At 45.4% G+C, this 144,179-nt stretch overlaps 1 protein-coding gene across 1 annotated transcript; it reads right to left on the bottom strand.

The window, feature by feature from the left end:
* Nucleotides 1-96,059: 96,059 nt before the first annotated feature.
* GPR50 (G protein-coupled receptor 50) lies at nt 96,060-136,770 on the bottom strand. The gene is made up of 2 exons (XM_054839870.1): nt 136,481-136,770; nt 96,060-100,638 (listed from the first exon to the last, which is right to left on the bottom strand). The coding sequence occupies exons 1-2, from the start codon at nt 136,653-136,655 to the stop codon at nt 99,767-99,769; spliced, it is 1,047 nt and encodes a 348-aa protein (XP_054695845.1). The 5' UTR covers nt 136,656-136,770; the 3' UTR covers nt 96,060-99,766.
* Between the last annotated feature and the right edge of the window lie 7,409 nt (nt 136,771-144,179).

The following is a 144,179-nucleotide window of genomic DNA, read 5'->3' as shown; positions in this document are numbered from 1 at the left end:
GTCATCCATATTCCTGGCACAAACTGCTGCTAGCTCTTGGAGGCTAAGGGGTGGGCAGGCTATACTGGGCAACAGCCTGACTGTACATGAATTGAGAGCTGGATTTGATCACACCGATTACTTTCAGAGATTAGCCTTTGCAAACACACTTTCTACAACCAAATCAATCTCTGGCCCTGTTCAGGCCCCCTGTTCAGTCACCTCCTCTGTCACCTCCCATCCCACAGCAAAGTGACCAGCTTCTTCACACGCTGAGCTAGCTCAGCTATTCTCACACCTGGATTTTGGGTTCCATCCATATCTCTTTGCATGGTTGGGGCACACCTAGCACAGAGCTCCTATTTGCTTTTCATTCTGCCTGCTGTATTTTAACAAACTGAATCCAGAGCACCCAAGGGTGAAGTCTGAATTCCAGGCAGGACAGAGACATGACACATTTCTGTGCTTACTGACAACCCTGACATACTGCTGCTGTAATAATTCATATTTTGTCATTCTAGGACAAGAATAAAGCAAGGCAATGACCCCTGTTTGACACTGTTTTCTACATTGTCAAAACACACAGATTTAGAAAGATAATTGCCCCATTACTTCTAGATGACAATCTCAAATTAAACTACAAGATCTCCATGGCCTGTCTATCTCTTTGCAGCTGAACTCCCTCCAGATGCACAGAAACCAGAAAGAAAGATAACCAGGAAGGCTTCACAAGGCTTGTGCCTCTGCCTCTCACTAGAGGGAGAAAAGGCTAAGTAGTGTCCCCTCCTCAGCAGGCAGGGTGGGTACAAAAGCCCATGCAGCCTGGATGGGCACTGGGACAGGTATCACCTCCTCAGAGCTGCAGCAGCCCATCCACAGTAATGAGCCCAGCTGTCCTGGGAAGGAACACAAAGAGCAAAGCTGAAGAGCAACCACCTGCTGAGGCCATCTCCCCTGAAAAACTGCTGGATAGACACAAGCTTGTACACCCCAGGAACAGCAATGGGGCACTGGGCTTTCCATGTCACCCCCCACCTTCAGCTACCTGAATTTGTGGGGGCAAATCTTGCCCTGTCTCCATCTCCCTTGACTCCAGGTGCTGGATGCTGCTGGCTGAGCTGGTCTGGAAGAGCCATGCTGCCATGCAAGTGTGAGAGCTTGCAGGGTCAAAGGCACTCCAGGGAGCCAGGAGTCCCTAAAGTACCACAATGAGAAGACAGAGCAACCCAAACAAGCCACGTACCCTGGAAAGAGCAACTACAGCCCAGCAAACAGAACTCAACAGCCACAGAGCCACAAACCTCCAGCTACCCCTGCTTGAGTGGAGCTAATTTAACAATGAGCAACTGGGGAATTGGCTGAGTCCCAGTCAGGCTAAATTGGGTAACAATGTGAGTCATTGACAGTTGGACTCGATGATCTTAGAGGTCTTTTTCAGCTTTAAAGATTCTATGATTCTTTGCAGCTAGCAATGAAGAGGGAGAGGCTGGCAACTTGGGTTCGCTTGGGGACCTGACAGCGGTTAACACCAATGTTGTACTTGAGTGTCTGCTTGAAATTCTGTGTCTCACAGGTTCTCTGTCTTTCCTACAGGGATTTGGGCTGCTCAGTAAACCCAGCCTTTCCTCTGTGGATACAGCATAACACCTCTTACCATGCCTCTAGTGATACTTGCCTATCTGATCTTGCAGTTGCTTTCTGTCAAGTAATCCCTCTTCCTTGTGGTTTCCGCAGTGGGTCATCACCAAGGACTGTTTGTTCAATCATTCTTTATCAGTGAGAAAACATCACATGCTCTTGCATACGATTGTTAAGTGTGCAACCCAACTTGCACATGCTCTTCCACAGTAAGAGAGCAGCCGGGAGCCTCTGCACAGGTCACTGCAAGCCCCGGATCCTGCTCAATGCGCACGTGTCACATACAAAACCATGCCCAGGCTCCCGCCTCCCTGCTTCATACATGGCCATGCATCTCACCCGCTGTCAAAGCCTCCATCTGACATGATCTCTACCAAAAAGTGCTGAAATAGGAGATGATAACCCACTCATGAAATAACTATCAGCCCCAAAATCTGCATTCTTAGCCTCAAAACATGGTCAATCACCAGCTACAACCTTGCCTGACTCAGAGTTCACAGATGTTCAGTGTGATGGTTTTAGTATAAATACAAATTTCTCTTCATTTTTTCCGTCATAATTATAGAGTAATTAGAAAATAATCCAGGCATGTTTTATTCTAGGTAAAAGCCATCAGTTCCTACTAATATAAGCAGGTATGATATGTCTTTCAAGACAAAGCTGGTCTCAGTTCAGGCTTTTTCCCAATCATAAAATGTATTATTTCACTTCTGGATCCACGTGGAAGCCGTCGTGAGGTAGTCCTCTATATTTATGTTCCTTGATTTAACTTATACTATTATATATTAATGTAGGCTGCCACTTAGCCAAGGCCAAGATTTAAGGTGTTATTGTGCTCTCCTTAGGATGCTAATTCTTCCCTGAGTGCTCTTGCTATTACTGCACAAATCAGGTGGTTAATCACACCTCAGGTAGCGGTCTCAGGGCTCCCAGGGACATAGCCACATTTTTGTTTTGTTCCTGTGGTTTTTTGATGTTTTAAGGTAATGTAGCGGGGTTGGGATGTGGGATACAGCAGAGATAAAGGAGGCAATTCACTGTTGGACATGCAGCTAGAGGGTGAACTACTGAAAACCAACACAATTAACCAGTGGAAATCTCTGCTGTAAGATCTGAGACCAAGAGCTGATTCAGGATTTCAGAGGAAGAAATATTTCTCTGACTAACAGGGACAACATTGGTCTGGGCTCTGAAAACACTTGAGCCCCTGTAAGCTTTATGTTCCAAAAGAAATATCTGCTTCTGATTTCTGGGGCTGAAGAGGCCAAAAGGCGAGCCCGTCCCTTCGGTGAGCTGCCCAGGCAGGGACAGGCTGCGAGGTAGGGAGACGGCTCCAGGTCCCGCCAGCGTCCAGCAGCTCGCTGCTCCTTCACACGCTGCACCACGTTTTGCAGTCAGATAATCAGGAACATTGGTATTTACCTGCTGCCCTTAGATAAATAAAACACTACCTAGTATTAATTTTTTTTTTCATCCCTTCAGCACAATCTTTTTTGTTGTTGTACCGTGAAATTTTCTGCTTTCTTCCAATTGCCTTAAAACTTTATTGTTTAAAACAGGGAAATATTTTTACTGCTCTGTTAGATAATCAGCTTTCTTTGAACTGTGAGGCAATGCAAAAATTTCCTGTGGAGAAAACCAAGAGAGGATAGGTCAGAGGAACGCTACTGGGTTTAGCTTTGAGATGTTTTCCTGGGACTTGCCCACTGTCCTTAACTAACAAGAGATGCAGGAGAGACCATAACTCCAGTGTCGTGGTGGGATTGAGGGACCGTAACGTCAATGAGACATGGACTCCACTTGCTCCTCTAGTAGTACCTACTGTAAATGCTTTTGTTTTATTGTAAGCGCTAATTGCTTCAGTTTCACAAGTTGCATTGCTGATGAGTGAAACAAATGTGCAATTGTCATGTTCCATTACACTGGCAGCAATTCAGCCCTGATTAAAACACGTCTGTGTTGCAAAACCAGGCTAGCACTGAACCAGTCGCTCCTTTAGCTCTCAGAAACGCAACCAAAAACTGCCCAAACACAGCTGCCCATAGAGAGCGCCTTACCAATCTAGTAAGGATGAGCATCACTCTCTTGCCCTAAAGCCACCCATTTAAGCAGTTACTGATCTGCAAATAAAATCCATAATGACTTTTAAAATGTTGCTCAAATTAGCGCTTAATTATCTGCCCTCCTTTGGGAGGTCAGATCGGGTGTTTATTTAAATCCTTCCTTTTGCAAGGGTTTAGAAGGCCTGGCAGGCTGGGCCACTGAAGTCAGCGGAAATTTTGATTTGGAAAAGCGTGAGACCTGGAGGCACAACCAGGGACGAGGAGCCCCTGTGACGAGGTGTCCCTCCATGACCACCAATCCCCTGGAGGGACTTGGTCTCCTCAGTTGGTGACGCCCCGGCCAGGTCGGCTGGGCAAGCGGTCCAGCCCTGGCTGCCACATCCAGGTGCTGCAGGAAGGGCTGGGGAGAGGGAAACCTTCCTCTCACCTTCGCATCCTTGGGCTGCCTTTTCTGAGAGCTCCCAGAGCAGCCTGTCCCTCAGCTGGGGTGCTGGCTGTGTCCCCTTCCCAAGAGTGTGGGAAGAGGGTCCTCACGGTTTGCGCTCACCCATTTGCTTTTCTCACGCCTCTATAATCCTCAGCCGGGCTCTTCCCCTCCTGGCTGAGCTGGGGCTGCTGGGTTTCACAGCAAAAGGGATCAAGTGCATCTGTTGGGGTGTCAGCAGAGCAACACGCGCCTGGGGGAGACTCCTTCTGAAGAGGAACGTACTTGAGTTCCCAACAGATGTGAAGGAGCTGAAACGTAGCATTAAGCTGCTTGCCTCTACCATCAATTCACATTAGGTGTATCAAGCTATTGACTTAACGCCTCAATTCCCCGTCTTAAGAAAAGAATGAAGCTGGCTTTGGAAGAGGAAAAAGAAATATGCATTTTTCATGAGCCAGCGCCTGTGATTTTTCTGTGTGCTGATGAAAATTGAGAGGAATGCAATGCAATAAACCAGGACAGGAAACAGCCCAGTCGTGAAGTTGTCATCAGGAAAACCTCAGGCAAAGGTTGTACAGCCTCTGCAAATCTTGTCTTACCTCTCCAGTGAGAGGCAATAAGCTTCAAGCAACCCATGAAAAGACTTCAAGGTGATTACACAGAATTAAAAATAAATCTGGAAGACTGAGGAAAGAGACCTCAGATGTTCCTGCTGCCAGTGCCTGGCCAGGACTCTGCTCTTGGCAAGGAGGCTGCCTGCTCCTTGCCTGATTTGGGTCTGTTGGGATCAACAAAGCTCTGAGATGATGAAGTTTCCATGGATGCCTGTAACTGAATCCTTATTCTTCTCTTCTCCAGCATGCAGGAGGGAAGTTTCAAAAGTTGTGACAGCATTTGGGGCATTAATCCTTGGGAAATGATCACCCCATGGCATTTGCAAAGTCCACCCAGAGCTACCCATTCACTTGAGGAGATTATTCCTTGAAAAAAAAAGTACAACTTGTATTCCTGTTTTCTGTTACACCTATATTGCTGTATCTAAAATATCTGTATAATAACTGCTATGATTATTCCGCATGCTGCTTATAGAACTGGTTATATTTATTTAATACAAAACTAAAAATGGTTCCAAGAAGACCCAGTGGAGATATCTGACTCCAAGCAAAATGAGGTTGTGACTAAGATTTATTGAAATTAAATACAAAAATAAAGTCAAGAAAGCAATCAGAAGCATATTTAGTGGACTCTCAGATGATTAACCAACATGTTCACAGAGCCAAACCTCTGTATCAGTCTTTTAACTGGTTCATTAAGTTTCTCTTGGCATGAACTAATTTACAAACTTCTAGCTGACCTTGACATTTGAGAAAAGTGAATTCTGACGATATCTTGATTTATATCAGGAAAACCTTATTTATCAGAGAGTAATTTGAAATAGGGATTCAAACATTGTTGCCTTTCCCCCCTCCCCCCTTGAACTGGAACTGCAGACTAAAAGCATTGCTATCCTCATACAGCACATGCAGTACGATGAAAATGAAATCGCTGTGAATTAGAGGAACATTTAATGCAAAGGATTCAAATGTATTTCTTCCCTTTAATTGCAATGACTGCTTAATTCTGAATGACTTCATAATGAAACTTCATGGTCAGACACAGCACTAAGGAAGGAGCTCTGAAGGTGCACGAGTAACTTCTGCGCCCCTGCAAGCAGGATGAGAACTTCTCACGTGTATTAATAAAAGTGTCAACTGTGCCCTGTGCTCATGACTTACAGAAGTGGTATAATATGGTTCTTTTCTTTTTCCAAGTAGTCTGTGACTGTTACAGCCAGACCAACTACTTGAGCTTTATTTTCACCCACAGTGGTAGAAAAAAACCCCCAGAAATTACGAACTCGAACTAAACCAGTTTAATCCAGCCTTGCTCACCACACTCTTCACATGCATCTTCTGCGAATGCTCATCAGGTAAAGCTTCAGAAGAATGAATGCAAGCAAAACTCGTGCTTGAATCTACCCCATATTCAATTTTGCCCTATTTTACAGAATACAGAATATTAGGTAACCTTGAGCAATGCTCAGTAACTTTCTTCAGACTTAGGACTTAATACAGGACAGCCTCCCTGCCCACAAAATTGAGTAGTTAAGTGTTTTGCAAAATTAGGACCTAAATCCTACAACTGTTCAGTCTCTGCTCACATCAGTTCTCATCTGACCTATCCGACCATCATTCTTTTAATCATCTTGTATTAGTTATATTACTTTGATAATATAAAATGATCTTATATTAGTTTCTCATAGATATAAATTGCATTAAAAAGCCAAACCCTTCATTTCAGTTAAGGTTCCTAAGTGATAGCATTACACTTCCTTATCTCATCATTTACAAAAATCCAGGCACTTACGAGCAAGAAAATTAATAATTAAGAACATAATAAATCATATACCGCCAACTTAATAAACACATTAAAAAGTAGAAAGCACACTTCATCTCAGTGTAACAACCCAATTACAATTTCAAGGACAGCTTATGGGCAGAGGTGGCATTATTTCCACCTCGATGTCGGGAATTCCATGTCTGCGCCACCCGCTGCCGGGCAGCTGGATTTCCCCGTCACAGCCTGGAGGTAGGGGGGCTTTTTCACTCCTGCTTCAAGGGGTTGTTGGGAAAATGTAGGTAAAGTGTAGGATGTGCGAGAGGAGAGCAGGGCTTGCTCGCGTTTCCGGCCAGAGCATCTCCCCCAGTGACCCGTGGCAGTGTCCTCACATGCCGTCGCCCTGACCCGGCTGTAGGAGAGCGGTCTTGGAATGTTTCTAAATACTTCGGGCCAAGCAAGGACACACAAGAGCAGGCTGGTTTAGGGTGCAGAGCTCTTTCTCCTTTCAGGGGGAACATACCAGCTTTTCCTAGAGGTGCGAGATAAAGGGCAGCCTGTCAAACATGCAAAGGATCTGGGACGTCATGGAGAGAAGGAGGAATATTGCATTGGAAAGGCTACCAGGAATTGTTTTGAATGCACTGCAGCCCTTCATAAAGCTCATTGGTCTAAAAAATATGTTTCAGACCCTTAAAAGTAAAAAGAGCGGCTAAAAACCCTTCATTTTTTATTTAAGCCATTCCTGTAATTGAAGATACGTAAATTTACCCAGAAAAAGCTTTAAGAAATATCATTGACTAATGTGCTTATTAAGTTTAGCTGAGTTACCCTTTAATTAAATCAGATGACTGGTAATTCGCTGAGAGCAGTGAAGCAGGAATACGCGAAAGACTTTTCTGTTTTGAATACACTGTACGAGTCAGAGGATTGCAACACCACGCTCATCCCTACGGGCGAATGAAAACATCACTGTGAACTGTGATACTAACTCTTCTGCAACAAATTGCAAGGGTCACGCTGGCCTATCTGGGAAGAGATTTATGCTTTAACAAGCTACTCAAGACAGAAGGAGATTCTCTGGAGGCTGGTTTTGAATCCCCGACTGGGATTCACCCTTACTGGCGAGCGCTTACGAACACTGCTAGAACAGCTGCCATAAATATGGGCAAAAATAAACTGGGTTTTTTCTGCCCGAGCCAAAAACATAGCTCCTGTTGAGCACCATGGGAGCTGGGTCTGGAGGGGCACTGCTGCTAATTTCCTACGAGAAGGAAGAGAACAGAAGCTGTAGGAAATCTCTCCTGGCTCCAAGAGTGAAGCGTATGCAATAGATTTCTTTGACGCTGCCATAATAAATTATAAAGACTACATTCTCATTGCACTGATGAAGAGGATTTCTTTTTTAATTTATTACTGTTGGACAGTTTCATTTTGTTGTAACAAATCACTCCAAGGCAGACGTGGTAAGGACTATCTGCAGGGTAATTTCTTTCACAGGACTGTTTGGGATAGCTTTGGACAAGAGTTTCCAGTTCAGCATGATGAAGCATTCAGACTGAATTTAAAGATGAATCATTTTTATATCACACTTAAGCCTTTTGAAGAAAGCTTGCTAAAAAGATTGACTGATGTGATCACACCTCGGCAAGTAGGACTGTGTTCCCACTTAGCAATACAGGTACAGTTCCAGTAGACACGAGGAAAGACAGAAAATTAAATATATGGGCTAAACCTTCCTTTGCTTCCTCAGTTCTCAGCCAGACAACCCTCCTGGCCCCCACCCCAAGCCCCCTTTGGAAAAAGAGCCTGGGCCATACACATGTGCCACGGTGTGTTCCCCACGTCAGCAACATTATTTTGGAAAACTAGACCAAAAAAACCCAGAGAAAGCCAGATGGGAATCTTGATTTCTTGCACAGGGCAGCCATCCTCAACAGAATCTCCTCTTAATCATTCATCTCTCGTAAGCCCTTTTCATAAGCAGATGGAAAATGAGAAAGATAGCCAAGCACGGCTTGACAGCACAAGAGCTTATTAAAAATGATGGGAAGGTTACAAAGTAAAACACCTTATTAAAAAGAAGGGACAAGTCCTTTTGGGAGCTTGCCATCGCTCCTGATTCATCAGCACGTTTCCTCTTTCTAAAGCAAAGCTACCCCAGCACTCCTCAATGGGACGCAATGAGCAGCGATGGCAAAGGGTTGCTGGATTCAGTGCCCGGAGGTGGGAAATGAGTTCCTCATACTCAGCTTGGCACCGCACGGGCCATTAACTGAACGAATCTCTGAGTAAACTGCAGCCTGGCCTAGAAAACACCTGCTCAAGGGACCACAACAACAGCAAGTAGGTGGCAGGAGGGATGGGAAGGCCGCTGAGTCCTGTCCTCGCCGTGTGTGGTTGGAGCAGCACTGAGCCCAGCCCCTCCACACGGTGCTACAGCCCCAGCAGCAGAAATGGGAACATAAATAAAATTGTGGCAGGCAGGAGGGAAACTGCGTAAACTGTTTAATACTTCTCCACGGGCAGGCTATGAGCAGCTTGGATTACTAACATCATCTCCAAAACATTTTTTAAATGAGTCAAAGCAACCTTATATGGTTGCTGAGCAGGGTGGGAAAGACAGTGCTTCTTTAGCACCCAAACCCAGGCCTATCTATGGCTGGCCACCGATCCAACACATCTACCTCACGCGATCCCTCCGTGCCTGGGATGCTGCTGGCAATCCTCAGACTTTCCAAAATGAGACCCAGCCAAACACGTTTCCGCTGCCTGGCCCAGCAGCGAGGGCTCGCTCTTCAGCCTTCGCTGCACCAAAATCCAACAATCCTGCCAAGCAATTTCTTGCTTCCCAGAAATTTCAAAGCACATTACTAATTCTGCAAAAAATCTGCCTTGGTAATCCCTTCTGGTACCCTTGAACAGGATCAGTTTTGATAGGCTGCTATTTTATCCCCTGTTATGCCTCAATTTCTGCTAGCCCATAGACAACACCATTCTGTATCTCCCAACGAAGGTCACACAGCCCGTCAGTTTAGCAGGGCTCTTGATTACTGTAATGCCTCAACCATTTCACCAGCTGCTTTTCAATAACTTTTATTTCATCTTTTTTCCCTTAGATCTACACTGGGTTTTATTATTTCTTTCTAGTCTCATAAGCCGCTGCAGGTTAAATACCTCCCCCTCAGAAATAGGCTACAGATCACACAGCAGAAGTTGCCAGCAGTTATCAAATAATGTACTTATCAGCCGAACACTGCTCTAACATATGCTTTCCAACAGATTAGCCAACCTAAATTTTAATCACTTGGAATTATAGTCATGCTAAGTTGGCCTTAAGCTGTGGCTGTGCCGTGGGAGGGGGATATTTAAACCAATATTTGAATGGTGCGTGCGTTGCAGAAGGGCCTTTCTTTTGGAAACGGGTGAATTACAGCCCCTCCCTAACCTTAAGGATGCCGTTTTCCAGATAGAAAGGGGAGGAGTGGGGAGGGGGTTTGCCATATAAAATGCAGATTAAAACCGTATGATGCAAGTAAGCACAGCGACAAATCCCATGGTACCCAATGGTACACGCCAGCAAAGCGACTTAAACGAAGTTTGGTCCCTTCTGACAGAGAGTGTCCAGCCACAAGACTCGATCCTGTTCCAAAACTAATTTAGAGCTTTTATTCAAATGAAGCAGCTCCATGGCATTCAAGTCCTTGCCTCGACTATTGCAGTAATTTAATGGGGGGGGAATTTTAAAAAAACACCTAAGTTTCCATTCAAGGGTATTTGGGGCTGTTCCAGGGGCTTCTGTCGGGTGTTACTCAGGTGAGCAATCTCTGCCAGTACCAGAACAACATCGATCCTTTAAGCTCCAGAGCCCAGCGACTGGGAACCCACCCCAGGGTGGGTTCCAGGAGCTGACCTTTCCGTAAGAGCACTGCCAACAGGATCCTGAGATCCTTAGGTGTAGGCTGTGCAAATAGCAGTATTACTCACCCTCTGGTTAAATTACAGTGTTGTTTTACCTCGCGGTATTGTTTGAGAGCTCCCAGGAACCTTTGGCAGATGCCCATTTCATATTTCTTCAGTGTCCTAAACATGAAATCCATCTGTTTGCCATGATGTACTCTTGCTTCAGGCATAATCCCAGCAATTTTAATCTCTGTGTTCATGTTTAATCTCTCACTTTCAAAAACATCAGAGTTTAGTCTCAGGATATTATATTCAGAGCTTTCAACTCAGTAGAAACAACTGTAACTTCAATAATAGAGAGACCAATAAACCCGTAAGGAGCACATACCATGTTATTAACCTCTGCATAAACCTCAGATTGCTCTCAAGTTAACTGAAAGCATCCTAAAACCCAGTGTCCTTTCTGAAGTTTGCTCCGTCGTGTGCCACAGTCAAATGGATTATTGGTCCTTTCCCAGCCCTCTCCCCAGGCAGCTCCTCCTGGCAAGGGGAAAGCAAAGCAATGGAGATGTTTGGTAGCACAGCAGGAGAGATCCAGGAGCAGTCCTGGGACCAGCGGGCTCCCATCACACCTCCTGGGACACCTTGAACGCAGCCCTCGGCCTTACATCGCCTGTGAGCTGAGATTGATCTTTCCAAACATCCGTTGAGCTGCAGAGAGGCGAGTTCCCAGGCTGAAGAGTAGTCTGTAGGTGAATCATTAGTCAAGTCTGTAAAATGTCACATTCCCCCCAGTCATCTTCTCAAAAAAAGTGCAAAAGTAAGCCCATTTCTACAAAACAATTTTGAGTGATTTTTATCTTGCTATTCTATGCGTGTACTTGGTCCAAGGGAAAAGGTTCACTATTGACAATCCCCCACACAGTATTTCTTGCTTTAGGATCGATAACAAATTTCTAGTGCAGATAGGGCTTAAACTGTAATAAAGAAGATTCAAAGAGTCACGAGAAAAACACGCTCACAAGGCAGGGAAGGGCAGAAAAAGAGCAGATCGTTGTGGGAGGCTGTGCTCAGTGTCCTGGGACAGCTGGATGAGAGGGCGCCCCGGGAAGGGCTCTGACCTGGGGCCGTGCCAGGGTGACCCTGGACCAAACACAGTGCAGCTCCCCAAAGGGGTTATGCCAGTTTATGTCACCTCTTGCTGGGGTGGAAGCTCATTTTCAGAGATTATTTGTGGGATTTGTTTAAGCACTCACTGCAACATAGCAGAGATGTTCATCTCTTCTGCTAGCACACTGCAGCTACTGTAGAACCAGCTGAGTAGTGACTGCTTGTAAAAACCCCCTATCAGTCACAAACCTGTGGGCCTGCGTGCATTTCAGGGTAAGAGGGCGCTGTGACAGAGGAACGACAGGCCGCTCATTTTTTGCAGGATTTCTGTTCAGTTCTGGCAAGTACCAGGCACCAAACGGAGGTGGCTCCAGCCCTGCAGCCATGCTGGGACCAACTCCCCAGCTGCATAGGTGGATTTACAGTAAATACAAAAATGTGGCCCCACATGGATGACTTGCTACTTGCCATATTTAACTTTTATTACGAAAACATGAGGAGACAAAACAAGGGCTTGTCCAATGTAAACCTGTGGCTTTCCTCATGCTGACTTGTTCTTTTGTTTCTTGCCCTGTCCCTGCCTTAGTCAGTTCCTGCCGTGGCTTGTTCTCAGCCTCTCCTTTTCCCCACAGCTCACCCACACCCTGCCCATCACTCACCTGGTATCAGTCTCCATCCCACAAGGCTTTAATCATTGATAAAGTCAACTTCTCCTGAGAGTCCACCTGCCAGGGATGAGCGGAGAATGTCTGGGAAGCAGCAGTGCTCCCAGGGAAAGGCAGCAGCTTTCAGGAGCTGCTTGTACTTTGTGTGAACCAGATCCAAACTGGAGGAAGACTTAAACTCAGACCTTCTGGGCCCCAGGGCACCACAGGGCTACCAGCTAGTGTGGGACAGTGTCACTGTGCCTCCTATTCTTCCCCTCACCCCCTCCACTATTAGATTTTGAGGAAAAAGCAATTTCTAATAGAGTATGGTGATGCTGTTTTAGCTGAGCTCTCCTGCTCTGGCAGGGAGCCTGCATCTGCTCCCGCTTCTCGGGAAGCTTCACGCAGTGCGTCCACCGCTCATTGCGAGGGCACAACCTCCACTATCCCCGTTCGCGCTGCGCTTCCTGTGACTCAAGGGAGCAGCTCGGGATTGCCTGGACCCCTGCGGCTCCTGCTCACCGCTGTATTTCTCAGAGAAGAGGGACGAAGCGGCCACACCGAACACGTCCCTGCGGTCACTAGGACCAGGGCTGCCTGCTCAGCAGAACACCGCTGCTCTTCCACAGCCCCAAAGACTCTCCCGGGGGCAGTTTTCAGCCTCAGACTCACGATCTGCCAACAAACCCTGCTGCACCAGTGCACAGATGTGCTAACACCATTCTAAAATAAATAAAAATAAAATCCCATTTGTTTTCTAATTGCCAAACTCATTTTCAGAACTGGCTCCTGGTTTTCCATAAAGTCCAACCTGTGTAGGAGCCAACGATGGAAATAATTCAGCCGAAACCACCTTCAGGGTTATCACCAGGCTGAGAAGTTGCTGCCCTCAGCTAAAGCACCAGCTGGCTGCTATAACCAGCCCCACAGTTCTACCAAAGACTGACAATTAAAGCACCAGGGTTGAGTGGGAAAAGGTTTTCCAATCATATTGCGTTTCAGGCTTTGAAGATTTTCCATATTGTAGGACTGAAGACAGTCAAAAACTTCTGTGGACGGAAAATGTCAAATAGCCTCTTGCAGCCTGGGACCGATTCATTCAAACTGGAGCCCTGAAAAATTATTGAACATTTTATTTTTGACCTTGAAAATATTCTATGACACAGAAATAGTGGCAGAGAAACATTTTTCTTACTTCAAAAGTCAAAATATGATTATTTCCATTATTTCACAACAATTCTTTTTAATTTAAAAAGCTGTCAATTTTCCCCACACGCTGTCTTGGCATTTCCTAAATTTCTTTATCATTCAATTGTTAATAACCCAAATAGCTCACGAGCTTTATTTTTAGTTTGCAGAGATTAAACATCTTTTGCATTAATGGATCTTCTAATGTTTTACTTCAGTTCGTTCATTTTCCTCCCTTAGTGAATAGCAGACTACTCAGAAATCAACACAGCTTGTTAGAAAAAAGACAAAATGCCTATTAAATTATCAAGTGCATTTCTCATCAGCGTGCAGCTATCATTCTCCGCAAAGAAAAACTATAGCTTAATTGACTTCCTAGCAAAAGCAATGTTTAGACAGATGGTACTGAGAATCATCTGACGTTATTCTTTAAATTGCCATGTTTAAGTGACAGGGACGCTGGGGAAACACGAGTAGGCAAGAGCGGGCGATGCCTCTGTTGGAGACCGGCTGCAGCAGGGGACAACTGTCCCCGTCCAGCCGCTGCCTGCTGTGGGAGATGGTTGGCATCAAACTGTGATGGCCCCAGCAAAACCCTTTAAAAGCAGCTTGCTGGCACAGCACTGGTTTTGTCAGAGACTCCCGCGAGCTTCATGGAGGCTTTGTGCCCGGCAAATGCTGGTTGGGATGTGGGTGCAGCCAGGTCTTTGCTTAAAAATGGTTAATGAACCTTTTCAGAAAAAAAACCAAAAAACAAACAAACCTGAAAAAAATGAGTCTTCAGGCCAGCTGTAAAGGGGTGAGGTGGTATGGAGCTGGCAGGCTGTAACTGAGCCAGCCAAGCATCCCTGAGCACCTGCATGTCCAGTTCAGAGCAGGACACTCAGCGGGTCGCATACGAGCGCAGGGACCCCAAAGCGTTCCTTTGAGGAGCCTGCGTCCCCTCCGCCACCATGCAGAAGCAGCCTGAAGAACTTCCCAAGAAGGAATGACCACTTCGCTGCTTGTTCATCTGGAAACTGAAGATGCTGCAGAGGTAAATTAAGCTTTAAGGCAGGAGAGTTAAAAAAGAAATCCTACTAATGAGCTTTTCAAGTTAAAAAATGCGGTTTATAAAGCAAATATCATGCTCTGCTCATTAACAGACTTCTGTGGAAACAAAGCCCATTTGCTTCAATTCTTTCCTCTACATTTCATTTTCATTATTTTGGTATTTGAGTTTTATATATAAACAAGAATTTGGTCATACATTCAAATTGTATAAAAAAATATAAAGAAAAATAAATCTTGAACAATTTCAGGCTTGTGATCTTTGGAAAAATGCCGATATTGATGATCATCTCCAGCACTTGTTTTCTATGACAAAAACATGGAAGACGTTCCTTCAAATTACATTTCTCTTAAGAAGCATTTCAGGGCAGGAAAGAACCCTGCCTATAAATTATTTAAACTTAGTCTTGCTGGGAAATCAAGTGGCAGAACCAATGCCAACCACAGAGGAACAAGCACATTTTAGGATCGCAGGCTATCCTGCCCTTTTCCTGCAGCGTTTCACTGCAGAGGCTGCCAGAGGAGCCTGTTGAAGAGCTAAGCACGTTGCTTAGGACTGTCTCCCTGCAAAGCAGAGAGGAAATCCTGTAAACGGGATTTTAAGAGCAGTTGGAGTCAGACCGCGGCTGCTGAAACATTAGTCTGGCGATGTAACCACTTCAGCGAGCATCAGGACATGCACCCAGCCAGCAAGGAAGCTTAAGCTAGGAGTTGTAATGGGAGGTAGGGTTAGTAGAAGACAACTGGTTGCTCATCTGGTTGCCAAACCACCCAAGAGCTCTTACGACGTGCCAAGACAAAGCTTCTGGAGCAGCCCAGGGGAGCAAGGCGGAAAAGACCCTGGAAACGACTCCAAAAATCTCCCTGCCGGACCCCCTTCACAGCAGCTTTGGCTGCTCTAATAAAAGTCTGCTCTGATAAAAGCCACACATGGCTTTACAGGGCGAAAGCTTGGCTTACCTGGGTCTGCAAGATAAGGGCCCAGGCCCAGGTTCTTCTTCAGGGCGGATGCGTCCTAAGTGTTAACAGAGGGCAAATCCAAGGCGTTGCAGCCGGGTCTCGTGGGAGGATGCCGGGCTCCTCTGGATGGAGGTTGAGGAATAGCGGGGGCAATGCGGGGCTGCCCTGGCTGGAGCAGCAGTCACCTGGGTCCCGCTGGACTCTGCTGTGATGGAGCGAACAAGAGTAGTGCCACACGCTCTGCCCCACGGCGTGGAGCGTGCACCGTGGCGGGGAGGCAACGCAGAACCTGCCGCCTTGTAAGAAACCTCCCTCCCTCTGTAAATCTGCCCAGGCTGTAGTAAAACATCAGAGGTGGCTAAAAGACTTGCACAGAAGGCTTGTGACACCCCTTGCTTTTCCTAGCTTTCCCTGTCCACCAGTGACACTTCCAGAGGGCCCATCCACGTCAGTAGTCACGGGCTCTTGGATAGAGGTTGCAGGGACCTGACACCCAGGCTGCTTTCCTCATCCCAAGGCCCAGCAGATAACGCTTGCCAAACAGGGCTTTCCTTAAACAGGAGCTCTCCCCGTCTGTGACAGCAGTAACAAAACACAGGAGAAGCACCATCTGTTCACCTAGATGGGTACCAGTGGTACCAATCCTCACCACAGCAGTTGCAGCCTTTAATAAACACATACCACTCAGTTCTTCTAAATATTGGGAACGGGCCTAACCACGGAATTGCTATTCCAGCAGGATTTATTGTTATTTATGTTGTACCAACAACCTGCCTTTGGCAACGAGCATTGTAGGCTGATACAACAGCTTCTATGCCAGCATTGAGTCTTGTAACGAACCCTGGTGCTCAGCTTCCCACTCCTTGCTCTGCATTCAAGGCAAGTGGGAGCGTGAGATGTGGCGGAGGCGCTCCTGCTCCGAGCATCACCACCAGCAGCCCAGAGAGGAGAAAGTCCTGTCCAGCAGTGTTCCTCCATGGCTCTACAGGCACAGGCTGGGTCTCTCACAGGCACCTCATGTATACTCAGCCCTGCATGTGCATCCTTCCCCAGCACCACTTTCTTTCTTTGACCCCAGCACGCCCACTGCACTGAAGTTGGATTGTTTTCTAGCTTTGCAAATGTCAGCAAATGCCATCTGGGCAGTAGCTATTCTAGAGTAGAGAAAAATAAAGGACCATCCTAAACTGGCAGGGATGGTCTCTGCATTCAGCCTCACTGGCCAGGTGGCAAGCAGAGCTGAGTCTGTCCCAGGGCCTCGTTGCACCCTGGAGTTTCTGCTCACTGATTTCAAACTGCCTGGAGCTGGCTGTAGGACAAGAGCTGTTTTAATGTGGCTTTTCCTGGCAATAGTGGTTTGCCCTGAATAGGGATGTAGGATTAATAACTTTGCTAAAACCTTGCCTTTTTTCCTGAATCTTGTCTAGAAACCACACTGGAGCTGGACAATAGGCATGGAGAACATCAGGTAGGTTGAGGGTGTCAATTTGGTGCAAGCATGGAGCATCATGGAGAGGAAATTTGGGTCCCAGCACCCAAAGCCAGGAGCTGTGGGGCCAGCTGTGCCCTCAGGAACTGCTATTTTCCTTGCTTTGCTAACAGATGGTACCTCAGGCTCTTGAAATAAATAACAATTTGTTGCCTAAGCTGAGAATGCTGGCAAGAGCTCTTCAGATAAGAGGAAAATACCCACATAGGGGGCTGTGTTATGAGTATGTTTTTAAAGATGCTGTAGCTTACCCAGGGAAAGGGAGGGTGTTAAGTGGAGCCATTTCATTGATGGTAGCAGGGATTGCTGTATGGGGCTGCCCTTCACCTGACAGATGCTGAGCAGGGACAGTTTACAGGAGCACAGGGTGGCTGAGAAGGGGTGTATCCACCCAGCCTGCTCGCTAATGACAGACCCACCAGATCAGCGTGTGGGCACTGCCTCACTGCTGGTTCAGTCAATAAACCCCACTGGGTGAAACTACCAGGATGTTTATTACAAATAATATTTGACAGGATGAAATTACACATAGATGCTCTTATGTTGGTTAATGAGGTCTGAAACATAATCCTATAAATCAACAACAGCCATCTGGTGACAGACACATGAAAAGAAGAGCAGGTGATTGTAACACAATCCACATCATTAGAGTGACAAGCGTTTAAAATAGCAGCATACCTTTGCACAGGACACCACTGGGGCAGATTAGGAAACGATCAGTTATATACGCTGGTTGCACAGTTTTCCTTGCAAGCAGACATCGTGTTAGGAAGCTGGAGAACAACTCGGAGCTGCTGAAGTGATCAAGCTTTCCACCACATCCAGGTGCAGCGTGATGGATCCTTGAACCGCACTGTTGGCTAAGAAAGATCTGGTTACGTTGTCCCTTCCTCTATCAAAGGAGAAGAAAATTGCGTCTGCTGTGTTAGAATGGTCTAGATCTGGGCTTACAGAGTCAAATAGAAACGAAAATCTCCGGGTGCTTTCCAACCCTGACTGGGCAAGCGCTGAGGTTATCTTTCTATAGAAATGCCCTACTTTGGTACCAGTGAAAATAAAGGAAAATGATGACCAGTCTGAAACTGTTGAACAATTATAAGAAATGCTGCATTAATTTACAATATTTATCATCTAATAGAATTCCTCATTCTCACAACTGAGGAGGCAGTCAGGCTTTCCAAATGTACATCTATTTTTATCCGAAGTCTATAACAAAACACAACAGGAGTAAATGACTTTATGACAACAATTTACATTTACTGCCCAGTATTTTTTTATTGAGGAAGAAAATCTACTTTGAAGAAGACGACAGGTAGCAGGAGGTAAGAGTGCGGGGGAGGCACCACGAAATCCCTCTGTGTGCAGCTGGATCAGGGCTGTGAGCACATCTCTGCAAACAGTTCTCTTAGCAGCTGGGCTTGTTCTACAGACACACAGAGCTCCTGCTCTAGCACCCAATTCACAGCCCATTTCAGTGCTGGCAACAAGTGTCAGGACTCTACTTATTTATTGATTTTATTTATGATCCCCAGTCATCACCTGGGGTAGTATCTGACTGCTCTGGACAGCCGCCTCCCAGGAAGCATCACAATCTTTTGTTAGAGGGTAAATAAGCATCTCCTGACCCCTCTTCTCACTTACGCAGGTACTTTCCAGAGGAGCAGAACGTTCTTCCCTGCAGCCTGGGTTCTGGGAGAGGAGTATATTGCATACACTTAATATACAACTAAATGCTGTGTAAAAATGATAGCCCTAAGTCTTTTCTCACTGCTGTTTAGCCTGTGCTTTAAATTATCCTATGATGGAATTTTAAAATATATATATGTATTTAAGCTTTCTCCTATTTTGTATCCTACTACAATCTGCTGTATAGCTGTGGGTTTTACTTCAATTTTAATTAATTTTCTATCGTTTCACGTTTAAGATCATCCAGTGTAAGATTTGCTGTGGTGACATCTTTCACAATAACAACAGTTATATTTACCTATTTCTTATATTTTCCTCAGTCCTTCGGTATTTTAAGTCATGTCAGCCTCCCATTTAGGACCAAACTCTCTAGGTTGGATGCTGCAAGTATTCCCCTTTGAATCAGTCAGGAAACTTAGCAGAATGTATGCAGGTTACTCATATTCACCAAGGAAACAACTGTGCCTGGGAAATTGGGGATGAAGGAATATCTCATCTAATAAAGAATACTCATTTCTGCAAAAAAGAATAGCTCGCTGATGCATTGCTTGATTTCACTGTAAGGTTATATTTTGCTGTCCCCAGAATGAAACATTTCAGGTCTCCAGGAACTGGCACGTTACAGCAACACTTGTGAATATTGCTCCTGCTGAGTGAACTGGGAGCTCATTCAGAAGGAAACCAAATGTAACCAGGTGTGTGGGAGGCTTTGTCTGTACTCTGGGTATTTTTTGAAGCACACTTTCTTGGGCATCGCTCACTAAAATGATTTATGAATGACTATTGTATTGATCAGGACAAAAAGAGGTTAATGAAAAGCCAGTATGAGAACACACAAATAGTCAACGGGGACATGAGAGGCAAAGCAAGAAGCTCCCTTGCTTAGCACTAACAAGTAGAAAGAAATTTAGAAGCAACGCCAGCAGTTACGGTAATCCTCAGAGACAGCGACTCCGTAGTTCATCTTAAGTGTACAATAGCTTATCATACACCAAACAAGGGAAAGCTGATCAGACTTGTCATATGAAATACCACACAAGAACAAGAAACCCAAGAAGAAAACACAAATTTGCAACATATGCAAAGCCACTGCTGACGAGCAGAACTTCAGGTGGGGGCAGAGAAGACCAGGTACCTCAGTCTCAGCAGATGCAACTCTGCTTTCGGTAACCCCCTGGCTGCAGCAAGGGGAGGAACTGGCATGGGACATGTTTGACATAACATCTGTGTTCTGATGAGTTCATTTTGAGAAAACGTGGCACTCAGACTTCTGGGACATAGGAAGGATCTAACTTACAATACCAGGACGTGTTTGGACTCCTTGTGGTAAACGCACTGTCAGCAATGGCAGGAAACATCTTCGAAAAAGTATGAGGCACAGAGCAAAGAACATAATCTAAAGTTACATTTCTTTTATATCTAGATATCAAACTGCCTTCCATCCCACAAACAGTAATAGATTTTTCTCAGTTGCTTGCTCTGCTGATATAACCTCATCACTTCCAACATATAAAGTGCAGTGATGACTTTGCTGCTGCAGTGCCCATCCTTTACAGTGGTAGTAATATGCCGTAAGATTAACCTGCAAGCATTCATTGCCAGTCTCTTAAGGCAAATAACCCACACCTTGTAGTCATCCCATGGAAAAGATCACGTTTGCAAAAAGATGCAGGGCTTTAAAACATTGCCAGATCTTGCAGTCTACGAATGCAATGTATTTTTAAGTCAGCCTTGTCATAGAAAGCAGACAAACCATTAAAAGAAACAGCAGCCTGCCTCATTTATTTTTAGAGGGAACTAAAAAAGGAAAACTTTCCTTGATGTAAGACTGGGGAGAAGAATTCTGCTCAAATCATCGTTACTGTGCGTGCAGTAAGGCTACTGAATGACAGCTGCACTTCTAACCAAAGTATACCCTGACTTACTAAACAGAGCGCTGCAGCGATGGCCAAGGAGACAATCCTTGCTTGGCACGCAGGATGTGGGAGAGCGCCTGCATCCACTCTGCAGATACAGCCCTTGGGCACAGAAAGGCACAGCCGAGGTTCTCACACCCCAGGCGCCACTACCGCAATAGGCGTCACGTCTGCCAGCCATCCGCCTTCTGTGGACCAGTGTTTGGGATGTGCTCTGACATCCTCTGCTAATTGCTTAAGCTCAACATGAGCTGGCAGTGTGCACTTGCAGCCCAGAAAGCCAACTGTGTCCTGGGCTGCATCAAAAGAGGTGTGACCAGCAGGTCGAGGGAGGGGATTCTCCCCTTCTGCTCCGCTCTTGTGAGACCGCACCTGGAGTACTGCATCCAGCTCTGGGGTCCCCAACATAAGAAAGACATGGACCTGTTGGAGCGAGTCCAGAGGAGGCCCACAAAGATGATCCGAGGGCTGGAGCACCTCTCCTATGAGGACAGGCTGAGAGGGTTGGGCTTGTTCAGCCTGGAGAAAAGAAGGCTCTGGGGAGACCTTAGAGCAGCCTTCCAGTACCTGAAGGGGCCTACAGGAAAGCTGGGACTGTTTACAAGGGCATGGAGTGACAGGACAAGGGGTAATGGCTTTAAGCTAAAAGAGGGTAGGTTTAGATTAGATATTAGGAAGGAATTCTTCCCTGTGAGGGTGGTGAGGCACTGGAACAGGTTGCCCAGAGAAGCTGTGGCTGCCCCATCCCTGGCAGTGTTCAAGGCCAGGTTGGATGGGGCTTTGGGCAACCTGGTCTAGTGGAGGGTGTCCCTGCCCATGGCAGGGGGCTGGAACTAGATGGTCTTTGGTTTGGGTTGGAAGGGACCCCATTCTATAATTCTATCCTGGTCCTTAACAGAAGTCTACAATTCAATTCTTTCTTCTGGCCTTTGCAGGACTTTCTGTGGGCTCCATCCCCCCAGAACTGACTGTCGCTGTTTTGCAAAACCCACATCTTTAAGTAACCCTAACACCAAAAGGGCCTCAAGACCATGGCAATTCTCGAAGCGACATTGACTGCATCTGCCAAAGGTAAAAAAGCAATTACTCACAGCACACTGATGGCAGAATGTTTAAGCTGGATATCTAACATGTTTTAGAAGCTTATCGGGGATCTCAATTTTGTGACTTGTTTTCAAATTTCCTCCATAAGTCATGTGTCAAAAAAAAAGAATGCAAATAAACAATGAAAAAGATATTGAAAATATTATTTCAGTCAGCAGTAAAATGCAACAATACAAAGGAAGACTAATTTCACTTCAGAGCATGCTGAGTGATGACACAAATACTCATTTGAAAAGATGCAAAAGGCATTGTGCCCCAAAAGATGGAATGTGATTATGAGCTTAATGGGTTGTTTAACTTGATAAAGTGCCAGCTTCTAAATAGAAACCGTGCTTTAAATATTTAATCAAATTTTGAAAAATCTCCCATTTTTTCCTTGGCTAAAAACAGACATACCAAAAATTGCATTTTTTCTTTAAGCATCCAGAAACATTGATACAGAAATTAAGCAGGAGGAGGAAGATTTAAATTTGAACCTATTTGGGTGAAGTTTCAGTGCAGATCTCAGCATCTTGTAAAACACACTCCAACCCACGATGAGATTAGCCCATGCCTTTTGATTTTCCAATGGCGTATGCAACTACAAGTGGACATGGGGGTCTTTCCCATGCATTCCCATCGCTCCAACGCCTCGTGCCAGGCATCAGTGTGGCACCACTGCCACAGCCCCGCGTCCCCTCACCAGCTCGCTGCCCTTGCCCAGGGAAAGGGTGCTGGTCCTGGCGCAAGGCTGGCAACAGGACACGCCAAGTGCACCTGCATCCCACCGCCCACGCGCTAACCCCACCAACCAGGGACCCTTTGCCTCCCGTCACACCTTCCACATTGCTGCCCTCTCCCATCTGCTTTATTTTCTGTCTCCGCTCTCATCTCCAACCCCTGGGCAGTTCAGAGCATCCCCTGGTTTTCCTGGCAGATGGCCACCCCCAGCCCAGGAGCTTTGCAGTTTACTCTGCCATGAACAGCAGCCACCCAACGAGGTGGCTTCCCTTCTGCCCACACGGACATGGAAAAACCCACATATTTCCATCAAAAGACATTGCAAACACCTAAAGAACTAGAAGTGAGATGACAAACTGTCATGATAAGCTCTGTCCTAGGACCACGGTGCTTCGCAGTAGCCCAGGTCCAAAAACCCAAGAGGCTTTTTCCTTTCCAAATATTGCCCTGTGCCCCCTCCAGCTGTCACCTCCCACGGGAGGGAAAAGCTGCTGTCCATTTTTTGCCAAGGCCACAGCATTGCACTTTGGAAGAAGGAAATGCCTTCGTGGCTGGACATTTTACATCCCAATGACAGATTGCTCCCCAACTGCAGCAAGCCAGCATCCCCAGCACGTGCCTCCAGCCCCAGCCCAGCGGAGCAGGGATGGGAGCAGCCCCTCCAGCAGGCACGGGGCTTGGACGTGTTCGGCTTTGTGCAGAGTTGGGTCGTTGGCAGTCGGGAACAAATTAACATTCAAGTGAGTCTGTTTGGATAACAGAAAATGCAAAAACTCCGCAAGGATCCATTTTAAAGCAGCATTACAAGCCTGGCAGAGGTCCAACTGGCACAGTAGCTCCAAGCAGCAAATACACACCACTTAGCTGGTGATGTGTAAAGGGCACTTCTTAATAATTTCCGCCTTGAAAACTGTCTTGTGAAATTTTCCAACTTGGGTTGTATTCATACATTACCCAAGTCAGCTGCATATCATTCAGTGTAGCTACTAGTCCCAGGCTTTAAATAAATCTAGCACCTGTGTCACCCACCGGCAGTAACAGTGTGACACTTTTTTAGTTTGCCTGTTTCCCCTTCCATTTGACACAGACAGCTGATTGGTGAAAAGTCATGGATACTTCCTAGAGTGACTTTTTTTTGCACCTTTTATTGTTTCGGTCCTCAGAAACTGCCTGTGCTTGGACCTAAAAATCCTACTGCGTTCCCATCTATAGTTTCAATTTCCCCAAAAGCTTCCTTTTCCAAACCCATTTTCACTGATGCCCTCACTGGATCAAACTCCGCGGTCGACTACCAGCTGTGCCCTGCTCCTTTATTTTATCACAGAGTATCTGAGCAAAACGATAGGTCCTTCACAGCTCAGTCTGACTTTTTTCCAAGGTACCTGGTAGGACCATGTTTCTCCTCCTCTGAGCTTCATAGACACACAGGGAAGAATCCAGACGGCAATTCCTTCCCAAAGCAGCTGCCTCTGAGCCCACGTCACCTTTCTCAGGTGCCAGAGCACTGGCCATACCTCCTTACGGCCAGTGTGAACAATCCTGCCTGGAGTCCCATGCAGATTTGACTTGCCCCTTGCTAAAGGTTACCACTTTTAATTTGTAGACTTAAACCTTCTGGCAGTTCTGCAGAGAGAGACACACACACGCGGAGAGCGTGGCACACGTGGCTTTTCCTGCAGGAGGATGCAATACAAAAGCATCAAGCACAGCGTGGCTCCTTCTCTGCCTCCCTCCGGTGACCCCAGCCTCAGCTCTTCCCCAACACCCTTCGAACGCACAGACCTTGCTGCCTGCCCAGGAGGGTAACAATTTGAACTGTTTTGTTGCTGCTGTTGCAGGAACAAAGGCAGTGGGAGATGGATTGCATGGGATACCCAACACCAGGGCAGGTGTTTTGTCAGGACAAAACAGCCACGAGGCACGGAGGGGAGAGAGCAGCAGTGTGCAGCAACCTGCCCCGGATGGAACAGGGCACTTTCAGACTAGCACGTCATGCAGCCCATCTCCCTTGCTACCAGCTGAGTCTTGCTCTTTCCTAGGAGGTTTTGTTTTGCTTTGCACTCCCACTGCTTTTTAGGCTTCTTGGGAATTTCACAGATCACAATTGAAAACCAAGCGACCAACCCAACCTCCAGCAATAGCTTATTTTCTCTGCAAAGAGGTGGTGAAAGGGATTTGGACAAATCCCAAATTCATTGCTGTCAAAGGGGTGTAGAACCCCACAAGAGCTCCCTGCCCTTTACAGAGGAATGAGAAAGACCTAACGAGCACAGGCAGAGATGTCACTCACCTGCATAGGTGTAAGCACAACACAGTCACAGAGAGTATCTTCAGAGACCTCCAACCCCCTGGAGCACTGATGGAGGGTACCAGCATCATTCAGAAAGGCTGTTAGGAGCCAAGGAACTCAAAACAGTAGAACTCAAAACAGTAGAACTCAAAGCATGTTCTTCTGTAGGTCAGGTTGCTCTCCCATTCCCACCCCGTTGATATCAGCAAGGTTTCTTGCAGGAGAAATTCCTGATAGACATGACCTAGAGAGATAAAATCTGCCCCTCATGTTTTTTTGCCACTGTTTGTCTCTCTGGGACCTTTTTTACTTTGAATCTCATTACTTCTATTCCGAAACCCATTATTTTCTCTTGGCTTGCAGCTATCGTGACAACAGCCAATTTACAAGATTAAAAATTAAATGTAAATGAAAAACCTCAAAACTAACAACTAGCAATCTGAACAAAAGAGAAAGTGTAATGAAGTAACTATATGCAAATAAGCAGCTTACACAGGTAGCAGAAATGAAGAGAGAATAATAAGACAAGAAGCAGTAAGAGGAAAAGATACTTTGGTAACTTAGGTAGGAAAATGGAAAACATTTTGCCTGACATAATTAGAGGCTAGTTGAACAGGACAGGTGTTGAAACATCAGGGCCTTACTCCTTGCATGAGTGCATTTTCTACAAGGAAAAACATTCCTCAAGATTTCACATTGTGAACACAATTTCTACAGCAAATCCTCAGTGTTTCAGTCCTGCTCTAAGTCACCAAAAGTGGGGTGACGGGAGGGGTGAGGCTACCCCAGGCACCACGTGGAAGAGCATCCAGCCAGCCCGGGACACACACCCTCCCTGCGGACTCGTGGCACATCAGGAGGTTTTGGATGCTTGCTGCTGCCCAAAGCCACCCACAGGGACAGGCTGAGCATAGCTCAGCTCAAGACTGACTTATAGATGATTTTCCCTCATGACCTGGACAAATCCATGATGCTTGAATTTCATTAAAGGCATACAGCTCTGCACAGCCCTTTGTGGAATCAATACCCTTAAGCCATTCTGGCTATCTTGGACACCAGGGCTGTGGCTTTTCACGCCGTGTCATCACTGCATGTCACGTTCACCCCATAAGCAGTTGGGTTTGCAGAGCTCAGACCCCCACAGGACACAGACTCATCCAATGCTGTGGCTTCTCCTGCGTGCCATGCACAGACCACATCCACCAGACAGACTGACAGCAGCTAATCAGCTCTGTGCAGAGCTGCGGGACCCTGCTAACCTTTTACTCCTTCCTTCTGCAACCCCATCTGCATCAGTCTCCATCTGAAGAGGCTTCCTTCCCCAGATCAAAATGAATGGGGCATATGCCAACGCTATCCATGTGTGGATATTGCACTTGCAGGACTCCATTTGCTTTGCTTAAAAAACAAACAAGACAAAATACTGAAGTACCTTATTGTGCTGGCCTGATCTAGTCTAATGAGAACACGTTGAGAATGGCCAGAATCACTTGTTTTTGTAGTCATTCAAGCTCAGGAAGAAAGTTTATTGCAAGAGCTCTTTTAGGGGTGGGTTTAGAGCACAGAGAAGAGGGACACGCAGATCTGCTGGCACACACAACCAATGCAGAAGCCACTGTTGGACTGGGGGGAGACTGAGCTTCTGGGGAGGGCTGCCTGCACAGCCTGGCCCCAAGCTGCACCACCTCCCAGAGCTGGATTTTCTCCTGGGAGCATATTTGAGCTTGTTTAGCTAAGTGCATCAAAGTTAAAAAAAAAAAAAAGCATCAAGAAACAGAAGACAAAATTAGCTAGGATAAAACCTGTCTGGTGGGTAGCATTGTAAACGCCTAGGAATAATCATAGCCCACCCAAAGACTGTTATCAAAGGAAAGTAGCTCAGCTTTGATGCCTTTGGAGTCCAAGCACTTTGGCTTTTTGCTTAAACTGCTTCCATTGTGTTTCATGTTTTTCTCAGGGGAAAATGCAAGCATCAGAAAAACACCCTTTTTCTTAAGTAGGCTGCAGCTAAAGAGATGGCTTCATCTCCCATGCAGAGATAAGAAGCGCTTTGCTTTTCAAGAGGTTGAAGTAAACAAAAATCAGCAATCAAGGGAATCAAAATGCCCAAAGATTCTGTACTCACTGCTTGTCATTGCTGAAGAAATCCTATTAAACCCGAAAAACCCAAACCAAGTCACCACCCCAGAATCACAACAAATGTTCAGGCACTCACACTGCCCTGTCTGACTACAGGACGAAGAAGGGACACAGCAAGAAGAGATGTCGAAGTGTACTGTTGCCCAGGAAAACAAAAATAAAAGCTCTATGGAGACACATGTGAAACCCGCACCCCGTGGAGCGCAGTGGAAGCGTCACTTGTGCTCACCACCGCATTTCTGCTACCTACAGTCCTGTGCGATGATGCATCAGGAGCCCCAGGGCTCTGCTTCCTCCTGCGAGGGCTGATGTTTACCTCCATCCCGATGCAGCCCTGCTCCAGCCACATCTTGCAGCTCCCTTATGACCTGCGACCTTTGCCCACCCTGTCTGTCCTACTGTCCACGTTGTGGTGGAGGTCTGCTCCTGGCCCTCCAGCATCACTACTTGCTCCCACACCCCCTGGCCACCCCCATCCCCGCAGCCCAGCTGGGGGGGCTGCAGAGCCAACAGCACATCCCCAGGGCCGCAGGTGCCACCCTGCCCGTAAAAGCCTCCAGCCTCCGAGCCCCGCAGAGCGCTCTGCCTTGGTACAGACCATGCTCCACAGCTCTCCCATGAAGCACCAGCGTTGGGCTAGAGGCCACGTGGGTGAGATTGCGGGGCGATGGCACGTGAGGGCTGAGGGCAGCACTCGAACGTTCAAGCAAGGGGCAGACGGTATCCGAGGAAGCACTGCACGTACCTGGCCAGAATCCAGAAACACGCTGGCTACGGCACAAACTTAGCAGCAGCAGACAACTTTGCAAACAGCCTGCAAACAAGCTCCTACATAAACCAAAGAGCCTCAGACAAGGTGAGAAACCCTGGCCCCAGAGTTCAGGGCAGTGAGATGCCATTTCCTAAACAAGGCAGGGATGCGGAGAGCAGCAGTAGGCAGTGGGGTGCAGCACAGCCCCTGGAGCAGCACGCCGGGAGGAGGGCATCCCAGAGACCTGCCTGCCACCTCCTTGGCTCCCGGCAGAGACACACTCCCCTTGCTGAAGTCCAACATTCCTATTTTAGCTTTTTATTTTCCTTAGGCTGGCTGTATTCTTATTTCCCTCGTGGGAACACAGCTCCCAGGTTTGTCCCGTCTCCACGCAGTGCTTCCGCATCCCTAGTAACTTCAGATCCCACCAGCAAACCTCAGCCACGGCTGAAGTCTTCAAGGCATTGCATCCGGCCGGTCCTGGGAAAGCAGCAGATGGGTACAATCATCTCATTGCTTTAGCAGAAAGGCTACAAAATAAGCCAAGTCCTTCTTTATCACGCACCACAGGATCTACCTCTGCATCTTCAGGCATCTCAGTTTCCATGTTTCTGCAACAGTCAGACTTTGATATTTTTTATGATCAAAGGGTCCTTTAAAAGGATGTGTCATACAGGGCCTCTTTAGATAAAGGGGCTTTCAGTAAAAAGACTGTTTCTAGTCCAGTAAAGGATAATATTATTTGAAATAACTTAGCAAAGTCTTTAGCGCACCATTCTCAATCAGCATTTAATGAACAAGAACACAAGAAAACTACTACCATAATTATCTGCTGGGGTAATTTCACATTTTCTTTCACGAAGTGAATGAAAAAATCAAGTGACCACAATTATCTGAGATTTTAAGTGGAGTTTTGCAGCCCTCCCACAATTACTTGAATAGATGTCACAATAGTTTCCTCTAACTGCCCCGATGACAAGAGGCGGTGGCCCTGGGGTGCAGCTCCATGTGCATTTTATAGGAAAACACAAAAGAGGCAGCTTTACCTACCACGGGAGATGGATACAGCTATTTTTGAGGGAGGCTACAGAACCAGATCTTGTCTTCACCAGCATCAACAAACTCCAGCGCAGTGCCATCAGGTCAAGCCTGGGGTCACAGCCAGATCAAAATCAGTACTTATGCTGCAGCTAAAAGAGCAGCTTCATCAGTAACGTGCGGTCAGTGCCAGTCGGGCCCATGCTCACCTGGAAACACTGCAAAGCTCCTAAAAACACCCAGAGGAACAAGGTCATCCCCTTCCAGCAGCATGGGACACTTAAGAGGTCAGTGAAGGGACTCTCCTGTTCAGTTGTACCTGTGACACAACCCAGTGCAGGGGCAAATCTCTGAACAGCAAACACATTTTCAGTGATGGGATCCTGGTCCCGATCCCTGGACAAGCCTAGCACAGAGATCTCCCTCAACTGGAGCTGCCTCAACAGCAACATCTCTCTGTAGGGTTCTGTCTGAGAACATACCACCCAGAGAAAAGCGCCTGTGTCTTGTTTTAGTCTTTAGGGTATCACTCAGATTTACAGGCCATCCCTAAAATGCCACCTGCATGTTTTAACCCGTGGCTTTTCAGAGAGCAATCTGCACCTAGACCCTCATTTCCATATTCTGTCCTTGCCCTTCTTTGACCATTTCCATAAGATTCAAACAAAGCTCCAACCACCACCACGGTCTTCTGCAAGTCACCAGAAAACCATACTTACGCCGACTAGCACACAGGGCGCAGCACGCTGGAGTCAGGTCCTGGCTTGGGGAGTCCCTGCCTCTGTTGCCCTTGCCATTAAAGGTGACCACGCTGACCTCTCCCAGGAGTGCCACCATGATTACCAGGGTTGTGCTGCTGCAGGGAGGAGGGCATTAAAACACTCCAGACTTCTGCTCTGTGGTGAAGTCTGTAAACCCAGTGACCTGGCGCTGTTTGACAGACAGAAGAGAAGACATACAGCATATTGAGGCTATTAGCAAGAGTCAGGCAACAACAAACAGCATCGTGCTATGAAATTAAATTGAAATGCAATAAAAATCCCAAACGGGAAAATATGCAGATCAACCTGAACTTTGTCACTTCGCTGAATTACAGCATGTTTAGTGACAGGGATTGCTTTTCAACTGGAAAGTAACAGATTTTTCTATCTGATGTTGCTGAGATCTGGATATAAAGAGCAGTTTTCTTGGGAAGTGACAGTGGAAACACAATAGATCTGCTAGAGGACATCGCTTCCTTTCATTCAAAGGGATATCTGCTTTAAGGAGAATTGAAGTTTTAATCAAAGTTCTTTCTTATGTTTGTCAGAAGCAGGGAAAAGTGACAACTGCTTGTCGGTTGTTGGCTCGTGCTGAGCCAAGCCTTTGAATATTATTCCAGTTGATTAAATTTGCATTGCTAATAGGGGAGAAGCCATATGCCTCGCACACCTGTAGAATACAGCTCCAGGTTTTGAAAGGTTATTAGCACACTATTATGTTCTGGCTAGAAAGGATTTTTTCGGAGCAGGATGAAGAGCTCCTGGGGGTGCAGAGGAATGCAACGGGTCCTCCGCCGTGGCTCCCCTTCCCATGCTGCACAGGTCCTCTCTGCACGGTCACCCCACAGCCGGCCACACTAACAGTAGCAGCAGGGGAAGGGAGAAACCTGCCTCTTCCTGGGCAAAACCCCTTCGGCTTTAGCAGGGAAGTGTCTATCAGGGCAACGTGAGGTCTCACTTACAAAAAAAAAAAATGGACCATGCAAGAGATTTAAATATTATGGAATGGCTTATAAAGATAATGGAATTGCTGCTCTCTGTCTGGCTTCAGCTGAACTTTAAATAACTTGGGTAAAAATAAGGGGGTTGTTTTTCCTGTTGTCCAATTAAGAACTTTGTCATCACTAGAGATTGCTAAAATTATTGCTCTCTCCTTCAGGTTATATTCCAAAAATTGAACAGACTTCTGCTCCCCTTAAGACTTTGTAGAGGGATTTTATCCTGATTAAAGCGTTAAAAATTAATGCCACTCAGACAAGTCCCTTTGGATTTTACAGACCGCAGCTACTGCCTGTCTCCTCCAGGTATTTCAGTCGACATTATCTGTAATTAACATTACGTGTCTTAGCCACTGGCTTTTTCTCAGGGAATTTTCAGCTGTGCTAAATGGGCGCCAGCCCTGCCTGCTGTGAAAACCAGACTCAAACGGCAGGCAGATCTAGTCTTGCCCTCTTTCTGGCATGCAACTTTATTAGCAGTGAAGCAAACACTATATGGAGAAAATCCAGTGTGCGTTTAACTTTCCAGGCTATGGATCCTGCTTAGAGATCACCTCTCAATACTCACTCCCACCCCTGCAATATCCAGGCTCCAAGACCATTTACTTTTTTCATTTAAAAGCTGTTGCCTGGTAAGAGGAAAAGCACTTCAGGAAACCCAGCTAAGCGAACACTGTATGCGATACAGGTGGGAATGCGTTTGGTCTCAGGATGGAAAAATCTCTGCAGGGAAGTCCCATAAACCCCAAGATGCACCATCAGAAGAGCCCTGGGCCAGCGTTACTTCCACCACCACCTCACCCTCAGTGTTTGACTTTTATAAGTTTCACACTCCCCTGAATTTCCAAAACTTTATTGGGCTAATTGAGAACCCTTTAAGGGCAGCCAGGCAGAGCAGTTCTTCACAGCAATGCTGTGGAAATCGCAATAAAGAGACAGAAACATGACCTGGTTCCTGTGAACAAATCCTCACGTGTGCATGTTCTTACTCCATGGGTATTTCTGAACAGACAGAAGGACAGATAAGCCTGAGCGTGTTTCTCCCCAAAGCATGCTGATAATCCCGACCCAGCAGGATGAACACCGCTTTTTGTGCAAAAATGTAAAGGAAATACCTGATGTAATGAGCTCAGGGATGAGTCCAGGCAGCAGCAGCAGCAGCATCCGAAGCAGAGCCAAGCGGTTCCATGGAGCAGGAACCAGACTGGCTCTCACCACGGGGACCAGGAAGGCACCTGGAAGGAGCCTGGGAGGCAAAGGGACACAGGGAGGGGGGGTGTGGTGGCTGCAGGGGACACCTCTGGCCCAGCATTTGTGCAAATTGATGCTATGCTGCAAATACCTAATGAAAAACTTGGCACTTGGGGCCTTTAAAGACTCAGAAGGAGAGCTGCCCTGTTTCCTAGTTACATTAATGCATGTACTAAACTTGCGCTGCTTTAGTACCCCCTGCGCTGGCTGGAGAGAGGCAGCATCGGCTGCATCCTCTTCTGATGCACTGCACTGGTCCCTTTTCACCTGCATCTCTTGGTTTTAAAAATACATCCGCACCAAGACACCGACTTCCTATCATGATGTCTATAATTGCAGATCATCTTAAATAAAGGACATTTTTCGGAGCTGGCGAGAACACTGTTACTGTGGTCATTTTGTCAGAAAGTCTTGTTGGGGTTCAATTGCAATTAAAAGAGGCAATTGCTAAGTCATTTAGATTTTGATAAAACTTGCTGTCAATTTCCCAGAAATGTCTGAGGTGATAATTGCCATTTTAAAAATATTCTTCAGGGAAAGTTTTATTTCAATTAATTTGTCAAATTTAAATTTTTTAAAACTGAAAAAAAATTTTGTTTAGGCATTTCCAAATCAAAAATATCCGAGATGACAAACAGGATGGGGTAGGCAGTGTTGGCATGAAATCACTGTAAAAATTCCAAGTTTTTGACCTAACACAAGACAGAGATGTCAAACCCTCAAAAATATTGGACAAGAAACCAAATCACCCAAAGGAACCTTGTATTAATGCCTCAGTGCACACGCAGACATTGCTATAGCATCAGCCACAGTCAATATGATGCTGTTGACTACCTGCTTTGCCTAGAGTTCAAATTACTTGGCTACCCAAGCACAGGTGAGATGCCTACGCCCATGGTAGCCCACCCCAGTACCCGATGTGGTTTGAGTCTGGCACTGATGCACAGGCTACTCCTGTTGTCTTTCCCAGAGTTGTAAAGGCAGCTGTGTGGTTGGAAAAGAGGAGGGCAGCTCTGCTCAGTGTGAGGAAGGCACAGAGCACAGGTTCCTACAGCAGGCTTGTTCTAAGCTTCCCCAGCAAGAAAATAACCACCAAGGAAAGCAACGATTGCCACGTAATTGCAATATGCTGAAAATAATAAACTTCCTTTGGTAAAGGAGCATGCTACTAACATAAACGTATAGGACTAAGACTGAAATAAGGTTCCAAGGTAATGAAAAATGTGTAAGGACTCTGCAGAACAACAGAGCCTCTTCCAGGCTCAGCCCTGACATCCCCCATCTGGGATAGCTCATTAAAAACCACCTACGGTACCAAGCAACTCCTGAGCTCGGGACAGGAGCAAAAAGCTCAGTGGAAGAGAAGAGGTAGGAGCACTCTTCAAGGTGAACCAAGACAACTCAAGCGGCGCGAGATGGAGAACCCATCGGCACGGCTGACCTTAAGAGACAGCTATCAAGGCACAAACGCATCCCTTTAGGAAAACAAGGCAACCCCTCCTCAGCCATACTGTACCGTACGCTCAAGGACATGCAACGTTTCAGCACGCAGATCTCTGCTCTCTACTCTCTAAACTGGGAAGGACCTTGAATGCTCTGTTTAAATTTAATTTATAGACAAGAAACCCAAAGTTTCTTAAAAGAGCACATCAATAAATTAGCATCAAATTTTGCTGCCTTGTCAAGGATTAGCAGTTTTAATCCATTTCAAGCATGAATTGGGAATTAGAAAATAGTGCTGAGATATTAATAACAAGTAGTTCAGTGTGTGCCCTTAATTTGCTTAAATTTAAAGGGCTGGTAGGAATTTTTATGCAGAGTGGAGAAGCTGCTGAGCAGATAGAATAAAAATGTCTTAATGGCATAACATACCTAGAGCTTTCAGGCTAAAAAGCTCTGTTTTCTCGTTGGTTTCTGCATCAGACATTTGCTGGCTGAACGCGTTAGTAGCTGAGGTGTATATCAAGAGTAATTCATTTTCGATCATTTTAGTGAGCAGGACTAACTGCTGTGGGCAGAAGTACACAACTGGGCTTCAGCACCAGGCTGCACATTTGACTTTTACCATTAAACTAAAGCATCCTAGTTGTTAGGTTAGCTTGCTCCTCTGAATTTACCAGCAGGCTTCCCAGCTTGACCACAAGGATCTTCCTTTTATAACTAGATTCTTTAGCCCCCAAGACTACAGAGCCCAGTTTTCCAGAAGAGGTTGGATATGGTCTCTCCCTAGCATGAATACTAAAAAAGGATCTACGTTTTAAACTGGAGGGTAGATCTTAAATGGACATCCTCATATGACATGAAAATAATTGTTTGCATCTATCCAACGGACCCTGGTTTTTGGAAATGTGCATTTAAACCTGGATTGTAAGCACCCATATATTCTGCACATGTTAATGCCGTTAATGCAGAATGTGTCTGCATGACTTATGGTATACATCATGATGAAGTGAAATCCTACACATAAATCAATTTAAAGGCAGGGAGACTGGTCCAGGGTTAAGGGACTAGCCTTGGGTTTTGAACACCAAGGCTCACATCTCTCCTCTGCAGCTGAACATGCTCGCAGATGGGTCCTGCAGGCTCCCTGCAACCCACTTCTCTCAGTAAAATGGGGTTATAGAAACACCATAGCCCCATCCCAGGGTTGTTGCAAGGGCAAACACTTCCCAGACTGGGAAAAATTCAGCTGTGAGTACTGAAGAAAGCAATGAAAAAGTCTTCATTTCATATGTAAATTATTTTTTATGGAAACATTGCCATTGGCCAATTTTTTCCTAACTTCAGAGATTTTAACCTCAGCAGCTTGATCATTGTGTCCACAGCTCATACCTTAGACTGTGATACTCCCCATTTGGAGTCTCCACAGCAGCCTTTGTGGAAATTCCTAAGACATGGTTTTCTCCCAAGCCAGATCAAAGGAGTCGCTTTTTCCATCCCTTTAAAATCCACATATAATTTCCAGTTAAATTTCAATCCAGTGCTAAAAACCTCCATTGTTAAAGAGGAACTGTGCTATATGTGCAAGTAACAAAGCTACTAGGAGACTCTAAACATACTTTTCCCATGAGTCGCAGGGAGCCAGCCCTGCATGCCCAGCGGCAGCATCCTCCCATTCTCCTCCTGCTCCTCCCTGCCCCACTGGCTCCTGCCCTCCCACCCCCAGGTGCTACAGCAGACCATGCTGAGATCTGCATGGTAAATGTGGCGTTGTGTGTCCTCAGAATAAATGAAAGACAAATCCGGATATTTTCATCCTGATGGGCCGCACAAGGATGAAGCATGTGTTCGCACGTTGCTCCCAGATCTTTTACAAGGCTGGAATAATTTGCAAAATCACTCTCCAGGTGCAATATCATACCATATTCCTCATATACCACCTTAAATGTACCCATCTACTGGCTAGGGATAAGCTTTTAGGTCTGCATTAATTCACATTTGGTCTGTGGGTGAACAGCAAACGAAGCAGAGCCAAGACCCAGAGGTCTGCCTGAGGTCCTCTGCTAAATCCCTCTGTCACCGATGGTTGCTGTCTGCAACCGTTCACCTCGTCTCTCCATCAGCAGCTGGGAAGGCAAACGAAGATGTGCTTGAATATCAGAAGCTGCCTGTCTGACCCGGGAGTCTTAGGGTCATCCCACTTAGAGGGTGCTCACACATCCCTTTATGTGCTCACCCCTTCTCTTTGGGTGCCGTATCTGTGCACACAGGAGCCTCCAGCCAAGGTGTTGTGCTTCCGAAAGCAGAACAGGTGGGGATAAAGGAGGTAAGACACACCAAACGGCTTTTAAACTGATTGTCAGAGCTTCAGGGAGAAAATTAACATGCTTCAAGTTGTTTGGAGAACGCCTACAAGGCCTGCTCCTTAGCAGAGTCCCATAGATCATGGATTTAATGGGTGTTAATGGGCTGGTGTCTTCAAAGCTTTTCAGTCAGCACAGATGCTTGCCCTTTCACAAACCACTTTGATCATTTACGCTACTAATTATTTTTAATTCAGAAAATGTCATATGAATTGTTTGAAATGTGCTGTACAATGGGGCATGGTATTGTTGATTACATCCCCTAAACTTCTGCAAAATAACTAGCAAAAGTTTGGTTCGGGCATGTAAAGAGGAAAGGCAATTAATATAAATTGAGCTGTAAGTTAAGGTCCCCTTTCTCCTCCCAGATAACAGTAGATGACATTAGGATAAGTCGTGCAAAGAAGTTGAGACAAGACTGCAATATTATGGTCATAAATCACAGTGTCTTCACATAACCTCATTTACAACATGCACTTCGTTCCCATGGCCCTTGCTATTACACGGGAAAATGCAGAGATGCTCCAAAACCAAACAAATTGGAGAACCAAAGTGAAGAGACCAGAGACCATGCTCATCCACAGTTGCTTTCCAGTAGCAGAAAACAGTTCTCTTTTTTTCTAGGCAGAATGACAACAGTAGAAATCTCATCATGTCACACAGTCATTATACCTCACATCTATAATCCAGTCTGTCTAAAGTTTTTCAACAGTTCAGTACATTTTCCCTTTTAAAAAGAACTACTTTAGTTTACCTGGAGCAAAACAAGTAGGGTGACAAAAAACTAAGCAAAACCCAACAGTTTTGGATCAACCAAAACTACTGGCACTGATAGTAAAAGCACTTAATTTGATGCAAAGTTAATTTTTGAGGGTTTTCATTTCAGCAAGAACAGAAAAGAAAAAAAAATCAGTGTTTGTAACTCCAGGCAGTTCAGCCACCCATCAGCAAAAATAATAACTGATTATTTACACAATTCTACTCATAACCTTTGTCATAAAATGAAGCAGGGCAGAGTACCTCTGGACTGCCTCTTGCTTATGACTTTTCCTGACCTGCATTTACTGCCCAGCAGAGCATTGTGAGTTCACAGCTATTGAGTGTGGCATGAAGGACACATAGGACAAGCTCTCAGGTGATAATATTTTACCTGGGGTTCCTGGAGATGTGCCTCTCAGAGCACAGCAGGAGATGTGGGTAACGCTGGGTTTGCTAGAGCCACCACGAAGAGATGCAGTGATCAGAGGGGCAGGTAAGGAGCGATGCTTAATGCTCCCTTCAAGAAGCAACAGCTTGTCCTGGACATGCACTTCCAGGGGCAAGAAATCCTGCACAAAGTCCATGACTCCACGGAGCTGGAAAGCAGAGTGGGAACAGTGTCTTGTCTAACGTCTTAGGGCAAACAGAATCATCTAGCACAGCACCAGACTCATAGGAAGGCTCCTGTGACACATTATCTCCATGCAAAGCGAGACAGATGACTGCCTCAGGTGATCCACTGGTAGCTCTGGATGTTGGTCAGGAGATAAGCTCCCATCCCTGGGATATGCAGGATTGCTGACTGGTCCCAAAGACCACCAAATGGTTAGGAAAATGCTTTTAAAAGGAAAAGGGGGTATTTTCTTCCCTAGTCAGATCAGGTTCCAAATCTTTTTCCAGATAACAAATTGGTCTTAAGTAAAGTTTTTCTGGTATTTTAAGAATTTTTTCTGCTAAAATTAAAGCTATTTAGAAGTATTTCCTATCAACCACTCCGTACCTGTTTTGCTAGGATATCTCAGGCTAAGACAAAGGAAATCACCAAAATAGTAGGAAATACAGAAAGAAAATGGTTAAGATGATATTTCCTCCCTGTTTGACCTTATATTGGAATAGGAAGTGAAATATTAATAGGAATAGTGAAAGTAAATCTTCCAAAATAGAGATACAGGTTTTAATCACTCCTAATTAAAACATAGCTGTAAACAATCTATTTAAATGAAACCCAACTTGAACAAACGAGGGGAGGAGGTGGGATGCACCTTTCTAACAGGCCAGATCAGCCTTCTGCAGTTCCAAGTTGTTGACATTATCCCAGAAGTAATCATGTTGCTGTCTGGCCAGGGAAGATTGATGCCTATCTGTACTGACAGACATGCTGATGCCTCTTTTCCCTAGGTTTCTAAGGTTATGGTTTGGCAGTCAATTAAAAAGTTGTCTCTTCCCTGACAAATTGTCGGGCTCCACTGGCTTTTTTTTTCTTTTTTCCCCCCTCCTCACAAAACACATTCACATTCTCCCCTCGATCACATGGATTTTATTAGCACCCTGTTGTAGCAGCCTTTTTTGGATGACTTTCTTCATGCTCCTCCGTACCACAGAGGGGCACCCCGGCACCTGCAGCCGGGCACCCCCACGTCTCCTGCAGGGGTGACAGAGGAACACAAACTTCACAGCCGCTCTCATTCACAGTCACAGCCACCTACCACAAACTTGCTGGTTCCCTGCTGCCTACCCCAACCCTCCAGAGATGGACTGATGGGGGTCCGTAGCCAGAGTGCTGCCCTCACCCCTTCCTGCTGGTTGCTGCTGCGCTCAGAGCCGGTTGCCACCGTAGCAGGATTTGAGAGCGCAAACCTCCCGGACAGAGCGGGAGATGCCAAAGTTGCACATTCCCAGCTTCATTCTTCTACCTGTAGATGGCATGGATATACCTTGCTATCTCAAGCAGCTCTCCACCTCTGCTCACTTGCTTAGCAAGCAGCATTCTAGAGAGCAGCACTTTTAAATATGAAGTCCTATCTAGTGGGCAAAATTAACTCCCATCAGATGATATAAAACACCTGCATAAAATATCTACTTGAAACATCAATGCTTTTAAGGGCATCGAAAGTAACACTCAAGTGAGAAACAACTGCAGGAACTGTTGCGGTTCGCTTTGCAATGAAGTCTTTACGCAGTGAAGATTTCCCATGGCAAGTGGGGTGCCCATAGAGTGAAAACCAAAACCCAAACCTCCAAAGAAACAACCAACCAGGAGGAAACCGTCTGAGTGACATTCAAGCAATACGAGGTGTAGGACTATGCCTGTGAACTCCACTGAGACATCTCTCAGCAAATACTGCACTGAGACAAGAGGTAGGAGGCTGTTCTTGGGAGAAGCAGCCTATCTGGCTAAATTTGCAGCCATGCCTGTGTATCTTTGGGCTGGTTATGCAAAAAGTATTTCATTGCCTCAGCGTTCAGAGCAGCACTTAGAGAGAATGACAGGAAAAGACAAAAAACATAGCAAGTGCGACTGCAAGGAGAATGAGATAGTGTAGCATTTCTGTAACTCCCAGTAAACATCCCTCCATAATTTTAACCAGCTAAATACCTTTGTAAATCAGACCCACAGCATCTTTGTTTAAGCACTCCTGAAAAGTTTATCCTTAACGACAAAGCACTCTGAATTTTTCCAAAACTCTGAGTTTCATTAAAATGAGAATTTTACTGCAGAAAGCAAATCTCCATACAGAACTTCTTTAATACATTCAGATGGGAACTCTCCAAAAGTGACTCTCTGTCTGCAGGAAGCTAGAGGTTATCTGTAAAACCCTGCTTTCTGCAATGCCTCTCCTCTACAGAAAAATAATAATGAAATTAATTTGGGGCACTCCATTAAGCTGCAGTGTTCAGAAGCCATTCCTGCAAAGACTTCTCACACAGTACCATTAGCACCTACTTGCAATGCACCAAATTAAGTGTGTAGGCAGGACTGTGGAGAAGTAAAGTCAAAATAATTCATATGTGCAGCTACCTAGGATGCTGCTTAAAAGACACAACAGAACTCCTGAACATGTCTTAATAATTCTCACGGCCGTTTCAGTAAGGCACCAAAATTTTCCACTATACTTAGAGAACCATCAGCTTCAGGTCCCCTCAACTCCTTACTTGGACAAGTAACCTCACCTTAGGGCAATAGCTACTTGCTGAGAGTGTATCCTTATTTTACCTCTCCCTCTAGCTGAGGGCAGCTTCCCTAGTCATTGCAGAACATATAAATCGCACGCTCTTTGGGGAACGAAAGAGAACTTGAAATCTGGGCAGACTTCATACTGTGGACATGCCAAAAGTTTGAAGAATTAAGTTGGAGAAGAAAGAATAAGCATTAAGTCATGCATACATTAGGACAAGGGTTCACTGTACTCTGTTATTTTATTTTCTGCTTCTTTTTATAGTTGAAGAAGGGGGCAAAAAATGACAGATTAAAAAAATGACACAGAGGATGATATTTTAATAGTAGCTTCTGTATTTTGATTTTTGAAAACATGCCCACACTCTTCAATGAGTTTAAGAGACTCTAACCTCCACTCTTAAGTGACTGAGAAGATACCTTGTTCATATTCATAAAAATACTGATTTACTCTGGGGCGTGAACCATAACGAACTGTGTTTATCCTTTAAGAATGATGAAATGAAGCAACTGGAACTGCAATTAACTTTCTCATAATGTGTAAGAAATTATATAGGCAATTTCCCTAGTTCTGCAGAGATACTACACGTATTTAGTTCCCTGCACCAAAATTCAACCTTGTTTAAGACAGAAAGCCACAGGGGGAAATGGGACTGGAAGCACAACACCCTTCTACAGACCTGTGCAACATTCAGGGCTGTGTTTCAGCTCAAATCAGGACGTTACAGGACTGTGCCAGAAGCAGTGAGTTGGTTCCCTTCAGAGTCTTAGGTATACCTAGACTTTGTCTGAATTTAATCAAGACAAATTGGCACTAGTTTATAATTTACTATATTTGAGGGTTTCATAAACACCTCTAGTTTGTGCTATGCTATGCAAATTTATTAAGCGACTACAGAAAAGGAGACAAGCCTCTCCAAGATGTTCTAAGTACTGAAAAGAATAGTTGTTTGACCATAGCTCTGTTTTGATGCTCAATTTCTCAACTTTTAATACTAAATAATTTTTCTCCCCCTGCATTTATAAATCACACTCATTCTCCACTTCTGTCCCTCATTAAGATAAGTAACTGCACAAGTTGTTGCCCTCTGTATCCACTTAGCTGAGAACTGGTTTCTGGCTTTATTTTTAATCCCAGCTGATCAGTGTTTCCACATGTCCTCCCTCTCTGCAACAAAATAGCTATCCTTATCTGTCTGTCCAAAAGGGTCATCTTTTTGCTCCATTGCCTTCAACTTCTTACAACTGTTCGAGTTCTACCTGGGTGAATTTCATGAAGTAAATCTGCTTTTCTAGAGGACACACTGTGATTCATCTGAAAACATCCAGTGAAAATAGCTGCAGGTTTACTTCGGAGACTGGAGCCAAAGTCCTCCAGGTTCCTTCTTCACTGGGAATATTGCCAACGGCCTTCGGGTCTTACAGATTTTTCTCCATGGTCCTGTGCATTTCTCAGCACTGCTGCCAGGTTTCATGCACCTCTTGCAGCACACTGGCAAGGCACTATTATAAGAAAGGCAACAATCAGTGTTAATTATTCTGAAGGTTGAACACGCGTATGGGATGCAGCGGCATCTCGCGTTACTTACGCCCAGTGTTCATTTTGATACCAGATCTACTGTAGCTGGAAACAACATCTTCCAGTGCCATCCCAAAGCTCACATTTTCAATACATTTGGGGAAGTTGTCCTATCATTCCCCTAGCAGAACTGCAAAAGTGGTTTGGTTTTTTTCAAACTACACTATTTTGGTAAGGTACAGAGAATCCTTCAGGTTCAGCCACAGCCCATCGCTGCACATTCTCCACCCTCAATGCAGTTGTAGCAAAAACCCACAAGTGCTAAGGGCACAGAAGGTCTTGAACTATTTGAGGTGAGGCAAGCTAAGTCATTTGCCTCTTAGGCACATCCAGTTCTCGCACTTTGCGACGTTTATAGCTGCATATGCAGGGCTATCCCAGGGTTTTTGAAGAGCTTGACCAGCATGACCAAGGCAGCTGTTTACCAGGGGCCTACACCATGGAGGTAGTTCACTCCTGGTGTCTCTTCCACTACACCCTTGGCTCTTACCACCACAGAGCTGCCCCTTGTTATGGTCAAATGTGATGCCAGTATCTCAGCCTAAGTAAAATTGTGGGCAACCAAATGGAAGTGATTATCTCCTCAACCATCAGCTGAGGGAAGGTATTCCCTGAAATTAATGGTCTACAAGTCTCCCAAACTCAGCTACGGGCTGCTAGGAAGAAATAACATTGATCTTCAGAGAGTCTTTAGTGGAAAATATGTGTTAAACTTGGAACACAAGCACCCTTATAGTGGTGTTAAGCTAGAGTTGCCAGAAAAACAAAAGCATAGAAAAACTGCCCAGAGAAAGCTGATATTGGCATTGATCACTAATGCCCCAAATCAAGGGACAGCTGTGAGGCCTATGAGCCTCAGAGGATCTCTCTTGCACAAGAATGACTTTGCTAGAACAAGACTTTGCTAACAGTGCTTTTCTCTGTGCGTGATCATTTTTGGGTCTCACAGCAAAATAATTTGGCTGAAGAGAGATATCCACAGACATCAGTTGTTATTCCATTTCCCCTGACACCCGTTAACATCCATTAGTGTTGACTTCTGACAAAACTTGGAATGCTATGAGTGTTCCAGAGGGCTGGAAAGAAAGAAATAGATGGCCAGAATAAGCAGATGGTCAAGAAGCCATAATCTTGCATGAACCTCAAGAAAAATCACAGAAAGGCAAATATGATACACAAACATGAAAGAATTAAAAGAAGAGAGCATAACTGAATGCCCATCAAGATAATTTCAGAGCAAAGAAAGAGTTATCAGCTCTGATAAAGATCCTCATGTTGGTCCAAAATGTGTCAGTAAGGTTTTTCACTTAAGTGAGTGTGACAACATATTCCTGGTGTTCCAGGACATTATGGTCTAAAGTCAGCACTATAGATAAATCAATGTAAATCAAAGTTAACTGAAAGATCATTAACTGATAAATCATAAGAAGCAATTGGAACATCCATCATAAACCCTCTCACACTGCAAGCTAAGTTCAGGCAAGTCACTCTTGATTTCTCACGGAGATAAAGAAACTACACAGGAATGGATACCACCAGTCAGCTGGCACGTAGCCGTAGCCTCATTAGGTCTGCGAGCCCCAGGCCAAAGATGCAACTTCACATTAGATCTGAAATGAAGATACCATGTCTACATAGCTTGGTACTTGATCCAATCCTTCTGCAGAGCAACAGACACTCATCTCTCTCTCACAGTTGTGCTGCCAGTGGAGGAACTTTCATAGAGAGCATTACCTGGCTGGCCTCTCTTCCTAGAGACATGTTGGATTGTATAGACTCTCCTTGCCAAGCCTGCTTAGATACCCCTTTCCTTTTATCTGAATATATAAGGGCCCATTGGAACCATCGCCACCCGAGATGGCCATAATCTGTCATTTTATGTTCTTCCTGCATTCTCATAGTTAAACTGTACCTGAATCCTGCAAACTCTTTCAACATAATCTCACTTAATGCACAGACTCTCCTCATCTCCACCTAACCAAAATTGTCAACCAGGTGGTTGCTTCATGTCTGGAACAGACACATGGGCATCAACTTCCTTCTAGCTTGGAAAATATGATCTTAACCTACATGCTTCTGCAGAATATGACTCCATGACAATGATCTGCTCTAATGATTGCAGTTGTCCCTTTTGCTGTACTATTCCTTGTGTTTGGGAGAAGCTGCTCCTACACTTCCACAAAACAAACACACAGCCTTCCTTCAGACCCTTTCTCGCAAAAAGCCTTTTCTGCAGGACCAAACTTACAAATTGCAATGCTCACCATTATCACCTTCTCCTCCCATATTTCTTGTTCTGCCCCACCTGAGTTCACTTCTTTCACTTGGATTAGAAAGTTTTGGGGGATGAAGGTCATCTCTTACCTGCGCATTACTGCACTCTGTGCAGTAAGGTCCCAGTCCCTGACAAAGGGTGCCAAGTCCTACACATATTCCACTGGAGTGTCATTTCCAGGTTATAAACTAGAAAAAAAAGGGTAAGCAATATCTCAGCCATACCCAGATGTCTGAACTGCAACTTTCACAGTAATTTCTTGATCCACTATGATTGTATTTGTAACTCACATGAGTGTCAACACAGCAGGAATAATGACTCTGTCCTAACCAACACTGCTGCTTCTCATTTGCACAAGGGCTGATGGGCAGAACCGAACGTGTCTCCAGACTGCCAGAGCTGTGCTACACACCATCCTTCCAGCTTTCACAAAAACCCTCATTAAGGATTTATTCATCCAGCAGAAGTTATGACAAATCAGAGTTGCCCAACACTGGAGCATCAACACCACATGTTTTACGGACTCTCATGTTCCAGCTAAACGCATCCCTCCTGAAGCGATGGGCTCTTTCTCCTTATATCTCAGGACATGCAGATGCAAAGTACTGAGCAAAAAAAGCATGTCTCAATGGTGCTCAAAGCCTGTGCCCTGCTGGGAGACTCCTCTGCTAGTCAGGGAAATGCTGTATTGAACTGCCTCCACAGCTGCTTTCTGTGAACCAACAAGGAGCAATTCCAGGCTTTAGACTATACATAATGTAAAAGCTCATCTGTCCAGGAGGTTTTAGAGCACAGGTCAGACCTGCTCCTCACACACAAGCACGTCTGCACACCAAACGTGACGGGCAGGACAAAGCAGGGTGGCTGCCTGCAGAGCCGGCTCTGATATGCTCAGGAAGAGGCATTGTGCAGAGAGCAGGAACAGACCTGTCAAGAATAGATTCAAGCTTTAGAGGCACACAGTTTTACCTGGGGAAAACATCTGGGGCCAGCAAAGGCTCTGATGATATCCCACTGCTGTCCTCCTTTCCTAGTGTAAGTCTTGCCCATATTAAAATCACTGGAAGCTGAGAGTGAATTTACAAAGCCCTTGAAGAAGAACTGGTGTTACCAAAAGAACACCAGTTAAGTCTAGTTAAAATTATAAAAAAAAAAAAAAAAAAAAAGACCAAGTTTATTCCTGGCCTGGAGGCTAACATCCTTAATCACAGCAGGACAGCACAATGTTAGGTTTTTTCAAAAACACAGGGAAACCTGTAATTCTGCCTCAGCAGGGAACAAAGATGATCCATGTAAATACAATCCCTTGGACACCTACTGATGGTCCACACACATCCGTCCAGATGCAGCCTGGCACCTCCCTTACGGCAACACCCTTCTGTCCCCAATTCCATCAGGTTACTGGTCTTTTCCAAGACATCCCAGAGCAAACCTGGTGGCTCTGCAGTTACAGACCTGCACTGCCTTCAAATCTGGAAGATGACTTTTTCCTGCACAGTCCTGGTAGAAACAAAGCCCATTTTATTTACCAACAGCAACCAAAAAGGCAGGAATCGGAGTTATTACTGTAGAAGAGAGCAAAGTCAGCAAATAATTTCAATTACTTGGGTTAGACAACCTATTTCCATTACTGCTAATGGGATTTATGCATCCGTTCTGCTGAGCACGTTACTGAAAATCTATGCTTCATTCTGACCCCAGAAGTTTTTCTTCCCCTGTATAGAGTAGAATAAAATGCAAATGAAGTAAATGTTCTGTTAATTACTGCTTTAGCTTTGGGCCATTTGCAATGCTTCTGCCTCTCTGGAGTTATGTATTTTCTTTTCAATGGATGTGTCTCCCCACTCCAGCAGTGAAGCGGTTGTCTGAGGTAGTCTGTCAGCTCTGAGTTTATATGTTGCCTGTACTAGCAAGTTCCCCTTTCATACCTCTTCCTAGATAACTGGTTTGAGCATCTTGACTTTGCCGGACGTCTTCAGGACCTTGATCTTTTCATTCCTGTTCTTGAATACTGAATGGGGAATCTCTTCCCTCAGCCATTTCCCACATGGAAAGGACAGGTCTGGAGGAGCACGCGCTCGAGAGGTGCTGGGGAAAAAAATCTGCTTAATAACACTGTGCTGTCACTGATGTTGAAAAAGCTCACGGTTGTATTTTACAGTGCTAGGAAACAGTTAAAACTTTAAACACAACAATGAAAATGAGAACGTCAAAACCTTTTTGCCTCTTGGATGATGTCCAGACTAGCTCTGTTTATTAAATAAGAAACCATGACATGACCACCTGTTTAGCAAAGTCTCTGCAAGCCTCTTGCTAACCTTTGTGATTCATTTTTCTTAAACTGTTTATATACACAGGAGAGCTCAAACCTAACTAGAGCCTCAGGGCTTCCTGGTAATTTTAATAAAAAAGTCAAACTGAAAAAGGAGTGATTGTGCATTGAAGCTGACGGAAAAGCTCACAAGAAAAGTGTTCCTGGATGGGCTGCAGCGCAGAGGGATGTCGTCAAGGAAATTCTGGAAATTTTGTTCTTGTTGCTCAGTTTGGTCATGTTTTAACACCAAGGAATCTGCGAAGCAGAAACTGCACTAATGAAGTATGATGAGACGTTTGGATTTATGAGTTGGATAAAATGGTTACAGGTGAAATCACATGGAACAGATCTCTGCAAGAATCTCCCATGAGGCTGGACTCCCACATCCCAGCTGCTGAAAGGAAAATGGCTTTTAAAAGACACCATCCTCCCTGTCTGCTTTGACTTGAGCTTCTCAGACACAGCCCTTTACCCCTTTCTAGCCAGTTTAGTCACTCTAGAAGTATTCTGACACCTTCAATCTCTTAAAAGCACCCAACTGTATTCATTTAAATGTCACTTAAATGTCATCTGGATTGAATTTATATCAGCAAGACACAAATATCACTCCACACTGTACTAAGTCCACTACTGATGGAAGCTGCCCCCAATAACACAGATGTTATGCAGATGGTCCTCCTGATGCCACTGAGCTGGGACATCTCAGGAGTCTTGTCAGTCTGTCCTGGTTTTCAGCTGGGATAGAGTTAGTTTTCACAAGAAGCTGGGAGGGGACACAGCCAGGACAGCTGACCCAAACTAGCCAAAGGGATATTCCATACCATGACAGCATGCTCAGTATACAAGGGGGAGCTGGCCAGGGAGGAGTTGTCACTGCTCAGGAACAGGCTGGGCATCGGGTCGAGTGGTAAGCAAATTGCATTTGTGTATCACCCGCTTTATGTATTCTAAGTATTGCTGTTGTTATTTTCCTCTTCCTTTGCTGTCCTAGTAAATTGTCCTTATCCCAACCCATAAGTTTTACCTTTTTCTTCCAATTCTCCTCCCCATCCCACTAGGTTGGGGGGAGGAGCTCACGGCCACGTGGTACGTAACTCCAGTTTCCTCTAAACATTAGGCTAGCATAACCTGGCCTTAGTGTAACAATTACAGCAGATCAATGCTTAAATCAATGCTTTAAGGTAGCTGAAAGTCACACCCCAAATCTAGTGAAGAACCTGGAATAGCTATAGGCAAAGTTGCAACAGCTTAAGTACCCGTTTAGCAAGTATGGGGAAATAGAATAGTTTGTGCTCAATCTTGTAGTCCAGGTAAAATTCCACTTCTAGGGCAGCCAAAAAAGCAGAAACCACATCTTTGGCCATAGCATTAAGAAGAGAGGCTTCTTACCCGTATTCTGTATGTAAATGCAGTCTGGGCTCCTTGGAGAATCAATTCAGCAGCAAACACTACGAACTCCTTAGCATTCAGGTTGAGTAGCTGAGCCCCGTCTGGGAAATATAGGGAATAACTAAACCCAAAGCTAGACAAGGAGTCACCATAGGTGGCTGAAGCAAATGCTAAGAAGGTTCAGTCTCAAATCCTGCTCCCCATTTGAAACTTCCAGCCTGGCTGTTTAGCCATAGCAGTGCAGACCCCTCCACGCAACAAGGGTAGGACAGCTGACGTGAGACTTGCTTTGATCAGTATCTTCCACCGACCCTTTAGAAACAGTCTGTGACTGCTGGTAGATCTGTGACTGAGAAAAAAGAAAAGAGCTGGAAGGCTGAAGCAGGTGACTGAAATAAGGCTGGGGAACCAGCTAGTGGAGAGTTTGGTTTGGGAACAGCAGAGGCAACTGAGAACAAGGTACAATAGAGGAGATCAAAAGAAAATGGAAGCGCATGCAGAGGGACCAGACAACCCAATTCTTGCCCTGGCTTCCCCCGTACCTGCTGTATGACCTCAAACTTGTAATTTTACCTCTGCACTTCCATTTCCTGTGCGCTCAGACATGAACTACCTTAAGGTGGAGATAATTTCTTCCTGTAGCTCTGTACTGATCTTAGCACAGTGACCATAACTGAGACCTATGGCCTCTGATGTAATACAATTGCTAATGTCCTAATGAGGAATATAATGTACTCAAAATATATGCTCAAGTACAGGACTAATGCTGCAAAAAGCTAAGTATTCATCCTGGAGGTGCATTAACAGCTGGCATAAAACCAGCCAAGGCAAGGAAAGTGTGGCTGGGGAGACTAAGAGAAAAAAGCCACCTTTCTCTGGGGACAGCCTGAGGCTGGTACACAGCCTGCGCTGACCACAGACACATCTGACAGCCTGTACAGTGCATCCCCCACGCATCCCACCGCAGAGCGACTCTGTGTGGGGAACAGCTGGGCAAAAGGAAGGTGAGAGCAGGAGCCTGGCCGCCAAGATTATACACACTGTCATCACGTGGGAGGAAGACCAAAGCCCTGGCATTCTGGATTCACAACAGAGCCTGAAATATTGGCAGTGAAAAGGATAGGAACAGGGTCTTTGTGCTTGTAGCATGAACATTTCTATGGTAAAATTCTGAGAAATACCTAATCCTTTTTTTTTTTTAAAGAAGAAAAAAAAGGCTTACTGGTAATCTGATCATGTCTGAGAAGAGAACCACACTTTCAGACACATCATTCATAGCTGTTCCCGGTTTCCTGCCACCAGCTATCAGTCTACCTGAATGGGCAAAAAGACACTACAGAGACAAGGTGAACCCCAGTCAGAAATGACAGTGTGCAGGACCCCCTGCTTCCTTTACAGGCTTCACTGAAAGAAAAACACCACTGCATCGCAACCTTGTGCAGAGTTTGCTTCTAAGATACAGTCTGTGCCTCATTCAGAAAATTTTAGTGATGTTATAAAGCCAGAAGAGTAACTGAAGTCTCCTCATTTGCTATTCCCCGTGAGGAAGCACTGCAAATTCAGAGGCGTGATTTCAACAGATGTCATTTTAGACCAGGAAAGAGCAACTGCTACTGATCCCTTAAGGACAGACAATAACCAGCATCCGTCTGCCGCCCTCCCTGTGAGACACACAGTGCCTGGCAAGAACGCAGCGAGATTGCTGGTGGCCCTCTCTCCAGGACAGTGAAGGAAACCACAAAGCAAAGACTCCAGCTACCATACAACCAGTTGTTAAGTCTCTTCTGGTGAGATGTACAAATTGAAGAAATTAGCAGCATTTCCATTTCTCCTCCAGTGCCCGTGCATGGCAGTTTATCACCTTCAAAAAGCTAGAGCTGTATTCTGCAGGAGGGGCTCAGGACACTTGATGTGACACTGCAGACCACCCAGGCCCTCCATGGAGGGCATTGCCTGCAGATTCAGGGCTGCCATTTGGAGACCTGGTCTCAGGCAGTTCACATGCCACATCAAACCCCAGTTCCTCCCTGCATTCCTATGAAGGCATAACAAATGCAGGCGTCTATCGTAATTTAGGATTACTTTGGTGGGCATGAAGGACTGTTGGCCTTTTGTTGTTATTAGTTTCATGCAGGTGTTAGAGATTTCTTCTGCACTCCAAAATAGATGGTCTGCAGATCAGCTTCAAAAGGCCTTAGTTTTCCTCACACTCATGTCCCTTAGGTCACAGAAATCACTTTAAAGTCAGCAAGGAGAAAAAAACCTGTTGTCTTCCAACAACTAAATTGGGCATACCCTAGTGCTGACAAGAAGATTGAATGTAGCCTCTGTGCACTGTGAGATGATAAATCCCTTTATTGGCACACATTACCAACCTGATTGCTTGCATACAGATTAATGCAACAGCATGAGTCCTCTGGGTGACTGCAGAGCAGGGAAAGCAGGAGGGGTGAATTTATTTGCTCAGACGCTTGTGATATTTATCTATCAATCACCAAGGAAAAAAACATTTCGTGAGCTTAATTCCAAAAATATCTTTGTATACAGAGAACAGAGAGCTGTGAAAATTACATGAATTAAAAAATGAAGGGAAGCAGCCCCAAGGTTGCATACATGAAAGCCCAAAGTGGGGGCCATCTCACCTGCCCAGGGTCAGTTCACCCCAACACCGCACATGAGGTCCCCCCTCCAGCTGCAGGATTTCCTAACCTGCCTCACTCGAGCAGCGTGTAGCAATAACACAAAGAGCATGACTGAAAGAGGGGACGTAACACATGAAGCAAATAATTCATCTTCTCAAGAGCCTCAGCAAATTCTTTCCATTTCCATTTTTAATTCACCACCAAATATGGTGAATTAAAGGGAGGCTGCAAAACCTTTCTTATGGCAGGGAAGATGAAGGAATAGCCCCTTCATATTTTTAATTAACTCTGCATTGAACAATGACAGTTGATAGTTTATCACCCCTGCTTCATGCTCCTTAGCCAGTCCGTGCCTTGCCGGCTGCAATCAGCCATAGGTGGCACAGTGCGAGTCACAGTCCCTTGCCCCAGGGAAGGGTCCATCCTCCCTAGCCCACCACCCACCAAACCCAGTGATGCTGCTGCCATCAGTGACGGACCACTCGTGCACAGCCATCAAACTGCCAAGGGGGGGTCAGGTCCCAGCCCCACCACACGCTGCACCCATATGAAGGGTCACCACTAAAAAGGCTCCGATTGCTTCCAGGAACCCTGCGAGGAGCCAGCCCGGGGGCTCTGGAGCTTTCTCCTCCTCTGGGAGGCTGCTGGGAACCATTGCTCAACCAACCAACCCAATTTAAAGATCTAATTATTGAGATATTGTTCTGATGCTCAAAAGCAGGTAGGTACCTGGCTAGCACCCCAGTCGTTTCGGGGTACTGGGCCTGACCTGCCTGGTGCCAACATTTTTTGGCAGCCGGATAGAGTAGCTTGGCACCTCTGGGAAACTCAGGCCCCACATTTGAAAACTGGCCTCAAACATGAAAATATGAATTAGAAAATAGACACAAACTGTGCTAAACAAAGACAGCAGCACATTCTCTTTTTTTTTTTTTTTTTTTTTTTTAATTTTCCTGAGCTTGGCTATCCCTGAAATCTTTTACTAATGAAATTACTTGAGCAAATTTCTCAGGAGACAATAAACATCACAGCCTCATTTGGCATAAGGGAATTCTTCTAAGCTGAATCGACTCTCCTACATTAAAATTGAGATCTACTGCTGAATACTCTGTCTCCCCCAAAGAGCAGACTATAAATCCAATAATAAACACAATGATATATTTACCAAGGAACTAGAGGGCAAAAATAATTGAAATGATCTGTTCCTAAATATAATCCAGTGTTGGGAAAGCAGAGTCTGCTTCCATTTCTGATGTAAATACTTTTTCCCAGTCCTAGTGTCCTTTAGGGACCGCTTTAGCACGTGGTGGGAAAAACAAGTACCACCCCACAAGTGCCAAACCCATGGGTGTTCCTTACCAGCTCTCCACATGCTTGGGGAGAGACAAATCCTGACCAGAGCACCCACAGCCACCAGACACAGGGAAGCCTGGTACGGGGTGCTGGGCAGGCTTATCCTGGGTGCTGGGATGCCTTACATGTGGGTGCTGGAGTGCTTTGCACCACTTCCCAGCTGCCTCTCCAATCCTCCCCTGCTTGCATTTGCTATATACCAACCTAGTTGTTCTCATCTTTATTATATTTCCATGTTTGGAGATCAGGAAATTAAGAGAATTAAGCTGGATGTTCATCAGCTGTTGTGGGGTCAGTGGGCACCTCCAAGCCTCCACGAGGCTGGAGTTATGCTGCTGCTTGTACAATCTGTGTTTTGCAGAGTTTGATGAAGATAACTCATTGTTTCACTTTTCTGGAAACAACAAGAGCAGTAACAATAAAAAAAAAATCACAGCAATCAGCACAAAAACATTCCAGCCATCCACATGATTAACTTTTGTTAATTGTGTAAGGGACTATAGAGAGTATTTGTTTTCTGTCTTGCTATGGATACTTTATGTGAGCCATAAAAGTGACTTGACTTGGAGGAAAAATAATATTATCTATGGGAAGTATTGCTGCCAAAACAAAAAATCTTCTAAAGTAAGTTCAAAAGATTTGGGTTCAGGCAACAGGGCAACATTTTTAAGAAATTTAATTTAAAAAAAGAAAAAGTAACTACACCATAACAGCACTATCTGGACACTGTCCAGTCAAGTGTATTTCATTCAGGATTTGCTCCAACAGCTCCATGTCCTTATGCTGGGGAGCCCAGAGCTAGACGCAGTACTCCAGGTGGGGTCTCACGAGAGAGGAGCAGAGGGGGAGAATCCCCTCCTTCAACCTGCTTTTGATGCAGCCCAGGATGTGGTTGGCTTTCTGGGCTGCCAGTGCACTTTGCATCTCATGTTGAGCATCTCATCCATCAACACCCCCAAGTACTTCTTCTCAGGGCTGATCTCAATCTATTCTCTGCCCAGCCTATACGAAAGTCCAGGTAAGCAACATCCACAGCCTTTCCCTTATTCACTAAGTGGGTCACCTTGTCGTAGAAGGAGTTCAGGTTAGTCAAGCAGGACCTGCCTTTCATAAACCCATGCTGGCTGGGCCTGATCACCTGGTTGTCCTGTACGTGCTGCGCGATGGCACTCAGATGATCTGCTTCATAGCCTTCCCCAGCAGTGAGGTCAGTCTGAAAGTCCTGTAGTTCCCTGGATCTTCCTTCCAGCCCTTCTTGTGGAAGAGTGTCATGTTTGCTAACCTGCAGTCAACTGGAATCTCCCTGGTTAGAACTGCTGATAAATGATGAAAAATGGCTTGGTGAGCACTTCTGCCAGCTCCCTCAGTACCCTTGGGTGGATCTCATCCGGGCCCACAGACTTGTGTGTGTTAAGTGGTGTAGCAGGTCACTAACCATTTCCTCTTGGATGATGGGGACTTCATTCTGCTCCCCGTCCCTGTTTTCCAACTCAGGGGCTGAGTACCCAGAGAACAACTGCTCTTACTATTAAAGACTGAGGCAAAGATCTGATCCCTACCAGAGAAAGAGGTTGGGAGATTGGTACCAAATGAAAGCAGGAAGAGAGAAAGTAGGAGCAGTAATAGGGCTATACCTGAGCATTTGGGCTAAATAAATGGACCAGCCCCTTCCCATTTCCCCTCTTCTCCCAGGAGGGCAGAGGAAGTAATAGCATGTCTGAGGGTGGCATTGCAGCTCCTCTGGTCCTGCCTAGCTGGAGGAGACAGCGAGGGAGCTGCCAAGGGCAAGGTTAAGAGGGCAAAGCAGAGCTTCAGCTGGAAGCCAAGTAGAGAGCCCTGTGCAGTCAGTCAGGCTTTTCTCATCACCTGCACAGCCCTCAGGATGCCCTTCCCTGACTGTCTCTCCTGGAGAGCTGACGCTTGGTAGTGGTGTAGTGGGGAGAGCTAGACCTCTGCTAAGGAGTGCTCAGGGATGAGAGAAGGGAGGAAGACAATGAAAGCTGCAGGCACACAGCATGTCTCTTTTAACCCAAGGACAAAACTGCAGCCAGTTTGAGTCTAAGAGATACGAATTAAAAGGCAATTTTAAAATAAAATGTTTTAAAGGAAGAAAGGTAGGGCATGATGCTGCTTCTGCGCCACAGCCCATGCTGGATGCAGTGATCCTGCACAGGTGGGCTGGGGCAAGGCTGCTGGGATATTGCATGGACCTTTGCTGGAGCCAGAGCACACAAGACCAGGATGATAAAAGGGAAGAATCTGCTTGGAAGAACTCACATGGACCTGCCACGCTCCTGAGCGCTGCCCCCGCTACTGCACACAGCCGGGACATGCACTTTCACAACAGCAGAAAAACTTCTTGATTTCCCAGAAAGTAACAAATTCTTCCATGCTAAGAGCAAACTGGTGCCTAAACGCAGCATTTGTGCAACACAGCAAAGCATGCTGAGGGTGGGAAGAGACTCCTTTTGTGGAAGATAACCTCGTGACCTATGCATTCATGATCTGTGCTCTAATCATACTCCCCAAATGATGCATTAAAGAAACTAAACAGAAGTCAGAATGTGCTAAAAGCAAACCAGGTTCCCTGGCAGCTTTCTTGAATTCAGGGAATTTAACCTTTTCTTTCTCTTGCTCTAAGTTTTCCTTAAAATAAAAACATGACCCTTAGAAACAGGCATAAGTAGTTGAACATGCAAGTGTCGTTAAAAGCCGTGTTCATTTCTGTAGACAATAAACGGACATAATGAGATATGCATTTCCTCTTAATTTTTGTGTATCCAGCCATAAACACCAAGCGTCAGCATAGCTCTTCTCCCTGGCCGCTCTCTGTGGTTACAGGCAGAGGTCAGCCCTCAAGTTCTCCAGCAACCACGTGCCGCTGTTTGCCGGTGTCACAAGCAAGTGGGGCACTTGGAGATTTCACAAGCAGCAAGTGAATCCATTAATACTGGATCAAAGGTTGCATTCCCAACCCTTGCTCACCGGATCACTAGAAGCACACCCATGAAGGCTGCCACAGGCCTCTCTAATCCTCTCAAAGAGGACATTGCTTGCAAATTTACTTGGTCTGTGTCCTGTGCCGGCAGCAGACAGGGCAGATCCCGCACACAGCCATATTTGCTTACACTGTAATTGCATGAGAGGCTTAAGATGACATAAAGCACCACTGAAAGGAAAGAGCTGGCTCCTCTCTGCTTCCATCCTCTCCTCCTGCACTGAGAGAAAAGCAGTATCAAAGGACTGATTTGGATCAAAACTGAGGGTTTTTTGCTGCAGGCTGATTTTTATGTAGACTGTGAGCTCAGTGCTGCCCCTGCACAGCCTCACCAACACCCCTGCCAGTGCCAAGGGGAGTCTGGGGATCACAGGACAGGAATGAGCAACGCAGGTGGTGGAGGAGGGACTCTGAAGCATCCTTGTGCTGGGTTTTGACATTGGTTTCAGCAGACTTTGGCTGCCCTCACTACTGGAACAGGTACCCCAGTGGTTTGCCCCCACATCCCAGCCCATATTTCTATTACTGTCTTTGTGCCAGCACTAGAGTGGCTGAAAAATAAACTCATGAACAAAATGCTTTTCCCCTCTTTTTATCTGTGGTCCAGCTTAGAGACAGGTGTTCACCCCAAACTAAAGTGGTACTTAAAACACAACATTAAGCTCAAAATATCAACCACATGCTTCAGCTGAGACGCTGCAAATCTAAAGGCCCCCCAGGATACAGATTCAACACCAACTTTGTCTCCTGACACTAATTTGAGTGAGCATAACACACCATCAGGGTGGAGCATCCCTCGGGTCCCCCTGTGTTCACTGCTTGCTGGGTTCTCCCACTTGAGCTGCTTTACTTCATCTGAGCGTATAGTAGATTCACAAATCCTCCATTTCATTTGCTCCTCTTTCTCACACAAAACCTTGGCCATCAGTGCCTGACAAGCAGCGAGTGGGCTCAGGCTTCAGGGCTGAAGCAAGCCAGCAGCCCAGGGTGTCAGCGAGAGCTGAGTGTTGGTTGTTCTTACCAGATCTCACATAGTTCAGGGCCTTCCATCATCACATGGGTCTTATTTCTGCTCTCAGACAAAACAGAAAAAAGTGTGCTAGCCTTGGCCAACAACTTCAAGGAGCATTAATAAAAATCTTACAAAAAAGCCTTCTAATTCATCCTAGTTTGATGGACACCACAATGTTATCAGCAGAGAGCCACCAGCAGGCACGCTGCCAGCAGATGTACTTGCACGATGTGGAAGTGCCCTGGTAGCACATCCTGCACCCCAAACGGATGAGGACAACCATCACACGCTTGTCATGACACAAGAGCCCAGAGACCTTGTAACAGCAAACAAAGGGCAGTCTGAAGATAATCTCTTTGGAAGAACACTGAGGCAGACGTGGTTAATTAGCCAGAAGGAAAGCAAATTGATTAAGAAAACCAAAACAAAAATAACAAAGCTGTGACAGCTCCCACATCACAGCTAACAATAGGGGACAGGAAAACAGTGTAAGAACCAGGAGCTGTTTGGCTTTGTCCCCCAAGTCATATACTTCGCTAAGCATTTCAAGACACCCTGCTCCAGGCTTTGCATAGCAAAAACAATGTAGAGGAAGATTATGTGTGCAAATACCTATGTAATTATCAGTTCTGTCTCACAGACTTTGTGTGATCACAGTGGCACCCCAAGTGGGAAAGCGACCTCAGCTACGAAGGCAGAGGGAGAGGAGCTGCCCTGGCCTGGCAGGAACAGCCACCGGGGGAGGGATGAAAATGCAGAATTAATGAACATTAAAGTCCTGTTTTAATGTAGTTTCATTTTTTCTATTGGCAAAAAAGTTTTGTGCATTTTTTTGCGTTTGTTCCAGAGTAGATAATTTCAGCTTTGAGAAATGTTCCTATAAAATTGACTTTTAGGGTCTGTCTAGACTGAAAAACATTTCTAGCTTGTTTTACAGCCCGTTCTGCCTAAATGATTTCTAAATTGGTTAAAGTCATCATTTAGATTTTAGATAATCTAAAGCAAGCAGGCATTTTTTTTCCTGCACTAAATTCAAAGTAACTTTGAAAAGTCCATTAAAGCTGATGCAATAAAGATGTTCAGACCACCTGTAGCCCTGTACACACAGGTTAGTGCTATGGCTTTAGCATGAATTTAGATTACTGTTTTGAGCCTTGTAGAGGATTCCCCCCAGTCAGGGGAAATCCACGTAGGTCAGATGTCAAGTAAGCAGGTGATTTTCTTTCATGTTTTACCTACAGCATCACATACATCATATTTTGAAAGTGTAAAGCAAGAAATGAACATAAAGCAGCTTCCAATCTCATGTTATTTACTAAAAAAATTAACAACTACAGCAGAAGTTACTAAAAGTCTCAGGTAATTGTCACCACTGGAAGGCAGGCATGTGTCTGATTCTTGCCAATTATTTTTCCTTTAAGTTATCTAAACCCAGGTTGTACATTGGCCTTCAAATTTCCTCATTTATTCAAAGACAGAAAGCCTTAAGAGATCTTTACCCCGCCCAGCTTTGAAACCATTGCACGTGAGAAAAGCTTTGGATTGCCAAAACTGAGATCCAAGCAGGTATTGACTTAACTGGTGAGGAATCACCTTGTTCCTTCTTTTAAAAGTAAACTACAGAAGGTAACAACTAGTGCCAGGAAAGACGAGGTCAGCTGGGAACTGACTATTGCTTGAAAGAGGAACTGAGAACAGGTGATCAAAAAAAGGGATTTTGCTTTTTAAACCAGGCTTGATCAAATAAAGAGCTGTCCAAATCATCAGTCTCTTGACTGTTCACTGTCGAGTGAACACCTATTATCCCGAGATGGTGAGTATCTTTCAGCAATGGGGGGACTCCCCCATATCAGGAAAGACCTGACACTCCAGAGGTCCTCCCTGCTCCCCCTGACAATTTCTTCCCCAGCACAATCCCACAAATTTCTATCCCAAATTGTGGCTCAGTCCCCCACAAGAGATCTGAGACAGGTGGGCTGCAGGACTGCTCACCTGGCCCATGGGCCTTCTTCATTCATAGAATTGTTTTGGTTGGAAAAGATCTTAAAGATCATCAAGTCCAACCATTAACCTAGCACTGCCAAGTCCACCACTAAACCATGTCCCAAAGCACCACATCTACACGTTGTCTAAATATCTCCAGGGATGCCCTTCCCTGGGCAGCCTGTTCCAATGCTTGACAACCCTTTTGCTGAAGAAGTTTTTCCTAGTAGCCAAGCTAAACCTCAACTTGAGGCCATTTCCTCTCATCCTATCGCTTGTTACTTGGGAAAAAGAGACAAACACTCACCTGGCTACAACCTCCTTTCAGGTAGTTGTAGGGAGAGATAAGGTCTCCCCTCAGCCTCCTTTTCTCCAGGCTAAACCACCCCAGTTCCCTCACCTGCTCCTCATAAGACTTGTTCCCTAGACCCTTCACCAGCTTTGTTGCCCTTCTTTGGACATGCTCCAACACCTCAATGTCTTTTTTGTAGTGAGGGGCCCAAAACTGAACACAGCACTTCAGGTGCTGCCTCACCAGTGCTGAGTACAGGGGGAATTCCTCATGGATCAGGTCTTAGTATGCCTCTTTACTACATTTGCACCTACCTCAGGGCAGGAGCAAAGGTGGGTTGGAACTCACTCTTCACTTCCCCTCTCCCAAACACACTCATCTCATGATGGATTTTGTCCCTGGAGTACTTTGTTGCTCCACTAATTTGTCCCAAGGTACAGTCTAAAAGCCAGAAATGACAAATACCATTTACCTCACCTCTTTCTCTTCATCAAAATCCCAGTCTTATGCAGTTGGATATAAACTAATTCCTGATCATGAGATTGAAAGAGAACATGTGCCTTAAAATGCAAGCTGACTGGCTTGATTTCACATAATCTGCTCATTAATCATTGCCTGATTCCTTGTCTTAGAGTTTGTCTTTCTTGACTCCAAATTTCTTGTCCTTTGCCAGTTTATTTAAGTGTGAAAGAAGAAGGGGCACAAGTCTGCTCCACTAACAAATACAATATCAAATTAATATTTACTTTTCTCTGGCTGAACTTAAGTGCTTGTTATTTTTAAGCATTCTACTCTTTCCCAGAGCCCGCATTGTTTTTGCAACCCTAAATCTCAATCCTGGTTCACAAAGTTAGGAGAGCAGTTGTATTTGTTTTTCTTTTGCCTAAATGGATGTAGAAGTCATTGAAATAAACAAGATAAGCAATAGCCAGTCAGTAAGTAATGAGAGAAGATCATCTTTCTGGTTCCAAGAGTCTCTCTCAATAATCCTTCATAATTTCAAGAAAAATCAGATAAAATCTTCACATGAAGTTTGAGAGTTAGAGCTTAGAAGTCTGAGTGTCACTGAGAAATGCAGAGAAATCTCATAGGCCATATAAGAACTGAAAACTGGGAAATTACTTGACAGTAAGTCATTACTCCCTTTTTTTTTTTAAACCTTCCACAAAACAAGTCACAGCTGAAGCATTGTACATGATGAATATCTCCAGCTGTAGGAAGCATTTATGGATCTGCTTTGCACACAGTCTCACAGAGCCCAGGACAACCTCAGTGTTTGCATAAACACTTCCCTGAGGAGCGATTACCAGCTTGCTCACAGTAAACAATAGGTTTGTGTTTTGTTAAATGTGAAGCCTGAGAGCCATGTTCTAGGACATCAGGTTTGGTTACTGTCCATGCTGTTGCCTTTACAGCACCAGTCCCTGGTGCAACGCAGGAAAAACCAGATGCACACTTCTCTGCAAGATGCTGCCTCTGCTTTGTGATGAGCAGATATCTGAGTTCATCCGGGCTAACTGCAAGCTCGAGATAAAAGTTCCCACAGTAGGTGGAGATATAGTGGGACACAGAAAGGTCAAAATTCTCCAGGTGTTGGATCTGAGGTGTCAAACCACTGGTGTCCAGATTTCCCATGAGCAGTTAAGCATGCACAAGTTATCCTTTGCAGAGTAAAGGGCTAGGTAGAGATCCACCAAATGGCTTTAGAGTTTAGCAAGGCTATTCATGTCATAGCAAGACCTGTTATACAGGCTTGGCTGACCTGCCCCCTTCATTTCTGCACTTTGCTTTACCTCCGTTGAGCCTAAAAGAGCATTTCACTGATCTTATCAGAAATACTAGCTCATCCTAATGCTCTGGTACCCTCTGGCCACAGCTCACTGAAGACATTTGATACAGTCATGACTGGCTATTGTTCAAAGAGATTAATCTGCTGGAAAACAGAGACAAAAAGTGAACTTAAAGTAAATGTCATCTTCTCAACTACACAGTTCAGCCTCTTTGTAATCTGCGTGCTGCATAAATCCTAGTAGGCATCAAAGAATCTGCAACCATATTCATCCTCAGGACTTAAGTCCACATGAAAACATGAGTCCCCAAACAGTGAGTAAAATCATGTTTATTATTGAACACTGACTTCATGGCATTTATGGAGTTAGAACCTCCAGCAGACACAAGAGACAGAAGCCATATTGTTATTACACAACATGGAAACATATTCAGCATTTTACCTGGGTTTCACACAAGGCCTGAATTCAGCTTGGTTGATCCCACTACTCAGACTTATATGAAGTGCCTTCAGGTCAAGCTGCTCTTGCCCTTGTCCTACAGTGTAGCAGCCTACTTACAAGTACAGATCACTGCTGTGAACCGATGGGAGTTTTTAAATTCTTTCTCACACCACCCTGCAAAACACTCAGTTACAGAGCTCAGGGACATAATGAAGCCAGACACATTTTGTTAAGTTAGCTATACTAACTTAGGGTACAGCCCAGAAAGCCACATGTACTTATGCCAGATGGGTAAGCTCTTGGGCCCAAAGAGATCGTCTGAAGCCACAGACTTCAGCACTTGCAATTAAGTGCAAGTTCCTGGAACAACACTCCCCATGGCTCAGCGCTCAGTGGGCTGAAGCTCTATGGGAGACAGACTACGCATAGGCTTTGTGCCTGCAGCCTGTGATCAAGACCCCCACAGCTCCTACAAGCTAAGCACTTAAGGCTCTTAAATAACTGTGTGGGAGACCTTTGGTAGATCCCTGGAAGTCCTGCTAAGCATACAGCTACAAGAAATCTGAGGATCCTGCAAGTTTCTTTTAAGCCTATTGAGATGTAAGACATCACAAGGAATCATCCCAGCCTGAGCTTGACCCCAAAGTCTTCTAGCAAACGTTGTGCAGATGTCAGTTAAATACCAGACTGCTCTGGTGACATCAAAACTCTTCCCAAGACACCACCATACCCTATTCACGGTCTGGGCACTGGTGGAAAACAGAGAAAGAAGAGAGCAATACTCTGCATCCAAAAAAGAGAGCTAGCATGATCTTGGAAAAAATCCTCTCTTTTTGGAAGGCAGTAACTGAGTCACCAGGAGGCAACAGAATGGCTAAAACTACCTGTTGCTGTCATCAAGGAGACCCAGAGAACAGCTGCCCATACAGTGCACTATCACCTCCTCTTGATAATCCCACTTAGAAGACACCCAGCCCTCACCAAACCTTGTCCTTCTAATCAACTTGTGGAGCAGTACTCTCCATCAGGACAAAACTTGTTCTTGTAGCTGATGACACTGATTGATTCGACTTAGCTAATATCTTTTTTTCTGAATGTCTTCCACTTTACTCTTTCTTCTGGGATTTATTGCTACAGCACACACTTGCAAGCGATACCAAACAATTTTCCATTAATGCACAGAGAGGAGGCTGCTGCTAGCTTGTTTTCTACACAGTTTGAAGTTTTTTCTCCTTTTTAAAGAAAATTGGATAGCTAGTGATATTAATTTCAGATGCAGTTCCTGTTTCACACAAGCCTGCTTTTCTCCCTCCAGTAAAATCAAACATAATGCATACAGCATATTAAGTCCCAGGAGACTTCATTCCTCTATCACCTAGGGTCCTGCATTGCTTCCCGTGCCCTTCATCTGATATTTGGTCATGTTTCAGTCTGAGTTCAGAATTCCAAGGTGTGAAACACCTTAGCTCAGATGGGACAGAAGTACTTAAAGTGTCCTCACCCAGGATCAGGGGAGGGAGCCTGTTCTGGGGAAGCAGATGGCCAAGGAGGACATTTCACACTGTTCAAATACAAGAATAAGATCTTCAAAGCTGTTCATTTCAGACACCTTCTCCACTGCAGTCGTGCAAGGGGTCTTGCCTACCAAATCTTGACATTCATTAAATAGACTTCTTAAGTAATCCAAGATCATTCTTCAAGCCACCTGATAAGTTCCACTTTTACAATGTTTAAATGTCACAAGCATCTTCGGAAGCACATCAAATGAACAGCTTCACTATACTACACAGGCCGTTAAAGCTCTCCTCTCAAAATGCAGAGCATTTTAGTAGCAGTGCAATAAGTTTTACTGCCATACAAATCTCTCTGATAAGTTTTTTCTTTAACAAAGTAGCTTCAACCTTCTGTTCCAGAACCAGCTCATGCAGCCGCCTGCATTAACTCATCACATCATACAAACAGGGGTGCTGGCAGCAGGGCACATAAAACAGAGCCTCACTCCGCACTTCAGCTCTTCCCTGTGTTTTACTGGGGTGAACTACAGTTGAGGTAAACCATAGTCATTCTTTTACTACTGCAGAAAGGTAAGAAAGCTGTCAGTCAAGATGAGGACCACCAACAGAGACTCCATCCCCAAAAACTTGCCTCATTGCAAGTGACAGAAATATTAATCCTGTTCAAAGTAGATAAGAGCCAAGAAAGATGGAAGGAAAGCCAGCTGAGGCTATTGTGGATTGCAAAACTCACATAAATATTGATCTTCCCTTTCCCACATTCCTGAATTAAGGCAAAAACATTGCCAGATTCTCATTCATGGCACAAATTAGTATCCCAAGGTACCAAACACCAGATTAACTAGAGGCAGAGCATATATACATAAAGTCTGGGCATGCAGGAAGCCCTCTCTTTTTGAAATACTGCTTATTTTCTAGAGATAAACATGGTCTTTATGCTGTTCTCAAATCTCCATTTCCTTCTTTATTGGCTACTCCATTTGTGGTCTGTGCTGGATTTAGCTTTTCATGAGCTGCATCAAATATTTCCCTATTGACTTCAGCAGATGCAGAAACAGCTGCTGGGCTGGCCAAAGACTCCATCTTTGGGTTAAGGAGTAGCCTTTAGTCCTCATGAAGTTGCAGGTGCTCCAAAATTTACAGTCTCAAAACTTAACAGTCTTGTTAATGTTACAGCTCTCACTGTAGTTACAGACCAGCTGGTATTACTCCCTCCAACTTCTGGATTTTAACTTAAAATTTAAGTATAATCAATGGTGTAGGTTCAAACATCTGAGTTTTCCAAACCCACAGCCTAAAAAGGTTGAGTTTGTTTCTAACAAGAGTTTCGCATATCTTTTCAGCATCAATTCTGCACACCAGAACTTAAGAGCTCAACTTTAAGTAAATGTTATTCTGCATAATTGAAACCATTTCAGTAACCCACTTTGTTTATTCCTCCCAAAACATCCATTTTCTAGTATGCTTCAGTAAAATGGAGCTTCAAACCTGATGGGGGAAGATACAGATATACCCAGCTCTGCCAGGAAAATCTGTAACGTTTTACGCCTTGGCAAGATATATCTGTGCCTAGGGCACCCACTACACACCCACAGTAAGTCTTTTAATTGTTACAGGCCACTTCAAACTGGTATCTAAACAGTCTTTAAGTGTTCTGGATTAAAAGAGAACTAAATGTTTTCTGAAGACCCAAAGTGCCATAGAATATTTTAGTTCAAACAGAAACGATTGTGGTGGTTCACTCCAATGTGTCAAAACTACTTATGGTCTTACCTCCCTATTAGCTGGTAGAATTCATGAATATTCAATGTTATTAGCTATTATGTTCTCAGGGCAGACATATCCAGTCCTTTATAAATTATACATGGACTCTTTGCAGACAGCTGAGAAAGCCAATTAGCCAAGTGGAATTTGCATATCAATCGAGGAAAGAGTGTCCCATGTTCATCCGCCATACAAGAAGTGTCTTAGATTCCCATTCTACGTCTGCAGGTTGGTGTTGATTTTTGTAAACCTTCCCCCATGGTTATTAATATCTTCAACTAGAAGCACATTGAGAGGCAACAGAGATGCCCAGGGATGCAGCACAGCACCCATCCAAGCAGCACAAAGCCCAGGCCACAGGCACAGGCTGAACCTGCTTTCGGAGCCCAGGAACTTGGCTGCAGCGGGAAGGGTTTGGGGCTGCCCTGCCTGAAGCTCCCGGCTACCTGTCTGCACACACCTGCCAGAAGCACTGCAGGCACACAGGGGTTCCCTTGACCCACTGGTCCAGGTGGACTCTGCAAGGTGGGCCTGTGGAAGAGGCACAGAGGGACCCAGCAACTCCCAACCCTCTCCTGAGGCATGACCTCACATTCACAGCAGAAGTGGAAGAACATCTGCAGGAAGCACAACAGCCTGAAAGCCAGATCAGGAAGTTTAGTAATCATGAAAAGGAACCATAAAACACCTGGAACATCATAACAGGTCAGCAGAGCTGAACCAGCTGTCTCTGAGACCAGCCCAGCACTGCCACAGCTATTTCACAAAAGCAGCTGTGAAGCAGCACCCTTCTCTGCCCATTTCTTTCCCATAGTCATCATGGTCTTTTTCAGCCCATTCATCTGCACTTGTGATTTATCTCACCATGCTGTGATCTCAGGTCTTGTGGTCCCAGCCTACATGTGCCAACACTTTTCCTGCTCTGTAACTCCCCATTTCCCTGTCTGCAAACCCCACCAGTCAGGAGGAGCTGGGACCAGCTCCGAGTTGTATTTACTAGCTCAGCAGCCAGCTCCTGTGGCTGCTCCATGTGGGCTGACATGAGGCTATATTTAGGGCATGAAATCCCTGTCTTACCTCTATAAATGCTTTCAGTGATTCATCACGGGGAAATTAGCAGCCCTACACAACCATGAAAACAGAGAGAAGGATACTTTGGGGAAAACCACCAACATCCTTTCTCTCCAATGGGAGTTTTAATTGGCACTGGCATTCTTCTACACTCAACACCAGTATTTAAGCATGAGAAGGCGTAGAAACAGTACAGATGAGGCATGTGACTGTGAAAGCCATATGGGAAAGTGCTGATCCCTTCTCTCTCTGGTATCAGCCTGTATTTATTGCAGTGTCTCTGTTTACAACTCAAGGTTTATACAAACTCAGCAAAGAGGGTATTTGCAGTTAGCTAGGAACACACAGATGGTCAGATGCTACAGTTCAGCAAATGGGCAGTAACACCTGGTCACTCTCCAATGCTGTAATGTGAAACATGGCTGTACAAGGTCCTGTTCAAAATGCCATACCCCGGGCTGCAGGCAGACATCTAGTCAAGCACTGATGCCAGCAGGAGATAGCAATCCTCTACAAGAGACAAAAACATCTGGTCCTTACCCCCTCACTAGGCATGGACAGATCTGGTGGATAGCATCACCCACAGACTCAGGATCCATCAGCCACCCCAGGAAAAGCCACTTGCTGGAACATGCAAACCCTTCTCTTAACTGAGCAGAAGCTGTAGGCATCACCAACCTCTGCTATTTCAAAGTTTTAGTGAGCTTGGTTGTTTGCCAAAGAAGAGAATGTGTAAAAGAATATGGAAATACAAACAAAACAAACTCGTCAATAGTGGTGAGTGAATGTATTCATGATTGGAACCAGTTTTGATAGCAAGAAGACATTTTGCAAGCAAATAGCCCATTTTGCAGTCCAGTGCATTTTGTTGTTTTCCAAAAGAACAAAATGCACTGAAACAAAGCTGCAGTGTAATATTTGATTAAATGCATATTTAAGGATTACAGCTGTTACAATCTGCTGATATGTAAAAGTGAGATTTTTGTTGTGGTCAAGTGCGCTTGTGCTCTACCTCTGCACTCCCCCACCTTGGCAGGCTGGGTGCAAGGAGAGGGCACCAGGAGCTGGTTCTCTCACCTGCTCTGTAAGCTTGGCTGTGCCTCCTCTAGGCTGTATTTGCCATCCTCCCTGCCCTCTCCTAGCCACAGTATGTGTCCTTCAATGCCAGCCTGGTGCCCTGGCCAGGCCATGTCCTGAGCCTGTGGATCCCAGTGGGGTCACCATGTAGCCTGGCCTGACAGTCCCAGCCATGAGGTGCTCCCTAAAAAAGTCACACATTAACTGGGTTCAGGCCCCACAAAGGGAAGACAAAAGGCTAACTGCATTGAGTAGTTTCTCCTCCACATCCCAGCAAGACAAGGCAGGACTTAGCTGAGCACACCCAGAAAAGGGTTAATAACATCAACCAACCCTTCTGAGGCCCTTGAGGTCTCCCAGAAAGCTGAAAACACAACCACCTCCTCACAGAGCATGGACACAACAGTCTGACCACAACCAGTGGGACAGATGACCGAAGCCCCAGGGACTCCCTCTGCCCTGCAGCTCTGGAGAGGTCTCAGCTTTCCCTTAGGAACACAAGCAGGAGCTTCACCTTCCTCCCATCCTCTTTCACACAAGCAGTTTCTCTTCTCCAACAGTCTCTTAAGTCTGAAAGATCTTGCAGCTCAAGTAGAGGCTGACCCAACTTACCATGTTTCAGCACTTCTAATAACTACTTTAAAAAGATCTTGTGGAGGAAAAAAAAAAGAGTTTCATGGAAGCTACAGACTGGTACTGATCATTTTTTGTAAGGTAGGAATTTAACTGTCTCAAAGAAACTTGGATTTGTCATGGTTAACTCTTTTCCTTTCGTAAAAAACAGATCAGTCTCATTAGTCACTGTCCATGAGTGATTAATTAAAGCAGAAGTCAGGACTCCAAAAGGACAACAGAAATTCAGTAATATTCATCTTTCTGTATAAAAAATATTATGGGGATGATAATTTGGTTGGAGGGGATGTTTCTGCATTTTCTGTTAATTTTCCCCTAGGTAGCTTGCTGTGAGCATCAGGACTCTCTGAACCTGCCATGGTAGGTAACACCATCCAGTTTAACACTGTGAGCACTGGGACCTTCGTACAGAAGATGCCCAAAGTAACCTGTATTTCTACCTAGCAGAGATGAAAAGACAAAGCTGGGTGGCCATAGTTAACTTGCATGCAAAGGGCAAGGGCACCAAGCACAAAATATAGACGTTGCAATTACAGCTTTCAGTGGCCTGCCGTGCCCCACCACTGAGCCAAGGCAGCTCCCTACCACCAAAATCCTACCAGCAACCACACGAGCTGCAGCTGCTTCAGCATCACCAAGCTGTCCTGCAAGTAACAGCCCTGCCAAGGCAAGCAAAGCATTTCCTCTGAAACAGGAGCCCCCAGACAGGCTGATGTCAGGGAGGTAAAGCAGGAGCCCGAGCTGCCGGTCCCAAACACCACCACATGCTCCTGGCCAACTCCCAAGGCCAACAGGGCTGGATGCAATCAGCACGTGGCACAAACTCCTGGCTCTGCAGGATGGCAATGCCAGACCATACCAGGGGCACTATGTGGAGGCTACAGCACCTTCAGGCACCCCCAGCTTGGGTGGTCTCAAGGGCAATCCTGAGCTGTAGGTTGGTGAAGGCTGTGGCACACAGAGGTGGGAAGGCAGACGATGTTGAAAGAGGAGGCTGTTTGCACCTCTGCAGGCAGAGCAGACATGATTAGGCCTGAATACAGGCTCGCACTAAACTTAATTGTGTCATCAACAAGGACAATTTATTGCAGAAAGCACGCAGAGTAGGTATTTAGAGGTTCAGGATAAGAGTCTGGCAAGATCTAGTCCACTTTTCACCACAGACTTAGCAAGGATTTGCCTCTTTGAAGAGCACCTCATTTATGCAGGGATGGCTAACGAAGGACTCCTACCCCAGCACAGCAGGGCACAGGCTGCCCCAGCAAGCTGGCAGATGAGCCGTTGCAGTTGGTGCTGTGCAGGGCACAGGATTGCTGGCTGCAGTGTGGTCACACCAGTGTGTGAGCAGCACAGCTTGTGCCACACACAGCTCCCCTTCTCACCCCAGCATGGGAGATGATCACACTTTGGACACCCCTGTACAGTTAATCTATTTTGCAAGACTGGAATCTAATTCAACAGCTTTACTGCAAGACTGATGCCACACCAGGGCTGCTCCTGCTGCAGGGTGTTAGGAGGAAGCTGTGTTACCTCTAGCAGATCTATGCACAGCCCCAGATGGGTCAACACTGCACAAAACGATGCGGCAGCCCTGCACTGTGAAAGCCAATGCTCTGCCAAGCCAGAACTGCATGGCTGCTGTGGTCCATGGGTATCACCAGCATGGGGGTCACTGGCAGAGTGGGGCAAGTAGGCAGCATTTATGAAGAGGAAAGAAAGCATTTCTTCCCCAAAAATCTTAATTTTCCCCCTGAGGTGCTCAGATCTAACTGCAAGGGACTGGCTGGGTCCCATAGAGCCACGCTAAAACCTCAGTGATAAGAGTTTAGTATCTTTGAGCATCTAAATGCTAAGAGATATCAGAGTTCAGAGCATGCTTTGCTCTCCCATCACCTTTCCAGCTACTTCGTCCTGCACTAACAGCTGCAATAATGCATAACAGGGAGCCACTGCCCCAGGCTATGATCTGTGCCAGAAGTCTGGGCTGAGACTCTGGAAAGCACCAGCTCAAGAGACAAGGACCAATTCAGCCCCGACAATTACCTCACTAATATCACTGATAATAATAAGAGGACACAGACAATTAGCAGCTGGGGAAAAGCTCTGGGGTTTCATTCAGTCCTCGTGAAGTAAGAGCCCTACAGTGGGGAAGTCTCTCAAAACCAGCTGAGGCAATTTGTGTTTGGGTTTTGTTTCCCTGTGTGCAGAAATTACGAATGAAATGCTGCTGTAAATTAGGCTGTTACAAGAGTTCCCACAGCCCTTTGGTCATGTCAATCATCTGATTGCCTTCAGTGAGAGTATTTCCATGAATGCGGACTTTTGGCAGGAGTAAAGTTTGAATGATGAAGCATTTGCACATAATGACAGATTCATAGAATAATATGAATATTTATATACACTGGCATGGGAGCACTAAGCTTCCCATACAATTATTTATGTGCTGTGTTCAGGCACGCCATTCATCTTGGCTATTTTCAATTGAGCAGCTTTGTGGCTCGCAGAGGCAGTCAATACAAACCAGAGCAAAGCGTGGTTGAGCATGTATGAGTGCTGATTCAATGCCGCAGCTTCTGCATTTCCTTGCCAAGGCAGCAAAGGAAGATTTCACCCTGGCGTTATCGCAAGGACCGCAGTGGATCGCTGCCCTCACCGTGAGCTTTACTGCCTGGGTCCCTCATACCCACAGCTCTGCTTCCCCTTCCCTCTTGCATGAAGCCAGAGGGGGTTCCCCAACCCCCCCAACATCCCTAAAGGACTTGCTGAGGCCCCAAAGACAGAGCTTGAGAGCACTGTACTCTCTCTACAGGTGCATCCATGTGGCAAATGCATCCTTTTTCAGTGCCAAAGCAGTATTTCCAAGAGAGTGGGGTCAGCTACAAAGGAGCAAGTAGTTAAGCACCAACACCGTAGTGGTGCCTGCTTACTACAGTGTGCTGCAGGAAAAGGAAATATTTCTCTATTGTTACTTCTCTGAATCTACACTGGCAGCAGGAGTGAATCCACAAAATCCAGCATGAAACAGTGGAATACAAATATTGCAGGGAAAAACTACGAGACATGTCATGGGGTAAGGGATGTGAGCAGGCACAGCATGGAAAAGATGTGGATCTCCTACCTGAGAAAACCAGCCTGGGAGAGGCATCAACCACAGTGAGGTAAGAAACTTTACAGACCTGCCTTATGGTATTTACTGAGGTTTTTTCCTACCTGAAGTATTTTTCTTTATAGAACAGAAATCAGAAGAGAAATACTCCTGAGCCCGTGGTGTGGGTAGCAGCCCAGAGACTTGCATCCTGCCAGAGCTGAACTGCAAACTCTTGAGCCCAGAGTGCTGGGAAAAGGTATTCCCAGGGAAGACTGCTTTCTAGCAGCATTTACTCCATCTTTTTCATTATTTTTATTTTTTTAGCATAAACTCAAGTAGTATTGCACCCACAGACTGCCAGCAGCAATAGTGTAAGAGACTTGGGCAGGGAATTCACAGCCTGCCCTCCTGCGTAACACCTTCCCGATTACTCCTGCCATCTTGCACAATCAATACTAATTATAGCTACACTGTCACTCCGCTAGCGAGGAGTAAAATGGTGATGATAATGATGGTGTAATAGAAACATTCATCCTATGCACATCAGGAATCTGAACTCACTCATGTGCTCTGAAGGCATTAGGATAGATGTGCTCTGAATCCAGAGAGATTCAGATCAGACTACGGAATAGCTGTGCGAACTGTTCCGACCATAACCCTTAACAGTTAATTAAAACATCAAGTGCTTCCAAACCAGTGCCCCGTAAAACACATTTTTCATAGGCACTCTCATTCATGAAAACTTGCAAGACTGGCTGCATCAGTAACAAGGAGACATCTGTACAGTGCGATAGAGAGATGTTAGACAAGGCAATGTCATAACCTCCCTTGGACTGGGGGATTTCTGGACATTTCCCAGTCCTGCTTTTGGCTGAGCTGAGTGTGACAGCTCAGGAACTGACCAATTTGCCATTGCTTGAGGGGAAACAAGCCCAGGCTCAGCCTTCTTCAGTGCCAAATGTTAAACAGTGGTTTGGGAGCACTGGACCCAGCACAAGTAGCTCTGCAGCAGGATTCACCAAAGCTCCTTCTTTGTAACCCCGCACTCAGCATCGTCCAAGAAGCCAACTGTAGTGGGCAGAGCAGGTTTTCCTACCCGAGGGTGATCTGAACACTGTCACCATGGGCAGGCCATGCCCAGGGAGTCACTGATGTGACAAGGACACAGTTTATCACTGACCCTCCTGGTACTTTCATGTTCACGACACAGCATGATACCCTGAGCCCTGCAAATCACATGCACACACACACACAGTTGTCCATCTCCAAATCACGCATGCCCAAAAACAAAACACAGGCTTTCATGAGCATTTAAGCGTCAAACTTCACTGTGCAAAGCTCATTGAAGTCACACAATTCAGATACACAGGCATTGCATTTTTTTTTCTCTCCTCAGCACTACACATACCAAACTCAGACGCTAAACCAGAAGCAATTAGCAGCATGCTCAGCAGTATCCTCTGCTGGCAGATCAAATGCATCAGCACAAATGTACCTATGGATGCTGCACAATATGATGAGATATGCAGTCAAATTTGGTCTGTGTAGCCAGCTATGTCTGGCACTCAAAACATAGCATTTAACCAAGAAAAGCAAATAGACAAACACTGAAAGCAGGCTAAAAATGCATCAAGAAAACTTGTGCTGCATGGTACACTCTGGAATAGAGCCCCAATATCCCCCAGATCCTTTGCTTTCTAGTCCATACCAAAACTCAATTTATTGCCTTTCCCCTCTCACCAGGGGAGAAGATTTATGCACGACCCAAGCAGGCCTGTGTCAAACCCAAAGGCATTAAACATACAGAAGGGTGCTTTACCTATCACAATGCAAATTATATCAGCCGTAAGCCATAAAAAAGCTCATTTCAAACAACAGTAATTTAACAGAGTTATTCCAAGGAGAACTAGTGGCTAGATTTGTTTTCTTTCTGATATTGCAATAGCAAACCATGCATGAAGTTTATTAAGCCATGCTAATTGTCTTTCTGTTCTAGTACATTTTAGCCATATGGAGAATCTGGCTGGCGCTCAAAAGACAGAATTGTTATTTGGGGAAAAATATCCTGAAAAGCTTCGACTGCTTCAAATGTTAATTTCCTCAACAATGCAAATAATACATAATCAAAATGTCAGCCTGGATGTGGTACAACATGTTGGAATCCATCAGAGAATGGTAATTTGCAAACCCCGAGGAGATACACGTAGGAAAACAGCTGAGCTCACGTAAAACACTTGCCATTAACCTGAGAGTTCATGCTCACCGGGGAGAGCAGATGATTATGTGGGGTACAGCGCCCATCCAGAAGCACGTACTAGTGCTGTGTCACAGAAAAATCCCTACCTGAGCAGTCAGGTCTCCGAGTCAAAGGCTGCAGATACTAAATCTGGGGGAAGAAATCAGGGTCATGCTCAGACCCCCAAGTCTATTTTTCACCATGACCATGGGAGAAGCCCCAGGAAACACACAGCCCGTCCAGGGAGACAACCCCTGACCAGGGCGTTGAGCACTGCATGGGAGAGAGAGATTCAAAGGGAAGGCGGCTGATGCTGGAGTTTGACACCATTTCCGTGAATCATCCATTCAGAAATTTTACATGCAGAACAAAAGCCTGGAAGAAACCTTCTCAGCATAGAGAGCCTCCAAAGTGTTACATGCCAGTGATTTTTAAGGTGGAAAAATCTATTTCAGGTGGTGAATACTCATTTAGTTCCTATTCACAAGGGAAATCTCAGCAAAGGCTGAGACTTCAATAAAGTTCACCACTATAAACTATCTTTTTGAAACTTTCCAGACCCTTTCAGCTGTGTAACAAATGCGTATCAATACACAAGATTAAGATTTCACGATCACCTGCATGCCTTGCTTAATTATTTTTTTAAACATCTAATTTTTATTTCATTGAGATGACAGTGTCAATAAATTAATTCCAAGAAACATTTTGCACAGCATGGGTATTTGCCATCCTCAGCACACTTTGTTCTTGTGCTGCTGTAATTCATTCCACCATTTGAAAGGGCGACTTTCAGTAAGGTTAGCCATAAAACAAGTCACTGCTGTTAGTCTTATGTTACAAGCCAGTTATTTGTGAAAAAGGATATTTTATTTTATTATTCTCTTCTATCCTAAACAATAAAATGTAACAACTTGCTGCTGAGAAGGAAGATACAGGAGCACCAAATCATGGCTTATAGGATACAGTTAATATGAATAATAAGCTAGGTTTTTATTTTAAAATATTTAAAAAATACTGATTGTAGTTTAACAGAATTTATGGTTGCATGATTTCCAGCTTTTTCATTACCTGTCTCTGAACTCCCAAAATGGCAGAATAATTGTTGTATTATGTATTTCTCAGCTCATGGATTACATAAGGCAAATGTTAAGAACAAGCTAATATATACAAAACAACTTAAAGCGAGTTGTATTCGAAGGGCTCTTGAGGAAAATCCACATGCCATTACCAACTGTTTTAACTGTTACTTTGAGAAAGATAGTAGAACATCCCAGAAACAGAGGGTAGCCTGTATCAAGGCTTCCATCCAAATTACCCAAGGGGATGCTTTTGGACCCACAGCCTTGCCTGGAAGCACGGCCATCCTCCACCAGAGCTCAGAACCTGGAAGAAAAGTGGATGCTTTCTTACAAACACAACTTAGTGCAAGCCTGAAAGGACAGGCAGGCAAGGCTGGTCTCCACATCTCTGCACAGACAGCTTGTGCCAGCCTCTCCTCGAGCACGTCCCACTCCGCAGCCTCTGTCCTCCTGCCCAGCTGCTGGAACCCACTGCCCTGAAAGACAGGGCTGGAAGGTCTTGAAAAGTGGCTTGCTGCAACTTCATCCATGTGAGCTAAAACAAACCAGGCCTGCTTTACACCAAGAGTCTACCCACCAGGTCTACCATAAATTGCAATAAACTACTTAAAGAATACAAATGGACTAGGGTAATTGGGGATTACTCAATACTCTGGCATCAATAGTTATTGGGAGGGTTTATGCAAGCAGTCATCTTGGGAAAGGAGAAAGCAAGATCAAATCTTTTGTTGTTTCTCATTGTTTACAGGCCTTGTTGTACAATAGAACAAGGGTTTCAGCTGACTTTTGTCACAAATTCATGTGCTGTTACTGGACTAAGCACAGTTGGTCCTGAATATACTTACACTCCAAAGAAGTTCAGAAACCCACATTTCTATTGCCTGATCGAGCTTCCTCCCAAATGGAAACTGCTCGAGGCAATTCTCCTTCTATGTAGTTCAAGTGATTCTTACAAAAAACCAGATGGCATCAACCATCTCCCAGGAAAAGACAGTATTTGCTATGCAGTGAGAAATGTTAGAGGGCAAACAAGCCCCCTCCCCCTGCCTGTGCCTGACACATCTTCCCCGTGTCAAAACAAACCCTTCATTTTGCCTGCTGAAAACCAGCAGGAGAAAAAAGTTTTAAAAAACCTAATCAGATGTCATCACATAGACGCTCCTGCTTAAAGCTATATGGGAAGCTCCCATGACTCACTTGTTCCTCTGCTGCGTGACTGAAGAAGTGAAGCTGCAGTGACAAAAAGTAACTTTCATGGCAACTTTTTATTCCAATAAAGTTTCATTTTCAGCATTAAAAGGAGGTTATTTTTGCCCACAGTACTTGTACACAGACAGGTACTGCAGCCCGGATGGAGACAAGCCCCACACCATTTCAACACCTTTATAAATGCATGGGAGCAATTTACTCATCCAGGACCTTGACAGGGACTTCCTAAGCAAGGGGAACAGCCTCACATGGTTCTCATCCCCATCTGGCAGTTTTGGAAAGCCAGGCATGAAGACCAAGTTTTGCAAGGCCTCATGAGGCTTCAGAGCTGACCTTGGTGGAGGTCTCCAGGAGCCAGCCCTCCCAGCTAATTCGTCAAAGCAGCACCCTGGCATCTACACGGTGAAAGGACTTCTAACCCAAACCACCAAACATGCACAGGAGGTGCCTGGGCAGCCTCCTACTATCTTGCCTAATTTCAGCTCCTTGCAGTCATTTTGCTGCTTTTCCTCATTTTTACCATTCCCTGAGCCCACCTGCACCCTCTGGGTGCCACTGCAGCACCCTGGGTACCGCACTCCCCCTCGCGCCTGCGTGTGCCCACCAAGGTGAGGGGCTGCCCCAGACTGTCTCTGCCCTTCCATTTATTCCACAAATGACACATTCAAGTGAGACCTGGCTTTACAGCCACAGGTTTTTACAAATGGGAAAGGTAAGCTGTAATGAGGGAGAAGCAGGAATATTTTTTTGCAAACAGCAATTACTGAACACGCTGCCTTCTGAAGATTAAAAGGGTTTTTAAAAAATAATGAATACACCTGGGCTTGTGCATTCAGTTGAGTCTTAAAACTCAAAGAATCTGAATTAGCCTCATTTCCTCAGGGAAGATAATTTTTTATAAGTGTAGTTTATACATTCTAGAGACTTAATCCGTCACCTGCAGTGCTGTGAACCAATTCCAGGGACTTGCACACGAAAGGCTGGGAAAAAAAGAAATTTAAGTGAAACATCCTTTCAGTACCTCATTTCTGGTTGATTGCCCTTGGAAATACAGAAAGTAAAGAACAGCAAAGAGGAAAAAAAATCAAGAAAATCTTCATATGTCCACTCTTACTAGTGGCACACATCAGCGTTTCCTCACCTGTACAGCCTTCTTTGCCATTTGCATTTTAATTAGTTTCGCATGGTTAATTGCACAGTCAGTGAGGCACAGAACTCCATGGCATCCTGATTGTCAGAGATGTTAACCCTGGGTTTATCTGACAATATATAGGTTCTGAAAAATAGATTCACCTACTAGCACTGCAATCAAACCTACAGATAGGCTGTATCTGATGCAGAATCAAGCACAGAAGAACAAACTCCACTTACAACTAGAGGGACACCCTGTCCCGCACACATGTAGTAGTCCCACACATCTTATCCCTTGGCCTTGAATGGTCATTTCTTCTTAAAGAGACATGCGTGCTGCAACCCTCTGGCCTCCCTTCTGCTCCTGTGCCAGCTGGCCCAGGATTTAGGGTGCCACAAATTCCAGAGCAAGACCATTGCTATTTGCTGTTACACGCTTTCCACACTTCAGATCCCCTTTGGCAAACTGCAGACCCCCTGACACGGTGGTCCTGGGCCACCCACACCCCCCCAAAGGGGTTCCCTTCCTTAGCACAGCACACACTGGACTGCCCCACACTCCATCTGCAGGACTCTGCTATGCCTCTGCCCCATCCCTGTGAGTGGCACATTTTTGGAAACATCAAGTTTTCCTTCAAGATGCTTTCTTGTGTCAGAAGTACATAGCTGTCACTGCCATCTGCACTTTGAGCTTTAAGTAGTCTTAAGTATGCCTGGGTCAGGGCAAACAGTAGCTAGAATATAAGAGCCACAGACCCTAGGAAGTTCCCTCAATGCAAAAAAGTCCAGTCCTACACCCAAGCCTATTTATAAGCCTCCCATCAGGACACTGTTTATTAACTCAAACTTGAAAACTGGTAGAGAAAAATAAGTCATTGCTTTTCTGTTCAACCTCCTGCAAAAACATTCTTTGCTCCAGACCCCACCACAGCTGAGCTTTCCCAACTTTTCCCCAAGTTACTGGTTTACCTCCCAAAGCAGGTCCCACAACCAAGGGGTAAGGCAGCACCAGCTTGCTCAGGGACACCCCAACCCCTCAGCTCAAGCTTGCTGTTGCAGGGCAGGCTGGTGGAGGGAGCAGAGCACACTCACAAGAGCCTGTGCTCCTGACAAAGCCCATGGCATCATATCAGGGTATGCTGCTGTGACCCTGCGGAGAGCAGAGAACATCATGAAGAGAAGAGCCAAGCCGCTGTTTGCCAAGACGTGTCTGGATGTGGCAGGAGGCAATGTTGGGGAGCAGCCCTTGGCTTGATTTGAGGCTTCTATCTGTCACACATACTGAAACTTCCCAAACACCTAACTCAACAGAAAACCAGATGGGACAGAAAAGACACCTAAAACATTCAACAGCCACAGCTTAAAGTGCATTTTCCTTTGATGGGTTTAATAAAGCTCTATCATTTGGTTGTTTCAGTGGCTGAAAAGCATCAGAAACAGGAGCATCACCTGGTCTGTCAGAATACACAGCTCCTGTAATTACTGTGGATAAGTATTTATGTGCAATTTGCTCATCACTTGACCCAACGCCCAGCCCATCCCCAAGCAGCAACTCCTCTCCCCTGGCCAGCTCCCCCCTTATATACTGAGCATGATGTCATGGTATGGAATATCCCTTCGGCTAGTTTGGGTCAGCTGTCCTGGCTGTGTCCCCTCCCAGCTTCTTGTGTAAACTAACTCTATCCCAGCTGAAAACTAGGACAGCAGACAAGGACTCCAGGTTCAGAAGAGGTCTTGAAAGCAATGCAAAACACCAACACCACCAGATTTACAAACCCTACGCGCAGTCGGTGCTCTGATACAGCCATTTCCCTAAGGTGCAGGCACCTATAAAAGCTGAGAAATGTTCACTTCTCTTAGGATGCAGAGAGATATGTGAGTTTGTGCTCCTAGCACAGCTTTCCCCAGTGAAACTGTGTTTTAGTTTAAGAGCCTTGTTTCTTTCTCCCACAAGCCCATATATTGTGCTGCAATCAATGTTGGGAACCTCGGCTAGTAAAGGGACACTTCTCTAGGCTACAGCACAGGAGTGCTGTGTGGCCACCACAGCTGTGTCCAGTGTGGACACACACTACTTGCTCTCCCTTACTGCTAAGTACAACTTGAACAAGAAAGTCCTCTTTTGCGGGAGCCCACCAGCTGCTTTGTGGTTACGCTACAGCAGCTCTGTACTTTGCTTTGGGCCAGAGCTGAGTTACTCCACACAAGCTGAGCTGTGGTAACTGTGTGTTCCTCTTACTCCAAAAGAAATGTGAAAAGAGGTTTTTAAGTCACTGCGTTGAGGAGAATTCCTTGCAGAGCCATGCCGGGATGAGATAGAGAAGCTGTAGCAAAGCTGCAAGCTAACACCAGATCTCCTTCCTCCCACTCTGATACATTTAGCTGTAAGGCTGTCTGGTAAGATGTATATAAAGAGATTTTTAACTTGCACTCACAACACAAGCATGGTTGAAAACTAGATTAACTGTAGTCCATTTGAGTCCACTGGAGATGTACCAACCACTAAATTAGATTGATCACCACTAATCTCCATCTCCATCACTGCTGGTCTCTGGTTGAGCCCAGGGAAAGAACCAGTAGAGCCAAATGGCAGAAAATTGAATCCAGTTTTGATTGTATGTCTTTGATAATTTTTAAGGAACAGACAGGAAGACCAGGCCACTCCTTGTGCTTCCAACCCCTTGTGGTAGAGAAGCTGCAGGGAATTAATTTGCAGAAAGTTTGTCCAGAATTTTGAACCATGATTAAAACAAGATGATGATAGTTTCATTAACCCAGGCAACCAATTCCTACCAAGTCTGACCCTTAACTGCATTTCAGTAGAACACAAGAATCTTATTTAATTGATCTCAAAACAAGACGATCTGTACATTTCAGAAAATAACCCTTACTTATTCCCCAAGTGTGAAGCCCAGAGGATTTCCTTTACACTCTTTCATCTACATGTTTTTCTTTGTTCCCATGGTCAAATTTTCCTGTGAACAAGGCAGGGGTTCAGATTCCAGGTCTTGAAAACAGCACCAGGATCTTTATCTGAGACCGAGGCAGGATTTGCCATTAGCTACCATGTGCAGTTAAAAGCCTTCAGCAGGGCTTCATCTCTGCTCCTATGCTTGTTCCTGGCTATTTTTGGCTGAGATCAAGGCAAACTCCATGGAGAAGCTGCTCAGGAGAAAACCAGCACAATGCCTGCCCCTCCTTCCATGTACACCGCCAGTAGCTGCCTTTCTCTGCTCTCTAAGCTGGGTCCCTGCACCACCATGAAGCTGGGTCCACACCTGGGAGCAAAGACATTCACCAGCCTCAGAGCACCCAGAAAAGAGTCCCCTCAAGGAATCCCTGAGGATTAAACCTTGAAAATCAAAAGCATTAACTATCACTGAAGGGAAGAAAGGGAGAAAAGACTTCTCTCACTCATGGACCAAATCATGCTCCCAACTGCACCAAAAACCGCTCAGGAACATCAAGCCAAGAAGCCCACACCTTGTTCAGAAGTATCTGGGGGAAAAAACTTTATGCAGAATTCCTGAGACAGACTTAACTAGCTCAGACACCCAACATGCAATCACATGGTATGGGTCGGGTCAGGTCAGAGCCCTCGACAGTTCGAGGATGACCTTGTGCAAGTTGTTCAGCCCCCTCCTTCACAGTTCAAGAGGAAAGAGGAGAATTTTTACACTACTTTCTTCAGAGAAACTAATTCAAGCCTCTGTCTGACATGGGGTCCTGGATGCAAACATGCAATGGATGTACCCTACAAGGCATTCACATTATGAGTTCTGCTCTCATTATTGTTATAAGAGTTGTTTAGTGTGTACACACTGTACCACACAGATCATGTATATTCTTGCAGAAAGAGATCCTGCAAGTTCCAGGCTATGGAGAAAAGTATTGTGTGTTTGTGACACTCTGATGCAGAGCTGGCTGAAATAACATTTCTCCCCCACACCAGAAATGTCTGTCTGCACTGAAAATTTCCATAAGAAAAACCAAGCCACTTCCTGATGTTTAAATTCCTTGTAGAACCACCAAGGGGAAAAAAAAAGAAAAATAATAGAACAACAAATATGTCACTGTTGATTTACACTAACCTCATTTTTGAATCGCTAGGGCATGATCCTTCCCTGCTGAGTCCAACTTGAGCACAAGGCAGCCTTTAAACCACCACATCTAAATCAAATACCCATGAACTAGCTGTGCAACATGCAAGTGAGCACAAAGTGTCCTCCTTTACTGAGTGATTCAGGGGTTAAGTATGATGGGTCAATGTAGCTTTCATTTAGCCACAGCTTTCTAGCATTCATAGCATTTCTCAAAAAATATTATGTTGACTATTTCTATGTCTCACTGACCCTCAGCCATATCTTTATTTTTCAACTGCCTTCTCCCTTGCTACTGCTCCATTTCCTTCCTAGGTTTTCCACTAAATCCAAGCCATTGACGTAATTCAGGCATTTGGAGAGCAAAACAAAACCCACCCTTGATCTTGACCCAGAAGTCTTTAAAAACCAAACTGAGGTCAAGTGGTTAGGATTGCTCGACCAGCCAGAGGACCATGTGGAAGGAGCACTTGGTGCTGAACAGCTCAGGAGAGAAGTACTGTTTCGTACTAAGGGCCTCAGCAGCTGCCAACCCAGGTTGCTAAAGCAGCTTTCTCAGTCTAACATAACAAAGTGGGATTTCACTTGTGTAGCACTTGTAGAGAAGAGCAAAAGTTCTTAAATGCCTCTCACTTCAATAACCTATGTACGTACTGGCCTTAAATGTTTAAGCTCTCCATTTCCAGACAATTCTGTCCGTTCTTTCATCTAAAGCAAAAGAAAAACTACCCTCAGGGACTCCTCATTTGACATTTGTGAGATTATCAGCACTAAAGCCATAATCTAAACTGATACCACTTTAGATTTTAGGTTCAAATACTGCTGGTCTCTGCTTGTGTCTTCTAGTTTTGAACTTTCAATATCTGCCTTCAGAAAGGCATACCCCAGTGCCATTATTAACAATACTCTACTTTGAACATGATTTGAGCTGTTACAGAATAAAAGCTTGAGGTATCTGTGAGGAAAAACACCAGAGAGCAAGAAAAGCAGTAGCTAGTGTTAAGAGAAAATTAGAACATTTGTAATTGAACAGTAGTTAGAAAATAACAGCATCTAACCCACATTGTAACCACGCCCCCCCACCTCTAGAAGACATTGCTATACAAAATTTTTTTAATATCTTGGTTATTAGCAGGGTTACATGTACACAGCTGTTTATAAAACAATGATTTAAACCAGCAGCATTTCAGCAGTCTCACATCTCCAGTATTACTTGCAAATTACCTAAACCTGCAACTTTTCTGTTTTAATAATCTGTCAATCTTTGTTTCATTATCTTTAGTAATCAAATGTAAACCAGCAGAAATACTAACCTTGAGAATTGCATGCAATACAAAACTGGGCATGTATTTTGGTAATTTAACTGCACTTTACTCAATGTAGTTAAATAAGCTATGTGATTTCCATCTGCTTTGTGTGACTGGCAGGTAATGCTGGACAGATGTTAGAACAGATCTTTTCTGCATCTGGTAGATGGTTTCCCTGCTTCACCCAGACATGAACCAGGTCTTAACAAAGGTGTCAGTATTTCCTTGGGGAAAAAAGAAAGAAAAATAAAAGAAAAAAAGGGCTGATAGTAGGTAGGCTGAGCTCCTCTCAGCAAAAAGTAGATCTTCAGGAATTGTATGCAGTTTTCGTGAATGGCAATAATTCAGAGTTTCATAGATTTGGAAATTGAGACAAGAAATAATGCTCCTATCTGCAATTCCATGGAAAAAGGACAGTTTCCCCTACGTATATCTTAGGAGCATCTTCCAGTTACTTTTACTGAGGCTGCTTAAACGAGCAAGCTAAGATACACATTGAGCATGCTGTTAGCTGGCCGTGTTACAGCCCACGGGATGCTTGCCAGTACTCATTCAGAATAAAGCAGTCAGCAAATGCAGCTTCAGACATATCTGTCTGCATCCTAGCGTGACTTGTCAACTGGATTGCACTACCACGATGGGGCAAGAGGCTGGAAAAAAAATTGTCTCAGGACAAAACAGTGGTTCCACCAAGCCCAGACACTGGCTGCAGCACTCAAGGTGGGGCTAAAAGGCATCCAGGCCCCTTGGCAGCCTATGCTGCCCTGGGCTATGAAGACCTCTTTGCATTAAAGCTGACTTCTCACTGCTGAGCAACATTATTCAGTTATTCTCCAGAAATGCACTACAACCCTAGGAAGAGCTGCATGCTCACAGCAACCTGCAGCTGACAAGCCATTACCATGGCTAACATCCAGATTTTACATTACTACATTTTTGGTGCAGAAGCATTCAGCTCCCCACAGGTCATGGCTAGGCTGGAGGCAGTCAGCAGGGACAAGCAGCTTGTGGGAAAGCCAGCCATACCCCAGCAGCCTGACCCCAGCCTACATATCCCTCCGTCAGCCCCACTGACTGTCCTTGCCAACAGCTCCATCCATCATTTGCTTGCTCAGGCCAGGTAGATCCCAACCTTGTGTCAAGTGTGGGAAACCAGTCCCTACTGTGTCCCTTTCCCCAGCTCCAACCAAGATGATACTGAAAGGACAGAATTTTTGTCATGATAACTTTCACTTGAGATTTCACTCTTACTCAAAGCAGGTTTCTTGCCAGTTGGTTTTAATGTGATATTAATTGTTGCTCAAGTGGTGCAGGCTCACACCACACTCAACTGCTGCCAAAGAGTGAAAAGCTTCTATTTCCCCTTGCTGAAACTGGGAAAATATGGATAGAAAGATGGAAGCTCCCAGATAACTTCCTCAGTTCTGTACTCACCCGTTTCAAAAATGTAAAGCAGCAAGGCTGCACTGCCACCAGAAAAAAAGGTTTTCCACTAAATAAGGATCAGGGTTTTACCAACAATTACAGATTGATATCACCAATCTCTTGGTGATCAGTGGCACAGAGTCTAGTGCATTTGTTGTACTACTGCAATTCCCTGGAAATGGGTCCAAGTCACAGATACCTTCACTTAGGACTGAATTGGCTCCCCAAGGGTTGCAAAGACTACATTTCCTGCAGGATTTTTCTTCTCCTCAGCTCTGTATTCAACAGTAATCTCCTATGCTGCCAGAGCAGTTTGGTAAGAATATGGGCCATTGGGAAAGCCCTTACAGAGCCATCACCCTGCTAATGTATGCTCCTGAGCTCAGAGCCATTTGCTCTTCCTTCCCCAGTGCCTCAAAATATCTTACCCCATGAGGCTCAGTTGTAGCATCATGGTTACGCTCCAAGGGATGTTATAAGCACCTAGCCAACCTTTCTGAATTTCACTCTTGCATCAAGAGGCAAGATGTGGATTCAAGCTGGATGACTTCAGATACTTCAGTTCTGCATTTTCACAGCCCTGACAGTGTCCCACACAGGTAGCTTAGGTGGTGGCAACAACAGGGACCTACCAGCACAGCCTAGATCTGCTCTGGGTGGCAGCTGCACAACTAGACGGGCCTTGTGTCCCAGGCAGAGGACTCCTCCTGCAACTCCAGAGCAGGGAGTTGACTTCCACAGAGAAGACTGCAGAGCACAGCATCCCCCATGCCTCCCACAGTCTCGCTTTAGGCAGCTTTCTGGTCGCCACTTTGCCTTTCAAGACATCTGATTTTCCACACACTTCATTGCAGCACATTTCACTTTTCCAGACCTAAACTTTAGGAACTGCAACTGGCACCAGCCCAGCCTTGCATCTGGCCTTCATTCCTCATTTGTAAAAAGCAGATATTCTGTTCACACTGCAGAAGCCCAGACATCAAAAAAAAAGGGGAGCCATTATTTGCCTTCAGCAGATTGCCACAGTAATGCCCTCTGAGTCTCATCCATCGAAATGGATTATACCAGCCGGCTTTCCTAGAGTTTCTCTCAAGTGTTTTGTGCTCTGAAAGGCTTGCTCACAAGTGCTTTACTTTTAGCCAACAAGTATGAATTCTGTTAACAAAGTTACTTGGATATTTGTCTGAAGTTAATTCTCAAGCTACAGACAGCCAACCCATTTCAACCACCACAATAAGCTACAAGAGTTCAAGAAGAAAGAAGGATTTTTATTTTTAATTTTTTTGAAGCCATAAAAAACCAAAAGCCAAAGAGCAATGATGTTTTCCTGAGTAATACTCCATCACACCAATAAGACAACAAGGTTTAATTTGGAGGAAGTAAAAGGCAATGGCTTTCTTTCCTAGCAGCCTTTACTTACCAGGCAAACAGGGCTGGGAGTAGAATAAGAAAAAAAATAAACCCCACTGACCTAGGGACCGTTCCAGCACTCAGCAACAGGCTGGGCACTGAAGCTGACAGTGATGAGTCCCAGGGGTGGCTTAAACAGGGATGGCCATGAGAAAGAACCAGGCTTTTAGAAAGCAGTGGAAGACTCTTCCCAAGACATGGAAAAAAGAAATATATAAATAGTAGCTATCATTAGTAGTGCACACAGACTGAAAGGGAATACAAGGCACTAATAATCATATCACAAATGTTCTTTTAAGACATGATCAGAGTGTATCTAATATATCCTCGTATTTATAAAGGTAGATGCTATGGTTGCACTGAACACAAGATGTCTGTCCACATAGGAAATAATTTCCTTCTTAGCATCTGCACGTCTCACCATCCAGTAAACACACGTCACCAACTAAGCGTAGGCATTTACTTCTCACTGGGCCATTCAACAGGAGTACACCATCAGCACACCACTAGGATGCACTGAAAATTATGCAGTACTCTGCGATGGAAGAAAACCAGATCCAAACTGAAAAACTCCTTAAGTTTCTGTGACAATTAGGTGCCTGCACCACCTTCTGCCTCTCAGGGAGGGAGGGAAAGAAATAATTATCAGCCATCCTAACTCACTGCTACACAAAGAGGGCTCCCACGCTCCTGTCAGCTATGACAACAGCCAGTACTCTGTGGGCAGCGCTTGTTTTATTCCCTGCCAAACAGCAACTGAGGGAGGCTGGTTTCACCGGTCTGCCTGCACTGGCATCGGCAACGCTCACGTAAATTACAAACCGTGAGGCTCAAACCAAGGACCTCCTTCCCAGCAATCCCTAGAGCACTTTGGAGAGACAGAGCTGATGACTACCAGTCTCAACACTTACGTGTGCAACCTGGAGAGATCAGCTTGTGGGATCACACCTGGCCAAAGATGGTCTGCCAGCAGACGCGTCCAAGCCATCTCTTGCTAAGTGCAGCAGAGCAGCTTTGACAGCAATATAGGAGAGTGGGATTGGTGTCCTTGCCCTGTGGGCAACAGCTCTGCTCTCTGAAGTCATGGCATGGCTGCCTCCTGCCTCAAGAAACAGCAAAAGCAGAACAGGGGTCTTCACTCTGTGCCCATAGATTTCAGTAATCAAGTTTCAGTCATCTTCAGCAAGGGTAGAATGGATTTTAGTCAGTTTTTTTCTTCTGATTGAAATAGGTGACATCAATTTGACTTGTCAGTTTTAATTAACATTTGCATTATGTTCTGCTCTGAAGAAGTTGTTCTGTTTTGACAAACAAGGAGAAAAAAGTCTAATACATAACTCAAGCCTAGAATTTAGGATGTCAACATGAAAAGCAAAACTAATTAAGATGCTTCACAGGAAATCCCAGAGCTTCCTACAGACACCAGTGACATGATGCTTTAGACAGGCATTCTGTGCATTTGTATATATACAAACACATCCAAACAGTCAGGGATTCACAAAATGAAAACTGACATCCATTAGTACTAGCAATGGAACAGAACCCAAGACTTACAGCTAAGTTCAAGCCTAATAATACCGAATATTGTTGCAGAACACAGCAAGAATCAAATAACAGAATGTAGTAACTCAAGATAAATGTGAAGAAAGTGTTAGCAGCAGCAGCTAACAAAAGGAAAACTGAAAATACAGATTCTCCAGAGCATATATGGTTCATATCTCCTGCTGTAGTCAGTATTACATACAGATATACCTCCAGGGACACCAATAGAAATTTAAGCATCATTTTTTAAAGAGTTATTAGACTTACTAGACATTTCAATTGACTCTCAAGCAAGCTAACATCCATTTTTTTCCTTTTTTTTTTTGACACATCTAACTTGACCAGACTTACAGGCAAAGTGTGCAGCCAGGACAAACCTATTTGCAAGTGCCAATTACTTTGTGTAATGTCTAGTGCCATTACTGACACTGCTGAGCGTTGCTGGAAGTGTGAATGATGCAGAGCATCAAGAAGCATCACTGGAAGAGTCACTTGGAGGCCTCTTCACAGGACTTTTTCAACCCTTTGAGAAGCCTCTCAGCTCTTACAGCAAGAAAAGACCCAAAAGGTTGGAGCCACCTTCAGTCCCAGAGCCATATTCGAGGTTGCAGTTGGGTTTGGATTGTTTTTCCACTGACCATAACTTGTTTAGATGTCACTGATGCTTTGATAGCCAGCTGAAACACACACGGGGCAGCTCTGCACAACAGAAACAGGCCACATTCCCAGCAGTCTGTGTTCCCCTTTGCTCCCTTCACCTGTTCCCAAAAAGGCAGGAATAGACACTGCTCCAAGCAAGGCTTCCCACAGCCACAGGGAGGTAAGAGCTGCGCACAATACAAGAGCTTCATTTCTCCTATTTTATACTTCTGGCATTACCTGGCCTGGAAGCTGCACCTGACAGCATTAACCAAGGCACAGATAAGGATAAACATAGCAACTTCATTGAAATACAACAATGAGATAAACACATTGAAGATGGGAAAAAGCTAAGATAAAAAATGGTGCAACAAAAACGTTGATGTACACAGGCAAGTTTCCATTTTCACTGGAAACTAGGAGAGGCACTAGTACGGCCTTCCAGGAGCTGGAAAGGGAATGACATCCTTTCTGGTGTTAAGATAGAGTTTGTTCTGCTTACGATAGTTTGTGTGACATAGCTGGCCGCACTTGAGTGGTGGGGACACAGACAGGATCCTCCATGGCCCCTTGTACATTACTCCTGCCAAAATCAACTGTTTGCTTCCTCACAGTGTGCACAAATTTTGGAAGGAGTGTTGAGGAAGGGCTTAGGGGCAAGGGAGAGGAAGAGGGAGGAGAAGGCATAATATTTTTAAGACAATTCCTCAGTTTAGGACAACAGCTATTTACTTGTTTCACAGGCAAGTTACAAGACTCTTGGGAATCAAGGTCTGTATTGAAGTACCAACTGGCCTTTGATTACAGAAGTGTGAACACTGCTGCTCTAATAAATCACCAAAATCAAAGCTGAACCATGCCATGAAGAGAAGATTTCAGAGAGGGGATTTGTTTTGATTAGGTTTTGTTCTTTTTTTAACAGCTGTGACTGGAGCAGAATCAGATTAGCCAAAAAGCAATTTATTTTTTTCCTTCCTACAACAGGAAGAAGAGTGCAGACAAGAAAGGTAACTCACAAAAAAATTGGATGTGGTTGGGTTAACAGAAATGCTGGAGTGTTTCAGTGGAAGAGACAAAGTGTTTTGGTGCATTATTATCTTCTGCCACAACCTCTCCTCTCAACATCCCACTGTGTTAGGACCAGGGTGTGCCAGAGGGAAGCCATACTCAATGACCTTGCAGGGCTAAAACACCACAATTCCTTCAGTGAAAGCTCTCTGCCTACCTCAATTGGACCTTGCCCCTGTAGAAATCACCAGGGTTTATGCCTCCTGCCTTTTCTGAAATGCTCTTTCCCTTTATCTAGATTTGATTATCATGCTCACCAACAGAGGAATTCAGGCTACTCCCAGGATTTAAATCTCCCCCCTCCCCCCTGAGCTAGAATAAACTACTCAAATTCAAAGATAGGCTTATAAGGTCAAACACAGTAGAGCCAAGATGGGGACCATTAAGCATCTTTTGCACATGGCCAGAGCAACCACCTCCGTCTCATTTGTCAGATGGGATCATGTGTCCCTCCAAGATTAGATCCCAAAGACTAGCCTTGCCTTGAGTAACACTGCTGAGCTATGTGACTTGTATGTCAGTGAAGCTTCTGTCTGGGCACCTACATTGTTTGTAGTTGTGTGGACAAACATCTCAAAAATGAGGTGCTGAGTTGAACATCACCCAGGGTGGGATCTGCTCCAGCTTCCTGCTGAGTTAACAGCAAGACTTCTCATGATGTCTCAAGAGCTCCATGTCCCATGTCACATTTACAAAAGGAATCTGCACCATGATGAGAATCAAGCACAACACTGTCCCATCATCTTGTTTTAAAGCTCTAACTGTGCAGAACAGCTTCACATGAATCAAGTCCATGCTATCAGTCTATCGGTCTGTTTCCAGAGTTAAATTCTTTCCTTCCCTAAATCAACTCAAAATAAAGGAGGCTTAAAAATCTCACCCGGCTCACATAAATGCTTCCTCTTCACCATGAAATATTGATGTTAATATAGAGCATGAATAATTAAGCTTCTGATCTCTTTGAAGAGTCTAGCCTTACTGAATGTTACAGGACATATGATTTATATTATTTGGATAGTAGAGGAAATAACAAATGGTTTCACCTCTTAACCCTGTCTAATAGGCAGCCTTAAGAACACCAAAGTACAGTAATTGCTATAATGGCAGTTTGCCCAAGTTAAATCTTAACAATGTTATAATAAGAAGGGTCTTTTTGGCTCTCTTTTTAAGATTGATTCACCCTACAAAGGAATCAATAAATGTTGTTTTTCACCTCCTCACTGCAAATACCTGCTTGGTATTTCTTAACTTTTCTTGCATTCAGCTTTGCTGCAGTCCCACAACAGCGAGCCACCTGGTCACTGATGTTCCCCCTGAGTTTGGAACTGGCCAGATTCAACCAGTGTTGCGGAAGTGGAGGCAAGGAAAGACTGGAGCAGTAATCCTGACACATTTCAGTCTTTCCTCCAGGCTCCTTAGTCCCTAATTCCTATCACTAGACTCCCAAGCATATTTTTCCCTGACAAGAAAAGAGCTAAAAATAAACATCAGATGAGCACTGCCCAGAGTTTGGCTGGCTACCAAAGCCTCTTCCACAGACTTTCCCAAGCAGTGCTGTGAAGGACTCTAGCAGAAGTGCATCCCACAGGCCAAGCCATCAGTCCCAAGCCAAGGTGATGGTGCTCCTGGCATATGTGACTGCAGAGTTCTGGACTGACTGAGCACATACATCCCACAACCAAGGAGCCCTCAGAGCAATCACCGTTCATCTTCAGCTTTGCAGACTTTATTGGTCTTGCACTTTTGACTTATACCCTCCACTGTTAACAGAACAGAGGGTATAAAATGGAATACTTTCATTTCACCTGATTTAATAGCTGATTTAACCAGCTTGTTGTTAGCAATATGTCAAATGAAGAAGTGATTGCACTTCTCTTTAGAGAAAGAAATATCATGTTAATTATTCTTTACTGGCATAACAAGAATATTCTGATATCTCAGCTAGAGCCAAAGAGAGTCCAGTGGGAGCCAGGCAGGTGCTCAGAGATCCCCATGCCCAGCCTAGCCCATTGCTGAGGTGGTCTCTTAACTCAGGCCCACGTTCCTCAGGATTCTTGCCTAACTCCATCGGAATATATCCTTTTAGGGCTATATTTGGGCACTGAAGTCACCCATGCCCCAGTGACAGGGCAATGGAGAGAGGCATGTATATAAAGCCCATGGCAAAGAGCCAGGGAAGTCACTGCACGAGCTGCTTGCCTGAACCTGGCACGGATAAAAGACCAGGCACAGGGATTTAGGTGGAATTTCACACAGCTGACTATGGTCCTAAAAGCAGTTAAATCATTTAAGAAAGGGTTGTTACAAATACTCTAGATATCCTTCTGAATAATGAAACCCAGCAGGTAATATAATTGAATATTTAATTTCACAGTAGCTGTGCACTTTTTTGCAAAACATTTACCCCTAATGTGTCCTGTCCCATCTACACAAAATCCATCCCAAGTGAATTACAAGCAGTACGGACTTGGTCTAGCTGACAAACTGAAGCAGTGGATGCAATTTTACAACTAATTGTGACAAGTGATAAAATATTCTTCCAGACCACAAGTCACTACGCCTCATTTTTGACAGGCTTTCACTCTAGCTTAAAATATAAATTTTCTACATGAATGTATCACTCACTAGTTTGCACAACCTGCTACATTTCTTCAAATTGAAAGACTCCAACAGTAGCAATATTACCTATGTGTGTATGTATATATTAATGCAGTAACTCTGATTTCTCTCTCCAAATTCAGTCATCCATTAGATTTACGGATATCCAATTCAGACATGATGTAGTTTTGTAGAGTACAGAAATGAATTTTTAATACCAGAAAGAATCATTATAGTGAGACAGAATGACCTCCAGCCTCACGCGGATTTCCGCGTTGCTTGCTTAAAAAGGCTGCTGCTTCTGCATGCCAACACCAGCTAAATCCCTAGCCCCGTGCCAGCGGAACATGTTATTTTTCCTCCCAAACATCATGGATATTGTTAGTTTTGCCTGCACATGAACTCCTGGAGCAATCTAAGATTGCTTTTTAAAATCTATTTATACCTGTATCATTAAATCACTTCTCACTTTCATTTTTTATTACCATTAATATAACTTAGAAAAAAATCCAACAGTCCCAATTTCTAACTGATAAAAAAATAATACTGATTGGGCCCAGTTCTCCTCCTACACTAGTGTTACATTAGCATAACCACAGCTTTCAGTGAAATTAGTCTTGTTCACTCCACTGGGAAACAAAGAAAAAAGGTAAGTCCTACTGTTTTCTCCCTACTACACTTACAGTAGGAGTTTAATCCACAAATACATATGCATGACCCAAAATCTGTAGGTAGAATTACTCAGTATGACCAAATAGTATTGCAGCAAATCTGATAATGTTTCATTACTGTTAATCATTTTCATGGAGAAAAAAATCTCATTTTAGATATCACAACACCTGCATACACCAGAATTAAACAGTACACATTAGTATGAACACCAAAAACCAACTCAAAGTAAAATCAGTTCTATGTCTGCATTAAAGCAACTCAACAAACATCGTGAGAAAAATTATGAATTAGCTTGACTAGACTCTAATGCGTTCCTGATAATTACACATTTAATCAAATTAAACATGGCACGCAGATCTATCTGGTCTGTCTTTCCCCCACTGCTTTTGACTGTTCTCACAACACTTGCTCTGTTACAGACAAAAGGATCCTACTCCTTTCAAGGCTGAACAGATCACAACTCCATGTGGGTACTTGGGGATGTTTCTGGCCAGTGTTTGACATGCAAGTGTCCTGCTAAGTTAACTTCCTCCTGTGGAAAAGTTATTATCCTCCCAAGCAAGCCCATGTCCAACCTACGCATGAAGCATCAATAGCAAAGTGCACATATTCCTGCCTTTCATACACCACATTCAGGGGGAAATAGTAAGCTACAATCATAGAATCATTTAGGTTGGAAAAGACCTTAAGATCGTCAAGTCCAACCATTAACCTAGTTTAGGGGTGGACTTGGCAGTGCTACGTCCCAAAGCACCTCATCTACACATTGTCTAAATATCGCCAGGGATGGTGACTCAACCACTTCCCTGGGCAGCCTGTTCCAATGCTTGACAACCTTTTCAGTGAAGAAATTTTTCCCAAGAGCCAAGCTAAATCTCCCCTGTTGCAGCTTGAGGCCACTTCCTCTTGTTCTGTCGCTTGTTACATGGGAGAAGAGACCAACACCCACCTGGCTACAACCTCCTTTCAGGTAGTTGTAGAGAGCAATAAAGTCTCCCCTCAGCCTCCTTTTCTCCAGGCTAAACAACCCCAGTTCCCTCAGCTGCTAGTTCCCTAGATGCTTCACCAGCTTCAGGGCTCTTCTTTGGACATGCTCCAGCACCTCAGTGTCTGTCTTCTAGTGAAAGAGACCAGATCAAAACATGCTGGCTTTGCTTCTTTGTTGTCAGTGGGTTTCTGCCACATGGTGTTTGGGTTTTGTTGCAGGGGTTTTTTTTCCCCCCACTCCCTACATACCAACACACACAGAAGCACATCAGTAAAAAAAAATATTGGAGAACTGCAGCAGTGTAGCAACCTTTTACTCAACACTCAAGTCCTGAGTCTTGTCCCAGGCCAATATAATACAAGGGGGTCTGCAAAGCCTTGTTGCAGCTGACTCATTTGGTCCTCTACACTTCTAAGAATGATGTTCACCTTTGATTTTCATTTCAAAGGTCCTGCCTCAGCAGGGTTAATGAGAAAGAAATAAATCATATAGCAAATTAAGGCTTAATCATTGTGCAATTCCCTTAGATAAATGGTAATTGTCCCATCCTCAGTGCTTTGCAGTGTAATTAACTATACCTCTGTACCAAAGGGAAAAACCATAGCATGCTTCATTTCAAGGTCACAAAACAAGTGAGAAAGAGGCAAAATCTCCTGACTTGTCACCTCTACTCAGTCCCCTGCTTCAGCCAGTAGGAAGCATCCACTCTTCAAGGTGACACAAACCACAGCAAACCAAAGTCAACATCAGCTACAGACTGAACAGCTATGAGAACAGAGGCAAGGAAAAGGAAGCTTTTCTGCATTGATCACATAAAGAAACTGCAGTTTAAATCAGTGTTTGATATGCAATAAGTTTGACAAATAGACTTGTATACAAAGTTATCTAGCTCTTTACATATCCTTGTAATAACTACAGCAGCTATGGATTTAAAGATTCAAGCGCCACCTCTGAGCTCAGCTGTAATTTACTCTTTGCTGAGCTATTTATCATCCTAATGTCCCTGCCAAAACAAAAATAAATTCTACTAGACATATCATTAAAGTATTTAGTAATCAGTACAAGATAGCGATATAATTCACTAAACCAAAAATACCCCAAAATGCTAGTTGCTGCTATCCCTTTACAGTTACTAAAGTGCCTTAATGAAATTCTATCTGGCTGCAAAGTGAAACATGGATGGATTTACACGTAACATGGAAATAGTCCATCTAATTAGCAGCTAAGAGGTTTAATGGCTAATATTAATTTCTGTAAAACAGTGAGCCATACTTCTCTCAGCTGAAAGCTCTGAATTCAGACCATGGTTTGGGATTCATTTTACTTCAAAGGCTCAAAGATGAATTTCAGATGTGACTGTGCAGTGAAGAAGTCTGAGTTATGACCAAAGAGACAAACATTCAGAACTGAAAAGAAACTGCTACCAGAAGGCCATCCCGCATCCATCCCAGTCTATAACAAGTTCTAGGCTGCAGCCCCAGATGACAGCCCAGTTTCAGAGCGGTGCAATTCATTCCTTACCATACTCCACAAAGCGTGAAGATTGAGAGATTGTGCAATTACTATCCCAGCTATTATCACTGACTATGTTGTTCCAACCCAGCTCAGTGCCCCTTCAGAGAGGTCACTTGTATGTAACAGTAATTCCTCAAACAACAATACGCATGAACATGCTCCAAGGCAAGAAACCAGCTACAAGCACTTGCAAGATGCTGCTTCTTAGGGCGGGAGCAATAAGAACTATTATTTGCTTTCCAAAATTTCAGCATGAGAGAACAGAGTGGGGAAAAGGTTTGGCACCTGGAACGACATAGTCTGTCAGCCTGAAGACCCACAGTTACAAACAAACTCTTTATTTTGTTCTTGGAATAAAGCCTACCCAAATCTCTCCAGTCTACGGACAGGATCAGCAGGGGAGAAGCATCCCCCTTTTTGAGCCCTGACAGAGCCAGGCACACTGAGCAGCTCCTATTCCTGCTGCAGAGCTGGACTCACACAAACCAGCCAGCAGGACTTGCCTTGCTTTTCATCTTCTACAAACTTCACTTTTTAGATGTGCTGAGCACAGGAACCCTTCAGCATCTGTACTACCAACCCACAAATTCTTTTTTTATGCAGTCCTAAGAACACGCCAAAAATAAACTGAGATTTCTATCACCTATTGAAAAAGCAAAGGAAAAGCACATGCATAGCAGCTAAAGCAAAGCTCATTTTACACTCTAATACACAAAACGCAAACCCCTGCATTCCCTGATATTTCCTCAGTAAAAATAAAAATACCAGCCTTCCTCCACACACACACACAAAAGTGACATCTTTGTTGCTTGTAGCTTGTTGATTTTCAGTTGTTCAAGTATAAGTGAATCTGTAAGTCTTCACCTCTAACCACCCTGTATGTGCTTCTATGTTACAGAGCAATTTCAGGCAGTAAAATGCCAAAATAAACAAGATAAACAGGTAACTGTGACAAGTTTTCCCAAGGGCAGAAAAACATTATCAGCACTTGCTACATTTTCCATCTGCTCTGAAGTACCCAGGAGAAAAAGCAGAACTTTTATATAGTCAATACTTTGTGAGTTATGATTGGCATTGATTCCTTTAGGAAAATCCAGGCTCTGTGTGTGTGTGTGTATACATATGTTTCTATACAACAAGGAGAGCCGCACAAATAAGATCTAAGCTAGACTGCGAAGGGCTTTGGGCCAAGCTGCAGCTCTTTTTCCTTCACCTCTCTATTCCTCTGTTTCAGTGTTGTCCTGCAGGCAAGGGCTCCTATGGATGAGTCCTCAGCAGTGCTTGGAATACAGAGAAGAGGCAATGGAGAAGGAAGGAAGAGGTTAATTTCTGGTCTAGGACATAACATGAGAGAGTCTTATGTGGAAGAAATTATCCTTGAGGCTTGCAGATAAGGGCTGCATCTGGCCCTGCTACCACTTTCATGCATGGCTTGGTTATGACTGACCCAAGTTGGGTTTAACCTGGCTCATTGCCTATATATTTATTGCTTCTCACACATCCCAGGCTGAGCATACAGGGGCTTGGTGTCATTATCACAACCACTGCAGCTCCACAGGGCCAGGCACCAGCTGGCAGAGGCAGGCTGTGCTGTGGCACTGCCAACACAGGACAGCAACAGGGACAGGCTTCACCAGTGACAGAAGCCCCTTCTTGCAGCCTTAATTCCTGCATCGCCACCAGCAGGGCACAGAAAGGCATAAGCTACCAGAGCAGAGCAGCCTTGTTTTTCCACAGGAGACATCTGCTTTCCAAAACATGTTTTGACTTTCCAGGAAAAGGAGCATTGTACCAACAAAGCAAACCTCACCTCCCTCAGCACCCTTTGCTCCTGGGGCAGGATAGCCACCCCTACCTCAACAAGGTATCTCTCATGGTCCCCCCCATACCTCAACAAAGTGCCTCTCATAGTCCCCCCCATACCTCAACAAAGTGCCTCTCATGATTTAGTCTCACCAGCCTCCACTGCAAACAGATACAGGCCCAGTTTTATGCTGCCTCTGAGCACTGAAGCCCCACAGCACCCCAGGATTCCTTCAGGCAGTTGGAGCAGACATGGCGGCCATTATGCCTTCCTCCTTTTCCAGCCATACTCTGCCAGGGAAGGAAGAACCTCTCCCCAGGGTCATTTAAGCCCATGGGGGCTGGGTGTGACACCACCCTGCCCAGGGGCAGCTCGTCAGCCCATCAGCCCCATCCTGTCCCTGCCCGGCCCAGCTGCACCCAAGCCACCATCTCTGCAGCTTGGGGCCCTCCAAAGCCATGGCTGAACCAAATCAAAACAGTCGTTCAGGAGCATTTGATAGTAACCAGTTTGTTTTGTTTACAACTACATTACAGCTGAGGGAAAAGAGGGAAAATATTTTCTTCAGGATCTGGCTGTGAATTACTGGCACAGCCCTGTCTCCTCAAGGCAGGGGCTCCTGGGGTGATCCCACCAGGGTGCCGAGGGGCTCCTGTGATGGCGGCCACCTCACCCGCCCCTGTGAAGCGCCAGGCCAGCAGCATGAGCATGGCATGGGCCTGGCCTCCAGCACAAGCCGATGTGGTGCTGCGTGTGCCCCGGCCTCCTGAAACAGTTTTTTTGACCCATTTCCTCTTGCAGGAGAAGCTTGGAATAAATTACTTGTCCCCAGCCATGACAGGCTGATGTCGCAGGGAGCTGGGGTGCTGCAATGACAGCAGGACAAATACCCGTAAAAAATGAGTGTTCAAGTTAACTAACAGATTTTTGTAATATTTCAAAAGTGTTAGAAAGGGAAATGTTGGGTTTTCATTTTAAAAAAAAGCAAAATCTTACTAAACTTTAATATTAACTACCAATATATTTGTGCTTTTAATATTTTCAGAAGTATGCTCTGGTTTTTCTAGGTTTCTTTAGTTTTACCTACTGTATTGCCTTTTTTTCCTCTTATGCCACTGGGGCTCCTTGTTTGCTCTGGAAATTGACCCTATACTGTAAATTCTATCTCTGCTGTACAGTCCATTACTTACCACATATGAATAATGAATATTATAAACAAGCATTACAAAATGAAAATTCAGTTAACAATATTATGGAGCTTCCATTCACAAATGTAGTTCATGAGTGATACAAATTTTATGGTTCTTATCACCAATAAAAAAATTTGCATATCCCATCACAGACTTCTTGCAAGAACCCATTCTGCATTTCTTATCTCAGGGCTTTTACGGTAAGAAATATTGCATTAGGCCCAGTAATTTACATTTTTTCAATAAAATTCTAAATACATATGCAGCTGCTTTGCACTGATTGGCTTCATGTTATAAATTATAAGCTTGGAAGTAAATACATTAGCGCAAATATTGATTTCTAAATAGTCACCATGAGTGAGATTTTATCCTGGTGTTGAATTATCGCACCTCTTGTCTTTTATAGCTGTATCTTATCTCCCAGCTACTATACTTTGTGGCAAGTAAGTAAATAAATAACACCGCCTCACTTCTGACAGTTCAATTCATTCAGTTCCACACGGTGGAAATAGCAGGTACGAGTCCGTGCAAGGGTTTTCTAGCAGCTCTACTTGGACAGATATTTTGGGATCTGCAACTACCATAAACGCTGCTTTAAGCGTGTCACAACACCAAGCATTGCAGGCTTTACTGTGGAAGCAGCAGAGGAAGTCCAGTGCCTGTTGGAAAAGATTAGCAAAAAAAGTAGCAGTAGTGCTCTGGGATGTCATTGAACGAACAGTGCTTGTTCATTCAGCATGTCTGCTCCATGGTTGTTCAGCAATTTTTTGTTTCAGTGGATAATCTCTCTTTACTGCCTTAACACTGCGATTACACATGGCATGTGGTTAGGAAAGAGGAACAAGGCACTTGGTCTGTGTAAAAAATTAAATAACTCAAGTTGCTGTTACAACTGGACCACCCTTTATACTCCCATTACCCTCGCTTCCTAAGTGGCACTGAGACTCCCCAAAAAACAGCTCCAGTCAAGCCAGTGTGGAAATATAACTGCTGCAACCTATGGACAGAACCTATTTTCTTAAGAACTGCCCGAATACAGCAAAATCTGCTCCAAAACAGAGGTGGGGGAAAAAAAAAAAAGAAAAAAAAAAAAGAAAAACATCTTGGATAGAGCAGTCCTCACCCTCACAAAGCTCCTCGCTGGAGACCAAGAATGTGGCAGCCCTCGCTGTGCCTCTAGTCCAGGGGGACTCTCTCTGTCCCCAACAGTCCCCTACAGCCCAAATGCCACCTCGTGCCCTGACTTACGACCCCCCTGACTCCCACACCCTCCCATTCACAGCTTGGCTGTGCTTTCCTTCCCAGCTGCAAGGCAGTTTGCAGGGCAAGGAAACGGATGTGGCACAGTCTTTGCTTCCATAGCAGCCCGTGGATAGACATAGACACAAGAAAGGCGAAGGGCTCTGAAGGGACACACAGCGATGAGCCCAACAGCAGTATGGAGAAAGTTTCTTCCCTGATGAGGAAGGCTGTAATGCATCAGGCAGTTGGCTCACAGGCAGGTGGAAGAAAAACACGTGAATCCAAGGAGATGTCCCTGATGAACTTGGTCACTCTCTTCCAGGTGTGAGCTGGGCAGCTGAGGTATGCCCGAACTCAATTATATTTGTCAATTCAATCTGCCTTCTGGGAGTCAACAAAACCCAAGCTGTTGTTCCACATATTTATTAAAAAAATAACTGCAAGTGGAAAAAAAATCAATAAGCAGTCCAATGGCAGATTTATTACAATTTTAACAGGTACAGGGAATGAATCTACTTTATGAACAAAAATAGCAATAAGGAAGTATACTGAAGGATTCTTAATCAAATGATAAAATGGAAACAGTATATGCAATATATATTTATATATAAATATATTGGTTACATTCTTAAATAGATTAAACAACATTCATTAGCAACATCCAAAAGTATTTCTTTATGGCAAGAGATTCATCTTCCTTCACGGCAATACTGCCTCTCCACAAGTTCATGGTCACTACGACAACTTTAGAGTTTGGGGCTAGAATAGGTATTCAACACCACCAGGTCAAATCCAGAGCAAGTGCTTTAAAGCCAGTTTATAGGAGATCTCAATGTTATTTCTGAGACTTAAGGCCAGGTATGCAACAGGTGGAATTGACAGAGCGTGGTTTAAGCTGTGGGATCTCCTTGAAAGCTCAAATTCGGATTAAAGCTAGATTCCCAAAGGGATTCTGACACTGCTCAGGATTCCAAGTTTAAGACACTTTTTCCCTTTTTCTGTAAACAAATGTTAACAAAATAAACTCTCTGTACCCTGTTAACCATTTCTTAACATAAAAATAAGGAGCTGCTTGGGTAGTTTTAAAATTAGTCAGTATAAAAATCTCTCCTATCCTAAGCACTGTCTCTGTATCAAAGTTCTAGCAAATGGCACAGTGTTTTCTGTCTGAAGCCATGTTCCCTGCTTTTCATGTTTCATATTGCAAACCTCAGCTCCAGCAGGACTGAGCTCAGGCCTTCAACCGTGGCGTCTGAATCATCCCAGCTCCAGGCTCGCTCTTGGGCAGCCCTCACTTATACTCGGATATCCAAAGCCCTTCCAAACGGGTCATGCTAGGGCAAGCTCTCGGTGCTGTTAGACAGACGGTGCCCGTTGGAGACCCATCCCCAGCCTGTGTGGTGGTGGCAGGGTCTGCACGTGCAGGGAGCTGCTCAGGACCCACCCCAGGTATTTAGCCTGTCCCCTGCAAAGATGTGGGCAGGAGCCAGGCTCAGACCCTACAGCAGAAGGCGAGTAGATCCCCGTCACTTTGCATAGTTTGGTTCGGCAGTGACTCTCTGCATGAGAGTCCTGGGGACATGCCCTACCATGCTCCTGCTGCTCCCCTTCCTACCTACCTCTCTAGCAGAGACTCCCACAGCTTGCCTGTTTGGGACCTCTTTGGCTTACTTGGTTTGGTTCAAATGCTCACTGGCTGTTACTTTGGAGCCTGAATAAGAAATAGTGCAAATACAAACTTAAAGAAAAAAAAAAATACCACATTGCCTTCACTGAATATTCAGTCAAAAAGACAAGGATCCATAAGATGAAACCCCAGTTGTGGGGTATTTGAGACATTTTGCAAACTTGTGCAAGATTCTTCATGATTGTCTTAAAGGAGTATATTTGGCTTGGCGCTAGATGCTTAAAGTTATTTGCTAATGTGATTCTAATTAACACTGTTGTGCCTAATTGCAAACGACTTTGAAGACTAGTCACAGAACATGGGACATCTCCTTGGTGTGATGGGACAAACACTCCCTGCAGTTATGGATTCCTCAGTGCTTTTCTTATCCAAGTTTGAGTCAAAATGATTTTGTTTGCATGGAATGGTGTGAATTCATCCAGACTGGTTTTTGCTGGAAGGCAGACGGACTACATTATTTCTGAGGGTCAAGATACCTTTATTTGGCCATGCTCAGGCAGATTAAAAGGCCAAAACAGAACTCAGTTTGATTCCTATTATGGGAGGCTGGCTGCGGTGCATTTTAAAACAATAATCATCTGAAGCAGTTGAGATGTTCAAATTTGAAACTTCACAAAGTGCCAGGGTGCCCTATAAATGCAGAGATTCCCCCTTGCATTGCAGCAACCTTCACCACGTGGCAGCACACACGCTGCAGTCCTCACTGAAGCAATGCGCCATGCAACGTTTCTTGGCCCACTTCATAAAGGGCCTTAACTTCTCTCAACTCCTCTTCCCCCCAAAAAAATCAGTAGAAGGAACATTCAGCAAGATGTTGCTTTCAGCAAGCAATGCACAAATGGCTTGTTTAACTTCACTGAGGATTAGGCACTTAACCTGCTCAGGGTTTTTGTAAATCCTGCATACCTCCATCTCTAGGCACCTACATGCTATTGCAAAATCTGGTTCTCAGTGTTTCAGGGTTCAGCCCTGGGAACTAGTCCTGCTTTGACTATGATCAAAGAGGGAAGACTGCACCCTTTGATCAGGAGCAGGGCTGACTGCTGTCCTCATTAGACCCATGGGGCTCAGACCAGCTCCTCTCCATCGCACAGCTCCCGCTGTGCCTCTCAGTACCCCACCATCAAGCCAGCTTTGCTACCTTGAAGGTAGAGTTGCACCAGGAGAGTTTTACCTGTTGATTTTGTGGCACTGTTTCAAAGCAGGATCCACATGTTTAAAACCATAAGGAGATGAATTCACAATGAAGCTAAGGAAAAAAAGAAGTAGTCATATTAACAGACAGCTGCTGTCACCCCCCCACAAACTCCATTAAAGAAACAGCCTTTGCTCATGTGCTTGTTTCTAATGTGATACTGGCCTTCCCAGCATTTCAGGACATTGTTACTAATGACAGAGTTCAGGCTTTAACGGAGAACTGATGCATGAATATGCTTAAGTAGCTCTCCCAGCTCCATGAATTAATTACAGCTTTGTACATGAATAAAGTGGAAAAATTATCCCCCCCCCAATCAAATTCATGTTGTGTGGTAGGCAAAAGGAGAGATGTTTGGAACAAACACTTCCTTCCCCTTCTCCCTTTGTCTGCAAGTGTAAATACTACTGGAACTTAAAAGCTGGCATCTGCATTAAACAGATGGGACTCTGCTACGTTCATCTTTTTTATGATGTTCATGTAGCAGAGACTTCTGAAAGACGTTTGGAATGAATGCTGGCCCTGACAGGATACTGCCTAAATTAGAATCAGGCTCCAAGTATCTTCCTGCAATTAGATTACATCATATGTTATACTCTTACTCATGGCCTGGGAAAGAGAGTGCAAGGGTACTTAATATCTGTAGATATTCAATTAAAATGAGTGCATCAGACACTCACTAAGCCTGGCTTTTTCCTGCCTCACATCTAGCCCAGGTTAGCGTCTAAACCTTAAGAGAAAAGAAAAAGGAAAATGAATGCATACACAGTGGAAGTCATCATGCCCATATGTATGCCTGCTGGCTAATACTGTTACCTAGCTGAAAAGGTAAAAAGTCATGCACTTTACACTTTGTTTGCTATAGTTTGGGTTATGTTAATGCTAAAAAAATAGAATTCAGAGGGAGAGGAGAAAGGTTTGTTTGTAATACATGGCAATTTTGCTGGCTCTTGAAGGTTGAATTTCAAGCATAACTGCATTTCTCCATGCACTCTGAACGCTTCCCTTTTTGAGGGTATTGGCATGCTTGTGGCAAAAGCAACCAAACCGATTAATTAGGCACATGGTGAAAGATGGCATAGGAAAAAAAATAAAAGATAAAGATCAGCCATTTCCCTTCTGAAAATCCTTACTCAAAGCCTCGACGTCGCTGCAATAAGCTAAGCATGAAAGGTAGCAGACTCCTTCCTTGCATGAGGAGCCCAGCAACTCCAGCCGTGAAATGCACACATAGAAAGGCTCTTATATAATATATATATGACTGTAATCCAAAATAAATAGTACTGTTCTGACTCATAAGTGTATTTCAGCTTGGTTGTTGTTGTTGTTTGTTATGGCTGGAGATGGCTTGCTTTTCATCCCTTCTGTCCCACCCTTGGACACATCGATGAACAGCAACTTGGGAGTCCGGAGTGTCAGCAGTATCCTTTTGTACTCCTTCCGGAAATTCTGGTTAAGAAGCCCATAGATCACAGCATTGAGGCAGCTGTTAAAGTAGGCCATAAAATAGCTCAGGACAAAAAGCCATTCTGGAATGTGCGGCTCCACTTTTGAAGGATTAATTGAAACAGCAAGGCCAATAAAGTTTAACGGTCCCCAGCACACAGCGAAAAGGACAAAAACCACAAACATAGTCAAGAAATTCCGGATGTCAGCTGCTCTGAGCTTCTGCTTGCAGTCTTGTCTCACCCGGTGTTTGACTTGAATCACCAAAATCCAGATCCTTAGGTAGCAAAACGTCACGATGGACAGTGGGACGATGAAGTGAACCACCACCACTGTGATGGTGTATGATGTACTCACCGTCTGGGCAAAGGTGCAGGAGTAAATCCGGGGGTCATACTGCAAGGAGCCAACAAAGAAGTTCGGCACAATTGCCACCACTGTGAGTATCCAGGTCAGGCAGAGATAGCAGTATGTGTTCTTCAGGTTGAAAAGTCTATCGTACCGAAGGCTGTGGCAGATATAGCAGTAGCGGTTGATTGCGATCGCTGTGATGTTGAAAATGGACCCAATGACACTTAAGCCCATCAGGAACCCGCTTATCTGGCAGTGAACATTTCCCATGGTCCATCCGTTATGGAAAATGGCACTCAGGATCAGAGGGTACGGATAAACTGCAACTACAAGGTCTGCAACAGACAAACTGACGACAAAGATGTTGCCTACAAAAAAGGAGAAGAGAGCATGAGAGATTAGCTTAGGTTCAGATAGACAACTTGCAACTCAGAACTCTTCTTTAGGCCTAACTCTTCTCACGGGCTTCACTGTACCCTCCATTAGGAATTTGAAACCCTAGAAAACAAGAACTTGCTCTAATGGTGGTGGCAATGGAGAGTAACTAGGCATAATTAACCGGCATATTCCTTCTGAAGGAAATTCTAAACTGGAAGCGTTACCATTAACTCAGCTATAGCTCTGAGTCAGGTTCCTGCATTCCTCTAAGTTGTGTAGGAGAGAAGGATTTTGCTCTCCTTGTTTATCAGCCAGCACAACTGTAGTCACCAGACAGCCACCTAGCATTCACTGTCCTGCAGAGAACTTCATTCCTTTAAATACTATATAGGACACAATCTTTCTACAACATCCCTTAGTGACACTTTACATAAGCTCTGTCCATCATGGGCCAAAGAATTGGGGCAGGCAGGTTAAGTTTTCAGTAGTTTATTCATTGCGCTGACGACAGTTGCACAGGAAAGGTCTTTTTTTGGTCTTTTTCACGTGAACAGGTATATTTTCACCAGAATTTCTGCAGTGTTCATGCTAAGGAGCATGTGTCCTTCCAGGAGGCGTGGTGCAGCCAGCCTTTATGTGCTTATCTTTTTTTGGTATGTTTTCCTGTTCCTTTAATATTAAAGTTGTCCGATGCAATATGGAAGGTCAATCACTCCTACACTGTCTGGACTTGGGCAGGGAATATGATTAATAAGATGCTGTCAGTCATCTCAGCAGAGTATATGCTGCAGGTTGTCCTAAAATGAAGAGAGTTGAGAGTCTGTGCAACTATGAAATAATTTAAGCCTTGCTGGATTGAAAATGGCACATTGCATGAGACACCACCTGTCAACTCCACAGTGTGGAGCAGCCTCCATTGACCCGGGCAACCAGCAACTTCCTAACAGCACCTACTGCTCATTTGATGAGTCTGGTGTATTTTTAGGTAGGCAAAAAGCCTTTCTGTTCAGTTTGCCAGTCAGAGTAGAGGAGCACATTCAGAAAGAGACCTTGAGGTCTTTTGGGAACTGATATAACTACAGGACCAGCTATAAAGTTGAAAAGGACATATGTCAAAATTCAGCTTTTAACGACTAGACAAATTGACATTTCAGGAGGAGCTCAACAACACAGTTAAAGGACAGCACACTAAAAAAAGTAGTTGTTTTTCCTAACTCTCCTACCTTCAGGTATATCTGCAGTGGCAGGAAGGAAAATATTACTAGAGTACCAGTAGAGGCTATGTTTAACACATTTAAGGTGTTAACACCTATGTCCCCATGTGTTACAGGCAACATCCCAGCCCACTGATCACACCTGCACCTTCTCTTCAAACCCCAGTATCTTGCTGTCTACCAGATTATATGAAAAAACCCACTACAAAGAGGTCTCTTTCTGTAGTGTCCATGAAGGGAGTCTCTGAGATCTCAGTTCAGGTAGGTCACTGGCTTCAGTATTTGGAAGACACACCCAAGGACTGGCAGAAATCAAGGCCACATTGCCATTGCGGTTGGCTTATTGCTATGTTTGGTGCCAACAAAAACTATCAGGACGAGTCAACAGTTCGTATCAGGCAGCAGAGTCCACTTCACGCTGACTGGAAAACAGTCCAGACTTGAGAATAGCCCACGGCAGCGTGGAGCTGAGACAGCTGACACAAAGCATCATTTTAAAATAAATATTAGCAGAGGTCATGTGAAGCACTGAAATCTTTTTAGAGAGAGATTTCACGTACACAGGTTTACCACAGCACAGTATTTCTATGTCTGCTGTGCCTCAGTGCTCTTTTTTGCTGATTTAATATCTTTCTTAGAGCTTTTTAAAATGCAGTCACTGAATCTGGTCCCCATATAATTAACTCTATTTATGCCCGCTGTCAAGGGCAGAACCACCTGTGGTCAGGCTTAGCGCTCGCTCAGGCACCCTAGAGAGGGAATGCTCTTCTGCAGCAAAACCTTTATTCCTTCAAAACAAAAATATGCCACTTCAACAAAAAGCAAAATATGTCCCCAGCACCAGAATTTCCTTTTGGAAAGGTTTTCCAAACCAATTTTCAAGACAGCAAAACAGAGACAGAGAGGTATCAGCAACCCAGTTTAGGAGACTTCCAGAGGATGCTGGAGACAAACTCCACTGATGGGACCACAACCCTCCCTGGTCACTGGACCTGTCCCACTTGGATACACATTTACACACACAGGCGGTCGGCAAGCAAGCCTCTGCCTTTGCTGGGGATGAAAGACATCCACATGCAGCACCCAGCTCTGAATCAGGCAAAGCAGAACAAAGCTGGATATTCCCTACTTAAGATAGCACATCAGTGGATTAATCCAAAGCTTAGCAAAATCATAGGGAAAATTATTAGCCTCACATCACTGCCAGCTGCTGGGAGAAATGAACAGTTTCTGTCAGTCTTTCTTCACTAACTTGAGTAGTTGGAAGTAAGTAAAAATATAGGGGAGTAAAAATAATCTATAAAAATAATATTCACAGGATGGACTTAGTAGTTTGGATTCAATCCAAGAGCAGAGTATTGTGTGTATTATTTTGACACCACTTCATTGCATGTTGTTTCAGCAGAGAAAATGAGACGGTTTTATCAAGACTAGAATTAATAACCTCCTACTTTACTTGGAGAGCAAACCTGCCATCCTCTGCTCTGTGCTTTTACCTGGCAGTCTTGGCTCTCCTATCAGCTAGAAGGTCTATTGCCCTGGCAGGGTGTCAGGTCCCTGAAAATAAGGTCAGAAAGGTTCACCCAGTACTATTTCACAGAAACAAACCCACCTTCCATTTGATTTGGCAGTGTGGTCAACCTCATATTTTTCTTCTGGTGAGATGAACATGAAAGTCAGACCCATATAATAGCCACTTGTCAGTCAGTCCTGAAAAATCAGTGCGTTTTTAACGACTGACTACGGAAACAAGGGGGCATGTTGCACGCCTCCAAAGCAGAACACGCCCTTCAAAGGATGGAAACTAGCTGCTAGCTATTTATTAAAATAAGAGTAACTTGAGTTAAACACTGCTTCAGCCTCGCAATCTCTGCTTTTCTATGAGACCACCGTGTGCTGGGCCCTGCGGCCAAAGGCTCATGTCCTTGTCCTTTGTAGGATGAGATCGGACCCTCACTCCCAGAAACACTGCAGAACAGGAAAGCCGTTTAACGTGTGGCTTTCAGGGAAGGTAAAGAGCAGTGTCCTGCCAATGATCTTCACCACTGTATTTTTTTACATTTTCCGCTATAAAATAAATGAGTCCTGCCCATAAATAATACCAGCAGGACTTTATCTCAAATTTAAAATTATCTGCTGCTGTGGCACTATTTTCAGATGTATCTTTTTCTCTTTGTTGGCATGTGACTATATTTCCTCATTAACTTTTGCATTTTCCGTCCTGTTTTTAACTTCTTCTTAGTATAAATTGGTTCGTGTGCCACTGTGCTCTATCCCCCGTTATGGAGTCACGCATGAAGAAGCATGAACGGTGGACAAAGGCAAGTCTGTCACAAGCATGCTGGTAATACAGACTTGGCTGCCTTTTCAGAGAAACTTTAAATCTTTTTACATTACAGAGGTCCAACACAAAGCCAGAGTTACAGAGGTATGATACACTGTTCATAGTGTAATCCACAAATTGTTTGGGAAAAAATCCCCAGAAAACAACCTGAAGCCCAGCAGCAGAGCAGATTATAGGCATGTACAAGTAATACAAAAAGGAATTTGTCCCAGAACATCTTCTGCCTTGGAGCTCCCTTCCTCCCTCCCATACTCCTAGAATCCTGTTTCTGCTCACTCCAACAGCCTGCTCCTGTATTCCAGGAGTTCCCTGACCCTGCCTCTCATTTTGCCTGGATTATCAAACACCACAGGTTATCTGAGGACTTACTGTCAAGTCCTGGTGCTAGGAAACGTGGAAATACTGCAATGAGTTCTGCAAATCAATAAACCACATACATAAAGGTCTTCAATGGCAGGCTGCCCAACAGCACCTGACTTTCATACAAAAGGACATCATTCTACAGAGATTAACTGAGCATCGCTGTACAAATACAAGGGTCATTGGCCCTGCCTGCCTCACGAGGCTGTTGGAAATCCCTCAGTGCACGAGCTCCGGTTGCAGAGATCTAGCCTCTCCCTGCTGTTCCCACACAGCAGCTATGGGCTGTCCCTCAGTACGCATGGGCTGTTGTTTAGGTATCCTGAACCTAGAAGTGGAGTTAAAGGTTCCTTGGAGGGGAGGAGGAAGGAGGTAAAATAATTTTCTGAAAATTGGCTATCTCAAAGTGTCCAAAGCAAGCACCCCAAACTCTCGTTCTCTGTTATCCATATAAAGCTCTCTTACACTCACATTCCTTGCTGAAATATTATAGAACTCTTTGCTTCATTTTAACAAGCTACAGATGCTCAATGCAGCCTGAAGTTAACACTGTTACCTTTAAACCCAATGCTGAAGCTGAAAAGTCCCGAGTGACAGGAATTGCACCAAAGCAAAGATAACTTCTGCTCGCCTGGCAGGGTCCAGCTCCAAGTGAGGAGGAAAGAGGGCTTTGCTGTCCAGGTTGCCCCTTCCTGCCAGCCACCTTGCAGGAATCTGAGCTGTTCCCAAATAGCTGGTGCCCAGCTCAGCATTTTGGGGCAAAGTCACATACAACAGCCTCAAGGCCAGCAGGTGAGGAGCTGGCCCATGAGCATGATGGACATGAGTGCCATGGGGGCTCACTGCATGACCAGTGCTCCCCCATCCCAACCTCTTCCCAGCAGTGAGATGAGATCCTGGCGTCTGTCCGGCTGCAGCCAGAATAACTGGCAGTGGTAGAACAGCAGGTATAAAAAAACTATGCTGAGAAAAACATGCTAAGATACACAATGACATAATGCTAAAAGTTTATTGGGATGACTGGTACGTTTGTGGTGACAGCTTACTATTTGTGTCTTATAATAAAAAGCACCTTAAACTTTATGTTTGTCCTTTCAGGTTTTATGAAAAACTCAACAGACTCATGTCTACAAGGAGATAAATTGGAATTAAGACTCACATCAGCCTCAGAGAGATATATATAATAAGGTTCAGGAAACAATTTAACAGGCCATGTCTGTAAAGCAAGCCTCTGATGACCACTTACCATAACCTAATACTCTCTATTTAACCTTCCAAAGCTTATGCTCACTGCAAAACAGAAACAAAATGTACTGCTTGCCCCAAGCAAAAAGATAAAGTCATAAAAGCTTTATTCAGCATGCAACAAGACTCTTCATTAGCTTTGATGGCCTCCTTTTCTTGTTTGTTTTTACCTGCCACTCGCTGTGTGTTTGCTTATATTTCACTAACCTCCAGTCCGCAGATGTGAAGTGCACGCTCAGTTCTGCAAACTAAGTGGCAGTTCATAGAAAACACTTTCAGACCAATTTTGTTCTTGTTATAATATAAAGATACCATTGAGCATGTACAATCATCTTGATCATATACCGCTGTAATTTAGATGGATAATAATATTGTGGTGTTGGGGATCCTGATCCTGCAGCCCTCACTCTGACAAGCATTTCTTACATCACAAACTCCAACGGATCACTCCAGGGAAGACAGTGAGAACATCAAGAACCATCAAAGAACATAAAGAACCATCCTTCTATAGGGGACTACGACCCATGTTGCTGTTCCTCTTGGATCCAGGGCACTGCGAACACCGCACACGCAGCAACAAAATGGCACATGAGAAATCCCAGACTGCTAGATGTTGTCTCTTTTCACAGCATTTTGATAAGCACTGATGCATCTGATGTGCCCGTACAACAGCCCAACGTGTACTTACCCATTTTGACAACTGAAAAGGTTTGACAGGGGAGCACAAGTGAAAAATCAGAGAAACTCCCTGAGATACAGGCAACAGGAAAAAAGTAAATAAATCTGTTGTTCAATTCATTAATCCACAAATTTTAATTGAGGATTTTATTTGTGTACTTAGGGAGTCTGTTCAAAGAGAGGAATAAACAAAAGAAAGGGAAAAGCATTCAATCAATTATCTGTTATCATTACTCCATCAGGATTCAGAGGGGGATAAAGCGTGGTTTCCTGCAGTTAAACAGACAATGCAGTTGGGCTGCCAGCTGGTCTCAAATTCTGACTGTGCTGCATAAAACGATACAGAGGGTAATGAACAGACAGGACAGGAGGTATTGCCAGCCCACAGCATCCTTAGGATGTAAGGTTACAGAACCTGGAAATATCCAATTTAAGGACATCATGAAGGTCCTAGAAAAAAGCATAAAACTCCAGAATAATTTAACTTTTTCCTGGCAAAAGTCCTCTGAGATCTCTCAGCACGACGATGAAGCCAGAGAACAGCAGTATGCTCTGGGCTACCAACCGTTACCTGGTTCACTGGCATCGTTCCCTACGGGAAAACTGTGGGCGCTTAATGCTGCTCCCTGCCTTGTGCCAGCCCTGCGTCTGCGTGGGAGCAAGGCCAGGGCAGAGCGGGAGGCAGTCTGCAAAGCGAACTCTCAGCCTCCTCCTGCACTCTTCCGTCACCAGACGGTTTGGCATCACTTTGGCATCACGACTGCAAGCTTCGTTAACCATCTCATCAGTACATCGCCATGGTTGCGTGAAAGCTGCCTTTCCCTCTGGATCTGTGAGATCGACTTGCTTCCAGGAGGAGGAAAAAACCTCACAGTATTTACAGAAGTAGAAAGGACCAGCTCCCAAGCACTTCGATTCCATTTATTTTGTTATGCACCATATATTATTTTGGCTGATGGTTAAAGAAAGGAATTGCTTACACTGCCAGGTGGAGGACTGGATTACTGGATTTTAGACTTACTTTTAGGTCATGACCTTTTAATTGTATTGCTGTCAAAAACATATTTGAGCCATGCCTTCAGCTGCTCTAATTGAATGCAGCAAAGGGCAATCATTTGCAGTGTTTACACCCCAGAGATTCATAACTTTCACTTGGCTAAGGCCAACTAGATTCAAAGTCACATCTGAGCTCAGAAGTCTGTGAAAATGGGCTGGAAATTAGAGACCAGCCCTGCTCGCATGATTTCATATCCTTATATCACTTACCATTACTTTGGAAACAATGCAAAGGAGGTGATTTTTCCTTTGGTGTGACGCAGATGGTAGCTGGACATTCACTCTTGATTGAATAACAATAAGTTTAATTACCTCTCTTTCTGGACCTTTAAAAAGGGGTCAGCCCTCTTTTGGTACCAGTGTAGAGCGACTTCCTCATTTTCAGAGTTTCAGATATTTAAAAAAAAAAAAAGTTTTTAGACCATCCCAGAGAAACACTGTTTGGAAAGCTTCCCTGACACTCCACGTTAATCCTAACACATCCTGCTCAGCTCAGGCACACCTTCCCAAAAAGATGACCTGAAGATACTATAAAGAAAGGAAAAACTATGTAAAGTTGATATTTTACCTACCTCCAACAATTTTCAACTTTTTAAAAATATCATTTTCTGTTCATTTATGTGCCTTTTAATGACTTCTTCCTGTGTTTTCCTGGAAGTTCTGACCCTTCATATGAGGGAAAACCATGATGCTGCAATTCTTCTGGATTTCTAAACTTAGCTCTTGTTGGTGTGATGTTTTTCCTGGATACAATTATGGCAACTGCTAGTAATGGAGGAGGAATAAGTGGCAGCCTTGATCTGGCTTTTAATACATACAAAAAAAGAGGTAGAAAGCACCGCTTCTGGTTATGTGCCTCAGACTCCCACCATTGAACTGTTACACCCATCAAACTCGCAGCCTGCAGCAGGGCTATGAGACAGCAAGCCAATCAACCTAAAAACTCAGTTCCTCCCTGTATCGCTTCCAAATGCTTGGGGTGAAGATGGGCTCGGAAACACCGCCTGCCTCCACAGCACATCCCGGCAAGGCTGATGGAGAGCAAGTGTCGGAGGCAGGTGGCTCACGGTGTCACCCTCCAATTTACGCAGAGCGAGAGGAAGCCTCAGCACCTCCGTGCCAGCTGAGCCCATGTGGCACTGGTGCTCCGTCTGACTCTGCAAGGACGGCACGGCTGATGGCTACGTGTTCCCTATGGCAGCTTCTCATGGAAGACAGCAGGTCTTTGGAAAGTGTCTAAACAAAACCTCTCGCAGCCATAGAAGAGCGAGTCCAGGTACCCAAACTCCCACTTGACTCCCTGGCTACCAGTGCTACCCTCTGAATTCCAGCTGTTTATCCTCTTTTTCTGCCTCAAATCCCTGCTGAGTGGTACTACGTGATTTTAAGAAGCTGCCTAATTCCCATCCAGGCTATGTAGGGAGTGCAGGCTGATGCCCTTAGGTTTACCCTTGCACACTGGCCACACAAGCAGAGAGACGAGCTCTACCAGCCCACATGAACTCCAAGCCCATTATTTATCAACTGGTTTGTAAAGTGCTCTGAAACAGGAAAGGCCCTGTATAAACATAAATGTGAATTATTGCCAGCATCCATTGAACCGACAAACCAGCATCCATCCTCTCCTGGTCCCGGCAGCTGTACTGCCACCATTCACCATCTGTTACTATTCTAAAATAAAATCTGTGAATTCAGGCTTAATAGACTTAATAATGCTCTTTTTCTATCGGTGCTGGTCAAAGTGTGTTTCTGGCCTGGAAAGGAGCTATGTACAAGCAACCGACTCCTAGGCAGCTGACAGGCAGAGCATATAGTCAGGTCTGAGCACACAGCTGATTTTAGTGATAAAAATTGTGTCTGACTGCCCTGGTGAGCCCTGCCAAACCACACAGCTGGGCCCAGGAGCTGGCTCCTGCTCCTCCTTGTGCTTCACCAGCACGGTTTATTGACTAAACCTTAGTGACAGCACCAGTCACTACATCCACGGACCTCCACTGCAAGGAGCAGATGTTACCCTGCCACAACTAACAGCTTGTTCTGGCCTCCCAGCCCTGCAATCCCAGGGATGAGTCTCTCTCCAGTCCCAGCCCTTTCTGGTTAGTTGCTGGGGATGGGATGCAATTTTTTTAACTTGTAACTCTTTTGAATTGTATATAGAAATGATGAAACTATTTAAAAAAAAAAAAAAAAAACAAACCACCAACCCCAACGTTTCCCCCCCCAAAAAAAATGTTTCTATCAATGAAGGACATTTAGCCTTTAACTCATTCTGGACCAAATCTTGTCCAAGTCTGCTATGGGAAACAGATTTTAAGACTGTGGTTAAGCCTTAGGACAGACCAAAGAAGTTGTGTGAGGTAAGGACCGTCCAAGGCAAAGAGGTGGAGACTCAAAGCAGCCACCTTCCCTATGAAGACTTGGAGGTACTTTTTATAAGACTTGTTTGTGCACACTTTTGGGCTGCGTTAGATGCTGTAATACCAAATTCAGATGCCCCTTTTCAAGATACACTCTAATATGCTTTTTAAAGACTCAGACTTGAAACAAAGTAATATCATACAGTACCCGACTTCAGGAGAGGGCAAATTGAGTTTAGAGCATAGAGAAAAAACTCAGTCTGGACACAGACCAGCACAACAGAAAATGTTGCCCAGAATCCAGCCTCACTTTCTAATGGAGGCTCAGGACAGACCTCTAACACATACTGATCCTGGCATCAGTATCACCTCCAGCACTCTGTGCAACAAGAACAAGAGACTAACATAAAAATAAGTCAGTTGCTATATAAAGATAGAGGTCCTTTTTAGTCAAAAATGTAATCAACATATGAAATAACTAAGCCGAAACCAGTAATTAGAGGAATAGTAATAGAAGAGCTTGCATTAACAGAACAGAGTTCTGCTGGGCACACACACAGAGACAGAGCAGCTGAGAGTCCTCAGCTCACGGATGCTGAGATGGACTTGTGTGCCCAGAGGACGCTTATCCACTTTTCGCATTCTGGCTCGGTGTAAGGACAGCTGCTTCCCTTTCCAGCAAATCTTGCCGCCTCAGGAATTTTGTGAATTCCTGTTCTCTACTGACAAGACAGATTAGTCTGTGCCACACAGACTACTTAGCTGAAACTCCTTTCTCATCTCTTTTGGAGAGGGTAAACAAATGCCATTCCTTGAATCAAAATCTGATCTCACAGAAGTAGGGCAAATCTGAAACAAACCCAGTGCAAGTGGGCTCGTCAACCGGCCACCTCTGAAAGCTGTCTTGAAAAGCATGACATTGAAGTTGTACTGGCCTGCACTTTTCTTAACAGTATTACAGGGAAAAATTTAGGTTTATTAAGAAAAACTGTCCTGCAAGCAGGTGTCAAAGTCCAAAGACAGGGGGATGCAGGGAGGAGAGCCATCATGCAGAGAGCTGCAGGATGCAGAACTTGCAGGGGGAAACCATTTGCTCACAGGCAAATGAACACTGCAGTCTGCCGTAACAGAGCTGCACTTAATTTGCCTTAGCTGTTAAATCTGTCCTCTCTGTAATTACACAGCATCCTCCTCCTCTTGCTATGAGCAACGCATAGTAAACGTGCTGAAAACGTGGCTAGCAGGAGATGGAGGGAAAGCAGTCTGTTTCTCTCCATCTTTACTCTCCCCTTGGCACTCTTAGATATCCTCCAGACCTAACGTGCTTGGGGCTTTCTGTCTTACACACCATGTTTGCACCCTGCCACCCCAGGATCTGATCAGCGAAAGGCTGGATGCCTTCCTAACCCAAAGCCAGCCTTCTGAAGTCCCTTCCCAATTTGGGCTTGGGGTGAGGAATTCACTGGCCAAGCAAAGACCTTGCTCACCATGACTTGTGGGCAGGGGCCAGCACACCCTGGTGTCCATGGAGATGTGCTGAGCACATACCAGATTTCTCAAAAATGGTTGTTTCACCAATCACTGTAACGAACCAGCTCCTTTCTGCTCATCTTTTCAGCACTGAAAACAGAGGGTCTGCTAGTTAAGTACCAAACTGAATAGAAGTTACCTAAATGAAGGCTTGGGTGTTACTGCAGTAGCAGGGTGATAATCAGGGTAGGATATTTATTCTGCTTCTGCACAGCAGTTGCCATTAGAGTTAGGAAAAAGAAACATAATTGGGATCCCATTTATCTCCAAGGCGATAGCCTCGTTGTAAGCTACAGCATGGTCCTGGTATGCCTCACAGTGCTGCACAACAATTGATTGGCTTTTCTTCTGATGACCTTAATATATTTTTTCAAACACTGGGTGGCCAATGTTATAAAAGCAGGTTATACAAAAAAACATGGGGTAGATTTAGTCCACAGAATTCCTTCCAGCCCACATTTTTTTCTCCTGTGGCCTCACGCTGGACCTGACAATGGAGCAGGTACTGCCACAGAACGCACATACAGTGAGGATGAGGCTGGAAGAGAAATGGCACCATGAGGGACAAGAAAGCAGCATATCTGGGGGGAGCTACTTACACTCCTGTCCATAGTCAGTCCTCCAAGCCCAGCATCCAGCCTCATGGCAAGGAAAAAGTTTGAGGTACCTGAATTACTGTTCATCCAGCCTTCACAATCTGCTAGGAAGATGAGTAATATTCCTCACATTACAGATGGGGAAAGAAAGAGATCCAAGGTTTGATGGCTTCGTCACGACTATGTGAACTGTGAGAGAAATAGTGCATGTAAGTAGGAGACTAGAGAGTAAAAGAAAATCTATTCTGGACTTCTCGGTTCATTCACAACTATTTACTAATCCCATTGGAAATGGAGAGTTACTTTCACCTGGGAACACTTTAGGGACTCTGATACAATTGCATTGGCAAAAGTCCAATGCAAATAGTTAAAGTTGATTCAATAACAATAATAATGATGATACTGGAAAAAATAACCTCAAAAAAACAACACATGCCCTAAAGGACCTTTTCAATTTTCCCAGAAATAAGTCTGAAAAACAGTGTTTCCCAGAACATCATCAAAAGCTTCACTTCAAATATTCCACAGGGCTTACAGGACTCATGTCAAGACTAGCTACAGGATGGGCAACAAGAAACCATCAATGCTATGAGAAACTTGGACTAGGAAGTCCCAAATGTATTGCTGGAAGACATCTGCTTCTATTTTTTTCCTAATGACTTATGAAACTTCATTATCTTTGAGGTGCAACTTGTGGGGATATTAAAAGAGAAAAGACATATTTGCAGTAAAGTCCCCAGTAAACACGTTCCAACACGTGAACAAATGGTTCAAATAGGTGTGCTCTGACACTGATCTCAGCAGAGAGTCTAACAGTGGTCAATATCAAACTGGCTTGAAGGAGAATAAGATTTCACGGGACTGTGACACGTAAGTTACTAGAGGAACCTCTTGAAGTAACTAGCCATACTTGTAGGCAGCAATATGCACAGTAAAAGGGAGATCTCGCATTTGTGGAGTATGACTGATGGGGCTGGCAGACATCTCTGCCATCGACAGCTTCCAGCACAAGAGCATCGCTGCATTCTGCTCTTACACAAACAACAATTTGCCCTCAGCAAACAACACCAGAAAGAATAAAAGATGCTGAAAAAAGGCCATCCATGTGAGCCAAAGAAACTCTGAGGTACTTAGTTCAGTTGCCTAACCCTGAAATACCCCCGAGGCCTACTTTCTGTCTGTAATGATAAAGGCAGGCCTACTTTTAGAGTTGTATAATCACCATCAAGTGATGGTGCTTTTAGTGTCCCGTTAAACTTTCCCCCTCTGTTTCCCTTTTTATCTCTATTGAACTTTGCTCAGCAAGAAATAAAGCAGAGAGATTTCTTCTCTCTGAAACTACTTAACATCTGTACCAGGATACTTCAAAGTGGAAATGTGTAACTTGAGCCTTATGACTCCCATTAGAGCCAGGGACACTTAGAGGGGGCTGCATGCAACCCCTTAAATACGAACCCCGAGTGGGCCTTTTAAGCCAGTCGGTGGTTGGTAAGGGACACTTTGCTCCCCCTTTGGTGTCTGGATGGTCAATGTATGACCAAGAAACCCACCAGGGACAACAGAGCTGGAAAGGACCCTGGGAGGTTGGTTGACCATCCCCCTGAGGCACAGCATCTCCTCCTAAAAATTACTGACAAGAGGGAGCTTTTCTAGATCAAGGACATTGCCCTTACTCAAATCCAAGCTGCCATCCACCCTGCTTGCTACATAAAGAGGTTTTAGACACATGCTGGTTGAGCAAGCTTGGAAATAAAGGAATAACTCAACAGCACCTTAAGTCAGTGTGAGACCTTCCCCCAGGCAGGGGCAAAATAGAGGAGGAGCTACGGCTCTTCACGCTGCCTTTTGCTCCTCAAGTGTTGGAATTTCTATCAGTTTTAGAGGACACACTTTCATTTGCCATCCTCTCCAAAGACAAGAGAAATCGTCAAGATTCATAAACTTCTAAAAGAAAATCCTCACTCACTCTATGCAATTTCTAAAAAGCCCTCTTCCCCACTCCTAGACTTTCTTTATCTAACAACAGTATTTTTTAAAAAAGCTGTCATTCATTAAACATATTACTTCCTGCCTACCAGTCTCTTAAGAACCATTGGCGACCCTCTATTTCCCCTCCTTAGTAGGATTCACTGATATTTTTTCATTCAGTTGCTGAAATCCCATGTTGTTATCTATCCCTGGTGAAGTATTTTTGTTTATCAACAAACTCCAAAGTAACAGAATAATTAAGGATGAAATGAAGCATGGGCTTAATACAGAGGCTTCTAGCGAGAAGTCCTTGTGTCCAAGTGCACCCACAGATGTCATATATTCATCCTGAAATCTTAAGGGTATTTTTAATATCACATATCATTAAAAATACTTTCCTGAGAGGCAGTTGATTTGACAAGGTTAGAAAGGATAAGAATTTCTAGTCCTCAGCAGGAATGTAACACACGCATATCAAGGTAGGCAACAAAAATTCACAGCAAATTGCCCATCTCCTTCTTCACAGGTAGCCCCAAAAGCAAGCTGCTTAGAAACGCAGACAGGACAGGGAGATCTAAGGCGAGCTTAGCGTGCACTGCAAAGGGCTTTGCAGAAATTCTGTCAAAAAATTTGCTTGGCACATTGCCGGAAATGGATGAGAGCTTTGCACATTAATGAGAAACTGAGTCGGGTCCAGCAAACGTTCTCTGCTTTCCGAGCGGAGCTGGCAGCACAGCATGATATAGCGTGCAGGCCCCTGTCAGGCATGTGAACGCACCAACATGGGTTGTACATTCATTTCAGTAGCTCAAGAAACACCTCTGAGAGCAAGGAGGTCATCTTCAGTCCGGCAGGACCGCCCTTGCACAACCACATGAGGTATTTAACAGACTCACATAGCTCAGTCAAGCATCTGTATATATTCTAAGGAATCCAGGGAGTTATTTGCAACGTCAGAGCTTGAAGGAACCAGGATCTGCAGCTTTAGTAACAGATTTACATGAAATAACAGAGACCAGCTCTCACAGCAAACTCTCCAGCTGAACCACGCAAGTACCTCCCCAGCGGCACGCCCTGCCCAGGCTGTCACATCTCCCAGCCCTGGCTGTCGCATCTCCCCAGCTCCAGGGTGGGGAAGATGCACCCCAAGGAGCATAGGCCCATGTCTGCTAACTCAGCAAATGTAAGAGCCTCCATTTGGGAGCACAGTGGAGAAACGCAACTGTTGACTGCACCACAACGAAAAACAAACCCGGAGCAACTGCCAGAAGCCAGCATCTCAGCACCAGGAGTGCAGGGTGTGGAGTTTAACTGCTCATTAGGACAAGGCAGTAGCAAAGGGCAGAAGAGGGGAGGAGGTCAGCTTTGGTTCCCTCAGGAGTTCAAAGTCTTTCCCAAATTCAGCTTTATAACTCATCCTTTAAAAGGAGAACGATGGCTTCTTCTATGTTAGCAACAAAGCAGAAACTCTCATGCCAGCACTGCCTTCTGATACTAACTGTCCTTTTATCATTTATTCAGGAATAAAACTGTAACAAGGCAGATTTATATCAAATGACAAACAACAGCTGTAGGGAAAAGGAAAAAAAAGTGTTGCACTTCATTAGAACTCTGTAAGACTCTAACAGCCAGAAACACACCGCCAAAGTGGCAAATACAGCCAAAAAGACAAGACAGAACTCACAGCAGCTGTTAAACCAAATGGGGACTTGTTAAAATTAAGGGCCATTTTCCCTCTTTCATATTTAGTCTCAAAACACCATGTAAAGAAATTCAACTTCTTACAAAGACAGGCTGAGTCATTAGCGCAGAAGTGACACAAGACCCTAGCAAAGATTTCAGATTAAAAGGTAACCATGAATACCCAAGTGATTCCTAAAACCCTATGCATATGTTAATGTGGTATCAGCTGGAACCCTCTGATATTAAAGTAATAAATCTTACCAGACTGAGTTTTACCGTTATTCACTTGGTGTTACAATATTCCTTAAAAATATGCAAATATTCAAGATGGAGAATGCCGATGGGTCTGTAGCTTCAATACCAATGCCATCCTGGACCAGACCACGCGTTTCCTTCTTTGCAGAGAGGTCGAGGCCATACCCATCCCCAAGTATCAGTGCTCCCAAATTCTCTACACCACCAAGCACTGGTTTCACCCATGAAGGCTGTTGGGATTGCCTGGAGAGAACAGGAGAGCACAAGGCTTACACAAGTCACTCCTGGAGTAGACTTTGTAGAGGTACCACAACAGCCACCGCGAAATGCCCGGGACTGAAAAGTACGCTGCAAGCCGAGCTATAGATTTTGCCTGAAGGATGCTGATTTCCAGAGGAGACAGGAATGATTCTGCTTCAATCGGGCCCAAAATAAACATTGAAAACGCAAATGAATTAAGCACCTAACCAGCCAGCCCACTCCAGATTATCCCACAGTGTGAGGGTGCAGAGCTGACAGGTTTTGTTCTGTATTTCTTCAGAGGGCAGGAGGTGATGATGCTGCATAATTCTGCATTTAATTAGTCAGAGCTACTCTCATACTGGAGCACTAACTGTAGGGACAAACAAGAGACCCATTCTTGTTTTGAGCAAGGACTTTCCCAGTTAATTGCCACGTAGCTTCAAGCAAACCACTGCCTCTGCATGTTTCAGCTTTCCGCTCTGCCAGCAGAAGATCTGCCTTCCTTGCTCTCACTGATGTTTAAAAGTGCAAGGATGTCATTCAGTGGAAGGCAGAATAGAAATTGCAATTAAAGTATTTCTGACGTGGTCCCCTTTGTGGTCTCAGGTAATTCTCCCAAACTGAACACTTCATTTTGAACAGCCCTGTGCAGAGCAGCCTCAGGAGCCTGTGATATGCAAGGACAACCAAAAGAAGCAGGATAAAACCAGCAGAAGCACGGCCCTGTTCACCTATTCTGGCATTCCTCTCAATCCCCCAAACCAGGAGGGGTTTAGATGAGAAACGCTGAACTGCAGCACATGCAACTGTGAGTTCAGGAGGCAACACTCTTCTCACTCAACTAGATGGAGTCGTTACCCCACCATGGTACCAGAAGCACATTTTATTGCTAGAGGTGCTGTGACTGGAGCTACTGGCACTGGCAAAGGACAGAGTTAGCTGGGTTAACAAACATCACTGGGGATTCGGAACAATAGTGGTCTGAATCAGAAGAGCCCTTGACTAAACTCCTAACTTGGACTGCTGCATCCAGCAGTTATCCTGCAGCTTCCACCTGACGTGGAAATCTTTCATGCTCTAAGCTGGATGCAACTGAATACGGTCACGGTCCATTCCCGGACTGTCAACGCTTCCATGCTTGCAGCCTGTGTCGGTTTGCAAAGCGCCTGAAGATCTCTTCCAGAGAAACCTCACCAGCTTATTTCTAGGGAATAATTGGAAAGGTCTATTGTAAATCATGCTGCACAAGAACAAACACACTGTTGTCCTTCTGGCACAGGGTAGAAGCTGCCTATGGCCTCGCAGGTCAGCATCTGAGAAAGCAGTGGTGCGGCTCATGGGTAAACTATGAGTGTTACTTGTTTAATTTATGCCTGGTTTTGAACAGAGGTGGTCACACACAGCTTGCAGACAATTCCCTCTTTGTAACTGGAGCCCAAAGATAATTCCTTGTTCCCAGAGACCACAGCTTCAGGAACTGAGGTCCAGCCTCGATTTCCCCATCAGGCTCTTCCTGCTTGCACATCTCCCAGTGGGTCTCACTTAACAAAAAGCTCATACATACCTCTTGGCTTCCCAAAACTGAACACTTGCTCATGTGCCAGGAAAAAGAGCTTTGCTGTCTAACAGCATGGCTCTGTAACCCTGGCTATAACAATAGCACTACGTAACAGCCAAGAGGACTGAAGCAGCTAAAACTATCAGCAACAGTACAATACGTTGCTGTATGACTGCAACGTCTACTCAGGAAAGGAACATGCAAAGGACATTGAAGTACTAAGAGCAAAAGCAATTAAATTGTCATCACAAGAACAAAATGCCCCCTATGCCTGCTGATACACATGCCTGATACTACACATTTTCACGTTTCAGCAGTAACAAAGTGTTTTGACAAGCTGGAATCAACCTTCTTCAGTCTGCAGGGAATTTTTACTTTTTGTTCCAATTCCAAACCCCAAACCCCAAATCTGGACATGGCAAGTCCCTACAGAAGAGAAATTAAGAGTCAAAGCCACTGTCTTCCTAAAATAATATACAAACCAAATTTGTAATTTTTCTTTGACTTTCCCCATTCAGCAGAGGGGGATAATCCCATACAACGGCAAGTGTCCAATATGATTGCTATGGAGAAATTAGAGGCTTACATCTAGAGAAGTATAAATCCCACATAACTAAGGTTTCCTCGGCTGCAAGGGAAAGAAACATTGCCTCCTGGTGATTAAGAATGTAATTATTATTATTAATTCTGAAACACTTTGAATTACATGGTACATTGTCTTTAAATGGGCACTATCGTTAGTGCAAGCTGATTTGAACCAATGATTTATTCATGGCTTAATAACCCTGCTTGTTTTACATGCTCAGCACATTTTGCTCAGTATATTGTATTACTGGCTGGTTGCTCTAAACAGTCCATTTAAATTTAGACAGAAGCTTTTGGAAAAGTTCTATTTAGAACAGATATGTGAATTAAAACACTAACTACATTGATCAGTAACTACTGGTTTCTTCTAAACTCTTAACATTTACATGTGTGCATTAGGATCTCAAGATCACAGGTTAGCTCTAGTTGAAGTTTACACTCAAACAAAGCTTTCTACTCAGACCGATCCTAATATCCAGTGATCTGAAAATCAAGAGGAAATCTGCTAGACAGCACTACCAAATTGTGACATTTCTGCAAATAAATCAGAATTGGGCTTCCCCCATGGCGGTGTTAATAAAATACCTCCAGCCTTGCTGATTAATCTGCACTACCTTCCTCCACTTTCTGAAGTAAAAAAGCCTGGCTTTATTGGCTTTGTTGCAAAGCAGGTCTTAAAACTAGTCATGGAAGAAGAAAAAAAAGCCTTTACAATTTGGCCAGATACACTTCTGACAAGAAATGATACCTTTTTAACTGCTGTGTAATTACAACATAATTTTTCTTACTGAAACTCACCCAAAGTTTTGGCTTGAAGATGTCAGATGCTGAGCAAAACCAGACTACACCATCGATGATGTACACAGCTGTACAACCAGCTCCTCTTGGGTTACTTCACATTTGAATTTTTAAAGATATTCCCAGGAACCAAGTCCAGTTGTTTTGTTCTCCACAGTTGCTACAGCCCTTTATAAGGGCCCCATGCTTTTCCCCTCTCCTAATATTTACATGTTTCAGTTTCTTAATCTGTCATTATTTTCAGGATGACAGTTTTTACTTGGCTCTTTGGAGGAAGAAACATTCCTAACAGGAGCATCAGAGCCAAGTATGTGTAAAGTTGGCATGAGTAATACCTGCTCCCTATTATACTCCATTTATCTACTCAGAGCAGGCCATATGTAAGTTAAGTGGCATTGCCTGATTTACAACCTGCTCCCTGCAACCCTGCAAGAAAGTGGGTTGCATCTATGAGTTTATACAAAATGCTACCCTCTAGTTATCCTGCTTTGCTAAGCAGATGAGGAATAAGATTGTAGAGGACTGGACCGCTAGAGTCAACAAGTGCTCAGCTTTCCACAGCCTTTCCTGCTCCTTGTTCAGGGAAGCTTTCTGAATGGTGTGAAAAATTAGTATCTAAATCAAATGTTTAATTAGATAAAGCCATGAGCGAAGATGGTGTATTGGTATCCTACGGATGTAATCTTTTTTTCTTTAACTTTAACCAGCACATTTCAAGAAAACATCTGGGTATCAGTTAGCATGCCAAAAGCCTGCTGTTCAGCTCAAACACCTTGGTTGGCTGTGCCTACCGCCACAAGCCAGCTTTGAAGGTTTGTCTCCATTCTCTCTGAACAACGGTGTAAAACATGCATCCCTGTTTAGTCCCTTTAGCCTTTAAGGAAGCTGTTCATACAAATCCCTGGGCTGCCAGAGTCACTGATGAAACGATTTTCTTTTTCTAATAGAAGCTGCAACTTTTGGTAAGATGGCAAAGCACGGGAGTCACTTGTGTTGGTGTGTGAGTGCCCAGGCAAAGCCATTCAGGAGCTCAACACCTCCGTGCTGGCGGGCTAGGCACAGCCCCTGTCCACAGCCTGAGCATACGGGACGAGCAAAGGGGCAGGGGAAGGACGCGATGCAAAGTCACTCATGTTATATCAGGGAGTGGTGATAGGACAAGGGGTAATGGGTTTAAACTACAAGAGGGTAGGTTTAGATTAGATATTAGGAAGGAATTCTTCCCTGTGAGGGTGGTGAGGTACTGGAACAGGTTGCCCAGAGAAGCTGTGGATGCCCCATCCCTGGAAGTGTTCAAGGCCAGGTTGGATGGGGCTTTGGGCAACCTGGGCTAGTGGAGGGTGTCCCTGCCCATGGCGGGGGTTGGAACTAGATGGGCTTTGAGGTTCCTTCCAACCCAAACCAGTTCATGATTCTATGATGCCTTTCCAGCCACTTAAACCTCCCCAGGTGCAGCTCTGCAGAGCAGACATCCCAGAGCTGGACTGCAAATTGGACACACACACCAGATCTTTCCTTTCCACAACTACCTAGAAAGGTCGTATAGTCTTCAGTTAAAACACCACAAGTTTAACTCCTTAAAGACAATTACTACTTTTGCTTAAATACTTGGGAAGTCTTTAACATGGGTTGTGGTTGGGAAATTTTTTCCCCAAACCAGAAAAAGGGTTGGTTTTGTGTGTATTTAAATACACGCTACATTATTAACTTCAAATAAAAATCTGTTTTTTAAAGTAAGTGAAAGAGAATGAAAGTCGTATGAACAAATAAATATTAATTAAGTAATTACTAGGTACCACACTCTTGGTTCCACTGTGGTTATAATTATAGGCAGCATTATGCATGAAGATGTTCAGAGATTAAGGAAAAGGCAGGAGAAGACTGGCAGAAGAGATCAAATATTTTCCATGCCACGAAACCCTGCTCATTGGCTTTACGTTGCTTCCCAGCGTGAAACTGTCTTGGTCCACTTCCAAGGGAGCGTCACAGGAAAGGGGGGACAGAGAACGGCAGTAGAGGTGACCCCAAATGACACCGTCCTCATCACAAGGCAAACCCAAGCACCAGGGTTCATGTCACCCTTTCCTTTTAAAGCCTATCGGAATCCATTCATGTGGACAGAGGGTTATTTTTCTGCACGATGATTCAGAACACAGATCTGAAGTGAGAAGGCTCCAAGCTGCTTCACAAAAATCATTCTGGATTCATCTTGCTCTGTCTTTTTGCTGCTTACATATAGATGTTTTGTTGCTCACCTAAACTGTTTTAATGCAGATCATTTACTACTCAGAGGGAAGGAAAAAGGACAGAGTGGCTTTTCAAACAGAGGCACTTGATCTCTTTAGGTGTAATTTTGCAGCACTTTCAAGCTCCATGTCAAGATTGCTTTGTGCTGCTTTGAATTTTAGCTGGCTTTTTACTTCTGAAGATACTCCCAACACAATTCTACACAGACACTGTTTATCACTGAAAGAATTAATACAGCATGATTGTCAGGAAGACAGGGAAATACAAGAGGTGTGAGGAACAGATCCGATGCATTATCAGACACATATATTCTGAATTCATAGAGTTAATATATTTAAGCAACCCGTAAATGTTTGAAAACTTAAGCGTTACTAATGAATTATAAAACACTTGCTGATAGAGAACGCAGAAGAATTAGGTTCTCTGTGGTGGAGGTTGAGAGTTTTTGAATGTCAGTAGCTTTACACAGCTTGGAAAAGCACTTAAAAGCAAAATAATTTTAAAAGGTGGGAGAAGGAATGAGGCAGAGAAACTAATACAATGGGGGTGAAACTATAGCTTCACAGACAGCTGATCTATAGGTCTCAGATCCTACCACCAGCAGTACTCAAGAGGCAGAAGCGTTATCCCTGATGCATCTGTTAAAATGCAAACTAGGCATTTCTGACAGAAATAAAGTAAACCTGATGATGGGATGGATGCAAACACATCTTAGCTTCTTCCAGGTACCACAGCTCTAAATCTTTTTGTCTCAGACAGAGGAGGCAGCACATAGTGGGTCTGAAATGTATTTGGCCAGCAGCAGTCCCCTAGAAAGGATGCTCCTGTTACAGTCCGCAGCTCGTCACCATGCTAAAGAAATCACATCTCCTGTCCTACTTTCCTAAGTGTGAAGGATAACAATAGAAGTTGCCGGACCCAGTTTGGTGGCAGGGATATCAATAGCATTAGGTTTTATTGCCAGCTGTCCAGAAAGCCAGCACAAGAGCAACACACACACAGGAAATTGAAAACCATTTTTGACAAATACATAGCTACAAAGATCACAGGCGGAGGTGTAAGAAATGGGCTGTATTCAAGCAATAGCTACTTTCATCTCTTTTGCAGCTGAACGACATTTCAGCTTCAGGGTCTCCTTTAACCAACTTTGCAGGGAACTTCCACTCCAGTTTGCCCTGTTGCCATTCCTGTGCCACTTCAAGGGCACTCCAGCAGATACCTCTCCTGCTTTGAAGTCGGCACCCGTCAGAAGAACAAAAGGTGCCAAATCAGAAGTCTCTTCTGCTGTATCTTTTTGGCACGATTGCAAAGTACATATCTTCCGATTACAGCAGAGACGTTCAAGTACTTTGAGCTCTAGGATGCCCAGGAGGCAGACAGTCATTCTCTCTCCTGAATCCACCCTATTCGCCCCCCCAGCTGTCCTTCCCCCAGGAACACACAGCACAAGAGGAGAACAGGACAGATGCTCAATACCCTATACACAGACATCACACACGTTACGTGCATTGCCTTTTGCTCCCGGCAGCAAAGTGCTGAGCTTTGCAGTCCCCATCGGCGTGGCAGCTCATACATCGGCGCTCCAGCGCGGCAGCACTCCAGCCAGCACCGGGGGCCGCAGGGCAGCCGACCCCGCAGGCAGCGCCGGCACGGCAGCCTCCATGGGCAGGGCCAGCTCCTCTCCGCAAGACCAGTGCAAGCGATACAGTGGGGATGGATGTGTCCTGGGACCAACACCCACCCTAACTGCATTACTATTAGAATTATTAGAATTAAGACACCAATGCTCATGACCCATGGGAAACCATCTGTTCCTCTAATGCGAAGGGGAACACATTTATGCTCTGCTAGTGGCACTGCAGCCAGGATGCCACAACAAATGCGGCTGTGCCACCAGTTACTTACAGCATTTACTGGGTTTCCAATTCGAATCCCACCCGATTACCTTAAAAAGGATTCAGCACACATTAAGAAACCGGCTTTGAGGAAAGTCCAAGAGCTAAGACAGACCCATCAGAACAGAAAGGGCTGCTGGGTTTCCAAAGATAGAAGTGCAACACACTGCCAGGCGGCCATCCACGCTGGCACCCTCATCCTGCAGTCAGCAACCAAACACATTTAGATGCCCCGGACACAGCACCTTCCCCCTCCCTTCCTGGTTTCACTGGCGAACGAGCAGTCTCAGCAGAATTAGAGAAATAAAGGTGTGTGGAAGGACACACACAAAATTAATGCTTTGTAGGAATTGGCTTCTCTGTCTCTTCTTTAAAAAAAGAAGTGCTTTTCTTGGCTGACACGGTGCAGAATAACCTGTCACTCTTCTATTTCAACATTAACTTGTCTTAGATGTCCGTGGCAGAAAGCTAAACCAGACAAAGGGCTGCTCAGCAACTGCTCTTCATTGGTGTGCCTTCCACCCCAGTTTGGGGGGATGTTACCACAGCTAAGGACAGCTTGTGGCTAAGGGCTTGGCCCGACTCGCCAGCTTTGCAGTAAGGACTCTTACAACACGGGGGTACGACCTAAGTGCTACAGCTGCACAGCAACAAGCACAGGACCACAGCGCACAGCAACTTTGCAGTACAACCACCCTCCCCTTAACACCAAAACTACCTTCATGCCAGCCACTTCTCTGCCAACTTCTGTCTTCTCAGAGTACAAACCGTCGATGAGGTTTCATGAGCAAACCTCACCAGCGAGATACATACACAGGTGCACGTCCATTATTAAACCATAGGGTAAAATCTGCTTGGAGGGGTCCATTAGGAAGTTTTGTTGATTGCTGGGATCTGAAACTCATTTTAAAAAAAAGGGGCGAGGAAAATAGAAGGATTGATTACAAACCAGGATCACATTCCAGGAAAAAGAAGTGTCAGAATTTGATCATTCGTCTTCATTCCACACGGGAGGAAAAGTGGGTATCTTTCCATATTTGTTGCAAATGGGCAAAAGAGTCATTTTCAAAGGTAAGAAAAAACTGTGAAAGACTGGTTCATCAAAGCAATGGGAACAATTCAGCAGCAGCAACTGGTTTTGTAAAGCTAACGATCAATCAGAAGAAATCCAGCCTCTTCTGGGAGAAACTTGTCTCAAAAAAGAAATAACAAATGAAAGATCTGCAGTTGAAATATCACTAAGGAAGAAGAGATGCTGCCACGGGAAGGCTGAAACAGTCTAGCTCCTTGTAAGCCCTGTTTGTTCTTGCCCACTGCTCTGTTTCCATATCTGTATAATTTATTCCAAAGCAAATTTATTATTTTAAAGACTCCATAGAGAAGGCGGAGAAGGCTGTCTGTCTGCTAAGGGACACAATGCTGGTGTTCATCCAGAGGTTCTGTCTTGCTCCCACACTAATCTCAAAGGCTTTGTCTAGCCTGGGATTTAGCCAGACTTTTAATAAATGGCTTCCGATGGTACATCCACAGTGGGAAGGCTTCTCTCATTAGCTAATTAGTCTATTGTCCTAATTAGGAAGGGCAAGCCAGTTTTACTGCCTTATTGCCTTGCATGGGAAACCCTAGTTTTGCCACCTAGGTCTTCCCTCAAGTCAGTTCCCAGCTCCTCTGTCCTGACTAGCTTTTTAGAAGGATTTAGCTAGGTGGTGGCAGACAGCAGCATCTCACCTTTCAATGCTAATCTAGACCAGTCCAGGAACGTTTTGTTCACTGCAGCTGTCCTCCTGAAAGCAGAACCCTCTGAAGTCTTGGGTCATTAAGAACTGGCTGGTCAGCATCAGTCAGGAACAAGACAAGTGCATTGCCTAACAAGTTCTCTGTTTTCCTATGAGGATAAAGCTGGTATATCTCTGAAGGACCAGAGGACCATTGCATATGCCTAGATGTTCAGCCCACTCCTAATCTGGGTGAGAAGTGCCCTGAAAGAGGGCACCTTGCAACAGGCTGGGTTTGTCAAACCCTCGCAGCACAGGGTGCCGTGCAAGGGCACGCTGGCACGTGCAGAAAGGCACTGCTCTGCGCCCTGGGCACCCAGACGCACCACAGCAAGAAATGCAAGCACATCACCTGTGGAGGCTGCGGGCTTGTGTCTCGTCTACAACAGCACAGAGCTGCGACTCCCACCGCTCCTCTTTGCCCCAACTGTGGGCCACAATAGCTCTCAGCAGGCAGGACTGCCTGTTTGAAGGCAGAGATTAGCTCGACAGCCTCCCACTAAACAAGTCCTTCCTTCTGCCATCACACGTGCCTTCTTCTGCAAGTCCTCGCACCACGCTTCTGCCTTCCCTACAGAAACTCCCATGGACGAGCACGGGAGAGGCAGAGCTTGCAATCCGCACTGCAATACCTGATTATTTCAGTGCCTATCAACTACACCTACTCTTAAAGGGTTTTATCGGCAAGCTTTCAACTTAGTCCAATTAGTTTTGCCTACTCCGTTTTGATTAGAGACTGTTTAAGATATAAGACCTAAGATATAAAGGCAGAGCTTGCGGCTGACCTAACGCTCACATCTTGGGTACAGTAGAAATGGTTTCTTTCATTTCTAGTCTTCCCTTGCAAAAGCCAAGATATAATCTCTGACTTGACAACATCGACCTCTGCATAAAAGGGAACAGTGTACTAGCTTAATTTCCCCCTGCAAAGTAGAGCAATGAAAAGTCCAGAGATGGCACCAATATTTTTAGAAAGGCCAGAAAAAACAGGCAGAACTAGTGATGGAAAGCAGAGGACAGCTAACTTTTTAATTCATCTTCATCCTTTCTGCTGCTCTTTATAGCGATCCTCAGGTCACACTGGCCATTTGTGAATAAGTTAATGGTGCAAACCTCAGAAGATACAGATATATTTTCAGTCAAATATTAGCAGATACTGTTATTGTGAACATAATCTGCCCTCCACCAGGAGTCAGAAGAGAGGAGGTGGGAGAGGATCGTGAGTGAGGACAATGGAGAGTGTGAGAGAAAAGCAAGAACATGAATTTTGTCAACTCCAGACTTTTCCAAATGCTACTGGAAGCCTCTTCCAGGGATATTTTATGTTGTCATGCCTTGCTTTTAATGTCTGTACCAGGAACTGGTTTACTACGCTTGAGATAAAGTTAACGCACCTTATGCCTGTGTCCTCATGGTACCATTGGCCAGACTCTTCCTGAACTTCAGCTCTGACCTCCACCCCAACCACACGGAAAAGCCACAGGCTTGGCCTGGAGGTGCTACAAGGCTGGGCTACTTCACTTGGCTGGAGAATCAACCACAGGGGCTGGGGTTTGCTTTTATTTGGATTGGCTCATGCCAGCACTGCAGAGAAGACACAAGGTCAGTGTCGAGAGGCCTCCACTGCCTTCCCAGCTCCTCCACAACTGAGAAAACTTCCAAAAAGTTCTAGAGCATCTCAAAGTAAAGTATGAGGAAGAAGGGCCTTGACATACAGAGACTAAAGAACAGTTTCTATAGGTGCAGAGACTGAAGAACAAATTAACCTGGAAAAGGCGTAGTCGTAGAGGAAGGCTACTCAGATGCTCAGCCCTGGCTCTGTTCCCCAGGCACCTCCCTAGTGATGTCAACACAGGTATACGACCCAGGAAACTGGTGAAAAGCTGCAGGTAGTGAATGGTACAATGCACAGCCATTGTCCTCAGACCGCACTGAGCCAAAGTCACTGACACAAGCTATTGTTCTCCCCTTCTATTTAAGAGAGCGATGACTTGCATGAACATTGGCTTTGGAGTATGTGCTTGGCAACCCCAGCAGATAAACAGCCAGTATTTCCATGGAATACCATAAGGTTCTGAAAGAAATACATTTAAGTTATTTTCACAATATTATTAAATCCAGGAGTGAATATTTTGAATATGGTATAATCCATTTTCCTAGGAATCAGCCAAGAACAACACTAGGTTTTACTTGGAAACTGCCTGCCATCCCTGCCTCACCATTCCCTCAGGGACAGGAGCAGGAGCCTTGCATGCCTCCCACAACGTCCCCAACCCTTCCCTCCTCTGTCCGTGTGCCTCAAAACGCAGCTCCCATCAGCTCTTCCCTTGCCCACCACACGGGTGAGCCCCAATCCCTCCTGCTGATACTGGTGTAACTCTGCTCTCCTTTGAGCCAGGAACTCTCCATTGGCCCAAGGAAGCACAAAAGCTGAGCGCTGATAAGCGCACACAACACCAAAAAGCCAGGCAGGAGTACTCCGGCAGCCTGCAGATGGGACTCAGGGCCAAAGAAGTGGGATGACAGCGAGATATGTGTGGCTCCCGCCATTGAAACCGGCCAGCAGACACAAGCAGAACAAGTTGCAGTCCCACCCTAAAAGCAGAACCCAAACCCATTCCCATGCACCAGGACCCCAGTCCTTTACTCCCTCTTATCTTTTCTACCTGCTGCCCACTCCACAAACCCTCCTATACCACGTCCGTATGCAAGTCCCAGGGCTGGCTTAAGCTGCTGTGGTCACCTAAATCAACAGGCTCTCCTCACCCTGCAGCACGTACGAAAGCAAGTTAGTCATCCTGCAGAAGTCGTTGGAAAATCCTGGACCCCCTGGAGAACACCTCCTTTCCCTAAACCCCTCCTTGTGACACTCCCCACAGGTAGGACAGAGCTAAAGCCGGAGAGCCCTGTGCCCCCCATCTCAGCTCGTGCGGGCAGCCCGTACCTCACGGGAGCCGTGCTGTGGGCACACCGGGGAGGCTGCTCCCTCCTGCCTGGCTGTCAGGCAGCATTCCCCTCTGGCACCAAGTTCCTAATGCATCCAAATGTGACTCTGCTGTGGATCACACCCATCCCATTAACGTTCAATTTGCTCCACTTTCTACCGCAATATCTGCAGAAATAAAACTCACAGCTGAGATCTGAAGGCCAGGCGCAGGGCCAGGAGTAAGGTGAAATAGGTTAGACTATTTAACTTGCGGCTCGTAGAGCCCGTGGGAACTGCACGCTGCACGCCTGCTTGGCACCCATGGGGCCAGCTACGTTCCCTTCCAGAAGATATCAGGGTCTCTTGAGCCCACCTGCCCTCCCTGTCAAACATGAATGCCTGCAGCAGGCAGAGCTGCCAGTTCTCCCCACCTTTCCCCTCGGCATGGCGAAGAGGCGCAGCTCGGTTAGTCTGAGCATCCTACCGCCCACCCTTGTTCGCTTTGGCTGTGGTCAGCACATCCCACCACCGCTCCGTCTCCCGTGGCCAGATTCTCATCACTCCATCAGCATTCCCAGTTATCCCTCTCCTCCCTCACCTTCCGCACATCCTCCTGCCCCAGGCCTTGCTGAACCCATCTCTACCTGGATCCTTTTATGCTGGCCCGGGATCCACAGCCGTGACGCACTCATTCCCCAGCAGCTCCAGCGCCCAGCTCAGTTGTGCCTGAAATTCACTCAGGACCAAGCCCAGGCCCACAAGGTTGCACCTAAGTCAAAGGACAAGCAGAGATTCAGGGCAGGTTGGGCCCTGGGCTGCTGGACCACAGTTCCCCACAGCCATCGCAGCATTTGTCAATGGCACATCTGAAGGTGATGCTGGAGATTGTTTAACAAAGAAAGATCTGAGGTCTCTCAACAGAAGACACTGAGTGAATGCTCTCAGAAGACAGGGACCCACTGTTCCTCACTCCGACTTTTAGGAATGAGAATAGTTATACATGAGAAAGCTCCGCCACAGGTTTCCTTCAAATTATCCACAAAGAGCAAGTCCCGTTACACCAGGGCTGATGGGAACAGGAGTGTCCTGGGACTGTGGCACAGCCTCCTCCTCGCCAACCAGCCCGAAGGACAGTCCTGTCCTCCTCCACCCCTGCTCTCTGCTGTGGGATGGACTTAGAAGGGATTAAACATCCTGCACAGAGAAAGAAAAGCAAAGTGCAATGAAAATGCATAGAGGGGAAAAAAAAAGCCAAACAAAACCCATGTCTGAATTAATTTCCATTTTATTTATAGGCCATCACGTGATAGTTGTCTTTTTAAGCCTTTTAATTAATCATTCCACAAGTCACACAGGGAACAGCTACTTTGAGCACGTATGCCTACCTTCTCTCTTCCTGAAACACGTTCCAGCTTGTGTTGAAGGACTGTCTGCAAGATAATTAATTATTTGCTATTATCTAAGCTGGTACTTGGCTCTCCAAATCCTTCAGGAACAACAAGTCCTGGGGCAGTAATGTTTTTTGGGTCTGAAAGGGAAAAAAGGAAAGCCTTTGCTGGAGGCAAGGAAGGGCAAAAAGGGGTTGGAAGGATTCAGAGAGGGAGAAAGGCAGCTCAGCACCCGGCTGGACCTGGCTCGCTAACTCTTGCTGTGAGTCCACAGGGTGGCCCTCCCGGGGAGGCAGGGGGTTATTTTGCCTCGTACAAGACACAGATCTTCCTAATCAGAAGAGTTTTGTTTCAACTAATTTGAAGGTAACCGTATAGAGACCTGCACCAACACATAACAAAACTTTTGTTGAACACTTTGCAAAACCAAATATTCCTCCAATCAGAAATGCTAGAATTACTGTTTCTAGTGGAAACCTGATTAACTTCTCTGAAATCATCTTTTTATCACAAAATCACTGGCTTGACCACATGCCATCTGGCTATCAAACCGCCGGTACACCCGAAGTGCATGCTGAGCACTGGTCCCTTGCCAAGTAACCAGCGGTATTTTAATTCTGTTCCCCAGCTGCACATCCACAACTTACAGTGCTGTGTTCAAGTCCTGCTCCAAACAGGGGCTGTCCTGAAAACCAACGTGTCATGGGAAGGGGAGGAATAGAGATTTCTTCTGGAAGTTCTGCAAAGTTTCACAAAGGGGGACCTGAGATCCAGCACTCCTAAAAATACTCAAAATACTCCCATCTGCATGATCTGTAAGAAGCAAGGGGGGAGGGGGAAGGTGTCCTGCAAAAATAGGAAAAAAAAAGCAAACCCCAAAATTGGTGGCTTTGACGTCACACAGCTGATGGGATGGAATCTCTTTGAGATCGCTTATGGAGCTGTACAAAGGACCAATTTAGAAATATGTCTAAAGCTACCGCACTCCAAAAACACGTAAGAGCTCCTCACACCCAAATGAGTTGCCGCTTCCTCCGGAGCTCCCAGAGCACAGTGTGGGAGCAGCACAGCATGGGCCAGGAATGCCGCTCCGAGCAGGATGGCAGCGCTGAGCCTCCTCCTCGGCGCTCTGGGCACCTCACTGCTCCTGCAGCCCAGGAGGAGCCCAGCGCAGCACTGCTGGGAGGAGAGATGTGCAAGGGTCCAGGTGGGAACCCAACCTGAACCCTCACCAAAACTGGAGCACATGAAGGTGATGCTGTCAGAGACCTCCCCAAATCAGCTCAGCCATGGGGCTGTGCCCCGGACCAAGCAAAGCGCTGTTCCTCTGTGCCTCACTATGCAAATCGCCTTCTAGGAAAAAACAGGTTAAGACTGTTCTTCACTTTACCCTGCTATGACACTTAAAGCTTACACTTTACCTTAATCCAAATTAATTTTCTCACAGGTTTTACCCTGCCGTCACTGCCACTTCTCCCACCTCCTGCGGAGCACCCGCCTGCAGAGCCACGGGTGCCAGGGGGCTGCAGCAGCAGGACACAGGGAGGGACTGACACGTCCCCACCAGCACGCCTGTCCCACCGCTCCTGGAGCCTGCTGGGTGCGCTCAGGTACACCCCTGCTGCTCACACAACAGACCACTTCCAACAACACCTCTGCACCAACCATAGAGCCCGTGCAATCACCGCGCCAAGCCCCAGCCAGGCGTCGCTGGAGCAGCCCTGTTGCTGCGGTTAACATTCCCATCGCTGATGGCACAGGGAGCATCACTGGCAGTCAGCTTGATGTGGCAAATTCATCACCGTCCAGTTGAGTGAGTCAATAACGAAACCAAAAGCAAACACTGCCATGGATTATTCCCCACCAACAGCGAGACCGTTTGTCAGCAGCTCACCCATTTGACGTCACAGGCACCCATCCCCTTTGAAGAGCAAAGAGGTGCTGGGTGTCACCCTTCCACATCAGGGGACCCAGGGAGCGGGGAAGGGGGTGCAGCTCCAGGGTCCCCTAGAGTCCCAGCAACCTTCAAACTGTTTCATCGACAAATATCACGTTTCTCTCAACAGAGCCCACCAGAATGCCAAGGCACCTGCTGCTGAGTCCCTGAAACGTCAGAGGATCAAAGGCTGGGTAAATCAGAAACACTGGTGGGAGTTTGCTACAGACAAATGACTCAGCGGAACAGAAGAGCAGCTCCTGAAGCATCTACCCACAATGCACAGAAAGAAAAGATGTAATTTCAGGCTTGTGGCAGATGCTGGAGGGTTTGTGGTGCTAAAAAAAAATTTAGAAAAATAAATAAATTAAAAAAAAAATCTCTACACACCTACATATAATAGATAGTTTTCTAGGACAAGGAAATCCTGCAGTAACTGGAAGAAAATCAATCACAGCTCTCAACTGCATCCGAGATAAGGAAACAGAACATGGTCCAACACAACGTCTAACAGGTCAGTTTTCCAAAACTGGAAACAGACACAAAAATAACTGAGAGAAAACACCTAAGTATAAACCACTGTGACAATGCTTATTGGGAGATCTTTAAAGATGCCTTAGTGGAGCACTCCTTTCCTCACAAAAAAAAAAAAAAAAAAAAGCAGCAATACTATATTAAAAAAAGATTATTTGGGTTAAAATAAGATTTTGTTTTAAGACAAGAGCCAAATTTAAAAGTAAAGAAAATATGTGACAAATAGAAAATCCACTATAAAATTGGTAGCTGGAAATCAATGTATTTTATAAAGAAAGCTAAAAGATTTCAGAAAAACTAATGGCACTAGGTATATCAGGAAAAAGAGCAACAGTCTATCAATACAATAGGCCTGATGCTAAAAAATACCGTGAAATTATCCTGACACAGAAGATGTAGAAAGTTTAAGCATAACTTTTTATCTTTGCAGATAAGGGTGACTTACATCTCAGTTATAACAAAATTCTCTGAATTCCAGAAGCAGTTGGGAAGAAACCCAACACCACCTGCTAACCATTTTTCACGTCTGTAACTAGAAAACCTGTATGTCAGAGTGTATAAAGGAGCTCACCACATCCCTAACATTGACTTTTAAATAAAACAACGAACAGAAAAACATGTCCCAGGCCAGCCAGGAAGTTCCAGAGGTCTTGGAACAATAAATAAAAAAACCCCACTCAAGCAAACAAAAACTTAGCGTCGTGCCAATATTTTCAGAGGGCAAACGGCCTGACCCGGGAAGTGCAGGCTGGTTACCCTGCCTGCACTCCCCGGCACAGGCAGGGACCGGCCAGTATTCGGAGATGGAAACACAATTAGTGCTAGCCAACACAGTTTTCTGGTCGGAGGCCTTGTCAAACTGATGTAGTATTTCTTCTAAAAGCACACATTTGGCTGACAAAGGTAACTGTGCTGACATAATACATGCAGACTTGTGTGTGACGCTTGACTTCGGCCGGTGTGACAGTCTAAGAACAAAATCCCCAGCACTATGCAAACCTCCCTGTCTAGTGTATATCCAGAGGGTTAAAAGCTGGTTGGAGCCTGGTGACCTCATTAGAGTTATACCTGCGCCGCCTGCCCCCACGGAGGTTTCGGCTCCCCGGAGAGACAACATTTCCATGAGGGAAAAGGGCCCACGAGGTGGCAGAAATTGCTCTCTGCACGCAAAGTTCCAGGCAGCACTGGTGGGACATGAGGGTTTCGGGGAACGCACGTTTTGGCTGCGTGCCTAAGTTTGCAGCAAGTTCAGGAGAGCTAGAGATGGGTATTTCCAGAGCCTCTGCCCAAAGAGCAGGCTAGTCCATTGAAAAATATTGCCTGGTTTTAGTGCAGATTTTCACACTCGCAAAGCTAGCAGGACCCGCAAATGAAAAGCTGTAGACTGACCCACGCCAGCAGCCTTCGGGTGACCATGATCCCACGCGTGCCACGTACCACACAGCTCACTCATATTCCTTCCTACACGTGTCTTAATCTGTGCTCAATACTCTGAGCACCTTCCAGTAAGAACACAGGACACACCAGCACTCGCCCGACATACGTTACAGCTTCCCAGAGGGAAAGTGGAGCGCGGTGATTTCTCTTGGAAAGTTCTAGAGGTCAGGTGTTTTGCTTTTAAACTCCACCAGTGCAGGGATAACAGGGTGACCAGGTTTGTGAAGGCTTTCAGCTGCCAAAAAAGTTCACCCCTTCTCACCTGCTTCCCATAAAGACATACAGACATCTCTCCTGCCAGAGGAGCAGAGTTATTCCCCATGCCCTTCACCCTCAACCATTTAAATGTCCTGCACCGCGGACCATATGAGCAACTCCGAGTGTCCAGGTAGCTGGATGTTACTGTAGGAAAGCTTAATGCCAGCAGTTCTTCAGCACACCTGACTGAACAACCAGCTGTGGATGTGAACTGTCCATCACGGAGGAAGCCTGGGGCTTTCAGTGAATCCGGATCTCCTCTGGCCACAGGCATCACTCAACTCCTGCTGCTCATTCAGCTCGAGCAACTGCTGATGTTCTCCAAGCAGCTGACGACAGCAGTGAGGGTACCACTTGTTGAGACCCTGCTTGACAGCCACACTCGTACTCCCTGCCCATTGTAGCTACATGCTGCACAGAGGTGCTGACATATGCCAAGTACTGCAGAGAGGTCCAAGGGCGTGGACCAAAAACCCCATCCCCACAAGAGCGATCACCCACCACAGCCTCTGAAGCAGTGCCAGTTTCACATCCCAGCCTGAATCCAGCTTGTCCTGGAGATAGTTTTAGCTCCAGCTGGATGACCTCGTAGCTGGGCTCTTGCTAGCTTCCCTGTGAGCTTGCTCCAGAAACAGAAGGCTTGGTGCTTCCAGGATTTGGCAAGAGCTGACACATCCATAACGGGTGTCCTTTTAATTTATTGGACTGGCTTAGGGTAGGTTTGAAGATGAGCAGAGAAACTCTTTGTCCAACCTGGCTGTTGCGCTCCAGCTGAGCTGAGCCCCTCTCGTTCATGGTGTTGCTCACGTGTCAGGAGGAGCATGAACTGAGCCAAGACTCCCAAATTCTCCTTCTACACCCAGGGAGGGAGACAGCTTGCTTGCTTCTCAACACAGACAGATGCAGGATACTGTCTGAACATCCTAAACACACATAATCTTTTCAGCAAAACAGGAACACAACAGTTAGGTGCTGGTTAGATGTTTTACCTTGCTGAACTTCAGACCATCACCATCCGTCTGACCACCTCGATTTCCTGCTGCTGAACTCATCTAGTGACTTGGCAAAGGCGTTCCCAGTTTAGGCTGTTGACTGAAGGAATGATGCTCAGGTCAAAGAAGCAGGATGGGTCTCTCGACACCTACCACCACTTCAAAGCATGTAACACTGAATTCCCCACTAGTCACGCTCAAGTTCTGTGTGCAACGAGAGCCACCTCCCCTCAAATCAGGGAGGTTAACAAAGATTTCAGTTGTGTTGGTTTTACTCATACGTCCTGATAGCTTCTATGCAGAGCAGACAACAGGCTACTGACAAGGATTAAGGTTTGGAAAATACTTCCATGGTCACTTCATGGGAAAGCTGTTCTTTTTCATCTGCGCAGGAACTTTTAACTCATCTCACAGCAGAGGCAGTCTCAAGACGTGAAATGCATTCAAGTGATTAACAATCTAAAGGTGATAAAACCTGATAAATAGTTTCAAATCTGCTTGCTGCCCAACCAGCCAGATAGCATAAACCACTAGTTGTCTTGGGGAGGAGGGAAGAATGTGTCTATTTTTCTTTCCCAGAACCACTGATCACAAGCTCACAGCACTCACCTTTTAAAGCAAAGCTGAAGAGAATGGAAAATACCTTTTCCAACTATATTAAAGTTCTCATAAACCCAGTACAGCATGTTCGTGTGTTGTGGATGCAATGGGCCGCATTTCATGCACCAGTTTGAGAGCAACTCACTGGTCAGGTCACTGCATCCAGCGCCTGCCCAAGCCAATAACCATTTGTGTGCTATCATTAATAAATCAATCAAATATTAAAGGCACTGGGGGGGAAATTGTCCCATCAGTCTTACCCGTCAGCTACTTCTGCTGATCTCTATTGAGTTGCTCCATATTTACAGAGAGAGACAGAGAGAGATCAGTATCTTCAAAATGCTTACATCTTTGTCTTACGCATTATAAACACTGGAGATATTTCATTAAAACTGTTTTATAAGCTATAAAACTAAAGGTCATTTTCTGTCTTTCACAGTAAAAGCAGACAGTGGTGTAGTCCTTAGCAAAACATACTGTACGGTACGTTTTAAGCAGCACAGCATAAACTACTTGAAACTCCTTACAGAGCAACTTGTATCCAGTGTTATTTCTTTGCTAAAATTTATATCCAGTGTTATTTCTTTGCTGAAATAACAAAACTTTGAAGGCAAAAAAGTTACACCCTCCTATAAAATGGTTAATATCAATATCAACAGTTTTCCTAGATTAATTCATTAGGGAGGTCAGTACATGAGGCTCCAAAGCAGACTTTCAAATTACCCACGGAAAAAACATGGAAAATCTTCACTCTACTTTCAGTTGGTCATCTAAAGCACAGCAGTTTTAAGATGAAAACGCTAAAACATATGCAAGGCTGGGACGTAAAAGCAAGCGTTCAGCGGTGTAATAGGCTCGTCTTAAAATTACGAGCAGTCTTCCTCTGCACCTGACTCGGGCACTTCTCCTTAGCAGCGCCTGCTTTCCTCGGTATTTCCCAGCACGCTTCTGGTGGAAGGAATGCGGCTTTACCTGAGTCGCGACGGGGAGTTCAGGCTCCTCGATCTGCAGCTGCCTCTGCGAGACAGAAGTTCCGAGAAGTTGGAGGACAGACGCAGCGGTACGGGACAGACAGACAGCGAGTCGGGAACCCCAGCGCTAACTCGGGTCACCGGAGAGAAGAGACGAGCGGGTGCTACTCCGGCAACTCGCCACCCCTTCACCCGGGGCAGCCCGGGGCTCCCGAGGCAGCGACGCCCTTTACCTGTCCCGCGGCTGTCGCCCGCCGACCACCCGCAGGCTCCTACCCCAGGGGAGCGCTGCCGTGCGGGGCCGGGCCGGCGGAGCCCCGGGCGCGGTGCCGCTCCGCTCCGCCCGCCACCGGCAAGTTGGCAGCGCGGCCGCGCCGCCCCCCCGCGCCCGCCCCGCGCTCACCGGCGTTGCGGAGCTTCTTGTTCCTCAGCACCGAGAGGATGACCAGCGCGTTGCCCAGCACGTCCACCACGATGGTGAAGATGAGCACGGCCGCCAGGGCGGTGGCGGCCCGCGCCGACGGACCCCCCTCCAGCCGGCAGCCCGGGCAGCTCCCGTTGCTCCCCAGCCGCTCCATGCGCGCCTCTGCCCGCTGCCGCCGGGGCTCCTCCTCCAACTCCCGCCCGACGGCAGCACCCGCCGCCGCGGGGAACAGCTCGCCTCGGCACCCGTCCCGGGGGGCGCACGCCGCCCCCTCCCCCGGCGGTGCCGCCGCCCTGCCCGGGGCGGGGCGGGGCGGGGGGGGGGCTGCCCGGTAACGCGGCGCGGGGCACCCGCAGCGCTCTCCGGGCCGATGGCGCCACCGCGCGGCGGCGGCGGGGAGCAGCGGGCCGGGCCGGGCCCCCCCGGGGCGCAGGTGTGAGCCGTGCGGCGTGTGCAAGGGCCTCGCCCCGCCACAAGCAGCGCAGGGAGCGGCCTGCACGCCCCGCGCATCCCCGCAGGGCTCTTCCCTCCCTCCTCTCCCTCACAGCTGGCTGCAGCCGTCAGCTCTGCGCTCAGGGGGAAACAGAGTCAAGGGGACTCTTTTTTTTTTTTTTGGTCCAAGGAAGAGGTCATGGGCAGCGGCTCCAGCTCGTACAACCTCCACCGGCACGAAGTGGTGTTTCAAAGAAGCCCCCGGGCAAGCAGCCGTCCCGGCTGAGCAGGGGGCCGAGCGGCACCTCCATTTCTCCCCTCCAGCCTGCGCAGCTGCCCGAGAGGCTCCCACCGCTCCTGCCCTCGGACAGCGGTACCAAGAAGGGAGAAATTACAAGGTGAAGTTTTGCATATTTTCCGTGACACGAGCATTTTCTTTGCCTTCATTTCCCACTGCAAACACTGCTCCGCAGCTCTGCCACCAGCCCCCGCTGCCTGTCACAGCCAGCCGCGAGCCAAACCCATCCTCACAAGAACTTTTTCAACCAATTATGTCAGAATAAAATCATTCGCTTTTGGTTTAAGGCTTTTTACCGATTCCAATGTGTGTGATGCAGAAGCCCCAGCAATCATTTCAATTTCAGCAGCCCGGCTGCATGCTTCTCAGCCGCAGGAAAGCGGCGCTTAGCAGGGATTTCCACCTCCCCCAGCCCAGCCTCGCAGCTGAGGCTCCCAGGCACCTTTTGTGCTTTACTCCACACCACCATGAGCAAGAAGAAACCAAGCCCCTGTGGTCAGATTGCGGCTGCAATACAGCAACCACATGAATGCTCAGCTTTATGTAGAAAATAAACTAAGAAAATAGGTTTTTATGGGCTGCGGAGATCAGCCATGATGCTGTGCTAGGGCCTGGGCGGGCGCAGGAGCAAGGGCAGGAGCACGCCGAGGCAGCCCACGTCCCACCAGCACCTCTCCTGGGTTTGGCCCAAAGCCACTTCTCTGTGTGCAGGTCAAAGTGTCTGAGCTAACGTAAAGGCTGTGTCACAACTCGGCCTGGGGATTTTACAACTGCCCGGTTGAGTGAGTCAATAACGAAGCTAAAAGCAAATGCTCCGATGGCTTGCTCCCCGCCAGCAGCGTACAAGCAGCAGCAAGGCACGGCCAAAACAAGGAGCAAACAGGGTCTGCCCCAGCCCAGTGGCACAGGGTCAAAGCCAGCCCCGCATCTCCACTCGGGCCTTGGCTGAGCCTTAGCTGCTTTAAGTGACTTTTTACCCTTTCCCCATGACTGGAGAACACTCAATTTTAAACCAAAATGTTTTTATGAAGATAATGATCAAAATTGTACATTTTCAAATTGTCAAAAAGAGCAGTTTGGGCTTGAAGTTTCTTTCTTCAGGCTTCTTCACTGACATTCTAAACTGAATTTTGCATAGTTTTGAAAATATTTTATCTGTGTAAACCAAATAATTTTGTTGACAGACTTTCGGCTGGTCTATGGACCTACCTGTGGTACAGGAGCTGCTCACGTGGACACATCCTTTCACCTTTCACCTTCACGCCGCTCTGTTCTGGCAGCTGTTTGCACCATTTTTAAGACGATCTCAGATGTATTTCAGATGTGGAGAACCAGGATGTGACTTCAGAGGACCTGAACTTTATATGCAGGTGTCTTGGACTTGCTAGTACAAACATGGTTTGATACTAATGAAGGTGGTGTTTGATGTCAAGGAAAAAGCTGCTTTCTGAATGCTTTGCTTAAAGGTGTGTGCAATGCTACCACTTCTCCTCTGGCTCTGGAGGCTTTTGAGAGCCCCACCAAACCTGCACCCAGAGCAATTCTCTTCTGCAGCACCAAACCTGCTAGTGCTCTGTTCCAGCCCCTTCCATGGTGGAGGTCGCCAAGCTGGGAAGTCCCGCAGGGAACTGGTTTTGTGAATGGTGGCTGATTGCTGAATAATGGGAAGAGTATTAATGCAAATTCTGCTGAACCCCAGTGACCTTCACCAGCTGCGGGGCAGGGGTGGTTCTGCTGGTGCCGTCCAGGACAAGAGCACCCATGGGAGCACCAAAGCTGCCCAATGAAGATTTTGGCCTCACTTCTACTTAAAAACTTGCTAGCATGGTAGTGGAAGGGGGGGGGGGGGGGTGTCGCATTTTATGAAACTGCTGCAACTGGAAAAACACAAAAACAGTTTTTCATTTGGTAACTTCTTTTGGTGCAAAATTCATAACTGCAAAAAGCAGTCTTTTTCCACAGCCCGGTGCGACTGCCCTAGATGGAAAGGTCTGCATAGCTCTACCAGGCATGTGTGCATCTGCATAGTTATAGCAACTAATCTCTCATAAGACACTTAGGAGAAATTATGATAGATGTAGTGAGCAACTGTTTTCATCGGTGGAGTGATTTAGATGAATGATTTTCAGGCTGTTTCCTCCCACCTTCCTGCTAAATGGACTCTTCACTGCTTCAATTAAGAAAAGGCTAGCACTCTAGGAAGCAGTGGCATGGTAAAAAAATGAAGGTAGTGATATCAATAAGACCTTTTTAATTACGCTTTACCGGAACCTCTGACGTAAATCATACTGAAATAAAAATATCCCCAGTGTGTTAGAAGAATTTAGGCTTAATTGATTGTGCAAGGACCATGAACGTGATCACAAAAGGCGAGTGAAATAGGGTCAGAAACCAGAGCCCTCCAGTACCCAAATCACACTGGGGTGGCTATGTACATGTGCACACCCGAACAGGACGACCAAGCAGAATGCAATCAGTGCAAAATATTCAAGCATCATAATTGCTTTTCAAACAGTCCTTTTGCAAAAACATAATAGCTTTGCTAACAGTGAGGCTTAGAGGGGCAGCGCCTGGCACCCTCCTGCCGAGCTGCTCGCATCCATCGCAGCAGCCATGTGCAGAGAATCACTCGTCCACCGCTGAGCGCAGGACTTGTCCAGCAGCATGAAACGTTCCCCTTCCTGACCCTACCTGCCGAAGCACACAGCTTAGTAAGAGTTAATCCAGGTATACTATAATAAATGAAAGCTTGCGTAATTGAAAAATAGCTGAGGCATTAATCTTCCTTCTTGGTACCTTGAGTCCTCTTTAAAAAGATTATTTTGTCTTCAGAGACAGCTTTAATGCTACTTAATGAATCGCTTATAAATGAAGGATATTTTTTTCCCCTCTATACAGGGACAGGCTGACTACTACACTGATTTTGTCAATGTAAAAGAGACAATTAACTTGTGTCAAATGCACAAAGATAATGGCTGTTCTCCACAAATACAACTATACTGAATTCGACATGTTTAAGGCCAATTTATCTCGTCATTTTGACTGAGCTTGCTTAGTGACAGTGACTTATCCACTTCCTTTAGCCAGACCCGGGGAACTCTCCATGCTTACCAAAACAATTAGCGGCCCCCTGAGCACCCCCGGGAACAGGTAGGTTAGCACTGGATAAGAAATGCCAGGCTAGGAAATTCAGAATCTCAACAGGAGTTCATTCAAAGGTGTTTTGGTGTCCAGCTTCGAAGGAGGGAAGAGACATGAGAAGGTGCGGTGGGTTGATCCTGGCTGGAGGCCAGGTGCCCCCCAAAGCTGCTGAATCACTGCCCCTTCTCACCTGGACAGGGGAGAGAAAGTATAACAAGGCTCGTGGGTCGAGCTAAGGACAGGGAGAGATCACTCACCAATTGCTGTCACAGGCAGAACAGACTTAACTTAGAAAAAATTAATCTACTTTATTACCAAGCAAAATAAAGTAGAGCAATGAGAAATAAAACCAAATCTTTAAACACCTCCCCCCATCCCCGCTTCTTCCTGGGCTCAACTTCACTCCTGATTTCTCCACCTCCTCCCCCTGAGGGGCACAGGGGGATGGGGAATGGGGGTTGTGGTCAGTTCATCACACGTTGTCTCTGCTGCTCCTTCCTCCTCAGGGGGAGGACTCCTCACACTCTGCCCTGCTCCAGCGTGGGGTCCCTCCCACAGCAGACAGTCCTCCATGAACTTCTCCAATGTGAGTCCTTCCCATGGGCTACAGTCCTTCATGAATTGCTACAGTCCTTCACGAATTGCTCCAGCGTGGGTCCCTCCCACAGGGTGCAGACCTTCAGGAACAGACTCTTCCAGAGTCCTGCCAGCAAACCTGCTCCAGCCTGGGCTCCTATCCCCACAGGGCCACAGGTCCTACCAGGAGCCTGCTCCAGTGTGGGCTTCCCACCAGGTCACAGCCTCCTTTGGGCATTCACCTGCTCTGGTGTGGGGTCCTCCAGGGGCTGCAGGTGGAATCTCTGCTCCCCATCATCCTCCATGGGCTGCAGGGGGACAGCCTGTCTCACCATGGGCTTCACCACGGGCTGCAGGGGGATCTCTGCTCCGGTGCCTGGAGCACCTCCTCCCCCTCCTGCACTGCCCTCGGTGTCTGCAGAGTTGTTCCTCTCACATCTTCTCACTCCTCTCTCTCTGGCTGCAAAAACTGCTGCTCCTTTTTTTTTTTTTTTTTTTCCTTCTTAAATACATTATCCCAGAGGCGCTACCACCATCGCTGGTGGGCTCAGCCTTGGCCAGTGGTGGGTCCGTCTTAGAGCCGGCTGGCATTGGCTCTGTCGGACCTGGGGGAAGCTTCTAGCAACTTCCCACAGAAGCCATCCCTGTAGTCCCTTCACTACCAAAACTTTGCCGCGCAAACCCAAACTGGAAGGAAGAGGAAACATAGAAAACCAGGGCACCGGGAAATCTTCCCTGGAACTTCTACACTGAAAGTCTCAGTTGCAGACAGGGTGCAGGCAAGTTTTCTTTGAACTGTAACTCCCTTCCTGCAAAAGCAGAAACCAGGCAGGACTTCGGGGCAGGTTAGTGGTTTCCCCACTCCAAATAACTCCCAGTGAGTTGCAAGGGCAGTTTTGTAGCATGAAGTTGTTCCTAACACAGAGTTCCCCAAGCAGAAACACTCACTCGTCTCCCTTGCCTGCGTCCCACCAAGCACCTGCTCCGCTCCCCAGATCCACGGGTACAGCCCAAAGATGCTGAATGAAGCTGACTCCCTCCCGCCACACCGGCCTGGCCGAGTACCCGTATGTTTATCTCCAGCAAGAACAACAGGCAATAAAAGTTGTAATTTCTCAACAAGTGGGCCTTTTGACTCCAGCAATGGCCTTTGGGAGAGACACGTAAGCAGATGCAGAAACAGGGCTAATAAATCCTTCGCCACCTGCTCCACGCTGTTTAGCCCTGGCCGGGACACAGAGGAGCTGCAGGGCTGCTCCCGGTGATGGGCAGAGCGGATCTCCTCCACCCCTGAGCAGACCAGATGAGGGTTTAGAGGTCTCTCCTGCCTCCCGTATCAAAACCAGCAGCGTGCGGTGCTTTAACACCACCAGGACACAGTGCTCACCCGTTGGAGAGCTTCAGCACGTGCCTTTCCAGCACAGTCGGTTTTTCCTGTTTAAGATTCTGGTCTAGACCCCAGACAACAGTGGTTCATTCCTTGGTACACTCTTAGACTCCTTGAACTGGCAAACACAGCTAAAATAAGCTGTTTAGTCCCTCTGTGCATCATGGCCGTTATCTCCAAAGTAAAGACCAACACCTTCTTTCCCCCTCCTCGTCTCAATTCTGCCCTTAAATCCAGCACGCAGCCAGGAGGCAGAGTTATTTCCAAACCATTTCCAAAGGGGGAAATCACCATTACCCACCCACCACTCTCCAGCCAAACACATACAGCAGTAGTTCCTCTCTCCCAAACTTTTTTTCTTCTCCATTTGGACTGCGCAGCTATTTTACTGCAGAGGCAACACAGCTGTACTGCGCACGGCGTAAGAGAATCCCGGTCTTGGGGAAAAAAAGAGCACTAGTTGCTTTGGCAATAAATAGATGAATACAGCAGCTTGTCCTGAGCTGCCATCGCAGAAGAGATCAACAAACAAGCAGCTCTATTTATGCCATCGTGCTTGCACAGAAGCTCCAGACAAACTAATAACCTCGTGTTCAGCCACTTCCCTTCTTTGTCCCTGAAGCAGCAGCCTCACGCAGAGCGCGCAGCTCGCTCGCCCAGAATAGGCTTTTTTTTGTGAATGACTCAAAAAGCCTCGGACACAGGCCTGTTCATTCAGCTCAACCGCTTAACGCTGCAATCTAAATAAAAAGGGAAAGAAGGGAAACTTTGTATTCCTTTCGTACCTTGAATATTAAATGACACCATCAATGTTGCCTTGGGATGCAGCATCAAACCACTTCCTCTGCTCCCAGATAGGCTTTAAGAAGAATGACTTCGAGGCTGACTTGCCGTTTCAAATCTCCCATTTTTTTTTTTTTTTCCCCATCTCAAACTCGAGGACGCAACATGAATGAAATCGGAATTAGCCTCGTTATAAACAAGCAAGGGGGGTGACCTAGATTCACTTTGCCTCTCGGAAGCGACGGCAAAAGTTTAAATCCCACCATACGGGGCTGTCAGTTGCGGCACATTTAGGTCAAAGTTTGTTGTGATGAAATCTTGCTTTCCAAAAAGGCTTTTACTAGTGGGATGATTTGTACGGCAGTGGCTGAATTATGCATGGGATTTGTACAGCCTCTGCTAGCAAATAACTCCAGCCCTTCCGACACGTGCAGAGAAACTCAAGCTCTTCCCTGCAGCATCTTCAGCAGCTTGAACCCAGCCCTGCGACCTTGGGGACATACATTGCGCTGGGACGTCAAGGAGCCCTCGCCATAAGGTGCTAGGATGAAATGTGGGGTTTTTTCCTAAAGATCTCGTTGAATCCTGCCCAAAAAATCCCAAATCAGAGGGCCTGCTCCCAGTGAAGGCAGCCTGGTTGCTGTGCGGGCTGCTGGGATGACAGCCGAGCGGTTGCACAGGTCATGCTGACAGAAATACATGGAAATGATCAGGCTGGTGGGGTTTGTTGTGGTGAACTGGGGAAAAAAAAAACCTCAGGGAAGGCCACAACTGTTTACCCCATTAAGGCAGGAAGATTTAATTGATGTATTTCATGTCTAACAAGTCCTAAAGACTTTTAAGTGCTTTAGTATCTCAGAAACTCCTACGCTGCCCAACAACAGGCAAGTTACTCAAGGTGCTGCCAGCTCAGTGCTTGTCAGCAAGGCAGTGAATCTCAAAAAAAAAAAAAAAAAAGAAAAGAAAAAAAAGAATAAAGAAAAGCAAAACAAAAGAAAGGAAAGCTGGTTCATGACAGACCGGTCCTTGGGGAAGTGGGACAGGGGCTCTATTTGTCTTCA

The sequence above is a fragment of the Grus americana genome, chromosome 12 (genome assembly GCF_028858705.1).
Source record: "Grus americana isolate bGruAme1 chromosome 12, bGruAme1.mat, whole genome shotgun sequence".
In the NCBI taxonomy this organism is placed as follows: Eukaryota; Metazoa; Chordata; class Aves; order Gruiformes; family Gruidae; genus Grus; species Grus americana.
Note: the sequence above shows the minus strand (reverse complement) of the source record. Positions and strands in the feature narration are given on the sequence as shown.

Coding starts and splice junctions, on each gene's coding strand:
- GPR50 (XM_054839870.1), bottom strand. CDS start 136,655: ATGGAGCGGCTGGGGAGCAACGGGAGCTGCCCGGGCTGCCGGCTGGAG. Junction 100,639..136,480: donor CAAGAAGCTCCGCAACGCCG/GTGAGCGCGGGG, acceptor CCTTTTTTGTAG/GCAACATCTTTGTCGTCAGT.